This window comes from Folsomia candida, unplaced genomic scaffold, assembly GCF_002217175.1.
Source record: "Folsomia candida strain VU population unplaced genomic scaffold, ASM221717v1 Fcan01_Sc037, whole genome shotgun sequence".
NCBI classification, from domain to species: domain Eukaryota; kingdom Metazoa; phylum Arthropoda; class Collembola; order Entomobryomorpha; family Isotomidae; genus Folsomia; species Folsomia candida.
Genome location: NW_019091229.1, coordinates 947,977 through 1,085,815, shown reverse-complemented (window position 1 = coordinate 1,085,815; position 137,839 = coordinate 947,977). Strand labels below are relative to the sequence as shown.

Here is a 137,839-nt window from a genome sequence, read left to right as displayed (position 1 = left end):
AACCACTCCCTCCCCTATCCTACAATGTATCCACACTCTTAGACAACTGGTATTAAATCATTACTAATAAGTGTGAATATAAATATGTATGTATGACTCTACCGGTACGGTAATAACGGGAATTGACGTTGTGGTAATGAAAAATTTACCGCTCAGAAACAACTACCAATCCGGTAGGAAGTTATTACCAAATCATAATGTACATATGCGAACAGATTTCAGCAGTACAGGTGTCCCAGAGCTTCCGCTGCCATTGCCTCTTTCTCACTCTCTGTGGTTTCAACAGGTTTTTGTTTTTTAATGCATTGTTTTTAATTCGATAGACAAATAACAAGCTTCAATGCAAGGTTTTATAGTAAAGCACGTATCGTGCGTAATTTTTGCATATTCACACTTCACATAATATTTACAATATCATGATCATCGTTGTTTTTTATTGCTTTACTTTCATCTCAGATTTTGAATCCCTTGATATTTGTCATTATTAAGGAATGGAAACAAGATGCTTATATGTATATGTCGTCTGTCTGTCTGTCCCCTTGATAAGTTGGGAGCGAAAAGACATATGTACAGATTTTCAATGTAAACTTTCAATGTAAACTCTGAACCTAAAGGGGCAGGGCAAGTTCGGATATACATAAATGCATCATGAACGAAAATGAAGATGAATAGATAATATGTATTTATTCCTTAAATGAAGGGCTAATGTGACATATACATGTGTACACATACATACATATGTACATATATATTTACTTACTTCTATTATAGTGACAAAAAAATCATGGAAATTCATGGTAACTGATTTTCATAATTTCTTATATGAACGAACATCAACCGATGCATGACAGGCTCTCTCGTAAAGAAGTTGTCAAATGCGCTGTTCTATTTTATTTTGTGATGTGGGTAATTATAATTTGTCTTGACTAAACAAAGTGTCAATTATTTAATACTAGAATACATACCGGAAATGACAAACTATGTATTTCAAATAGAAGTACATATGTATGTATTGCAAATTATATTACAAATTTTTAATAACAAAATAGCCAAATCCTGTACAGTATTTCAATCCAGCTCGTATTAAGATTATCTTACTTGTATGTATGTATGTATGTATGTATGTATGTATGTCTTTATTGCATAAATGGCCATTAGCCCTTGCAAATCACAATCATTTTGTTATTTACAAATATATAGAGATTATTATAACTCAAAATGAGAGAAAATTCTATAAATAGTCAGTGCATAGATCGAGGTATTTAGCAACATTATTCCAAAATAGAAATATATTTGAAAAGTACTTATTGGGGTCATCAGGTGTGATGGTGAGAATGTTGACTAGTTTTTCCTGGGAGCAACAGGATTCATCGGTGATGTAGTTTTTTAGAAGTGTTTGGCGTTCGGTGTTGAGGGGTCTACAATCAAACATGTTGTACATTGTTGGGGGCGTGAGACGTGCAAAGTGGACATCTTGTTTCAAGCTTGATGTAGTGGGGCCCAAGTTTAACGCTGAAACGGTTAAGTCTGAGTTGTGCGTATAGTTGGACAATAGGGAGTGAAAGGTTTTGGTTAAGGTATGACGGTCTGTTCTCATCAGGTCGGAGGTATTGATACAGAGGGATAAAATTTGAGAGTCGGCATCTATCTAAGTCCTGCTGGTGAAGTATATCTGCATATTTGGCAATCATAACATTTCGAAGGGGTGATAATTCGTCATGAGAAAGGAGAGACTGGTAGGAAAGATCGCTTGACTTGATTATAGTTTCTACAATCTTGGCTGCCCAGCAATATTTGGAGGAATATATTGTGCTATTAGTGTCTCTATACTCGTACCATTTGAACTGTTCTTTTAAACATGAGAAAGTGAGAGAGGTGGAGTTTTTGATAGTCATAAAGGAGTGTGGATTTAACAAGTGAGTTGAATAATTTTAGGTGAGTATCAATGGGTGGGACCCCGCTTTTTCTGCATATATCCCAGACTTTGGTTGCTGCCGTAGCTATTTTGACTCGTGATTCTAATGTATGGGTGGTGAATGTACCATTTGCGGAAAATGTTACTCCTAGATACTTGTAGGAGGGGGCAATTTCAAGTGATTGGTTTTCCCAGTGAAAATGGCTGCGAGCTAATAGTTTTGTAGATTTTTTCTTCGCGAAGATAACGACCTTGGTTTTATCTACATTGACTTGCAGCGATCTGCGGTGGAAAAATCTGGCTGCAATGTTGATCTTTTGCTGAATTTGTGATGGTGTGTCCCCAAGTAGAGCGATATCGTCAACGAAGAGGAGGAGGTGAAGCTTGGCATCTCCCACTTGTATTGGGGGTGGACCTTTTTCATCTAACTCTTTTACTAGGTCATTGATAAATATATTGAAATTAAGTCCAGATTGTGGTTCACCCTGTAACACCCCTTTTCGAATCTTGAATTTGTCAGAGAGGCCGGAAGGAAGCTTCACTTGTCCATTTGCTCGAGAATACAATGATATAAGTACGTTGATGATTTTTGATCCCATTCCAGCATTCGAGAGGACGTCCCATAAATCAGCATGCCCTGGCGAGTCATATGCAGATTTTAAGTCTACAAAAGTTACGTACAAACGCCCTTTTGGTAATCTTAGTCTTGATTGGATGAGGGTGAGTAGGGTAAAAAGATGTTCTTGGGTCCCCATCCCTTTCTTGCATCCTGCTTGGAATTTGGAAATTTTGTTGTTGGTAACAGCCCAATCATGGACTCGTTTGGAGATGATTGTAGAGAAAACTTTTAGTATTGTAGGAGCAAGTGCAATAGGTCGGTAGTTTTGGGGTAGAAGGGGGTCTCCTTTTTTGTAAATTGGTTGGAGGAGGATTTTTGTCCATTCCTCAGGAACGGTGCCATTATCGAGAATGGTGTTTAAGATACGTTGCATTTGTTGTATGTAAGGGAGGGGAAGGGATTTCCAAACTTCATTTGGGATGCCATCGTGTCCTGGAGCTTTTTTGGTTTTCAATTTGTGAAGTACATGCATGACTTCATTGAGTGTGATGGGGTAATCAAGTTGCGCATTTTCAGATTTGGAGATCGGTAGAGAGGGGGTGGTCGTTTTGACGCGAAGAGTGTTTCGTAGTGGCAGGTCCATGATTCTGGAGGAATTTTATTCTGTGTGAATTCACGAGTTCTCATTTTATTTACTGTAGCCCAGAAATCAGTAGTATTTCTGTGGTTTAGCATTGCTTTGATTATGTCATTTTTGTATTTTTGTTTCGAGGCTTTGAGTTGTAGCGAGTATTCTTGTCGACTCTGGACGTACTTATCTTTTGCTTGTTCAAAGTCACTGGAGGGAGCTTTGCGTAATGATTTCAGTAAGGACTTTGTCCTTTGTTTGAGGGAGGAACACATCTCGCAAAACCAGGGGGGATTTGTTGGTCTCGATTTAGTGCTGCTTGGGGGTAGTTTGCGTTGATTTATCAGATTTGCATCTCGCAAGGCCTGTGAGATCGTTTTTTGAAAATTGTGATAGCTATCATGGGATGAGTCAATTTCTGGGAGAGATGAAGTGAAAGTGTCCAGTATTGCGGGATTCCATGTGACCTTCGGAGGGAGTTTGTGCGGTGGTATTGGCAGGCTTTCACCTTGAGGTATTTGGCTTACTGCATGCAAGTCAAGCTGGACGGGAAGATGGGTCGATGTTACTGACTCTAGAACAGTAAATTGTTTTAGTTTTGAGAGGAGTGTGTGTGAAATGAAACACAAGTCAGGTATGCTACAGTCATTTTTGTTGATGAAGGTAAATTGGGCAGGTACGTCCGTAGGGAACCATCCATTAAGTAGGATAAGCTGTGGTAAGTGGGCGTACTTCATCACTTTCTTTCCCCTTGAATTTTGGATTTTGTCTGAGCTACTCCTTTTTAAAGATTCGCCGTCATCGGGGTCTCGATTTGGTATTTCCCCGGTTCTGGCGTTGAAGTCGCCGATTACTACGAGGTTATTTGTTGGTTCGTTGTCCGTGTTTGAACAAATGTCATTGAAGTTTTCGTCTCCTTCTTTGGTCGGTGCTAGGTATGTACAAATTATATTTATATTAGTGATTTTGACCATGATGTAGTGGTCTTTCTTGCTGATGAGAGTTGGGTGGATATGGTCTTTGTATCCAAGAAGTAGTCCACCTCTTTTTCTTCCACGATTGGTGGGTGAGGTAGCACTGACAGCAAGCAGAGTGAAACTTTTGGAGAGAATGGGAGTGGCGCATGCTTCCTTTTCGGAGCACCATGTTTCGCATAAAAAGAAAATGTCTGGGTCAAGTGAAATTAGTTCGTGGGAGAATGATGAGTTTTTGTTCAATAATCCGTCAATGTTCCACGAAATAATTCGTGTTGTCTTTCTTGGTATGTACATATTTGATTGGGATTTGAAAGGGAGGCCGATCTCTCATGCACGCATTGGCGATGGTGCATGTAAACGTCGCTTGGACATTGATCCGTCGAGTTGAAGATCGTACCACACACCGTCAGCTTTTATGGCACTTTCGTAAATGTATACGGTTTTTGCAGATTTGTTGTCCAATAGTTCCCTCCTTTTCGCTAGTAAAATTTTCCTATTGGTCAGTTGTTTGGGCGTCAGGTCATCAGTGACAGAGATCTTGGAGCCTTTTAAGTTTTTGTAATTTGATTGGAGATATTCTTTTTCTTGCATTGAGCCCAATGTCACAAGAAGGGGAGAGTGGGGGCCTTTGCCGAGGAAACGTGACTCTATAACGTGGATCCGTTTGTTATCTGCTTTAAGGTTTTCTTGCACTATTTGCCGGAAACACTGGTTTGGACCCGTGTCGGTTTTCGTGACCCCGTGAAGAATGATGTTGTCTTTCTTCTTGTGGATGAGTAGGTCTTCGACCTTTTTCTCAAGGTGGGCGATCTTATTGGCTTGTTCGGCTTCTTTAGTTATTTCATTTTGTAGATTTTGATCTAAAGTTTTGACTTTGTTTTCCAGTGACATGATGCGAGCAAGTAAATTTGCATAATCCGGGTGGTCATGATCAGATTTTGTAGCTTGCGAGGTGTTTTTGTTATTTGTTGCTTTAGAGGTGGTGGATTTGTTGGAGAGGGTCGAGCTTCTATCGGGGGTTGAGTTCGTATCACTGAGCGAGGAGTTGTTCGCCATCGTCGTGGACCTGGTGGTGACCTTTCCTTGTGCAGGTTTTACCATCTTGGCGAAGTCGCTTAAAAAAGGTGGAGAGCTTTAGGTTGGTAAAAAATATTTATGATATTTTTAGGATGTTAAAACTTGCCAGCTTTGGGCACTTAAAGTGCGTCGCGGTGTACCTCCTTAGGGATCCAGTCTGGTAAGACTTCCCCGGTCCGACACACCGTATTTTAAAAAGCTTGGATTAATTTCTGCTAGGCACATTCATACCCGATATAACTCGTGATTGAAAGCAACTTTTAACGGTCAAGGAGCGAAGTATTTATATCAAATTAAGTTTTACTTTATTCAGATCAATTTGGGCTACGATATGTAATAATTTTTCTTATATGGTGGTGTCAGGATAATTAAAAATTTGAAAATTAAAAATATAAAATTGAGCATATGATGAAAGAAAGTCTGCTCAGTTCCGTAGCCCGCCAACTCCTCGAAGATTATCTTACTTAGAACTTTAAAAATTCTGCATAATCTTACTGTTAGGGAAATTATACGTGTTTGAGGAGAAATATAGGCTCCTTCAGTTCAATCCATACCTCATGGCATTTCAGTAAAACTAATCCTAGCTATAGCAATGTTTCTAATTACTCAATTGAAGTCCAATCTCATTTCCCTAGATTACTTCGTGTCTTACTTATTAGATTGAGTGCCTTTACTTTCGCAATACCACATATGAAAACTTTACATAAACACTCTTTAAATATTATAATCCTTAAAATACAGAACTGTTGTAGTCTTCCATTCGAAATATTATAGTAAATTGTTTCAACCAGAAATACAACCGTAGTACAAAGTACGACCTCAAAGAAAATTATGAAAATTTGTGCAATATTTCCCAGCAGGATTAACGCTTCTGGCCCAATATCTTCCATATTTTTCCGCTTTTTCAACTTTTCAGCCATCCCTTGATACCAGATCCACTTTTTTGCAATACCAGAGTGATGCAATGATCTCATTCTAACTAAAACTCTTGGATTGACAATATTTTCCACAATCCAACCAGTCGGAACTAATCCAATTGATTCCACCCCAACACTGTATTCCGGACCAGGTCGATGCTTTTCCAACAAAACCTTAGCATCCCTTAATCTCTCAATCCACCCCAGATAAGCCATCTTTTCCGATGCACAGGAAAACCTACTGGAATTTTTAATAACTTGGTTAGGATATTGCCACCAGAGGTTGGTTTCCGGTCTGATAAGCTTGTGGTCATAATGCACACCAGAATTGCTGAAATGCCCATAAACCTCCTCTGAAATCAGGGTGGAGTACGTTTCAACTGAAGATCGAGCACTCACATGGGCTGCAAGCCATCCCATACTACGAAATACGGATCCTTCGTTATCACGGTAAATGACACCTTCATCCGTAAAGGTAAACCCATTCTCGATAAGTTGACTAAAATTTTCATAAGGCAGAACACGAAGAGGGTTAATTGTATTTTGCACGTTGTCTCCACGGATTAATGTTGTAATTATGACCGACATTAGAATCCATGGACCGCACACGAAGTAGATGTACAGTTCTCCACTTGCATTTCCCGCGATAGATGAGCCCTGCTCGAGCAGAATGTTATATCCGGTACTTAGTATTTCAAATTTTGACACCTTTGCTTTTGAAGTAAACACGAGGAATAGGCCAAGAAGGACGGACGTCCCTATGATAAAAGCCCACAAGTTGCAGGGAAATACGTAAACCAAATTTTCCAGCGATGTTTGTGGCATTCGGGGGTTTGAGCAACTCAAAAAACTGTAAGAGCGTGTACTTGTTACTAGTTCTACGCCTAAGTGAGCCATCATATTAATTGTTGGAAATTTAAAACCATAAAATGAACATTGATCTTGCAAGATTGTGATATTTTCTTGAATATGTAATTCCTTATCCGGAATATGTTGACAATCCCAGAATCTGACCAATTTTATGGAGGCGTTACTACCCAACAACAAATTCATCAAGATACCATCAGTATTTACATCGTCCTTCAATATTTCTGAGAATCGAATATTTCTGTACAGTAAATCTTTGTTGTAGCTCGATGCACACCAAGGGGTTTTGACGCTAAGAATGTTAAAGTCATAGGCTACCCGCCGTATTTAAGTAAATATACGGCTGATGAAAATCTTAGCAAATTCTCAGATCGCCTTTAAAGGCAGACTCTGTAATTTCCAGGGTTCTTTGAAGATGGGTATCATTTTAGAATTTAAACATCAATTTAATTCCATTTAAGCATGAGATCATAAATAATATTCGTACGTACCTATACTTTTGGGAACGAATCGTATTAAAATATGTCACTATTGACACAGTTAACCTTTGTTAAGGCATATTTCCCCAATGCCACGGACATTATTGTCCCAGAGTTCTTTAATTAAAAGAAATGGTAAAGTTTCACCAATTTATACCCTACTCAAGACAATGTCTTTGGGTGAATTCCTGGTATGGGAGCAACCCAGTAAAGTGGGATTCAAAAGCCACGCCCACCTCGGTCAATTTTTTCGTTCCGTCTGCCTGGCTAAAAAGTCCGGTTCGTATTTTCCTCAGCTTAACGATATTTGCTTATTTTTCTGTTATGAGCTTTCGGTTGGGAGGAATTTTATTGGAGGGGGAATCAGATATTACGTTCGGAACTAACATTCTCGCTGGGCTGGTTTGGATCGTAGTTTTCTGCGGAATTTCCTTCGGAACGCTGTCGTTTAGCAGGGAGAAAGAAATTGCGGCTTGGCTTAATACGTTGATCTGCTTTGAAAGGAAACAGTTTGATGGTAAGCAGTAATACATAGAGATATGCACACTTAGAATTAGAATCTGGTGATGCAAGTATTGATTCCGGTACTAAAGTTGCTACCGCTTAGCGTTAAAGTTATACCGGTCAGTAAAAATTTTCTCCAGACATGGTGAAACTGTAATACAGGGTTTAGGTTGCACGGTATTACTGGCCAATGCCCATTGGGTAGAGTAAAATATATATTCCTTTCGGGATTATTTTAATACCAGATTTCTAAGAGTGCATAATTTACTACTGGACGATTAAGGCTCAAGTTTCCAATGTTACACCAGTTTTTATTCCTCTATATGTAGGAAGCGAACAGCTCGAAAAAGCAATTAAAACTGGATTTGACGCAAATTTTACAAGCAACCCAAAACTAACGGTACTCTACTGGATGGCGGAATTCAAAGAAATGTTTACCGGAAGTTTTCATAAGTTTATCATCCACGCTGCGACTTCCGTGCCGTTGGTAAATCCTGTTCTAATGTCAATCCAAATTTGGCGAGCTCCGTGTACGCGACCATTACTCGTCTCATTGCGGGAGGATTGCGTCCAGAGCGTGGGGACGAATGTGGGTCAGAGTTACCTTTCATCTCTTGGACAGTTGGGCGATTGGGTTGGGATTCGCGCTAACTCCGTTTACAGGGGTTTTCATTATATTTATTGGAGCGGTGTGCATTGCGGAGTATCAATTGGGGTACGTCTACGAAATCTAATTCGTATTTAGCGAATCAATTTAAAATTATGTTTAATATTAATAACGTGACGTATATAGATGGGCAGGTTTGCCTGAATGTAACATTTGCCCTAATCTTGACGGTCAAAGACCTCACTGGGGGTATTCATTACGTATTCGCATAGCTTGTAGTGTTAGCAAAAAACAAAGTTCACAAAAAAATTGGCTTGAAAATTCATTTGTGAACTTGCGCATCGCCAACGCTGGTATTTAGCTTTTAATTTTGGGTACGAACCTGCGTACTCGTAATGAATACCCCAATTAGGGGATGAAATTGTTTGAGATTGATGGGCCCACATCAAAATACATAGGACAATTGACTATGAAACTGACTTTGTCGCTTGGCATGAATACCCTAATTCTTAATTTTGCAGGTGTAAAAAATCCATTTCCAGCGCATCCAGTAAGAAGTCTCCAAATTTCTATGAAAAGCATCTTCACCTCTACCGAACAACGTTCCTCTTGTCGGCCCAACATAACCAGCTAGTCCGTGGAAATCTGGTCAATCTAATGGTCACCATGTGCTCCTTGGCAATCCTTAGTTTGTACAGTTGTATCGCCCTTCATGCCGTCATGCCGCTCCCGCTCACCCTTTTTTCTTTGACGCTCGTCCTCGAAATCGTTTGCCTCGTCCATGGCGGGATGTATACGACGTACGGAAAACTGTACAATGATAGCGTCGCTGTGATCGACACGTTTAAACGGGTCGACCAAATTGGGCAGGATAAATACTTGCGGAGAATTGTTAAATCGCTGCAGCCAACAAAAATAAAATTCGGTGGGGCCGGTAATTTCATGGAGGCGTCAACCGCACTAGAATTTAATCGAACGACGGTCGAGCAAGCGGTGAGTTTGGTGTTTATGAGGGACGGATGAAGGAATAGCGGGGCTAAACTGAGGAGGAGAGCCCCTCTACATGCCCCTCTCAGATCTCGATGCCTTTTGCATATGTAGTAGCCCTAGGTGAGTGAAGGATAACCCTAGAGTGGTTTGATGCCATGGCCACATTTGCGCCCGCCACACCCCCTCAAAGGTGTGAAAACCACAAAAACTGACAACTTCAAAAATTCGCCAAAAATCCAATTTTGCTCGGATTTTCATAAAATTTACATTTTTGTGATCCCAGATACTTGTATGATCATATCCAGTAGCAATCTCAACCTTTTTGAAATTTCCGAAATTTTAGGACATTCCACTGCTCATGAATTATAAGAAAATTTTCAAAATTTCAAAAAAGTTGAGATTGCTACTGGATATGATCACACAAGTATCTGGGATCACAAAAATGTAAATTTTATGAAAATCCGAGCAAAATTGGATTTTTGGTGACAGTTGAAGTACATGAAAACAGGGCTTTTTTCGTGTTTTTTACACCTTTGAGGGGGTGTGGCAGGCGCAAATGTGGCCATGGCGTCAAACCACTCTAGGGTTATCCTACATTCATCTAGGACTATCAAATATCCAAAGGGCATCGAGATCTGAGAGGGGCATGTAGAGGGTCTCTCCTCCTGAGACGTGGTATTTTATGCTGGTTTTGTGTCTTATTGAGAAAGTTTGTGGTTAGAAAAGTTAAGGTGTTACGGTATCTATGCGATGTCACTTATATATGTGTTGCAGAAGGCCCTGGCTTTTAGAATGAACGGATGTAGATGAATGCGTAAATTGTGTTTTACATACACTGCATATTATATTTTTAGAGTTTATTTTATTCTTGTAATTTATATATATCGCAATAAATAGTTTACAAAAAATTTATTTAAATAAAATTGACTAAATTTTCATACGATGCATTGTCCTGTTCATATTCATATTAAAAATATAGTACATTTTTGTAACATAAATTTAACTGAATTTTTTCTCCCTAAAATACACAAGTTTTAGCTAGAAATCAACTTCACATCATTTTTTTTACCATTTACATCCGCTGCTAAACCACACACATTCCGATCCGATTAAGTATTTATATTCATAATTAACAACATTTTAGTAATAAAAACTGTCCCGTTCATATTTATATTTAAAATTAACTACATACATACATTTTCTCTGCAAACCATAAACTATTCATATTAAAAATTAATTACATTTTCGTAACAAAAATTGACTTTCTTCTTCATAAACTGAGCGTAAAATGCACATAAAATGCACACAATCTTACACGAAATCTACTTCACGCCATTCGAATCGAAATAAATTGTAGGAATATGTGCGGATGTAATACAAAGAATGCATTCTTTGTGTTACATCCGCACATATTCCTACACAATTTACATAAACTCGCTCAAACCCTTTCCAAATTTGTATTCAAATTTGGAAACGTTGTCACCATTCTTCTAAAAAATTGAGAACATAATACCCTCTCGGCAGCGAATTTGTTCTGACAATCAGGAAAATTAGTAAGCAGTTTAAACCTTTTCATACCCTTCGGAGGTAGCGGAACGTGAACATTTTGCACCGTAAGAGATTCTCCATGCAGGAAAAATTTGTATAAAAGTGCTGCCGAAATTTCAAACCATTCCACCTCATTTAGCGGATGAGCGGAATAATTTACTTTTGAAACTACAAATTTTTCCAAGACGGGAAATTGGTTAGCATACTGGACACATTCCTCTGCCTTGGAAAATTTCAAATTAAGCGCAGGAACTTTCGGGGAATTTTTTGGGGCCCTCAAAAATCGACAATACAGAGTAACCGGACAAATAGAAATTTCCAAACTTTTTAATTTTGGCAACACCTCTGGCAGCGTAATTGTCCCGGCACGAATTAAATTACAAAATTCCGGAGAGACGACATCCACCCCGGAAATTTTCAATTTTTCCAACCTATCCGCAAACGTGGCGAGAATTGCGTGATGATCCGTCGACTTGTTAAAAGTGTCAATTTTAAATTCGATCTGAGTCAGAAAAATTGACCTCGATACGATTGAAAGTGGTCGTTGTTTAATTGTTCTATCCAGTCTGAGTGAAATTTCCTCAATGGATAAGTTTCCGGAGAGGAAATATTCCACTAAATCTTGTGGAAGGGTGTCACACTGTAGCCTTTTTAAATTCGGAAATAATGCCACGATTCCGCGGATAGTTTCTTGGCTGACTGAACGAACTATGTTTGTCGACATGTCCCCGAAGTAGAGCGTTTGAGGCAGGTCAATCCCGAGTTTGGTAACGTTGGGAAATTTGACACGTGTCGGGCACATGGCGAAAGGTTGGAACATTTCTGGGGTAAATTCTTTGGGAGAAAAGTGGACGTATTTTAGGGAGGGGGAGGTCGACAGCAGGGCGAGAATTTGGGCGGGGATGGGTTCCCCTCCGTGGGGGAAGTAGTCCAGGTGGAGCTCGGTGATGCGGACAGTCGAGGGGGACGAGATGAACGCTTGGAGAAGATTGGACTCCTCGGGGGACATTTGGGGGAAGTTGAAATCGGAGAGGTGGACACGTTTGTGGGGGTAGGGGCAGGTTTTAGCAGTGTCCAGGTAGGCGGGCATGTTGGTGGGGGTGAGGTCGACGAGGGAGCGGGAGGCGAGGTGGTGTCGAGCGGCGTCTTCCCACCCTCGGGAAACGTGGGTGACACTGGCGAGGAGATCGGTGGTCGGGACGTAGGACATTATTACGTCGAGTATCTGGGAATTAAATAATAGAGAATTTGGGGAAATTAGTCGAAATTCGGGAGAAATGGTGGGGACATTCATTACGAGTTTGTAAATAGTTAGCAAAAAATAAACTTCGCAAGTTCGCAAAAAATTGACTTTTACGTAATAGTTTATGGAAATGGAAAGTAACGCAAATTTATGTACATTTATGTAAATTTATGTGAATTAGTGAAGTCACGCTACATACGAGTTCGCATCATTTGCAAAAAAAGTTAGCAAGTTCACAAAAGATTTTAGCTTGTATATACATACATGATAATTTTTGGAAAAGTGGAAATTAACGGAAATTCGAAGAAATTTATGTAAATTAGTGATATTACGCATGATCAAACGAGCAGAAATAAATACGTATTCAATTTAACGAAAATCTAACCTCTGGAAGAATAAGGGCGAGATGTGGTGGCTGGGAAACGTGCTCTTCCCGTTGACCTCGTGGTTCCAAAGCCATTTCGGAATTATGTACTCTTCTTGCGAGGACCTAGAAATTAGATAATGAAATATTTGTGGAAGTTAGTAAAAATTAATAGACAATTTGTGTATGTATTTTAACGAATCTGAATAAATTATTTGATTTATACGTGATTAAACTAATAAAAATAAGGACATAAATGTTCGTTTTGGTTAATTTAATAGAAAATCTAACCTTTGGTAGAATAACGCGCAGGAATGGTGGTTGGGAAATGTGACCTCGTGGTTGCAAATCCATTTCGGAGAGACTCTTGACGGATCTATTGGTTGACAGAATTCGAAATAATTAAGTAGGTAATTAAGTAATTAATAATTAATAATAAAGTCAAACGTAGAAAAGTATAATGTGAAGAATTTATTACCGTTAAAATTTGCAGATGTATGTACGAGTCGCTTGTAAATAGGATCGCTCCCTTTGCTGGACAAAGTTCAAGTAAGAAATGGACCGTGTCAAGTCGTGACACTATTTAAAAAGAAAATATTAATGAATTTTAATTTAGTACATTTTAACAGTAGTTTAAAATTTAAACTACTTAAAATTGAAATTAAAACTTAAACTTAAAACTTAAAACTTAAACTTTAAATTTAAACTTTAAATACATATGTATGCAAATAATTACTGGATAAAGTCAAAGGAAAAAATAAATAATAATGAGAACAACTTACAAATTGCCGTTGAAACTGAATTTTCCGATATGTGTGTAAAGTTGGAGTCACTAGTAAACAGGATCGCTTCGCTTGCTGGACAAAGTTCAAATGAGAAATGGACCGTGTCAAGTCGTTGTCTTATTGAAAAAAAACAATGGTGTACATAAATTTTTAACTTGAGACGATAATAGCATGTAAGTTTCCTGGAAGCCGAATGTTTAATAATAACGCTTGTGAATACACATTTATGTGAAGGGTTAAAAGTGGTTAAAGGTTTAAAACGAGGTAAATTTGCACATGGTATCAATTTCATATGCGACCTTTTTACAGGGCAGGGAAGAAAGGAAGTGGGCATATTCATGTAAAATGTGTAAGGGTGCATTGTTTATGCAGACAGCGAGGAAGGATTAAATGTGACCCTTCAAAGTGAAGGATTAACTCCAGAGAAGGATTGTTGGGTTAGAAGGATTTAACCCTATTTATGTATGACAAATCAGTAAAACTTTTATGCTGGAAATAATTTAAAATTTTGGGTTATATGTATGTAAATATGTATATGTGCATACATATGTACATGTATCTGGTACATAAGAAAATTTGGCAAAAACCTTCCAGAAGGTTTAAGGATAAATGTATGTATGTACGTATGTATGCTTGGTATGTATGTATACATGGCTATGCCTCATTTTCGTCAACAAAATTACCATATATGTACCTATCTATATGCTTCATCTATGCATCAAGATTAGGCTAAACATCAAAGCAGTTACGTATGTATATGTATATATTTTTCTGAAAAATTAAACTCGAAATTTTGTAAATCGTTATTGAATTCTGCAGAGTAACTAGTATTAAAGTAACATAAATTATTTCAGTATTTTATAGTTAATCTCATTTTGACCAAATTCGTCATATCCCGTGTTTCTAAACGCTTCCCTGAGAGACAAAATATTTCACTTCATTTTTAAAAACCTATAATGCAGACAGACTTGATGTAGCTCGAGTCAGGTCAAGTTGTACATACCCAATCGGACTTTTTTTGCAAATTGAAAAATAAAAACCGATTTTTTCAATTATTGTTTTAGGCCTGACTCGGGCTAGAAATCAAAATTTCTAAATATTTCTCAAACCAAGGATATAATATGTGGACAACTATTTATTTTTCTTCTCATATTTTGGAACTTTCGTTATACTGATCATGTTACGACATATTTATATACATTTGCACATATGTATTTTCGTATTTACTATAAATATGCAAATAAATGTACATATTTACCGTCGGTAAATTACCGATATGCCAAGAGACATACCACTAAGCGAAATGTACTGATTTTTTTGGCCAAAAGTCCTTAAGGGTTTCTTTAATGATATTTTTGCATATGCCGAACACTCACGGCCTCAGAACACGATAATAAAAAAATTGAGGAGCCACACCCACTTTGGGTGTGGCTTTTTCATATTGCATATAGGGCCAAACGCCATACCGGAAACTGTTGCCCATGCGATTCTATACATACAGTAAAATTTTCATCGAAATTCGTCCACAGGGTCTCGAGATATTAGCTCGGAAACCTCGGCGAAAGGCAAAAATCCACTACTTTGGGGGTGTGGTTCTCCGAATGGGGCAAATGCAGAAATTCGAAAACATGTCCAGCTGTTGAGACCATCAATGGCTATGAACTCCAATTTAAACGGAGCGATCGCATCCGCCCCTTTCCAAGATCACCAATGGAAAATTGGGAACAATCATGGCGAAATTGTCGCAAACTAACAAAATTCATCATGTCGTAAACCAGTAAAAATTGATATCTAGCTTCAGCTAAACCAAAACAGAGCGATGCTAGTGAAATTTGCCTATGTCGTTGGTGGATGGCGTCAACGTGTCGAAATTTCGACATTGATCTGCAGCGATAAAATTTAAACTTGTTTTACCCGACACCTCAAAAGACATGCACAAATATTTTTTATAGTTTTAAAACTATGAGGCTTTGTTTTAAATTTAAACATTCCCATTGTGATAAATGGATGTCGACTTGATAAAAAATGTTTGTGGATGTCTTTTGAGGTGTTGGGTAAAACAAGTTTAAATTTTATCGCTGCAGACCCATGTCGAAATTTCGACACGTTGACGCCATCCACCAACGACATAGGCAAATTTCACTAGCATCGCTCTGTTTTGGTTTAGCTGAAGCTAGATATCAATTTTTACTGGTTTACGACATGATGAATTTTGTTAGTTTGCGACAATTTCGCCATGATTGTTCCCAATTTTCCATTGGTGATCTTGGAAAGGGGCGGATGCGATCGCTCCGTTTAAATTGGAGTTCATAGCCATTGATGGTCTCAACAGCTGGACATGTTTTCGAATTTCTGCATTTGCCCCATTCGGAGAACCACACCCCCAAAGTAGTGGATTTTTGCCTTTCGCCGAGGTTTCCGAGCTAATATCTCGAGACCCTGTGGACGAATTTCGATGAAAATTTTACTGTATGTATAGAATCGCATGGGCAACAGTTTCCGGTATGGCGTTTGGCCCTATATGCAATATGAAAAAGCCACACCCAAAGTGGGTGTGGCTCCTCAATTTTTTTATTATCGTGTTCTGAGGCCGTGAGTGTTCGGCATATGCAAAAATATCATTAAAGAAACCCTTAAGGACTTTTGGCCAAAAAAATCAGTACATTTCGCTTAGTGGCCACGGAACAAAGCTACGTTTCTCATCGTGTGACCGATATGTGAGTCAATGTGAGACGACTGAAAATGAGACGAGGAAAGTGGAGCGAGTAAAAAGTTTACATTTGTACACATGATGTTTCACAACTTTTGCATCTACGAATTATAAATTGCTGATTTTGCAAATTTTTGGAAAACAAAATTAATTTCTAAAGGGTAAAAATTCGCTATGGAAGAGCTCCTCGCCAGGGTGGACTATTTGGAAAATATCGTTTCAAAATTGGCGAAATGGACACACTTTTCGGAAATTGTCAGCTTTGGTAAATTATGAGCCTTCATTTTGTTCGCGATTAAATTCCAACCACATACTTAATCGGAAATTCTGATAATGAATATTTCTGGGAACGGTAATAAATATGCATAAAAAACTGAACTTTTAACCACAGAATATCATACGGAGGACCCCCTTTCCCTTGACGTTGAATGCGAACGAATTATTCCAAAATGTTCCAAGTCTCGGCGACGTGGTAATTATGATAATTTCATTATACAACAGCAAAGCTTAACCTATTTCCGTATTTTACAGGCCGAGTGTCCACAATTCCACGACAAGAAGCAGGATCTTGTCCTTCAGACGACACCTTTATCAAGACAGAGGTCGACACGGACCAAGAAATGCAAATTAGTGACCCCGACTATGTCATATTTCCTGAAACAGAGGATCCAGATTATTTCCCTCCGTCAGCGGCGTCGTCGTCGTCCAGCAATCATCAACGAGATGAAAGCAATGTAAATATTTAATTCAATAAGTTCCACATTTATCAAGTTGTTTAACACACTTTTACCATTTTTGTTACATGAATCTGCGTATAATTTGTTAATTTTACACAAACTTGTAAAAAACGACTCCTGTAACCTCATCCCCAGCTCGTGGTTGATTCATTTAATGAAGAGAAACACACTAGGACAACTTATCATTAAACTTTAATTTTTTCAGGTCACCAACGACTTTGACTCGAACCCTTGCGACACAGATGACAACACACCTTTTACTTGCACTAAATGCGAAAATGTCGTCCCTACTAATCCTGACGAAGAACCTACCGTGAAACGAAGAAAGATACCAGACCCCTCCAAGTGGAAAAGCGTAATTAACAAAACCAAACGCATGACTGGCGAGACGTATTTCGGATTTAAGCACGTCAAAATTGGAGAATCCATCAAACAGGAACACATTCCAAAGCCGGAAAAGAAATTAGGAAATGCGTGTGGTTCTGCGCGATGTGCTGAAGTAAAAACTCGTCATTGCAACGAATTTCCGGAGAATTGCAGACAAAAAATCTTTCACGAATTCTGGAAACATATGAACTGGGCGGAGAAGAAGATATATGCCGTGTCACTGATTGACGTTGTGCCATGTAAAAAAGACCCGAGTGAAGAGTCTCGGAGGGAAGAAACGTACATTTATTATTTGAAATTACGCGACAGGAGGTTGGCCGTGTGTCGAACAATGTTCCTCAATACGCTTGGCGTTGGACGACGCCAGGTTGTGGGATGGGTGAAATCCAGCTTATCAGGAGCTCCAGTCACTAATAAACGTTCTGCCAAAGTAAAAAATAGTAGTGAATCGAAGTAAAATTTTGCTTTATGCATTTAGTTAAGTTTTACTGGATATTTACTAACGTTTTTTGCAACATTTTGTATTATTCTTCTACATATATATGTAGGTATGTATATGTATTTAAAAAATCACGATTCTTGGTGCACATGTAATACGTTAATATATATGTTTGCGTGAATTACAAAATTTCGAAATATGAAATTTATTATCAAATGAAAACATTGAATAAATATTTACGTGAATTAATTATTACGATTCTTTACAAAAAATGAGTATTTATGGAACCACGAATTTACTCGTAAATTACTTACACATAATTATTTTAAACTACGAAATAAATACTATTAATTCTACTTAAATTAAGTAATATAAATATAAACATAAATGCTGTATAAATACTATACTACCCCTTAAAACTATTAGGCATTAATAATTAATTACCTACAAGTACAAATATTTATTTAAATGCACCTTGAAAGTATGAGATTAATATTTCAAAAAGTTTGTACGTTTCTTAATTCCCTCAAATTGCATATGTAAAACTGAAAATCTAAAATACTAGATCCCTTGCCTGCCAAAATATTGCTTCAAATCCTGCATAAACTTATTGTCCGCGTTAGGAAATATTTCTTGAAACCTATAAAACCCCAAGTTAACGTTGCCACCTATTTCAGAAATTTGACTCGCTTTAAAAAATCGACGATACTCAGGTTTATAGCTAACCTCAAATTTTGTGACACCTTCACAAACTGGAGGTTTGTTCCCCGTGTAACGGAACAAGGGGTCCAAATAACGTGGCCACTCGCCTCCCCATTTTCCCATAAAAGTTAAACCTACCTCCCTTAATTGGGGAAAAGCTGTGGAAAGATTTAGTCCAACAGGGTCGAATCTTATGTCAAACTTATTGTTGGGTTGGTACGGCGAGTGTTGTGGTAAGCATAGTTCGAGACGTTTCAAATTAGGACAATTAGGAAATTGCCAGATAATATTTTTAGTCGGGTATTGACTGATTGGGCATAATTCTAGGGTGAGGTACTCCAACGTGTTGTGATGTTTGGCCAGGAGCGTGTGGCCGTCGAAGTGAATTCGACCATCTTCATCGTCCCACCAATCTGGTTGAATGTTGATAAGGGACAGCTTTTTCAGGGGTTGGTTCAGCTGCATCAATGAGTCCCACTCCCTTTTCCCCTCGATGGATGAAATGCTTAGTTTGGTGAGGTGTCTGTAAAGTAATAAAAACAAGCGTTAGTATAATTCATATCATAACCAACTTTAACAATAAATTCTTTTAAAAATTGCTTGAAAGAAAGATTTCGTAAATCTGATGTACTTGGGATTCGGTAAAAAAAACTATGTAAGAGATGCGTGGTCCAGTTAAAACTGACCACAACACAACTGCAAACGGTATCACCTTGCATATCTATGTACATCATGGATCTAAAGGAAGGGATAAATCGGCTTCAGTACTTTGTTGCCAGAGCAACATGTCGGATTTGGCCTGTATTCGGGGCTGAATTCAGTAAACGAGTTGAAAATCACTTAGTTAAGACCAGCTTACGACAAATTCAGTACGAGGTGCAATAAAATCATCATATAATTAACTTGATTAATTTTGGAACTTATTTAATAATATTTCTTTAAAAAAATTAACATTAATTAAATAAATACGCAGAAATTTTTGCAACTTCGCTAATCTCATGTACAAACGATTAGTACACAAGCTTTTAAAAGCTGAAGTTGCGTTATAACGCTTGGAGTGGCAAATAGATGCGTAGCACCAAACCCTCGCCATCTCTCGGAGGTGCAATGGAATTGCCTGGAGGGCAACTCGCTATTCCCGCTCCGTCAGGACCTGTACACAAAAATTTCATTAATAACAATCTATTATGCATTATGATTTACATGTAATTTGTAATTTTGACGCACGACGTAATCGATAAGTTTATGATCGAACAATCGAAAAATTGCCTCCGCAATTTCCAAATCGCCGGGATGCAAAGGCATGGTGACCTGTGAGAATAAAACATTATGCATTCTATTTAATATTTTTTATGTGCAAATAGTGAAGTTATATAATCAGAATCCACAGTCCAACAATGAAACAACATTTATTTATTGATTAACAATTTTTAGTGAGATACAAGTCTCTTAAGGCATCTTAACGTGAATCAGTCACGTAGAACAATTTAAAAATAATCAGTAAATTATTCTAATATAATGTTTACACAATTTTTAACTATTGTAACTCTAACATAATTCTAAAGACAACTTCAATTAAACTAGGTAATCCCAAATAATGCTAAATACAACTTAAAATACATTTAAATAATTCCAAATAGTTGTAAATACTTAAAATATATTCTTAAAAATTCTAAGGAGCATCTGTAAAATAATTCTAAACCTATTCTAATGCGCTTCGGTAAATATTGTTAATTTGCCAAATTTGTGCCGTACAGAAGTTGAAATTTCTCGCATCTTTTGAAACCTATTACCATGATCAAATAAGCGAATTTTCAAAAAATGCATCGAAATTCGAGAAATGAGATCAGACAAATGACTAGTTTCAGTTAATGGATCAAAATCAACTACGTGATGCGTCAGATGTGGGAAAATTGTGGTTTCTAAGCATCGTGCAGTAACCATCATAGAAATCCTACGGTCTAGATTAGATACCTTCATTAAACCACCAGAAGTTTTGCAAATTTGCCGATAACATGCATCAGTCAGCTCAACTATACGGAAAACGGAATGACCAGGGGTGAATAAGCCTCCGCGATCCTTAGCCTCAATTAGCTTAGCAAAGTGAGAAGGAAGAAGATCATCGTCTGTGTTAAGAAGTGATTGGCACAAATCTCACACTTCAACTTCGTCCCAACTACTCTGACCACATTCCCGCTAATATAAGCTAGACAATTCCTATAAAAATCTGAATAATGTGGATCAGAGAGGGCGCTAAGATCTATAATGTCCAACGCATCAATGTCATCCATATCGAGCACCTTCAATTTCCGAACACGTTTGAGAGGCAACATACCACCAGGAACTTCACCTTCGTCAATCTGCGCAATGCAGTTACCCGTGTTGGTGGACTTGAGGAGATTTTGGTGCCAGATGGATTTCATAATGTTCCTAAACTCGACCACAGTTGGATTGTTATTATTACCTAATCTTCCCCTCACGGTATTAAAAAAAAGTTCTAAAGGATCTTGGCAAAACCGATACGTCAGCACGAATTTGAAAGGATTAAACTCTCTGATCAGAAGAGCTTTGCTAATAGCAATGACTGACTTGATGGATATCATCATTCCTAATGCAGCCCGTCTTGAATCACTATCTATCAGCCTTTTCTCGTACACCGCACGTTTACCTGACCTCTTATACTCTCTAATTCCCACGTATTTCATTCTGTACACAGGCCATTGTTCACGTTGGACCTATGATTTAGACGTTTAAGATTTATGAAACTTATTTGTTTATTCAACTACATTCGCGTAAAATTAGAGATTGTATCCTACTTTGGTCTAAAAAGACTTCGGAATTTTAATTACAATTCGATCTTATTTTTCCAAAATGGGTGATAATGCTTACTTTCGGTGTCAATGAATTTGTAGCGTAAAATAATAGAAATGGCTTCATGAAATTAAATTCCAGTTGAAACGTAGGTAAAATTAGTCTTAGCTGGGCTTAAAGTCAATATGCACCTTGGTAACCATGGTAACCTAGCACTGAATTCGGTCCCTGCTCCGTAAGACCGGCCGTATCCTAGCTCGCTTGCGAGGCCATCCATCCATTACGGTGTACAGAAAAGACTCTAGTTTTTACTCATTGAAAACTGTTTTAAACTAAATTTTAAAAACGTAAAATCGCACCGTACTGAATGGACAACCTCGACTTTCCTTCCACTTACAAATGCACACCATCAAATAATAAATATTCAAATAAATGTACGCAATGAATCAATTCAATATGAAAAAAATATAAAAAATTACCTATGTACTTACTGTGTACTGCTGCGATGGCCAGATACACTTTTTTCAGTATTTCAAAATATAATTTGCAATTATTTGCGAGACTTTTATATTGTAAACAAGTGATGATGATGATGGATTTGATGATGATGATATGAGAGGAGCTACTACTTATGGCCTGTCTCCGCGAGAGGCCTCACCTTCATTCACTTTTATTTCATCTCCAAATTGACTATGGTGTTACGAGGCATTGATGTACATGCAACTTTATTCAGCATTTTCATGCAGCCTGCGTGACTCGCCTCCTTATTAAAATTTTTTACTACTTTTTTGATAACTGTAAAATCTGAAATTAACCAAGTAAGTGAATACCCCTAATGTTTTGCACTAGAAATTCTAGTCTAGAATACACATCGAAGTAAAGTTTTGAGTTCCAGGTACCACAAATTTCAACTTACTTTAGACCTCGGACTTCTTCATGTTTTAGAGACTTGGCATCCACTGAAAGTTCTTCCAGGTTTGGAAACGCTGAAATCCTTCGGCCCCATATTTTACTTGGGATGCCATACAAGAAATCCAATCTTTTCAAATTCATGAATTTCTTTCCCTGACAAAATTCCAGGGTAGGCGTTGTTTTTTGAAGATAATATCGCAAGTCCAATTCCAAATGGGCCACATTGTCGTGAATATTTAAGAAAATAGCTTCCACCATTGCATCTTGCCAAGCTTGCGTAATACCCCCCCGAAGTTTTAACCTTCGGATCAAAGTGAATTTTTTGAACAAGGCGACACTCTGCGCAAATGCGAACTCATTGTATTCCTCAGATTCAGGAGCACCTCCGAGGTCAATTTGTAAATTGGGTGGATTCATAAATGCAGATTGAGCCATTTCTGCGACAAATCTTTGATTCCTTTGGGTTTCAGTCGGAGTGAGGTTGAAATTTAGATGAAGCATGGTTTCATTTTTAAGAATGAGTGTGGCTCCAGCGTCCCACATTTTCGAGACGAGGCGACAGGTCTTCATGTCGCTAAGGGGCAAGAACGAACAAATGGTGGCGACGACCTGAAACATTTAAAGACAAATTTTAGACCCAATTTTTTTAATAAATAGACTTGGATTATTCGTTTCTACATACGTCCATATTCAGGGGGAAGGCAGGAAGGCTGGCATTGTCTTCTCCTTGGCTTGGACATTTTCAATTTTTGTTGATTTTTTTGAATTTTGTGTTTAGGAAATTACTACAAATGTCTGCAAAAAGAAGAATTGGTTGATTTGAGTGGGTTAAAAAATATATACACACATATAAAAATATATGCAGTACAACTACATGTTTTCAAATTTCAGTATTTTTTAACTTAAAACGTTCTACCAACAAGATAAATACGTGCTCAATTACTTGAACAGACATTATACAGGATAAAGCCACAAAAAGATAATGCTAAATTTAATTGTTTACCTGGTTAAAAACTGGAAAAAATTAGCCACAACACGAAGAGAACATGGTAAACTATTTCCCGTGCACCGTACACCGTATCGCAAGAAGGTGAACACTAGACTGATTGATGAAATGATGAGCAAGTCCCGGTCTCAGGTTTTGACTGAAAAAGTCAAAAGCAAAACATGAGCAAACCTTGAAAACGAAGGAAAGTGAGACAAAATTATGGAGAGGTTTTGATTTTATGTTTTACATACACATGAAGGATGAGATATTTTCTAGGTGCTTTTAAATAAGTACATAAAATTGTAGGAAATTAATTTTTAATATTTTTAGGCGACGAGGTACAAATTTAGATTGTCGGGAACCGTTAAATTATTAAATTAGTGAGTACAAAACTTCGTTGTTCGATATATTTAAATACACTTTTTATATAAATAGTCAGGAATAATTGATACCAGGCTTCACTCTCTGCCTGGACTTTTCCTATCTCGTTATGTGAGGTTGCCAGCTAACTTCAAATATTTTTGAATGAATGGAGGGGGACATACGCACAGAATGTGGCACTATCTTTGACCAATTATCTCAGTAATTGTCTAACAACGATATGTTAGACACATATCGAAAAAATTAATTTTGAGTTTTGTACTTTTAAGTCGCTTTTTGATGACGCCTTATGTGAACGTCCCCTTGTGACTCGCAGTACGCAGTTCCACATAGTTAAAAGTCTTATGGCATTCTGGTCGGACTGGAGATACAGCGGTCCGGGCAGAGAGTGAAGGCTGATTGATACTGCTTTTTATATATAAATAGTTAAATATTTATCTCTCTAATTGTTTACTAAATAGGCTACAGTCTTGTTTTACTTTAAATATATATATAGTTATATATTAAAGGGTTTCATTTGACTATATCCATATTTCAAATAAATAAATATAGTTTTTCTCTAAATATCATCCACTTCCTCGTTCCCTCCCACCTTAACCATTTGACCCTCGTCCTCTTCTGTGCAGACAAATTGGTCGACTATATCTGTTTCTTTCGAAATATTGGATTTTCGCCTCCTCTTCGTCGCAGTTGTATCACCGGAAATCGCTGCAGCTGCCTCTCTTTTCCGCTGGGTTTGTAACCGTTTTTCCACTAGAATCCGATACGGATAATGTTTCGTCCAACGCTCTGGATCATGACTGTAGTTATGAATCGTTAAACTTATCCTGGTTTTGAACGCTTTTCCGCACTGAGAGCAAAGATGGGCACGCTCCTCGCCATGAATTGGTCGATGACAATCAAGGTGTAATACTTGGTTTGGAAATGTTTCCCACAAATGTCGCACACGTATTTTCCTGGCACCTTTTCGTGTACGTATTTCACATGATTATTGAGATGAGCGCTGGAAATAAAGGACAAATGTAAATAATTCAATGCATCTAAAATCAATAATAATTATTCAATCGGATGTTAATTAAATTGTGAAAAAATTAGTTTGAAAACCTGTTAAGCAAAAACGCATCATTTTACAAATTCACTGATTTTTAAAAATTTGCTGACTTAATCCGAGTAAACCGAGGCCAATTGATTTTTTAATGACTTACAACTGTGAATAAACTTTGCCGCATTGGTCACACATGTGTTTTCCTACTCGGTGCATGGTCGCCATGTGTCTTGCGAGTCGGCCTTTCTGGTTAAATACTTTTCCGCAATTTTCAACGCGACACGGATGCACAATTGGCTGTAAAGTTTCTGCATCTGTGGGAACGTATTGATGACATCGGACCCGGTGGTGTAAGAGGAGGTTTGAATCCACAAATTTAAAATGGCATTGGGGGCATTTAATTTTCTTGTCGAGATGTTCATGTTCGGCCAGATGGGAATCCAACGCTGCTTGGCCACGGTACTTATGGCTACATCTAGAAATTAATTTCATATATAAAAAATTTTACTTAACGAGGTTTTTAATGGGTTTACATATTCACTACAAGGTCACATCGCAAAAATAACATATGTCGCAGGTAAAAAAAATATGACGAGATTTCGCAAAGCTATACAAACAATGAGGCAATTCACACAATAAAAACTAGTTGGTAACTTGTAATACATAAAATCCGTAAGTTTAGTACAATAATTTTACAATTTTTTGCAAAAAAAGACTCCCTTGATCTGAATAAGTTTACAAAAATTTATAAGCTAATTTTCATTTAAAATACTTTAAAATTTTGCAAAAGTTTATATCTAAACAAATAAGTTTCAAGAATGTACGAATTTTATAATGTTACCAAGTCCTGCGTGAACTGCCTCAATAATTAGTATTCTGATTTTATTTCCATGAATTTATCTAACTTGAAGCTGGACAGGGCGAGTTAGCGAAATAATCCTGCGAAATAAAAATATACCAAATTCTTGGGAAAATTTTGCTAAAAAAATTCCATGCTTTTCCAGCAAAAATTCATGTGAAATCTTGGAAATTTTTAGAGCTATATATACGAAAATTGTCGTGAGTACATACAATCAATCTGTATAAAGTTAACGAACCCATCTCGTGGACAAATTTCCAATCGTCCTAGTTCCACCGTTTTTGCGTGATCCTCCGATATTAAATGATTTTGTAGTACGGGAAGCGAGACGAATCGTAACTGACACGGTTTACACATAAAAGGCCACACCCGATACTTGTTCTCGGCGATCCTGCTAATTTTTCTTGTCTCTATTTTGACCTTTTGCTCGGGTAGTTTGGCGTCAGGGTGGTCGGATAAAACATGCGCTTCGCATTCACTGAGTGAAGTGAATTCTTTGAGACACACGAAACACCCGAATTTCGGGGTCTGGTTGTGCGCATCGGCCAAATGTTGAAGGAGATCGGATTGTACGGGGAATTTTGTATTGCAGACGCCACAGTTGTATATAATAGTTTTCTTTTTCTTGGGTTTCACTGTAATTAGTATGAGTAATTATGTACTATAAATATTAATTAAAGTAAACAGTTTAAAAAATACCAGGTTGAGTTAGAACTCTTGTATTTTCAGTGTTATGAATATTTTCTGATGCAGAATCAGCCCCACTATCTAGAATTCTGTGGAAAGAAATTAAGAATAATAATTAAAAATAGCTTTCCTTGTATGAATTGAGCACAAACTTTCATAAATGCTATTCATCAATATGATATTGTTCTTACTCTATCTCATTGTTGGACTCATTCGTCATTTGAGATACCAAACCAAACGGGAGCGCTTCATCAGCATGCTCGACAACGACCACCACGTGTTCCGGCGTGTCCTCAATTTCCACCCGCCTCAAGTTGACACGAAAAAATCCCTGATCCTGGCTCGCTTCTCGTATTTCATCCTTCGTCATCGGGATCACCCACGGGATTAGTTTGACATCATATCCAAATTCTGGCAGTGGCGGTGGCACAGATCCGTCCTGGTGATGAGCTGACTCCACGTGAGATTCCAATCGGTCCGTGGTGGTGAACGATTCCCTGCATTCGGGACACCGAAGAAGTGGATGGCTTTCTATCCTGTGACGTTTTATGTCGCAAGATCTGAATATTTTTCCGCATTGGAGACTTAGAACTGGACTAGCGCAAAGGGTGAAACCTAGGTCATCAAATAAATCAATTAGTGTGTATAAGGCAAAATTTGCAAGGTTGCATTCCATCTACTGAAAAACAATATAATTTTTTCATGCGCAGCATATTGTTATTTTGCGAAATGATTTTGCAAAGGGACTCAAATAAAATAGACTTGTACATAGGTTTGCCAAATCATATTTTGCCAATCTCTCAAATTTTTTGAGCTTCGTAAACTGGGTAAGAATGATTTGCGACTCTAAATATTTGAAATCGTATTGTGTGTGTACCTGGGTGAATAAATTTCCGGTGTAAAGTAGCCTCCACGAGGGTATCGAACTTATCTGGACAAATGGCACAAGGATAATGACTTTTTGTGGAGGTAGTAGTCAGCAGCTCAGGTAGCTTTCGAACCTCCGGGACCGATATCGGTTCAATAACTAAGGGCAGGCCGAAACTTCTTTCAGTCGTCGACGGGGTCACGAGGTGACCAAAAATCCTTTTTACATAAACGGGGAACAAATATTTCAAATATAGTCATAATTTTATTTAAAGTAAAACCCTACCCTGTTTGATGTATTGGTAATACTCTAGGTTTCTTTACTGTCGAGATTTTAGACTTTTCAAAGCTGTGTGACACAAATGGAAAATAATTAATTAGTTAATTAATTCGTTAATTAACTGTTTATGACACTCACCCTGGTTTAAGGGTATATTTTTTCTTATCTTTGTGTTGCACTTTCAATAACTTGCTAATTTTGATTGGAGCAATGCTTCGTTTGGGAGTCGTTTTCGAATACGTAGCTACAACTTTACCCTTGTGTAGTTTCTGAAATTCTGGAAAATTTCTGTAATCTTGTTTAATACCAGAAACTACTGAATTTGCGATAGCACCAATGGAATTTGCAATACTTGAATCTGCACCGACTGAATTTACAATATTTGTACTTAAAGCTGCACCGGTTAAATTTGCAATACTTGAATCTTCACCGGTTGAATTTGCAATATCTGTACCGGTTCTATTTGCAATACTTGAATCTTCACCGAGTGAATTATTCTCAACAACTTCTTCGACTACTGAATCCTCTGCAAATTCTAAGGAATCATTTCCAATTTCCGGTCTAAAAATATTCTCCGTCTGCTGTTCTTCATTCTCATAAAAGTTTACTCCTGACCAGTCCGCGACGAAAAAGCTTTCTTCGTCCTCTTTCCTTACGAAATCTATGCAAATTAGCCATAAGTAATTAAAAATCATGAAATTTGCATCACAAATTAAATTATTCGTTACCCCAGGTTTAGACTTCACGTTAGCATCACGTTCTCCTCCCAATTCGATTTTTTGATTGGTCGAAATTTTTAATTGTCTTACAATGGAACCTTTTTTCAAGCTACACCGGGATTGACTAACGAGTTATATCAAAAAATCAAGCCGAAAATTAGCAATCACATGGCGCTTATCGTTCCGTTGAATGGCCCCTTTGAAGAAAAATATTGGGGGTCAAAGTCCCCACGAGCGCCGTGGGTTTTCGCCTAGTGGAGGAAAAGGGAGAGAAAATTTAATAAAAAATTGAACTTTGCCGCCAATATTTTCCTTCAAAGGCGCCATTCAACGGAATGATAAGCGCCATGTGATTCCTAATTTTTGGCTTAATTTTTTGATATACCTCGTTAGTCAATCCCGGTGTAGCTTGAAAAGAGGTTCCATTGTTAGTGATATTTTTGATTAGCCAATCAAAAAATCGGATTGGGAGGAGAACGTGATGATAACGTGAAGTCTAAACCCGGCGTTAATAGCAACTAACCACTCAGCAATTGTTCTCTAATATTTCCGTATATTCTTCCCACCACCAAATTTCCACCGTCCTCGTCCTCCTCCTGCTTAACGAGGGCGGAACTCTGCACCAATTTCTTGACATTGTTCTTCACCTTGTCCAACTCCTTCTCCAGTGTGACAATCCGCTCATGTAAACGTTCCCCTTTTCCGAGCAGTCGCACACACGACACGCAGAGGTCGATGTGCTGTTCAATTTCCTCCTGGCGAAAGTGCGAGTCGCAAAGGAGCGAATATGGGACGACTTGTCCCAGCAGAAATTTTACTTTTGTGGGATACTTCTTTTTGTGGGCAGGACAACAGCAAATTATGCAAATTGTCGGAGGAACAGTAGGATCGTCCTCCTCGTCCTCCTCTACAGGCGCTTCTATCGTCTCGATCACCTCGTCGTTGGTCAATTCTAATTATTTATGATAAATGTTAGAGACATTAAAGTTAAGAAACTTCGTAAATTTTTTCAAAAAAGTATACCTTGTAATTCTGAACCGACTTCGTCAGAAAGTTGTTTCTTGGCACGTTCTGTATTCCACCTTAGCTGCGCCGCTCTCTGACCGTTTAGCCGCCTCTTTCTTTGGACCATGGTTTGTGATTTCCTGTATAAAATTACAAATAATGAGAGTTATATATAAAGAATAAAACTGTTTCGTTTTTGTAATTCGCTATTAATATCTTGCTTACCACCTGTTTCAATTAGAAAAGATAAGACGGCACACCAGGATATATTATCCGCAGAAGAAACAATGAAACGGATCCTTAATTGTTTTATGGTGATTTTGAAACAAGATTGTTTTATTCATTTTGTATTGTGTATTGGATGGAACTTACAAATTCTTGAGTTACAAAATTTGCTGAACATGTGCTGTTTGGTTGGCGGTTTTGGTAGCAAGTTTTACTCGAACAAAGTCGAGTAATCTTTCTCATGCAAATTTTGATGTACGCATTGCATGCTTGGACTTTCTATGAAAATCCTAATTTTGCCAGTTCAGTTATCAATTGATAACTTTATCCTTACCTACCTGGCTGAAAGCTGGAAAACAATTATCCGAGAAGATGTCCAACCTAACAATAAGTACATATATTATTTGCCATTTGTGTGATGTGTTGTATTTATTGTGTGTCGAAAAAAGTCAAGTGAGACGTTTTTGTTGCCAATTTTTATGGCTAACATCTACAAATATCTTTCATGCAAAATTTTGATCGTGAGCTTGTCGTAATTGGAACTAGTAGTGCCTTATTTCAGAAGTTATAAAATATAAAATGTGACCTTCCACCTTACATAAATATGTACTTCTTCGAAATTTTGTGATAGGAATGAATTGCAAATTACTCCTCTTATTATACGTATGAAAATAATGTGTTAAAATTATTATTATTTTCGTCAACATTATATTTCTTTACAATTTGACAGATTTATTGACAAATGCGATAAAAAGGCGCCCAGAGTCGTTGTTACTAAATTAATAGGCAGTTTGCAAGACTACGTTTTTGAAATTTCCGTAATTTTTCCGTAACGCTTCTTCTCTCCTAATTTTTGTCAAAACTTACGGAGTCCATCCTAAAATTATTCTAAGATGTCCTCTGAACATTTTTCATATTACCTCCGTAAGTTTTAACTAAAATCAAGACATATAAAGACTTACGGAAAAGCTACGGAAATTTTAAAAACGTAGTCTTGCAAACGGCCTAAAACATTCTTTCTGCCGCAGTGGTTGACAAGGTCACCAAAGCTGGTCAACTTCTCACCGCAGAAAAAAATGCACTTGTGCCCTGCATGTGCCGGGTTTGGTTTCTTGTATTTCATCATTCATGATATATGAGTTGAAATCGGAAAGATAAGATGTATTGAATGACCTCAAATCTACCTCATGTTTTACAATCCGTTCCTTCTACCAATTTATTTTCATATGTAAATAATTATGTATTAAAGCCTAGAATAAATGAGTCAACTAACGGACTCCTCAGTTACGCAGGAGGAAAAATAGGAAAGAAGATCTGCAGTTCTGCAGTAAGAGGGGCCGTGCGTGAACCATGTCCACCCGATTTTACTTAAACCCCAGCAGATACATACATAAACAGAAAATAAGCGTTTCAACATTTCCCAAAATTTACATGGTTTTTATCTTCTTCATTTTAGATGAAGCAACAGGTTCATCCATATGTATACGTAGTTGTGCCGTGATATGATCATTTTTACACGCACTACGATTAATTGTTACAAAAAACGGGTCTAATTAATTGCACTGCTTCGTAGCCCAGTCACTCATTCATTTCATGAACTGACTTCCGTTTACACAAACATATTCGGAGAGGTAGAAGTAGGTAGAATGAACGGATGCAATTTTCATAGTTAAGTTTAGCCTAAGTATGCATTTTTGAAATTACGTTAATTTGAATTTTCCGAGCTTATAAATAATTATGTGCCAATATTTTAATCATTCTTGTCAAAGAGGATTTTCGCCAAAGTTATTTCACTGGATAATTCTGGTAAGTGAATGGTTTTTTAAAATTGTAAAGTGGAAGTTGTTGCCCATTATTTTTATATTTGTCACAATTTTTATTTCATTAATTTGGGTAAAAGATGCAATTTTATAGTCCAAATTATTCATGTCTGCGATTTTCCAAAATTAATTAAAAAAGAATGTTTACATATTTACGTCAAATAAATAATTGCATATGTATATTTATTTGATAGTCAATTCTCATCTTCACAAGTACAACAAAGGCCCTAAATACTGGACAAAATACTGACAATCCACTCATCATAACAGGTTAAAAATGCAAGCTTGGTCATTGGGTTAATTCACGTCAATCCTTCACAACTAAATACTGCTCATCATGACAACGAATAAATATTTATGTATATCTTAAAAAAAGCTTCTTGTGAAATTCTGGTTTCCTTTGAACGAATTCAATTAATGTAAAATACATTTTACATGACTTAAATTCGTTATGAACTTATTCATAACGAAATACTATATACGCTACACTACATTTGGCTTGACGCGAGTTTCCTAAATTATGCAAATATTTGCATAATATGTTTTTTTTACTTTATATAATTGCAGAGAAACCTTTTCCAATTTGGGTGGTTGAGTTTCCACTCCCACTGTTACGTGGGGCCACGTTGTGTTTCGAATTTCAGCTCAGATTTCGAAAATCGTCATTCCCACCGTTTCAACTTGTATGTACATATTTACATTTTCGATTCTTACGTATTACTTGCCCCATAAATATCGATGTGCAATGGCTTCTTTTTTCATTGGATTTCAGGGACTCCTAGTTTATACCAAATACCGACTTGGCAAGCTTCCAAGTCAACGCTTCTATCTCTTGGAGTTGGACAACATGGCGTTCTGAACGATTCGCAAATATGTATGTATATAGATTCAGCCCTTCGTCATGGCGTCATCAACCCCACAGTTCTATAGTCTTTGGTGGTGGCTGTATGTTCGTATTCATTGCTTGTTATCACCCGAGGATATCATATTTTTATTAAATAACCATGTTTACTTTGACCCAATTTTGTCAACTGGAGAGTAACAAGGAAGGAAATAAATACATTTACATATGTACATATGTAATATGGTAACCGTTTATTTTGACACTTTATGCTCGGGCCAATACACAATAGAGCTTAAATTTGTACATCCTTGGTAAATACATATTTTGAGAGAAATGGAATCAAAATTATTTTCGTACACTATGTATTTTGCACTTACAATGGAACCTCTTTTCAAGCTACACCGGGATTGACTAATAAGTTATATCAAAAAATCAAGCCCAAAATTAGAAATCACATGGCGCTTATCGTTTCGTTGAATGGCCCTTTTGAAGAAAAATATTGGCGGCAAAGTTCAATTTTTTATTAAATTTTCTTTCCCTTTTCCTCCACAAGGCGAAAACCCACGGCGCTCGTGGGGACTTAGACCCCCAATATTTTTCTTCAAAGGCGCCATTCAACGGAACGATAAGCGACATGTGATTCCTAATTTTTGGCTTGATTTTTTGATGTAACTCATTAGTCAATCCCGGTGTAGCTTGAAAAAGTACATATGTATGTAAAGCATTTACATAATTCAGACTTATAGAGATTAACTTGACAATGTCGTCGTCATTACTTTGCCATTGATTCACCCTGCTCGGAAACAGTGTCGCTTCCACCGACGAAAATACTGTGGACGATGTCCATCCCGTCGTCCGTTTCGTCAGTTTCTCTCAAAGTTTCGGTCTCAATCTTAATATATGGTAAAGGTGAGAATTTGTCGGAATTTGGAGTCGTGGGGACAAAGCCTGTAAGAAGAGGTTGCATTGTTAATTTTCACGTTAAAAAATTATTTTCAAAATTATATAATTGCAACACATTTATAAAGATTATTACACAAAACTAACTTATAATCTTTTGAAACCTAGTTCATCCTGAACATTTACCTTTGCTAACATTTGTGTCCAGTATGGCATCGCTGCGACCAAGGGTCCGCTTCTGGCCAAGTCTTACTTTTTTATTCTCTTTCGACCTGATTTTCTTTTCATCTGAAATTTTTATTGGGAATTATTTAAAAATTTTCAAAATTGGGGTAAAATATTTACCAAACCCCATGCATTCATACCCTTAAAAATCTTCTTCTTCATATGTGTCGTCACGTGTACGGCCACGCTTTGTCCAGGCTTGGAACCAGAAATTATTTTACTTTTGCTCGATCCATGCATCTTTCTCATGTGATTTTTCAAATCGAAGCTGTAGAAACTTCTTCGTGAGCAAAGCGGACATTTGAACTGTTTCCTCTCCGTAGTAGGAACATGAGTTGGCTGTAATTAGTAGAAGCAATTTTAATTAGGATTAATTTTTATGAGGTACTTAAACATTATGTGGACCAAAATAGTGTCAATCAATCACAAATTATTAGTATGAAATTTACAAGTGACACGATCTCCCAATGGTCAGATTTGGCTGAGATATTGGCATCCGAAGAGGAGAAAACGCGCCGTAAATTTGTCAAACTCAGGCCACGTTTTCTCTTCTTTGGATGCAAATATCTCTGCCAAACCTGCGCATTGGCAGATCTTTTCTTTTACAAATTTCGTATTAATTAACTTCGTTATCGACTGACACTGGTTACGTCAAAATCAGATAGCATACGCTAAGAGACCTCCATTATAAATAAACAACATATATACATGATTTTATTAATTTAACCACATTCCTTACCTCGTGTCTCGTCAGAAGCCCCAAGGTAGAAAATTCTTTTTTACACACCGCACATTTAAAGGGCCTCTCTCCCGTATGTGACCTCGTATGATCCACCACGTTCCCCGGAGATTCGAACATTTTATCGCAAAAATAGCAGGGGAATTTTTTCACACATCCTCCTACATGAACTCTCCTATAGTGCGCCTTCATACTGGAGTCGAACACAAACACCTTTCCACACTTTGGAAAACTGCATTTAACGGAGGAACCCGATGGTGTCAAATGTGCCATATTTTTATGTCGGGACATCGTATCCCTCCGCGTAAACGTTTTGGGACAAAGGTCACATTTGTATTCGCCATTTTGGTGAACATTTTGTTTATGGGATTTCATGGCGTAGGCCGTTTTGTAAAATTTCTTGCATATGTCACATTCCGAAAGGGTCAAAGTTTCCGAGTGTACGGAATCCACGTGACTTTTTAGGGTTGATTTCTGCTTAAATTTTTTTCCGCAAATAGTGCACTCGAAATCCCGCTCGGTGGAGTGGACCACGTCGACATGGCTTTTTAAGGAGCACGACATCGTGAACGCTCTGGGACACTGGGCGCATTTGAATTTCTTGGCACCGTGAACTTTTTTTTTGTGGACGTTCAGATCGCGCAAATTTCGGAAAAAGTTGGCATTGGAACAAATGGAACATTTAAAGTTCCTCGTGGCGACGTGGACGCTTTTGATGTGGGCTTGTAGGGCGGTTTTTGACCCTAATTTTGCCCCACAGTGGGGAACTGTGCATGGAAATTTGGGCGTTTTCAGCTCAACTTCTGAAACATGGGAGGCGGGAAATTACTTTCGATTAGGTTTTGCAATGGCGTCGTATTCGCGATTTTGCGAAAATCTTACCAGTTTTAGCGAATTCGTCCTCCTCCTCGTCGGAGATTTCTGTTTCGTCTACATGATTTTTAATATGTTGGGATAAAGCGAAATTGGTGGAAAAATACTTGTCACATTTGGAACATTTGTGGCGGCTCCGTAATGATGACATGTTTGGAAATTAAGTAATTGCCTGTGCAAATCAAAATATCTAGTGTATTTATGATTTTGAATTCTTGTAGACAAATATTTTTAAGTAGTGTTGTTCTCAAACCTTATATTATGTACCACGTGGATGTAAATACATATGTGAATGCCGGTGTAGTACATATCTAAAAATCATATGGTTTCCCCTCCAATCCAAAAACATGCGAATGTCAAACACTTTTATGGGATCGTGCATAGAGGATTTCGTCGATTTATTAAGGCAGTTGAGAGTCAAGACATTCTATTCTTTCTAATTATATGTAGAATAGGACAGTCAGATGCATACGCAAGGAATGGTCCGTACATCCTGAATCTACACTCCCATAGTCGTTTGTACTTGTAAAGATGTATGTGCACACATACTTGCATATTTTGTGTCCCATTCATAAATAGATCATATTATATATATGTACATTTATATGTTTATGTACATATATGCTATCTATGTAAATACATATGAGTGTGTTGTTAGGTATGTACATATGTCTAAAAAGCATGCACAAATCGTGCACTTCTTTACATATGTACCCATACATGTATGTACATATGTACATGCATATGTTCTACGGTACCCAGAAAAATTGACCCTGATAGAAGGACGAAGCACCAAACGGTTCGAACAAAAGTGTGTGCAACATAATTGACATATGCACCACGCTGTGCCAGTTTGACACCAAATCGGTAGTGACACCGGCCTGGTGTCAATTTGGTGTCGATTTTTCTGGGAGTGCATATTCTCAGGATAATTTTACCCACAACATATCATGTGTCAACTTTTTCTCATGCATTATTATGCAAAAAAGAAAGTTGGTCGTATAATAGTACCATACATATTTAGGTATACTTATGTAACAAGTGGTTAAAGAATCTGTAGCTTGGGTTTGTAGATATGTATGTATTGAGTAAATGAATAGTCGCGTTTTTACAAAATAATGCTAACTAATTTGACTTTTATTAGCCTCAAATCTCGGAAAATTAACAAGTATGTACGTATGTAAATCTAAATATTTATGTACATGATCGATGACAATGTACATATTTTAGTCGTCTTAATTTGCCAATATATATTTACTATTGTTGATCAATTACTAAATTACTAGTAACCATGTTGCGTCTCACATTTTTTCCCCAATGGTAAGTGCACAATTTACGGAAGGGAAATGCCAGGTTGCCAAATATTAAGCCGGCCGGATTCCTGACCTTCCCATTCATCCAGGTTGTCGCAATTAATGTCGGAAAGACAAATAAGGACACGATTAACAAGTTTAATGTCCAACATATGACCAGCATCCACCCAATTATTCCGTCACGAAGGAGTTCGCAATTCTCCATCTGGAAAGTAATAAATAGTTTTATATATATTAGCATCAACTTGTTTTTTTTTCTCTAAAACGGTGTACTTAACTTTTCAAATTTTGCATAATAAATTAAAAACATATCTGCATATACATATGGCTATACATTCATAATATGTATGTACATACATACATAGCTACATACTTGAATTTTGAATTTTCCAATTTTGCAAGTTCAAAAATATGTGCCATTTTAAATTTCATAAAATCCAAGGTACATGAAAGTTTTTTTAATTACGCCAAAATTACAAAAGTTAGTTTCTTGAAAACTCAAGGAAAAAACATTCAAAATCTTCCACTACGCAATAGAATTAGCGCAATATATACATATGTATTTATGTACATAGGAAACATGAAAGATTACATGCTTATTTTTCGTTGTGAACAAAATACAATTTGAGAAATATTTAAGTCGTACATACATAGGTATTTCCTAGTTTTTCTCGTAAAACTTTACGTGAAAAACATATGTACAGGAAAGGTTATGTGTAGTTTTGCAGTTTATATATGTACAAATACAATTCAAGATTACCTTTATACGTATGTATAAGGGACCACTCAAGATTTTAAACCAAAGGTAATCCAGTAGATTCAAATTATTTTAAATCTTATCACAACTCCTTGGTAACGCCTTGATGATTAGAACTGTATTGAAGTTATAAGTGCTGCGACGTAGGCTTTTCCCAGCACAGGAAGATATCTACATATGTTCGATGTTGCAATCAAGCATGAATTAATGTGTATTTCTCCGATATATATAAATGAATGTATGCGTTCATTGTTTAATGCCACTGGATATAAAAATACTGTTCGTACACTCACACATTAATCGAATCGAAAAATGAGTCACAGGGTTCACTTCGTTCTTTGCATAGATCTGGATTCAATTTGAAGTTTACTTCTCTAGATCATTTGGCTTCCTTGTTAATCAGCAGTTAAAATTCAATCAGCATAAAATTGCGTATGAGACTGGACACATGCATAAATACATTAAATTAAATATATTTAGAATTTAATATGCATATGACTAGGTTCACATAAACCGGTACATGGTGTGTGCAGAGTTGTCGCGAAACCAAAAACGCTCTTACACGTGTCCAATAGAATCAAAAATTAGTGTATACGTGTAACAGCGTTTTTTCTCAATGCGCCCCAAAGTTTTCATATTGCCCCAAATACTGGAAAACCACATTTCAACGTTACTAGTGGGTTAATTCTCTCCAAACTTAGCATGCTATCCTCATTTCGTATTCGTCACATCGCCCCAGAGAATTGGCTGCCTAGGTTAAAATTTGTAATGCCATCTACCTGAAAATTTTGACAATTTTTTTCGTTTTTTTGAAATATTTTCGAGATTTATGAAATGGTATCTTTCTAGCTTCATATCTCTACAGAAACACTATATTCTGCTTCGAATGCCGTTTCATTGAACCTCATAGGTCAAATATTAAGGGTACTTTGTAGGAAGATTGATTTTGGCAGAGGTTCCCGCTAAGTACCAATAATTCTAATTTTATCCAGTAGTGTCGATGCGGTTTACCCCAACTTTTGATATGTTTTACATATTTAGTAGTGCAACAATTGTCAATCGCACTAACCGTCGAAATCGACCTGTTTGACCTTGCTCTAAGGGTCGGGGGTAAAAGTTCGGAGATCAAGTCTCACATAACCCCTTAAGTGTGACATCGTTGAAAAGGTCTCGGTTAGAAAATTCAGAATATATATAGTTTGTGGGGTCTATGGTCACTCCTTAGTGTTCCAGAAGTGGAAGATTATTTTTGAGTTTGTGCCCATCTGTTTGCCATGTTAGCTTCCTATCTAGTGCTGTGCTAAATTCTGGAAAATCAGAAATTCTCATTGAACCGCCTCTAGACATCCACGGAGTGGTCATAGACCCCACAAACTATATATATTCTGAATTTTCTAACCGAGACCTTTTCAACGATGTCACACTTAAGGGGTTATGTGAGACTTGATCTCCGAACTTTTACCCCCGACCCTTAGAGCAAGGTCAAACAGGTCGATTTCGACGGTTAGTGCGATTGACAATTGTTGCACTACTAAATATGTAAAACATATCAAAAGTTGGGGTAAACCGCATCGACACTACTGGATAAAATTAGAATTATTGGTACTTAGCGGGAACCTCTGCCAAAATCAATCTTCCTACAAAGTACCCTTAATATTTGACCTATGAGGTTCAATGAAACGGCATTCGAAGCAGAATATAGTGTTTCTGTAGAGATATGAAGCTAGAAAGATACCATTTCATAAATCTCGAAAATATTTCAAAAAAACGAAAAAAATTGTCAAAATTTTCAGGTAGATGGCATTACAAATTTTAACCTAGGCAGCCAATTCTCTGGGGCGATGTGACGAATACGAAATGAGGATAGCATGCTAAGTTTGGAGAGAATTAACCCACTAGTAACGTTGAAATGTGGTTTTCCAGTATTTGGGGCAATATGAAAACTTTGGGGCGCATTGAGAAAAAACGCTGTTACACGTATACACTAATTTTTGATTCTATTGGACACGTGTAAGAGCGTTTTTGGTTTCGCGACAACTCTGCACACACCATGTACCGGTTTATGTGAACCTAGTCATATGTATTTATGATGGGGTGCATGGGGAGGAAACATGAAACACAAACGTAACATAAATACATATGTAAATACGTACATAAATTCGCCGATATGCAAATAAGCAGTATACGTATATGTACGACCGGGTGAAGATCTTAATTTCGACTGATGGATTTTAAGACATCATGATAATCTTGAGAGAAGGAGTCAAAGCATAAATTTTTTAGAGTATCAAATCGGAAGTCTCAAGATCATTTATTCCCAAAATGCACAAAAGCAGCTCAGAGGTACATATTTGGGGTCGAAACTAAATATGTAAATACATACTATGTACAAATCACTGTTTCCCTAGCACTACATAAATACATATGTATATATCAACGATGAGTAAATGGTTAACATTGAAAGGATCCACCAAAATAAGCACCAACTATGTATATCTCAATTTTGGGGCCATATCCAAAAACTTTTATCCTTGACCTTGACCAACTTTTCATGGAGATTGAATATGTACGTAGGGTATAATTATGAAAATTGAGGGTGGAACATTATGTACATACTTGTGTTTATAGATGTATATTTAATTGGGTTATTTGTATTAACATACAAAAGTCAAACATGATGTTTTTTATTTATAAATAATAGCACAGAGTATGCATTGATACAATTATAAAGCATACAAATGTACATACATAGATTCTCGCTAATTACATGTGTACATAAATATGTCACCGAAATCTGACGACAAAGAGTCTCACCTCAGCCCCTAAAATAGATACACGATGAGTAATAGTAATATGGAAAACTATTCTTAAGTACTACTTTAGTATTACATATTACTGACACGTATGTATGTATACACATATACATACGCATAGAAATACATATTCTGCAGAATGATGCAAATTTTTCCTTCCTGTGTCTACGAAGATACAAGAAGGACCATTTCACCAAGGTCATTCATACCACTGAAAAATACTAATCTAAATATCCCTGTTATTCAATATTATCTCAAATCGACAACTTTTCTGAATCACTGGTAACTCAGCCAGTAACCAGTTGCCCCCACAATTCTGCAACACTGCCTCCGCAGCCTTCTTCCCGATGATGAGTGCATTACTACAATTGACCTTGGTAAGTGTAACCTCTGACCCACCTACAAACACCGTGTTACACGTACAATTCATACCCGTAGATTTACTCGAGTATACCACAAAATCCCACTCGTCATCCGCATAATTCGAACAAATTAAGTCATTTATCGTATTCGAATTCCCACTCCGATCAAATCTAACGCCCACGTGACATTTATAATCAAGCGTTTTAGAAAAATTAATCCCGCTAAACTTATTATTCTTGCTGTCACACCAAATCCCGCGTTTCATATTTATCCCGAAAATATTCTGGATCATATTTCCCTCCGATTCGGTCCCCACGTAGATAACACAATCATCAATTGAATCAAATTGCACGTTGTCAATCAGATTATTACATCCTTTAATTTGAATCGGCGAATCACACTTTGTCGCAGTTACGTTTTCCAATTTATTTTCTTTTCCAGAAACCAAAATGCCTTTCTGACCGCCGATAAATTCCACGCCGTTTACGTGATTGTTATCACCAGTTAGAGCAAATGAAAGGTTATCGGTGGTAGAGGAAAATTTTATGTTCCAAATATTGTTATAGTTTCCTGACACTATAAGCCGATTTCGCTGCGTTTTTGCATGATTTTTAAATAAAATTGATGATCCGCGTCCAATTAGTGTGATTTTTTCCTTGTTAAGAACAAAATAGCCGGCGTAGTCAGCATCCAATAGGTTAATTGTTGATCCAGGTTTTGCCTGTATTAAACAGGTCACAAGTTCCAAGCTATTCTTGGCCGTCAGTATTTTGCCGGCTTCCTGGAATGACCTTGGAATTGATTCAATTCTGTAAAATTTAAATTCTGGCGCTTTCCATTTCTTGATGCGGTTAGTAACCTCTCTCATATTTTCCATCCGGTCTTGAGGTCTTTTCTTGGTTAAACAAACGATTAATTGCGCAACATCTCGAATTGCGGGATTAATTTGAACTACATTCTCTTCCTTGTCGTTGACGAGGCGATCAAAAAGGTTTTTTCTTTGGTGAAATGGAATTAGTTGGACCACCTCCCAGATGACGAGGCCCAAGGAAAATAGGTCCACCTAAGATTTATTATTTGAGTTATTAATATTCAGAGGATCAATTAATATTATCATGACAAACATAATCCTTTCACATGTAGGGTGGAATGTCAGGTTACAATGGAAAATTTTTCAATGGGAAACATTCGCAAATCTCCATTAGTTACCGAAATTTTGCCTCTGAAATTCAATATTTTATGAATTTTGTCATCTGTGTTCCATAAGTTCTGATAAAAATTAATAAAAATCTCAATCCCAAATCCGTAACTAATGGAAATTTACGAATTTTTCCCATTGACAAGTTTTCCATTGTAACCTGACATTTAAACCACACTGTATCACATAAAATTACGTACGCGTTATACTATCCGTATGCATAATAGTTCGAAGAGCTGATCACAAAGGAGTCGAGCATTGAAATATAAATACCCTAACCTTTGTCTAAAAAATGTAAAATTAAAACAAAGTTAAAATCCACCTTAAAATCGTACTTGTTCCGGAATGCTTCCGGCGCCATGTAGTCCTGCGTGCCGACTTGACTGGTTAAAGAGCTAGTTTTACTTTCCTGGCTCGAATGAATATTTCTAGAGAGACCAAAATCCCCAATTTTCACCGGAAGGCCGAATCCCACCATGGAAAACATGATATTTTCTGGTTTTAAGTCGCGATGAATAATCTTGCTGTCATGCAAATGTTTCAAACCGGAAGTAAGATTTTTTATGATGGTGAACTTGTAAAAATTTAGAGTTGGGCCTTTAACCGGATGAGGAAAATTTAACCATTTCCTTAAATTTTCGCCTCATAATTCCATCTCGATTCGAACTCCATAAATTTTCTTTTGACGCCTTGCTTTACCGAGAAAGTGATCTTTCATTGTTTGCTGGTCCTCGTTTCGTAAAATTGAATCGGGGAATATACTTTCCAATTCGGACAAGGAAAATTTACGTTCAGAAACTCCCAAGATTTCCACAATGTTTGGGTGTGGTGATAGTCTGGAGGAAATGGTGGACTCGCGAAAAATTTGCGTCATATCTTTAGAATCGTTGGAGTCGATGGGTGGAAATATAAACTTGACAGCAGTGGCGAGACGAGGTGGGTCCACGGCTTTTAAGACGACGCCAAATGCACCATGACCCAGCCAGGTTTGATAAGTCACAGGTGACAAATTTTCAGGTGAGGATGCCATTTTCTAGGTGAGGACACAATTAAGTTATTGCGAATTAAGTAGTTCAGTAATTTAGGTGTGTCATCCTCCCAAATGTTAAATGCGTAGGTGTATTAGTATTTATTAATGTAGTTCATATTTATGTATGTATGTATGTATCAAGCATATGTACATATGTCTGTATCAGATAACAAGACATTTATCGAAGTAACCATATCTGCAATGCAGGTTCCACATTGTTTTTAATTTAATCGGGAGATTGTTTTCGGTCCGAAAACAATTACACGAATTACAGAGACGATTTGTCTGCTTAATTAGAAATGGTGGACAACTGGACATACATATGTAGGTGGACAATTTAACTGGACATACATACATATGTACATAAGTATGTATTTACATATGTTGAAACAAATGCATATCATATCGTACTTATTTATTGGAAAATGAGTATTTACTCATGACTCAGGATCTCCTCAGTATATATTTGAAATACGTGTACATACAAGGATGAGTCAACAAAGGATAAGTAGGTAGTCACGAATATATCTACATAGATAAACCACACTACACACATATATACTTATTCATGTAAAGAAAAAATCATTTAGGAAGAAATACAGAAAATTCATGTCATTCCGAGTACCCTAAACCATAAATACATACAAATTGCTTACATAGACCGATAGATACATAAAAGAATCCAGTTCCAGTATTAAACATTATGCTTGCATGCAAACCCAACCGTGCATTAAGCATGTCATAAACAGTTTATGATAAACTTGCACAGCATATATCTTACTTATCATACTTATCATTTATAAGAAAGATATGTACATGTCCATTTCAACGTTACCTTTACTAATCTCAGCCTGCCCTCAATCCAGGACGACATCCTTTATGCACACCTTCTTAATTATCATGTTTGACAGCACATTGATTGACTACCCCATGTCGGACGTTACACACCAAATGTACATACCGTAAAAACTCAAATAGTAGCCGTGCCCAAATAGTAGCCTTATTCGAATTATAGACGTTCGTCAATTGCCAATGTACATCCCGATCTACAATTTTCGTTAAATCCACGCAAAAATAACTGAGTTGCAGAATTGCAACTGATGGCCGTTTTTCGAACGTGGTTTTCAACAACTAACACATCAAGAAAACCACAGTGGTTTTCACGTTATTTTAACGTGGAAAGTAACAATAAAATAACCGTGGCATTTGCAACAAATCCACAGTAATGTTTACGTCAAAACCACCGTTGCATTCACGGTAATTTATGCAAAATATTAACGGTAGGTTTTTCGCAGTTCATTGGCAATAAAATCGCAATTTATAAACAATTTATATTGTATTATTTATATTAACAATTTATTAAAGGAACAACAATTAATTTGTCATCCAATGACATCAACCAACATTTTGCTTCAACTTGGCTCACATTTACTCTAAAACTCTTTGATATTTTTGAAACCTGATGTATGCCTAAAATAGAACTAGAGCTAGGATATTTTTACAAGTCTTCAAGTTTTTTGAATGTCTTACATACTATGACGTCACTATCTTTAATGTATTCTGATACAACAACAATAAACCCAGATTTTAACTTATAACAATTGTCATTACGGGTTAATTTAAACGAGGTAGAAGTTGTAGACACAGGTTGAGACAAAAGAACATTTTCTTTCTCAATCATCCTATTCACACATTGCTCTATATCTGGGTTAAAATAGCTGACCATCATCAAATGCTTTTTTCGTAAAATAATTTGCCGTCGGCCTGAGAAGAGTTCTGTGATCGGAAGGTAGAAAACTAAATATTTTATATTCCTTCAGAAGTTTGAGTAAATCTTGCACTGCTAACCCAGTTATATTATGTGAAATTGCCCAATTTCTTAAATTTTCTCTTATCTTATCAATACTTTCTCCTTCCTGACTGCAGTCCGAGGTTACACGACTAATTAAACTTATATCACTATCGCTAACATCAATTGATTCAGTCCCTGAGCTATAATTATTATTATTAATCGGCCGAGAATTTTTGACAAAACACTGTACTATTACTATGTTGTGTAGACGACGTTAGTTCTTCATGTAATTCTGCAATATTTTCACGTACTTTTTTTGAAACTATTCTTCTTATATTTCTAGCTGAAAATCCGGGTTGACACGCCAGGACGATATTATACTTTTATAAAACGGAAGAAATCTTTTGCTGCTTTTTCAATTATGTTGTCCGTTGCAGCAGGATAATTTTTTCTCACACTTTCTATTTAATCAAAGAGTACATAATTACTTATAGTAACTATTGTGTTACAAGAAAATCAAATAAATATGAAATAACGAACCAATTACAGCCGAGAAAATTCCCAAAGGTTTTAAAGCAATTTTTCCTCCCTTTCCAGTGTAATTTATTTGTCGAGCAAGTTCAGGGCTGACTAATTTTTTAAACGCCTTTTTCGTATTTTTCTCAACAGTATCGCCTCCTTTTATTCTTAGGTATTCAATCTGGAAGATCAGAATTATTCAGAATTGGTACAAAATTATGAAATTGAATAATTAATCAAAAAGTCCAAATCTGACCAATAAATCTCGATTTGTGTCGGCAAGTTTCAGCCAATTTTCAGTCTGTTCAAGGTGTTCTCTCGTCTCCAGATGATGATGTGGAATAGATGAAAAATCAGCTTCAACTTCTCCGTCGTTCGATATTCGGATATTATGTAGGGTTGCTCTTATCTCTAGAATTTCTGCGTTTTGGCGCTCAAGAATTTTGATAATTCTTGTATTATAACCTGCAACAAAAATTACATTATTTTAGTATTAAATGATATAACATGATAAAAACTGTAAAAACTAAGCAAAGATTTGCCTTCAATTAATTTCTTTAAATCATTTATATCTGCTGAAGTGGCCAAAAGCACGTCAATGTCTTCTCCTTCCAAGTTGACTACTTCTGGTAGATTTATTGAAGGAATGTTGTCGTTAATTTGAGTTGATAGTTGTACTTCAGTGCTTCCTAAGAGGATTCAAGTGAATAAAAACTTATTTTTGTTAAGCATTTATTAATAAACAAGTTATTTTACCTTCATCGTTCATGGGAGGAGGTAAAACTAGAATGGAATTCTCTTCCTCATCCTCGCTGCTGCTTGATGACACGTTCGGGTGCGACAATTCTCGATTATGTTTCTGCTTTCGGCCTTCCAAATGATTCTCTGACGCACTCTTAAGATTGGAAGTGTCCTCCGCTATCTTAACCTTCTCACAAGCTACATACTTTCCAAGTATCTGCAATCGAGATTATTTTTATTTAAATTATATAATCAATTACATTACTTTAATAATTGAACTAAATCGATGATATTCACCATATTTTCCAAGGATTTTCTGATACGTCTGTCTTCTCCAGGATGGGAGGGGATGTACATTTCCCTTTTTACTGAAACTTTTCAGTTTAGAAGCTGGTGGCCACAACACGAACTTTTCCTCCTTTTCCAGCCAAATCGTGGGAGCTATTTCTACAAATTTTTCGCCGTTACAGTCAATCTGTATAATACAAAATTTATTGACTGGGAGGGATGACATTTTGGAAATAAAATTAATTGAACTGACTTTGTGAGAGAGAAAGATGGAGTGGAGGCAAAACTTTGGATTCCGCGCATTCTCTTTGTTAGCATTCCAGGTTAAATCTGCGTTGTTTTTTCGTGCCATGTTTTGGTGAATACCACGGTTGTTATTTGGTTGAAATCCACGCAACTTTTCTCGTTGAAATTTTCATGAAAAGTTGCGTGAATTTTACTGTTATTTTTATGTAGCAGAATGCTTTGAAGAGTTAACAGTAATTTTTCATACTGTGGAATCACGTTAAAATAACAAATATTTTGCCACCGTTATTTGTTTCAAGTTGCTACCATTTTGCTACCACTTTGCAACAAAAATTGTAGATCGGGATACATACAACCAGACATCTCCTAGCCAGCTCTTTTAAGGAATTAAATCACAATTGAATTTAATCTCAGTTATACAACATCGAATTGAACACGAAATTCGGCTCATCGGATAAATTATTAAAATTAAGAGCAGGCCTAACCTATAGAATTGTCATCTAATACGGATCTAAGGGAGAATTTGGTGCTGTTATTAAAATTTAATTTGAGTTCGATTCTGGAAATAAAATTACAATAGATGTTTGCTAATAGTAGCCGTGCATTTTTTCATAATTTTATAAATAGTGACCGTGCCCAAATAGTAGCCTTGCTCAAATAGTAGCCGGGTCCCAGCCACCGATTTTTTAAATAGTAGCCCCCCGCTACTATTTGAGTTTTTACGGTAAATTCAAGATCGGTTATGATTTTTGGAGTAGTTTAACGCATCCTATATTAATTTTAGGATAGATCACATCCTTCGATAAGACTCTTATCGTAAGAGTAAAAATTGGCCCCATCCTTTACGCATGGTCCCCGTCCAGTCAGAGTTCATTTTACTCCAGATCAAGTGGGAAACTTACACACAAACCAAACTGATATTTGATGTTTGATATTTGTCACTCTGTTTCCATCCTTCTTTATCTTCTTTTTCTCGACCAATGACCAACGTACAAAAATAAATAAAGGTTCCCTGCTTAAATATTTAGTTAAGTTAAGTAAGGATTAGGTTTAACTTTAACTGACCATTGCTGTATAGCTGAGTCATTATGTCGGTTGTTATCTCCGTTTGAGTTTAAGTAATCATTTATCTGCGCAGTTTAGCAAACCTACGTCTCTCTCTTCACTCTTGACTCGGCTTCAGTTAAGAGGTTGTTAAATCGTAGGAGAAACTCCCCCTGAGTAAAATTAAGACTTAATTAATTAGTGGAAATTAATTATTGATCAAAAATGGCGTTTTCCTCGACGGGGTGGGTTTTGTTGGCCGTGTCGGTTGCGATTTTTGGTGAGGAAGCAGAATTTGCGAAAATTTTCAGGTTTATTAATTTAATCTTTGACCCTTTCAGGTCACGTCAACTCTTACACGGTCACATTTGACGATGGCGCACTACTTGGGAGTTCACCCTGCACGTACGGACCGTCGTATTGGTGCCACAATATCACGTAATGAATGGGAGAAAGTTTTAATTATTTGATTGTCTGCTAATTTATGTTTGCTAATTAGTAATTCTGATATTTCTGCAAAATTTGTAGTCAAGCGAAGACGTGCAAGGCGGTGAAGCACTGTATCTCCACGACTTGGGCGGGTATGACCCTCCCCCCGGATAATGATGACGTTTGTCAAATCTGCAAAGAGATGGTGAAGGAAGCGAGAGATCAATTATTGTCGAATGAGACGCAGGTAATATTTCTGGAATTTTACATTTGCAAAAAAAATGACAAAATCAGAGTACATTTAGCATATTTAACCATTTTAAATCAAAATGTCGAATGCTAATTTTTTAAGACAGGAAAAATTTATATGTAGATTTTCTGTGTACTGCAGAGTTTGCAATGTGACAATACACAATAATGAATTTTTTCATGATACGAATTGACATATGTAGGTATTCCTAAAGTTAAATTACGTACGAATTTAAATTTAACTGTAACTAAAAAATGAAGGGTGAATAGTTTATATTTCTAATTTTCTCCATATTTTCAGTGCAAGTATTTTATATTTTTATGAATTTGTTACATGAATATTGACCTTCGCCTCTCCTTTAGTGTAAAAAATGTTTGCACACGTATGCAATTTTTATTTAAAACAGTTTTTCAATTTACAGGACGAATTAAAACAAGTCCTCGACGGCTCTTGCGCCCTCATCCCGCTAAAAATCATCTCTACCGAGTGTACCAAATTAATGGACAACTTTCTCCCCGAACTCGTCGACGCGCTCGCCTCCCGCATGGACCCACAACTCGTCTGCGCCGTTTCCGGCCTCTGCAACTCTGCCCGCATCGACAAACTCATCGACGACTCTCAGCTGACCTGTGCCTCCTGCAAGTACCACATGTCCGCCCTTTTCCACCACCTCAACCAGTCCGACAACTTGAAGAATGCCCTCCTCGAAGAATGCGGTCACCTCGGCTCATATTCCGACAGCTGTCGCGCCGCCGTCCTGGAGGAGGACTTGACCCTCGTCCGAGGTTATTTGGACGGAAAATCAGGCGAATTTTGCGAACTGGTCGGAATTTGTGGGGAGGGGAGCGACCCCGTCGACACAGGGGAGGTCGCCGTCTACCAGCCCACGGAGGATTTGTCCTGCGATTTTTGCAAACAGTTGGTCAACCACGTGCGCACTTGGTTGGTGGACAACGCGACCCGAGAAGAGTTTGACCTTGTGATGAAAAATTTGTGCAAAGCTGTCGGACCGAAACATGAGAAGGAATGCGTCGCATTTGTCAAGGATTATGGGGATGAGATCTATCAGCTCGTGGTGGACGATTTGGATGCGGACAGCTTCTGCCAGAGGGTCGGCGTCTGTCCGAGTGAGAGTGGGGCAAAGGTGGGTGTAATAATTTTTATTATGGTAAAAAAATGCGAATTTATTTGCGAAGCAAGGTGAAAGTATGATGTTTTAACGAAATTACTAATTAATTAACAAATTATTACATGTTTCTATCTTCCTCAGGACTCCTCCCTCGTTTGGACCATTTTCCCCGTGAAGAGCGACACTCGACTGGTAAAACTCGTCCCCCCACAGCGCCTCATCGGTACGGACGAGAGAGCCGAGTCGGATACGAAATGCGAACTATGCTCCTATTTCATGGCGCAGCTCCAAACATATCTCGACGACCCCACCACGGAACACTCGATCGAACAGTTTGTCGACCAAGCGTGCACCCGCTACCTCCCAAAGGAAATGGCGAGCCAGTGCCAAGAGTTCGTCACGGAGTATGGGGACGAACTCATTGAACTGATTGGATCAGAAGTTGACCCGAAAGAGGTATCTAGGTCAAGAGGGGTCACACTTACTAAATAATTTGTAGTTAATTTTCTAACGTAACAAATTGTTTCTTTAGATCTGTCCACGACTCAAACTCTGCCCTGTACCTAAAGTCACCGGCGTTAAAGATATCCTCCCAACTTGCGCCCTGTGTGAATTCACCGTCACCAAATTAATTAATCTTATCGGTAAAAATATGACAAAGGTGGGTAACAATTTTTGTGCGGATGATTTAATTTGTTTGAGGGGATAGTTTTTCGATATTTTATGCCCTTTTGGGAGGGATTTATAGAAACATTTTGATGAAATATTACGGAAATTTGTAGGTATTTAGTAATTGCGAAAAAATGGAAAATTTTGAAACTTATTAGCTAAAATATTCACTTGTTTGCCCTATTTATTTTTTATTCGAAATATTTACAAAATATTACTGATATTTATGAATCTTACGTTTTAACTAGATATTTCCTAAATTTAGCTTTCCAATGGAAAATTTTGAAATTTATTTGCTAAATTATTATTATTTGAATTCAATCCAATCTTCAAATTATTGTATTCCAATTTTCAACGCATATTTAATTTCAAAATTTGACTTTCTTGTTTTATTTTCTCAGTAATATTCACAAAATATTGATAAATATTTATGCAAGCGTGGAAACGCTAAGAATATTTTTGAATTTTTTAAAACCACGTACTAATTAATCCCTAAATTTTCAGGAATCCATCGAGTCCGCAACCGCAAAAGTGTGTCACGCACTTCCTAAGAAGTACACGGATGAGTGCATGTCCTTCATGAAGAATTATGGGGACCAAGTCATCGAGATGATTTTGATTGAGGGGAGCAGTCACGAGATCTGTGCGGCCCTTCACCTCTGCCTTTTCAGCAAAGTCTCTCCCCCAGCAGAACCACGCCCCGCAATTGTGACCAATAACAAAGGCGACGATCCAAAGTGTGTGCTTTGCGAGTATGTCATCACCACGTTGGCGGCAAGGATTAAAGACAATGCGACCGAGGTGAGGAACGACGGTTACTAAAATTTGCAAGTTTAATATGTATATTTCTAAATTTTTGCCAATTGTGCGAATATTTTCTAATGGATGAAAAGGTGTGTAATAAGTCTTGAGGTTGCAATTCTCATACACACCATGAGATTAGTGCAAGAAATTTCGCAAAGCACAAATTATTTGAAAGAAATTTCAATTTGCAAAGTTCCTTGCAATTTTAACATTTGTAAATTCCCATGTGCAATTTTTTATACTGCAATAATTCTAAAAAATGCAGATTCTAGATAATTAATGCAAATTAATATAAAAATCCCAATTGTTAAGTGTCATTAATTTTAGTTTGCTTTTGATGTGTGCAAATTTTAGCTCTTCGTCATTTCAAATTGTTGCAAAATTAACTGATAAAAATTAAAATTTTCCTCAACAGCAAGAAATCAAGGCCGAGTTGGAACAGATTTGCACCCACCTGCCCAAAACGGTGACGAAGAAATGCACTACCTTCGTCGAAACGTACGGCGACCTGATTCTCAGTTATCTCGTCCAGGAAATGGACCCCCAACAAGTCTGCCAAGAGCTCAGGCTGTGCAAAGCACCCGGTCTCGTGGGAGTGACAGGTTTGCTATATATATAAATTATTCGCAAAAAAATTTTGCAACGTTTTTTTTTTATTTTTTTAGGAGATTTGCTCGAATTATCGCAATGCCAACTGTGCCAAGTAGTGGAGGACTATTTCACCATGAAAGTCGACCAGAAAGACGAGACCTTCATGAGGAACGAAATTGACGAAACGGTTTCCCGACTTTGTGGAAATTTGCGAAATTTGAAGGAAAATGTGAGCTAAACCTTAAATTATGCTATGTAAACTTTAGCGTGCCAAATTTTCCAAATATTTTGTGCAGATATTTTGATCATTAATTATTTTTGCACTGATTTCCAGTGTACCGAGCTTGTCGAGGACTACGGCCCATATCTCCTTCAGGTCGTAAAGGGTGACACTGACCCTGACTCTGAACCCGACGGCTGTTATAAAGTTGGACTCTGTTAGAGGAATTTGAGTCATATTTATTTCTTTTAATTCAATTATTCTTTTTTTTGTTCGAGACCTGACTTTTTCTCTTAAATATATGAATTCCATGACAAATCATTTCATAAAAAAGACCTGTATACATAAATTATATGAAGATATGAAATAATAAAGGCTTCTATTTAAAATTAATTGCATACTCCTTGTTTTGTCTTTGTCGCTTTGAAGTGTTCAACATTATATGCACGTATCTATTTCATATGTACATATTTGCATGGTTTTAAGTAGGTTAGAATTTAGAAAGTTAGCACGATATTCTATTTAGCTAAGAAATCGGTGATACATGAATACATGTATCTATGTATCATGTATCCCTGTAAAAATAGTATTTATTATTCCCCAAACTTGGAAAATTTTAGAAAATTAGATTATGAAAAGCATGGGATCATACATACTTAAATATTAAATACATATGTGCATACATATCGTATTATTATATTCATTTGTAGCAAAGTATTTACATACATGACAATGTACATATGTAAGCACACAAGTATGTACATATTTATGAATTAGGCGAGCAGAGTGGAAAATACTTTGTACATACTTATTTAGCTATATTAAATCTGCATATCGAGAATGTAAATGAGTTGAATTGACGTTGAGGTTGACAAAATAAATGAGGTTGTCAAAATTGGATTTCGTGCTATCTATCTCCTTTTCGACGATTTGCGCCAAGGATTTATTTTAATTTCGCTCGTTACCCATTTACATATCTTTACATAATACCATTTATGTATTACCTACCTTCACCCATAACGTCTCAGCAGTGTAGACAATTTCTCCGAAACGGTATCCAGACGTAAATACATATATATTACGTAAATATAATTATGACCTATATCGATTTGATACATACATACATAAGTACATATATCTTATTTAAAAATTTAAAAGGATGTGTTTTAATTAGATGCACGGATTCCAGGGTCACTACTTCGAACGCTTTCGAGTACCATAATTTTATATAAATGGTGAAGAAATGCACAAATAAGACGGACAAATGCAGAGTTCACTTAGAAATATGCAACGCTTTCCTCATCCAAAAAATGCACAATCCTGTTCGGAATTAATCGAAATATAGTATAAGTATGTATTTACATATTATTTAGTATTCAGCAATCCATTTAGATATAATTATGTATACAAATACAAATAACTTCAGTTCAAGGTTCATGATGATTAGGTCATGACGCTTTGGTAATGTTGTATATAAAAACTGGGAATGTTTTCAGCTTTCTGTTCACTTGGCGTGTGAAAACTCGACGGTTGGAGTTCGCATTACCAACGCATCTATTACGAACAAGTGCGAATATATTATTTTTAGTCGACCAAACATATTAAAAAAAATTACGTCATGCATCGTCTTCCTTTCAATGTCCTTATTATCTTCCTACATTTCCTGGTCCCTCTCGTCGCTCCCGGTTTATCAAGTCAACTCACGGCAAAGCAGGATATTGAAGAAATTGCCGGAAACCTCAACTCACCTTGTAATCTCTTAATTGTATTTGATACGTTTAGCGAAGGGCTAGACTTTTCAAAAATTAGTCTCAAGTTGACCCTGACAATAATGAAGTCTTGGACCTGGGTTAGCAGAACTCACAAGCGTGGCACACTAATTAAAATGGCGCTAAGAAAAGTTAAACCAAGCGGTCACATCTGCACTTTTGCCGTGACCTATGTCGATAAAGCGGTCGAGAAAGGGCTGCCCAATAACGATGGGTACACTCATGCCTACAGTTTGATTATGGAGGCATTCCTTGCTAGCAGTTGGACCCTGGTTATTGAACATACCGTAAGCAAATATTTCGCATTTAATTGATACATGTACTATCCTCATGGTTAGGCGTGTTACCTAATTTGAATAAATCTCACTATGCAAATTTTCGGTTAAACTCGGTAAAATAAACTCCTTGCCTCTCGCAAATGCGTCAAAATAAATATGCAAATGAGGTGGCCGGCTATACAAATTTGACAGTACTTATGTACAATACGGTTAAAAATCTGGTACAGTCACATGCACAATCTACATGTGACTGTACACACAGGGTGGTTTAAATGTCAGGCTACAATGGAAAGTTTCCCAATAGGAGAAATTCATAAATCTCCATTAGTTGCGAAAAAATTTGCCTCTGAAATTCAATATTTTGGGAATTTTGTCATCAATTTTGATATTAGAGTTGAACAATCAACAAAAATCGCAATCCTAAATCCTCGTAACTACATACTGGAGATTTGTGGACATTTCCATTTCCATTGTAGCGTGACATTTAAAATTTTTGGACAAGTAATTAGATAACTCTGTATAATTTTGGTATTGCAGTTATGTCTTTTTTCCCGTTCTTATTGTGCACTAAGCTGGTTTTAAAATTAAGAAGCGAGTGCTCTTAGTTTGTTTTAGAATTAAGAAGAGATTGCACTTAGGTGGTTTCAGAATTAATGCGTAGTCTAGTCACTGACTAGTTGTCAGTAATGATTTAATACCAATTTTCAAAAACTGTAAACATAAAGAAAATCCACAGATGTATTTCTAAATACATGCTGTTATTGGCATTAAATCGGAGCAAATAAATACCTAATACAAAAGGACATTATACATAAATTTGCTCTCTATAAACGTATATGTAGAATGCGAAAACTCTCTGGAACTCGGCAAGCGCACCATTTACAATTCAGTACTTTTTGTCAGCAATAACCAAGCCTGACCTGGAGTCTATCAGATTGACATACATTTTTCAGCACAGGGTAAGAAACGGGATGGTTGTGCGATTTGTCGGAGAAGATTCGGAGCATCAAAAATTACACCTCGTTTGTCAGTCCTGCCGCGGTGATGAGGGTGTGTTTATGAGCTTAAGGATAAACTGTCAATCAACAAAGATATCATGTCTGCTCTCAACTATCCTTTCCACGACGGAATACTTCAGGTAGGTAACTAGGAGCAACATTTGAAAGGTCTTCATGCCCAACTTTTTTTTGGTCTCGATCGGTCAAATTTGTCGCAGACAAAAAATACCTAGTACGACCTCGTAGTAAAAAAAGTGGCCATCTGATCCATACATCAATTTTGCTTCAAAAACTAGACGTTAAAGTAATGAAATGACCTAAGTATTCAGGTATTAGGGAAACATTCATAAATTATATCGAACTACATAAAATGAAATGCTGATTGTTCCGTTTCCTCACATGTGGCATAAATCGACCTCTCACGCAAGACTTTTATCCCACCGGTCGGAAATGTTTATAAGAAATCGATTTGAAACTTTAGGCATCGGACTTTCTACCTGAAGGAATTAGAATTTTCGAAAAATGAGAAAAAGGTGTCTGTAAAATAGAATTCTCTAGCTATTTTGTTTGAATATGTTTTCCGTACAACGATTAAATGCATGTATGCATGTATGCGGAAAGTGTACATATTTATGTATACATAAATATGTACACTTTCCGCCAGAGATGATTTAAATTAACGTTGGATTAGGTGACTCGTCGCCTGTTACGTTGCAGGTTTAAAATTCTGAACATTTTTGCGAATTTTTCCGTTCTGGGAATTTATTTTTAAATTCCGTCAGATTCATTTAAATGAATCTGAATCTGAATTGGTACTGACCTGGTCTACGGAGAAATGCGAAAAATGTTCAGAATTTTAGACCTGTGACGTCACAGGCGATGAGTCACCTAATCCAACGCTAAATATTTTTGTCACAGATATCTCATCACAAAAATCATGGTGAGGAACGTCAAACTTCATGTCACAATAAAATCTCATCTCACCCCTCAATTCTGTGAAGATGCCTTCATTTCGCGTCACCCTCCGCAGATTCCCTTTAGGGAATACGTGTTAGCCCTTCTGCTCTGTTACAGCAATTCGTCCCTGCTTACATACTCCCAGCCCGGGTTATTCATATTCATTCAGGTCGAGAACCTTTTTCCCGATCCCAGTTGGATTGGTGTTCTCCCGAACGACGTCATTTTCATGGAGTATCCCACCTTCACATTTTTATCGTGCTGGGCCCAACCCCAATTTAGTTTTGAGCCTTACACTGCCCCATTTCAGACTAATTTATGGATCGGAACAATGGCATGGTTACTTTTCATGCTAGCATTTTTCACCGTCTTTCTGCTATGGGAAACAAGTAATTTACATCATTGTTCACATTCATTTATTCAATTGAGAATGAAGAATTTGTTCATTCAAGAAATTCATGAATAATGAAGGAATAATAGTTTCATTCTTTTGAACGAATGAGCATTGAATAAATATTTTTTCATTTCATATTCATGAAGAATGAATGAATGAATGATTTTATTCATTATTCATTTTTCGCCTTATGCTTAAAACGTGAGGTACTTATATTGGGAAATCCATGTACGTATTAAGGCAAGTTTGAATGAATGAACATAAATAATGCTTATTTTCAAATTAGAAATGAATGAATGAATTTATTGTTTCCAATTTTTGAATTAAACGAATTTTGAATGAAGACAGATTTTTTGAACAGGTATGAATGTTACCCAAGTTAGGGAAGATTTTACCCTCATTGTGTTACTCTTGGTGGCATCCCTACTCGAGGAATCGGTCAACATTCCGAAACACTTGGTCAAGTTGAAATGGGTGATCGGGACGTGGATGTTGATGTCGATAATATTCACTAATTGCTACCTCAGTCTGGCAATTATTCGGATTACGTCACCGCTTCCGGTCAAAATGGCGGAAACGTTTGACGACTTACTAACGCCGGTGTGTGTTTCTTGGAAAAATTGTCCGAGCTGGTTCTTCATGGCGTTCGATGTCAGAAAACGACATATCGTGGTAAGTACACTCTCAACAATTTTATGATACGATTGTTATCACGGATGTACTATGCAATTCCATCGCTTCAGTAATTATGTATCATTGAAGGGTAACATATATACAGAGGGTAAATCCTGTTAAGCCTCAAATGCAGGGTAAGGAAACCTCCGGGGTTTTGCTATTGAAAACCAATACCCAGGGGTTTTACCTGGGGGTTTCAGGTGGTAGGGGTAGTCGGTATAGTCGGGATTTTCAGGGTATTCGGGGTATTCAGGGTGTTCAGGGTAGTCGGGGGTTTCAGGGTAGTAGGGGTAGTAGGGGAATTCGGGGTAGTCCGGGTTTTCGGGTAATTTGAGTCTGTGTCTCACATATTAGGTTTTGAAAACAATCTCCTATTTCAGCAATTTCGAAAGATAGCTGTTAATTAATTTAAGTTTGATAACCAATTAAGTTTGGAATTGTTAATAATTCCCGGCTATCATACTTTATTAAATTTAAAAACCCCGACTACCCCGACAACCTGCGGACCCCAAAACCCACCAGAACTCGAAAATACCCGATACCCTAAAAACCCGGGATAAAAAAAAACATTCATTCTATTAGCGAAAATATTAAGTTATGATCAGTTAAATAGAACCCAGCATAAATAATATGTCACCAGTACGATAGCAAGTGAAAGTCAACACCAGTACGGATTTTAAAAGTGTAAGAAGTGCGTCCATTTCATAACATTTCTTGGGCTATACTAATTTTTAGAATCAAATTCCCCCCCGAGAAGAGCAACCTTGGATAGAATCAGAGTTCGCAAAGGAGGACAACGTGTTAAATTTAACTAAAAATTTGCAAATCTATCAGGAACAATATATGTTATCGTCCCTTGCAACACAGGATGTAATGTTCTATTTGTGCTTCTACTCCTATTCGCCGGATTGGACACTTTGGCAAGTATATGGTTGGCGTTGCAAACATGGTTTCCTGGAGCAACATGTGGGAATATAAATTAAATCCTAATAATAAGAATACCTGGACGCCAAGAAATTTGGATAGAGTTAGGTATGTATAATGTTTCTAAATACTCACTGCACTCTTACTTAATAACCTCGTGTTAATCGTCACCGAACGGTACGCATATAAATATTTATAGCGTTTCTCACCTAAAGGCGATAAAATTATCACCTGACAATTTGTCACCATGCGGGCAAGATTTATAACCATGCGATGAAAAACCTTATCACCATTTGCTAAAAGTCATATATGAATATGCACCACGATTAGCACCGGGTCTTTGAGGGTGTTGAAATGTATTCGCAGCACAAAATTATAGGACAGAATTATGTCAGAATTTAACTATTTTTATCCATTAACCTCTTACGGACAAATGATTTTGAAGTAACATTTCCCTTCGGTACGATGTTGATTTCATAATTACACCTGATAGAAACCAATTAAAATTTCCAACGAGTTTCCAAATTTAGAGTTTTTTGACGAAAAACACGAAAAATTCAATTTTTAACCATCACAAATTTTCCGCAAATATTGCAAAATTGCGAAGATAGATGTGATGTAAAGTGACGTTTACAAAATTGACGTGAATACCTCCATTTTTGTAACTTGCAGCCTATTATCGCTTAATATGATCATCCCACAACGAATATTCTGGCCTGAAGATGACACAAATTTAACATGGGATCAGGATTTCCAATTGAATCCACCATCTCCAGATGTCTGGGAGGACTGGACGGAAAGTAGGATGACGGAATGTTCCCGAAAATTTGCATATGTCGATACCGAAGAAAACACTGATAAATTATTCAATCGCTTAACCAAATTTTATAAATTTCTCCACTTTCGAAAAGGCAAAGATACAATAACGACAAATTATATGAAAGTATGGGCCTTCGAATCCCGGAGGCGGTCAAGGCTGGCTGATACCTTGATGAAAACCCTGGAATCTGGGATATTTCAGAGATTTCAGAAAATCATGGCAACCAGGGTGGACAAACGGAGGATCGAGTTTACGAAAAATAGGACTCGTGACGTTAAACAAGGTTTCGAATCGGTCAATATGAGCGGAAGTATTCAAACTGTTTTTATCTTGTGGAGTGTCTTGATAATTTTGGGGTTAGCGATATTTCTCATGTGCGACTTTCGTAAAGAAATTGCTATTTCCATGCGAAGTCTTTCGCAGCATTTGGTACCTGGAATTAAGAGGATGACGTCTTCATTTGGAGCCAATAGTACATATGTAAATTCATTTAAATAATTGGTGCCTAAGATAAGACTAAATAGGAGAAAATGTGATTTTTTATCACGATATACATATATATATATAGTAGTTGTTCGTGCAAAAGTTGTCGCCTTCAAAACCAAGTGGAAACATAAATGATTACCTATGAATACTTTTTTCAATTTAATGTCCATACATTTCCTTAATTATAATACATTCAAAATCTATGTATGTCGTCTACATCTGTTATGTAAACCATAACAATGTGCATATTTATGTAAATATGTACATATGTAAATATGTACATATGTAAATAGGTAGCTTACACATTTTTTTTATTATCCATCCCTAATTCCTGACACAATTTAGTCATGTATGTAAATGGTTCACAACCTAAATATGCAGTGAAAGTCTTCATACAATGATGCATGTCTCAGGTTCACGTCAAACTTGTACCTTGTCCTATCGCGAGACAAACATGCACACGAGACGACTTCCGCTTAGTTAGTGTCCATCATTTTCTCATCACTTAAATATTAATAAAGCTCCAATCTGATAAAAACCCGTCGCTCTTTTGTCCCGTTGCGTTATGTCGGTCAGACTTCTGTTCACTTATCTTCGTTTAACTCTAATCTTACGATCTACAAAGAAGCCCACAATGGACGCAATAAAATTAGCCCCGTATGTCAACCGGTTTAAGGAATTGTTGGCTAATCGTCTCCGACGTAGGAGAGATCATTTAGCCGAATACTACAACTCTGAAGGCGAAGGAGCACAGCCAAATTATGGACGACCCTTGATTCATTTACATCGTGACGACCAACCTGCCACCATTTCAGATCTGTACATTCCTCCGGGGGATTACACCGGAAATCCCCCGTCCCCATGGGCAAGAAAAGCCGCAAGCTCGCCGTGGGCAGTGGATCAAGAACAGCAACGAGGCGTAAGTATATAAATATGTTGAAGTAATAGGTGTATTCACGGCAACATTCACAAATTTAGTGCAAAAATGTAACTTTGGAAAACTTTGAAAAATTGAAACATGTGATTTTTCTTTTTTAAATTTACTAAAAAATTTGTATGGTTTTATTTATTTCCATACTCGTGCTCTCCATGAAAAACGATAAAAGCCACAGAAATTAAAGATTATCCATGGCAACTAAATCAAAATAGGACACCAGAAAGTTTGTGCAGATTTGCAGATTTTGCGAATCACCTAACGCCACAATTTTTTGTGCTCTTTGCAAATTTTTTAAAGCATTTGCCCAGGTGGCTGTATCACATGAAAATAAAATCAATCTAAAATAATACTACACTCTTAGAAACTGGGTATTGATCTCTGAAAAATTTTAATACCGTCGTGCTGGTATAATCACGCAATCACGAATGGGTATTAAAATTTTGCGAAAAATCAATACCACGAGCTTGTACGTGGAGAGTATTAACTTGTAATACCGAGTTGGTAAAACATCAATACTGGCTGGTACAGATTTTATACCACGTTTACCCAGTCTCAAATCAGTCCGGTATAGATTTGTGCGCGAGATTTGCAATGTAATCACCTCACACTTGCAGTTGCAAATCGTTCTCTTTTTAAAAATAAGTGCTTCAAAATTATTTCGGCTAGGGAATTATTTGAGGGGAAGAAATTGACTATTCCGCTGGAAAATTTGACACGTTCTTATTAAAGGGTAAGCTTAAATTTATTTTTTCTTTTCGTTTTATCTTTTGCTACGTATTATATTAATCGGAAGGATTTTTAAACCACCAATTTCGTCATAGTGTCTGCTTTGTATTAATTAAATTGTTTTATATTTAGCGAGATCATCAACTTAGCCAATTCCGAGTTCCGGTCGTGCATATAGGATTCCGGATAATTTTAGGTTGGTGAATACATTTACAAATCAGAATGACTATTGAAATTAAATTAGACATGTGTAGATATTCTAAAATATTTCAACTACCCAACGGGCAAGTCGAGATATCCTCGCTGATCGAAATCCCCACGATTATCTCGAAATATAAGCGAGGTCTACATCGCTCAGAAATCCACAAGATTTCCTTATCGAATTCCATGGGATATTTGAGCTACTAACAGACATAACAAAACGTCGTGACACTCTGTGCGAAATCGATACGATTTCGAGAAAAATTCGAGAATTGCAAATCAGCATGTAACATATTATGGACGATTAGTGTCAGAATTACTCTCGATATCCCTGCGAATCTACAAGTATTGTTAAGATGGTAACTCGAAGTCGTAGCGAATTTTTAGCGAATACAAAAAGGACTAATTAAATATATCCAGATCCAGCTGATATATTATTACTACCATTGTGACAATGGGACGAGTAAGTAAAACTCCAACGTTCCGTCTTTGTAAAAGGTCACAGTTTAGGAAAATCAGCGCTAATGTAGCCAAATTTATGTATAACAATGTAACAGATAATATTTCACATTTTCAAACTGATATAGTTAATTTTAGCAGTTCACAAATAAATCCCCAGTCCGAAAATCAGAACACAATTGAAATCAATTTTAACGAAGACAATTTAGAAAATAGTGTAATTGAGTCGGTGAATGAGTTTACAAATTTAAGTACAGACCAATTTGCTTCAGTGCCATATAATTTAGAGCAAGATTTAAGAGAATGGGGTGTGAATAATAAAATAACAAGATCGGCATTTAATGGATTACTGACAATTTTAAATAAACAACCAAGCCTACCAAAATTACCTGTCGATGGCAGAACTTTACTAGCAACCCCGACAACATCACTGGTTGAAGAGTGCGGTGGGGGACAATATATTCACTTTGGTTATAAAAGTATAATTGAGCAGTCAATTAAATTACTTCGACCAAACCCTAAAGTAATCAAAATTCAAATAAATATTGATGGACTCCCACTATTTAAAAGTTCATCTAAACAGTTTTGGCCAATTTTAGGACGTGTAATTGAAACGAAAAAAGTGTTTATTATTGGACTTTACTTTGGGAATGAAAAGCCAAGTGACGTAGATAACTACCTGCAAAAATTTGTTCAAGAAACAAAAGCTTTAATCGAAAACGGTGTAGTTATTAATAATGTAAAATATGAGTTTAAACTGTCAAGCATAGTATGTGACGCCCCTGCTCGTGCATTTGTCACTGGAATCAAGGGTCACACTGGATACTACGGTTGTGGAAAATGCATCGTTAAAGGAAAATATAAAGAGAATCGTGTAGTATATTTAAAAACGAACAGTGAATTGAGGACAAATCATTCATTTCGTGCTAATCAACAACCCCCTCATCATAATTATAGAACAGTGATTGAAAATTTACCCCTCGATCTAGTTGGAGACATCCCATACGAGTTCATGCATCTTGTATGCTTAGGAGTGACAAAAAAAATTCTAAAAATTTTTGTACATGGAAAACGAAAAAGCTACAGACTAAATAAAAAATCAATTGACAAAATATCACTTCGTCTTGAAAAGTGTCGACCTTGTGTGACAAGTGATTTTGTGAGAAAAAGTCGCCCTCTCTCTGAAGTTGACAGATGGAAAGCTACGGAATTCCGCCTGTTTCTTCTCTACACGGGACCGATCGTCTTAAAAGGAATAATTAGTGAAGAATATTATAGACATTTTTTGGTGCTATCAATTGCTGTTAGGTTGTTATCAATCACTAATCAAACCGAACCGAATTTAAAATACGCTGAAGATTTATTACTTTATTTCGTGGAACAATTTAAAAAATTATATGGAAAAGAAAATCTATCATACAATGTACACGGCCTAATACATTTGACCAATGATGTACGAAAACATGGGGACTTAAATTCCTTCAGTGCATTTCCATTTGAAAACTTTTTGGGAAAAATTAAAAATTTAATTAAAGGGTCTCATCTTCCCCTCCAACAAGTATACCGCCGCATCATTGAGCAACAGAAAAACGAGGTGAGCATGCTTCCGCATACTGCAACTAAAAATTCAGTGACTTTTAGTAATGCTAAAAAAAATAATTCTTGCGCATTTAAAAAAATAGTATTTAGGGACTCTATAATTAGTAATAAATCCCCTGATAATATCATTTTGCTTAAAACCGGTGAAGTAGTAGAAGTTAGTCACTTCGTTAAAAATGCAACTGATGGGAACGTAATTGGACGTGTTTTTACTTCAAAAAACAATTTCTTTGAGTATCCGTGTAATTCATCGATTGTTAACATTTTTGAAGTTGATAGTGCTACTAGTCCCATAAATACTTTTAACATAAGTGATGTTCAATTTAAGTGTGTGGCTTTAAAACGAAAAAATAAAATTATCGTTATTCCTCAACTCCATAATTTCAACGAATAAAAAATGGAGCAAAAATACGCCGTCGTCGTATTTAAAGAGTGTAAAGATAATCAAGACATAGAGACTGTGGAGGCCATTCCAGTTTCATGGATATCTAATGGTTCCATTTTATGGCCGAACAATTATGGACATAAAGTTTTAAAAAAAGCAATCAAACGTTGTGAATCGCCCAAGGAAGACTGGACACAATATCAAGGAAGAGTTCTTGGACAATATGGTGAGTGAAAAAATTAAGTAATTTCCATGAAGTCAATAACTAGTATATTGTACTCACAATTTAGCAGTTGCACGATAACTTTAATTTGGTGAGATCTTGAACAATAATTTGTTGTTCCTTAAACAATAAGATCGAGTTTAAAAACCTACAAATGATTTATTATGTATTCTTTACATTTATTTACATATATATATATATATTTTTTTAATATTAAGGGACTTTGCAAGAAGCTAGACAGGAGTCCAAAGTTGCAGAGGGAACATCTGATTTATCCAGCGCCAAACGCCGTGTCGTGAAGAAGAATGTTGGACCCGTTACTCAGCTACCAAACCCTCCGCGACATCAAATTGAAGAAATGGCTTCAACTTCTCAAACTATTTACACAATTCAAGAGTTGCTGGCTGCTGGTGTCGATACGGGAAGGAATCAAGAGGGGGACCACTTTGCAGGAAATGAGGGCGACGACTTTGGAGGAATGGAGCGTGGCGAAATAATCCTGAATAATGCAATGAGCCAGGCTCCCCCGCAAAGGGTAGAAGAAATGAATAGAACCGTTGGCGATCAAGGTACACAAGATAATAAAGGGATTATTTTTATATTTATTTGTGAATGCAGATCATTTATTCACAAATGCAATATTTTAACATTAATTAATTTAAAAACAAAACAATAATTTTTAGGATTACTCCCTGAAATTCTAAAGAAAATAGAAAGAATAACTATTGTACTCGATCGCCAACAAGATCAACTGGATGAAATTGTGCAGATTTTAAAGAATAATCAGTATAATCAACCGCTCGCTTCCAGTCAGCAAACTTTCTCCTTTCCTTTCGGATTATTTCCACTTCGGGATTCTGCAGCTCTTTCGTCACTGGATGAGCAATTAAAAAATGATGAGGCTGCCAAAAATGCATTGGTATGTAATTAGACCATGAATATGTTTTTGTTTAAAGATGTTTTAATTGCTGTATATTTTATAGATTCGTAAGCTGAAAGATTGCGGGGGTGCAACTTTGTTAGAAGCCGTTAAAGGGATGATGTCCTTTTTAATGACGGATGAACTTTGTTCACTCTATAGTCACAAAGGGAAGCGGGGAAAATTGTCGCTGGCCGATCATGCTCTTCTTGTGAATTCGATTTTTGGTAAGTGAAAATAAAAATATCGTATTATGGTTTGAGTTCATTAATCAGACCCTTTCGTATGAATTTTTTATCGAGCGGGGTCATTTAAAGCTAATTATGAGCGCGTCTAATTATGTGAATTGCTTAATTAATTATTAGATGCACTGATGAGAAATCCACGGACATCTGGAGAAGCAACCTTGATTAAGTATTATGAAGTGCTTCCGACTGTTTTGAAGCAAGCCCATGATCGAGTTAGACAAAGGAGGTAAGTACAGAAACATTAAATTAATATATATATTTCTATGAATATATATCAAATTGAATCGTTGTATAATGTATGGACTATTTTATTATTATTTAGAAATGTAGCTGCTCAACCTGGCAATCCTGAGTGAAGATAAAATTATAAATTATATCATTAACTTATTAATTTTTTGATACAAATTGTATTGGTAGTTATTTGTTGTAAAATAAATTAAGACACAAACAATGCAATGTATTTTGTATGCTACTTTTTTAATCCCAATGAAATCGCATAAAATTCGAGAGGAATTCGATATTCAGGCAAATACGAAATCTCGTCGATTAATGCTGGAAATCGTGTCGCCAATATCTCCGAATAATCGAGAGGATTTCCTTAGGTCTCGCTGGACATTTAACTGTAAATTCGAGATCTTTTCGAGCTACCCTCGCTTAGAATCGAGAGGCTTTTTTATCTCGAAATCGTAGGGAATTCCTATGCCTTTGCCCGTTGGGTAATTGACATTTTGCTTATCGCTTATTTCAGTTGGATATTTCCTATCGAATTAGGAGTAAGATAACTTTAAATTGAAAAATATATAAAAATAACTGCCTCAAAGTGTGAATTATTTACACAATTTATTGTTTAAATTGCTTGTGCGTTTAGAACCAGTCAGCTCAACTCTTCCACATTATTGTTTGTGAGCCAGTTTCATAATTAAGTTATTCCATTATATTCCATCCAGTTGATTTCCATTTTTTGTAAATATTTGTCATTTATAATTGGCTGATTTGTAATTTTATCAAATAAATAACGTTAAAATCAATACCAACCAGTACTAAACCGTTATTTTTCATACTGCATGGTATCAATCATCAATACCGTATTAAGTGTTTTAATACCGCTGTGTCTTAGGTTGCTACCCTTCGGTATTAATAAACAATACTACCACGAACAAAAATCAATACCGCAAGTGACGTTTTTATACCGTAACGGTATAAATCCAAAATAATACCGCTTGGTATTAAATCAATACCAAAACGGTAGAGTCACATATGAATACCGCGTGGTATTGATCTGGTATTGATTTTTCTAAGAGTGTACGGAATTTGCGGAATAATACTTTTTGAACACAACGAATGTTTTTTTTTATTTGCAAAAAGCTATTTTCCCTGGTAAATAAACCGTTGCCATTCGTAGGTGAAAAAATATTGTTCAATTAAGAAACTTTATTTATTCTCAGAATTTTAAAAACATTTAGAAGCGGAAGAACAGTTCAGCCTTAAAAGTGGAGGCATATCTGGCCCGTAAGAAGCACTGGTTGGAAACATTTTCCCGAGCGAGGGTCACAGGTCGGCTGAAATTTAAGAGGACGAAAAGTACCAAGAATTTAGAAGCGCTAAATCGTCAAGCAGAAATTGCTGATCCTCACGCCGACCATCATCATCACGATATGCGAGATGATGTCACTTGTGGAAATCAGTTCAGAGAATATTGCGCCGTTACCACGCTACACGGATGGAAATATCTTTCTGAGAGGAAAAGAAGTAAACCGGAACAGTTGAGTGATTATAATTCTAAATATGCTAATTTAATGAATATATAAATTGTGCCTGGTTCTTACGATAAGTTTGGCATGTCTCGCGAATTGAATCAGAATCATATACTAGGCTTTACGAACTTTCGCTAAACGCTGGCTTACAAAAAACAGTAGAATTTCTTTCGCAAATTTTACTCGCAAATTTTTATGCGAAGGATTATTTCGCAAATTCACCTTGCCAAATACATAACTGTATCAAACTATTTGGAATACTTTTTGAAATTTGCCAAGTTACTTACGTTCACAAATCCAGGCACGATTTTAACCTCGCAAATGATGTACCACTTTTTTCAACCAGGATTTTCTGGCTGGCCTGGTGTCTCTTCGGTCTTGGGGCTGCTGGATATCTAATGTCGAAAATTTGGACGAAATGGGAGCGCAGTCCTATCATTACGTCCGTCGCTACGACTAATCATCCAGTTTCCAGCATCATTTTCCCTGCAGTTACTGTAAGCAAATTTAACAATAAGGGATAAAAAACAAACGTCTAAAATGACATTAAGGATATTCATTACGAGTTTACATGTTCGCATCGCAACGTGATTTTTAAAAAAAAAGTGCTAACTAAATACTAGCCTAAGACACGCTCAATTTCGCAAATGAATTTTCAAGCCAAATTTTTTCGCAAACTTTCGAACTTTGGTTTTTTGGCTAGTATTTTAAGGATGCGAACTCATAACGAATACTCCCACTGTTTTATAGATTTGCACTGTAAATAAAGCCGCCACTGAAAAACTAATCATTCAGGGGTGTCGCTACAAGTATGAAATATATTTGAAATACATTTTAAACCTTAACTAGTAATTAATCAAAGCAGCATAAATTTTGTTAATTACATACATACTTCAGTTTCACTCTGGGTCAAATGCGTACCATAATTTCCGTCCTGGTCGACCCCGACGCGAGAAACAATGATCACATCAACGTGGACAAGAATTTCGTAAAACCGGAAACTGCCTTAAAATACTTGAGACTCGTGGCACCCAAATGTGACGACTACTTGTTAAGTTGCCGATGGAACAATGCACCTGCCCAATGCACGCAAATGTTTCGTCTGGTAAGTGAAAGTGAAAGTGAAAGTGAAAGAAAAGCGTGTACATACATACATACCTTGACCTGTTTTTTCGGGAACATGAATATTTTATTTTACGATGACCCACCAGGTGCTAACTGACAGCGGGTATTGCTGCACTTTTAACGCTGTTGAGACAAAGAAACAAAGAAAGGATTCGTAAGTGGGCAGTTTTTTTTGTAAATATGTGTGTCACCTACTTTCACTTTTACTACTTTCTCCATAACGAAACACCTGACCTCCAAAAATATGAATTTTTTGTTTTGTCCTCATTTCACTTCACTGTTTTCTTCCCAAACAGGAAACACGACCTCCAAATATCCGGATTTTTTTGGAGTTCACCCACTTTCACTTTGACTACAAACGGGAAACACGACCTAAAAAAACGATTTATTTTATATTTCACCTGCATACTTTCATTTTCACTACTTTCTCCTCATCTCAAAACCCGAGAAATCCGATTTTTGCATTTCACCAGTTTTCTCTCTCTCTACTTTCTCTCTTAAAACGGGAAACGACCTTCAAAAATCCGACTTCTGTTTTTTAACATATTTCATTTACATACACATATATGTATTTCCTTTCGCTATATTTTGAATTTTCGACTTTCTCTCCCCCCAAAAACAGGAAACACGACCTAGAAGTCATGATTCAAGAAAAGGAGTACGAATACCTACAACGTGCCGTGTGGGAATATACGGACACGTTTCGAAGCAAAAATTCTGGCGGTGGTGGTGGAAGTAGCGGCGGCGGAAATAAGGGCAAAGGCGACGGGATGGACGACACGGAAACCGGGTCAACTACGGCGGACAATTTTAACTGTGCTCGAATCTATGATGACGACCTTTTCCCAGGAATTTGCCAATACTTGCAGAGATGCCGGGACAGTGGGAAGTGTCGGGAAAGGAACAGAATTAAGACGAATGCATCCTCATCGAAGCCGATCGGATCGGGCGGGGCGACCCAGACTTTTAATTTCTTCGCGGAACAATTCCCCCTTAAAGTTGCGGGTGCGGGAAGATCGAGGGGGTTACAGTTGATGATTGATTCGCTAAGTTAGTCCCGTTTTATATTTATTTTGGGTACTATGTAAGTGCAAAAAAATGTGCAAAAACCCCAAGTTGGCGAACGCGAATTGTCGCCTATTTTGCCGAATCGATGACCAAACAAGTTTCGTAACTTTCCGTGGAAATCCAAAACTGCAAAATGACTTGCGTATGTATGTATGGGGCAAATGCGTTCCTAAACTTCTAACAAAGTATGTATAATTAAGTACGTCATAATATAAAATGTGGAAGAGGTTAATACGTATTTAAATAGCTTTAAATTATGGAAGATTCATACAAAATTGAAGACACATAATTACACCACGTTTCTTTTTGTAGGATGCGACTCTATTCCAACTGACTCCTTTAAAGGATTAAGGGTACATATTTATTTAGTTAAATACTAATTATTTAATTGTTTTCAACATATTTTGCACATTACACAGCTACAAAATCTACATGTACACAGAAATAAATGGTATTGAAATTTTACATGCCAGGTATTCGTCCACAATGCCGACGATTTCCCTGCCGTTGCAGAACGTGGTTACATCGTGGGTCCCGGACTGGAAACGCAAATCGGTGTGACCGCAGTTGACACTTATTCTGGCGATGTACTCCGCGGTTTCTCTGCTAAAACGAGAGGCTGCTTTTTCCCAGTGAGTTTTTACAGATTTGCATTTTTTACATTCGAAATCTGAAATATTTAACTATTTATAATTATCTGTCTAGGATGAATTTCCTCTAAAATTTTACAAGGAGTATTCCAGATCTGCCTGCATTGTGGAGTGTGAGACAGAATTTGTTTTTCAGGAATGTCAATGTGTCACATACTTTTCACCAGGTTTGCCTTATAAATAGGGATTAATTCATAGCTAACATGGATTAATTCTTAATTAATTAAAAAAATTTACATGCAGGAAATTATAGTGTCTGCACGCTAAAAAAGTTTCAAGAATGTGTCAAAAAAGCTTTAGGTACACAAGAAAATTTTCAGAAATTTATTACTTTTGGTTACGTCCATTTACATAAATCTCGTTTTTGTTTTTAAGACGCCATCCAGAAGAAAAATTTGCCAACTGCAGCATTTGAGCTTAGCCCAGGTACAACATACATACACACATGCAGCGATTAGTTACAGCAAAATTTACATATTTCTTTTTTTTAGAAAGTACAATGTTCAACTTTAAATCGAAGAAGGACAGAGAACAGGACAAATCCTGTGCGCAATTTTGTTTACCATCTTGCAATGAAACGTTCTACAATGTCTTTGTAACTGCGGGTTGGTAGAAGGCAAAAATACTTCATTGGTAATGGGTCACATAGATCAGAGATTATTAATTTATGTATGTATTTGCAGCCGACTTTCCCAACCAACCTTTAGCCAATCAGACTAAAATGTTGAGGGAAGCGATTGTTGAAGGTGGCCTGACACATTTGAATGATATCAGCTATGTCAGGTAAGTACAGATAAGTTAATTACGTATTTTAAATTGTGATTAATTAATATAATAAATAATTAATACATTGAATTTACAACTTATTGTAGTGGTAGCATCAGTGTACTCCGCATTTTCTTTAGGGAGTCTTCAATCATGCAGTATAAACGGTAAGAAATTAAATAGGTGACAGGTTTCCTGTAATTTAACACGGGATTAAAATTGTTTATTTAAAATAGTGACGAACTATTCACATGGGTATGAATTTACTTCATATTTTAACAGCATAATAGTAATGCAAATATTTAAATAACAGAATTTATAATTTATCTTTATTAATTAGGAAGATTTCGTCTCTGCACTTGGTCTGGTTTCTCCTGTTTTTCGTATCATATTTACATATTTAGGAAAAATAAAAACTATTAATTTTTAAATTATTTTCATTTCAGGAGGCGTAATGAGCTTGTGTATGGGGTTCAGTATCATCAGTCTGGTAGAAGCCGTTTACTTCTTCACATTCCGAATGCACATGGACAAGAAGAAAATGACAGAAATTAAAACAGTGGCAGAATTTGTTAAATAGAGTAAATAACGATAACGTCTTATTGAAATTATTACCAATAAAATATAAATAAATACAAATTTATGCCTAACAATTATTCCTTAAGTGTGTCGTGGATTTCTTTTTAAGTATGCACTGTTTTCGAAAATTTGGTTGCTAATAATGTATGCAAATATGCTCCTACATGGCAGCAAAATTTTCGAAATTTTCAGAAATAGTGCATATTACAAACAGACAGTAGTCATTTTATGAGTTTCAGCCTGCCATAAAAATCAGACCTTTATAGTTAATTGTCATGTCAAACCTTTTATTGAAAATATTCCGGAAATCGATAATCTGTACATATTTAAGAATAATGTTACCTTTTGAAAAGTAAATGAATTCCAAATTCCATATTAAGTTTTGTAAGTATAATAAATCCAGAGTAAAATTAACTTGATCAAGGGAAGAGCTTACTCTTGATTTAATATAGTTTATTTACTTAATAGAAATCCAGAGTGCATTTAAATACTTTTCAAAAAGTCAACATTATTTAATTATTTTTACGTATGTATTTATGTGGTGCTGAAGTTTTACAATAGTTATTCTATAAGTGCATACAATTGTTTAGGAAGTGGAAATTGGATTCATTACTAAATACATAAATAGACTCACTACTAAATTTGTATGTAACAGTAACAACTTGCAAATTTTGCACTTGCCAGGTGAATCAATTTCATGAATTGCGTATTTACAGACACATAAATACGTTCTTAACCAATACAATTGAAACTATGATAAACAAACTCGTTATTATGTAACTGGACAATAGGAAAAAATATTTTTGGAAGTATATACTTCAGAAGATACTGTCCATAAACACTTAATTCGTGGAATAATTATGTATACATACATGTATTTGTAAATACACAATATTACATATATTTGTATGGAGTTATCTAATATTGTACTATCCTTGCATACAATTTATTGGCAGGCTACATACATAAACAATTATTTGAGGTACTTACTTTCTCAACTAAAAACCAGACCGGGGTCCCCCTTAAATTGTTTACAAAATTGGACAAAAATTCAGTTCCAAAAATGAAAAGGCGACTAAATTCTTCCCCATTAAAGTTCTTCCTAATAATAATTTCCAATTTTGCCACTTTCTGCCTTTCAGACTTTCACCAAGATTTAAACTTGTTCGAAAAGTGTCACATTCTAATTTGCATCATCAGCTCGCCCCACACCGATAACCTTGACCTCGATAACATTGCCCTCATCCGCCACCCCGTTCAACTCACATATCCCGAGAAAGTCTTCAACAATTCACGTCACCCGGAAAACGATTCTTATGCAAAACTTTACTCCCAAATTCTACCCGATTTTCAACCCTTTCTCACCAAAACGCCTTTAAAATGGAAACTTCTCACAATTTTGGGGGCAGGATCCCAAAATTATTTCAGAATCGTGGACAATTTCCTAAATTATATTGACTCAAATTTACTCTCAGGAGCAAGCATACAGCAAGTCGACATTTACCGAACATATTTCTCAACTTGCCTCGTTCTAATGTACTTACCCAACTCGGACGACGGACTAATTGACCACGTGGCAAAATTAGTTTTCAAAAATCACCTATATTTTAAGAAATATCACGTCAATCACATATTTCTCAGGACGAAATCACCCACAACAATTGTACACATTTGCAAAATTTGTTTCCCAAACTGGGCAGTATCAAGGTTAGATTTCAATCCTGGCCACATACAAAATTTGGTGGATAACCTAATCCACAAAAGTGTACATCATTTAGCGGTGGATCTCAAATTTGCTTCCCATTTCGAGGTAGATCTTATAACTCTTCTTCATAGAGAAACATTGGTTGAATTTCGCACCTTATTTCTGAACACGATCTTCTCCCTCATTTTGAAATCATACCTCAGAATCAATATTAGTCGGGGTGAAGAATATTTTGAGTTTTCCGCTTTACAACGCATAGAATTCATGTATCCATCAGATTTGGAATATTTCACTTCGTCCTCATCTCAGAGTATCAGTTTCATCCCGCCCGACCTGCATTACGTCATGTGGACAGATGTTAGCCTCTCTGTTGCCACGTGTTCCTCCCTTTTGGGGGAATACGTCACCTTTCGGAACTATCTAACCCCCTCCAAACCTGGGCGTGGACCCTCCTCACAATTTCCTTCACCTCCATGGCAATCATTTTGAAATTCGTAACAGGTAAAGTCATGTTTCTCCCCGTTTTTGCCGCCATGTTGGAAAACAGCTGTGAATCGACAAGTTCTAAAAGAGCTAATGCCTTACTCTCACTTTGGTCCTTGTCCGTCATCATGGTCACGAACGGGTATCGAAGTTTCGTCACTAACGAATTAACCGCTCCGTTAATATCTAATGTCCCGTCATCTTTGGACAACATGACTAACCAGGAGTTTCGTTTCGTAAATTTTTACTCAGCCCAATACGCTACCGAGTCCTTGTCGGAGATAAGTTCCTATATTTTAAACGAGTTATCAATCTCGATCGTTATTAAGGAAGCGTTTGAAAAACTTGATCCAAATTTTGAGTTGCACAATTTTCGGAGTAAATTCCAGGCCGTCTTTATGTATCGATATTGTTTTTTTGACTACGGACAGCGACGCAAAATACCGCGACTTTCCAGATGTAATCGGCCCGAACAAGCTGCCGATTTCACGTTCCATAAAGCTTATCTTAACACGGTGTATGATAAGGTGAAGGATTACCCGTTATTTCAAACTCTGTTCAATTTGGACTCATATAACGTTCAGGATGGCGCCCGATTACTGGCAGACTGTAAAAAATCTGCCCTGGTCACGTGGTCGGACGATATTGAAGAAACTATTGAGCGCGTACTTTCAAAAAAGTCGCATTTGAAGCGAAAATCTTACAAAATCTTGAAGGAAACGTATCTTTCAAGAAGGAAATATTTAGTAATTTCGAAATACGGGTGGAACTTTGTGGGTGGAGGGATTCATAAAATTTTAGAGTCTGGAATCTACTGGAAGTGGACGAATTTTTTTGCTCAACTTAATATAGCTCATTATAAGAGGGGGTACTCATCTGGAGGGTCGGGGATTCAGGGGCAGGAATTATCTTCGAATATTGGCACCATCTTTATCGTCCTGTTGTTTGGGGGTGCGATAAGTTGGGGGGTCTTTGTGGGAGAAATTGTAAGGACAATTTGGAAGAAAAGACGGACTAGGCGTGTAAAAATAGGTGTCAATTTCATTTACGTTAGTTGATTTGAAAGTATATACATTTTGTACAACAGATTTATCATAAATACATATGTACATATAATAAGTAAAAAGTAAGTACATGCTAAATAAAGTTGTGTACAACCGGTTGAGTAAAGTGGAATTGGTTAATTTTTCTACAACATTGGTACAAATTATTCCAACCTAAGACTAAAAACTAATCAACGGAGTTGTATAAATTGATCTTTACCCAACGTTGTAAATTTTGTAGTCATTACTTGTGAAAAATCGGTTTTCTACATGTATGACTAATTTTTACTCAATTATTGGTTAGTTTTTTTTACAAATAATTGCAACAAATAAACCAACGTAAAAGTTGAAAAACTCGCTACAATAAAGAATAAATTTTATACATAAGTTGAGGAAATTTTACTCAACACTTGTATCAAAATTAACAAACCAGTTGTGTGGTCTTGGATGACGCTTCCCGCGAGCACAAAAATTCTTCAGTTCTTCTTGCCACCTCGCCGCTCTAGTTAGGTGGAGATTTTTGTTCCTGCAAATTAGTTAAAAATTTCTAGAAATGACGAAATTTTTGGAATCAATTCTCCAGACAGTTGGACTGGAAGTATTATTGGAAACTTTTAAAGGTAAGATTATATATTTGGTGAAAAATATAGGTGTTGTACTATTTATGTCATCCGAACTATTAAAAAATCGTGCAATGCTTGGTCATTATTATAATTATTTATTTTTCCAATTTTAGATAATGATTTTGACGACGAACTTCTTCGTCAAATTCCCGACTGCCCTGCTGGTTCACTTGAGGAACATCTGTTTGCCACGCTGGTCCCGTCAATAGGAAACAGACTAAAAATAATTGGTGCAATTAGGAAGGTTAGTGTAGTTAAGGAAGAAAATGTGTATATATGTAGCTTGTGTCATCGTTCCTTAAATTCTTTCAAATCTTTTTGGAATCATATCAGGGATTTTCACGAGATAACAGGGCCTTCAGCCAGAATAGATTGTCCCTTGTATTTAATGACCTTCACAAATATTAACAATCTTAGAAAACACGTGCAAGCCAAAATATGCCCAAAATTACTTTCACAATTTAGTTTTCCAAAAATAACAAATAACCTTAATGATGAGAATATTTTGTCTCAAGAAAGTTTTTTTAGTCATGATTATTCTGCCAAAATAATTAATGAAGTGACAAATGATTATAAATTGTCATTTATGAGGTCACTTCAAATGTCTGGATCAATTCCCCTAGTAAAATCTGGGGAAATTCTTTGTGCTGCAAATTCTTTGGTTAATAGCATTGTTGATATTGCTAAGACTTTCCTACAACCAAATCTTTCCCACGATGAAATTATTATCAAATTAAACTCTTTAAAGGAACCATTTCCGAAACAAACTTCATCTCAATATCAAATTGAAAAATATTTAGAGAAAACAAAAATATTTATAGAAGCACAGGAACTACGACTTGGTTCGCATTTCAAATTCGACAATTCAGTAGGAGCGATGCGTGAGAAATTTGACAATATGTACTACTTCCGGATATCTGATATTCTTCCCGTAGCCCTTAAAAAATATAGAGAGGTCACTGATGCCGGAGGACGTCTGAATCAGGATAAAAATATTATACGGGATTATCAGTCAGGGGAATTTGTCAGTAGTTTTACAGGAAATCCTCTTTTTATCCAAATTTACTATGACGATATTGAAATCTGCAATCCATTGGGTGCAAAAGCTTAATTCCACAAATTAGGAATGTTTTACTTCATAATTTCGAATTTTGCTCCTCATTTAAAGTCACAGCTTTCCGCAATATTCCCACTATTAATTGTTAAATCCAAATATATAAAATCATATGGGATGAATTCCATTCTTGCACCAATTGTAAATGAGCTTAATAAATTAAACAAAAGTATGCCTAAATCCGAGGAATTTGAAAACTCACCCTTTAGCAATGTCCAATTACTTCAAGTTTGTGGTGATAATCTAGCGCTTCATGCAATCCTTGGATTTTCTGAAAGTTTCAACGCCAATTTCCGTTGCCGTTTTTGCAAAGCAACCAAATCACAGAGCTACGTTGATGTGGAGGAGCGAAAAGAGTTGATTCGAAATAGATTGGGATACTCTGAAGATGTTGAGGTTCAAAACGTTAGTCTCACTGGCATAAAAGAACTATCCATAATTAATCAGATTGCTGGATTTCACGTTACTTCTAACTTTGCCCCCGATATTATGCACGACATATTTGAAGGAATTTGTATAATTGAATTAAAGCTGGTCCTCGAACATATTTTACAGAATAATTATTTTTCGCTAGTTGAAATTAATCATAGATTGTCATGTTGCTTGAAGAGAAATGGTCATCATTTAACAAAATTTCCCGAAATAGGCTCAAATATTATTGACGGCGACAAAAAGTCTTGTTTTTCTGCGTCAGAAATGAGTAATTTCTTTCTCGTCTTTCCTGCAGTTTTTGGTGACCGAATTCCATCCGACGATAAATATTGGAACTTAATACTTAAATTTCGGAGAATAATACGCATCGTGATGGCTCCAGTCATAACACGATCAAAATTATTACTTCAGTTCTTAATAGCAGAGCATCATCAGATGTATATTGATTTAACGGGGAATAATTTAACTCCAAAATTTCATCACTTATTGCATTATCCAAACGCAATTAATCAGTTAGGCCCACTCAGAAATTACTGGTGTATGAGATTCGAAGCCAAGCACAGATTTGCTAAAACGGTTGGTAAAAACTCGTGCAACTTCAAGAATATTTCCAAAAGTGTCGCAAGGCGAATGTCCCTAAATATGGCGTTTTCACTTGGTTCCATTAACATTGAGCCAAAAGTTCAACTTAGTATTGGACCCGGCAATACATTTGACATTAGGGACATCAAAGATGATGTAGATTTTTCCACCATATCGTCAGCTCAGTGTAATAAAATATTTTGCCTTGATTTTGTTCAAATAAATGGTACAAAGATTTCTCCACTAAACTATTTTCTTATTGGAAGTTCTGAGTCGGGGCTGCAATTTTGTCAGGTGATTTTGTGTTTTGTTCATGATGAGAGTGTAAAATTAGCCGTTGCTCGTATTCAATATGTTGAAAAATTTCAATATTCATACATTTTCAAAGTAGGAAAAAAAGACAAGGCTGAAATACTTGACCCCTTACAACTTGACCTTCAAAATCCATTGGTAGTGGTAAGGTCGTTCGATGAGTGTGATTCGGTGGATAATATTTGTTGTCCTATTGAGTTAATTTAGTTATAAGCTTATAATAATAATTCCCTTCTTTATCGTGATACTCTCAATAATTAATTATATAGCGAACCAATTCGAAATCTGTGACGTCCAGCGTGCAACAGATTTCCGACGGTGACCAGTCAAGCCAGGAGGATAATATTGTTCAGTACTTAGTGGTTCGTAAATTTGTTAACATAACTTTATTTGTTTGGTTAAGTGCTAACTGTTTAAAAATATTAATGACTTCTAGGTAACTCCGCCCACCGCTACGCCACCTCGCCAAGAGGAAAACATATTTGTGGATGAATTACAAAATATTCCGGTTTCTCCAGATTGCAACGTCGCGGATCCCTTATTTGTAAGTTTAGTTGTAAGATATAATCTATCCTTTTTAATGAAATTATTTCTGTCAAGCAGGACGTTAAGCGGATTATTCTTACATCTGACGCTGATAAAGGAACAACCAAAGGAAGGAAACTTTTAGATGATTGCGTTGAAACAAATGTGATCAACTTTGCCCTTAAAAATCTGATAAAACGACGGACCGTGAATCATCTTGTTAAGCAATACTCATATTAGTAATTAATACTTAATTATCATTCACAAAACTATGCGTTACCTTATATGTTTTACAAAGTAATAAGTTCTACTAATTTTTGATTAATTTTAGCCCGCCTAAGTACGTGAAAGAAAATTTGGCCCAATGCATTGCAGTTCAATTGTTTCCTTCGCTCCCAGACTCTCAAAAATTGGATATAATTGTAAGAAAAATGTCAACACTTTAAAATATTTAAAATATTTTCCACTGAATTCAGATTTTTTGCTTCAATTTCAGAATTTATTCTACAGTGAGTCGAAGTTATCAAACTCCAAGAGAGAAGGCTCAGATGGAATTATTTACAGAAGAATTCCAGCATCCGGTTTGATTGAGGACAGATTGAAATATATTCGTCGAAAGAATGAAGTGAAGTGTCGAGTCCAACCGCCTAATGTGGAATCGTGCCAAGTTTTGGGTAGGCATATTATGCATGACAATTATTTAAAATTCCGGGAAAAATTACTAATTTTGTGAATTTATCAGATCCAACTGTAGACGAAGAGGAGAAAAAGTCTTGGCTTCTCAACTCTACCGTCCCCATATCTCAGGTCACTAAATACATGTCTGAGACCTACTGCTTGAGAACATCCCAATTCAGGAACACGAATAATTTAGCGGAAATGTTGGACCAATGGCCAAGGCTTCTCGACACTCCAGGAATGGTAACGTCACAACTTTCTAAGCGGACTAAATTTAAATTTGATAAAAACTATCGAACACCTTATAACTTTATGCAAAGATTGAGCTGGACTTCAAGACTTTATTTCCTGGCAAATGTGATAAGATGCTTCTGAAGTGGGCAGCAGTTTCAGTACAAATCTGCAGTTACGCCGAGAAAATCAAAACCAACTTGGACGAAATCGGCATAAAAAAACCTTTGTCGAATTGGTCTAAAGGTTAGAAATTAATAATTAAGAAATATAAAGTTAATCATCTAATTTTAGTTGTGAATTTGAGATTTGTAAATGTTTTTAATATTGACTTATTTACACGAAGATGACAAGACGGTTGGGGCGCTTGTGTTATTGCCATATTTGACTGCTAGCTCAGCCTATTCAAAGAAATCCAAAAAGAGGAAGAAAATAACATCGGGAGAGTCAGCTGAATTTTTCATACAAGTTGTACCGGTTAGCTAATTTATTTTATTGATTTGTTAGGTAATAATAATTGGTAATTCAACGGTGTTATGTTTATTTAGGTAACACATGACATTGAAAATTTTAGGACAATTGAGTCAAGACGAAAACAACCCTTTGTTCTGTGTGTCGGAGAATTGGGATCCCTTATAATACATGACTCCTACGTTATGGTGGAGAGGAAACTTGTGAAAGCGTCGTCGCTAATTAATGCTGTGGATATCTGTTTCAAAATGTTTCATGTGCTTCAACTTCAATTCCCTGATGAATGTTACCCAGTCTGGTGCTTCTTCGATCACTCGATTTATCAAACTAAAGAAATTCGTTCACCCCCCTCGGCAGTTCTTTCACTTGGATCTCAAATAACTATAGATTAAGTTTATTAATATGCAACTACCTGACTTATAAATTAAGTACTAATCATGTTCTAGTTGTTAAACTTGGTACAAAATAATTATGTAATAATTTTAAAATATGACTTATATGAATAAAAACAATACTTTTTATTAAAGGTAAACAACATCATCTCTGAAATAATTATTAAATTCCAACCATTTATTGTGCACAATTTATCAAATTGTTGGAAAAAAATTACTCAATAATTGATCAGAATTTACCAAATAATTCAGCAAAATTCACTTAATAAAAGTGAAATTTTACTCAACTAATGTATAAAATCTTGTCAACCCACATTTTCGTATCGCGATTTAGTTGGGTTAATTTTACTCAACTTTTGATCAATTGGATTACTCAACCCCTGAGTGAAATTTTTACACAACAGTTGTGTCATCTCATTTCGGCCTCAACAGTTGGGTAAAATGTGATCAAACTTGGGTAAATTTTAATCAAATTTATTTAGCGTGTACTACATATACGAGGGGGGGGACAGAAATTAATTGGCCTCGCCATGATCCGGTAATAAATTTGGGGTACTTGCCTTACTACTTTTAAGTGTAGTCCCCTGCGAGGTCAGCACACTTGGTCCGCTAAATTTAAAATACTCTATCCCAATTTTATAAATGGTTCTCGAAAAAAGGTAAAAAACGCTGTTTTCACCTTATCAATCGTCGAAATCTCCTACCCGAGGTTTTTCTTGAAAATGTCGAAATATGTATTAGTCACCAGATGTCAGGTGTGGACTGTAAGGGGGATGACATAATTTTGACATTTTTTGGCTTAAAATGGCACCCTTCGAAAATTTTGATTTTTTACTGAAAATTCGTCATGAGCGTTTTCGTGAGCAAAATGATTTTTGTTTTGGTCTTTTCTCTCCAATGGCTTGGCTTAATTTTTCAAAATTGCGGTATAACAGGCACCAGGTCTCGCCCTTTTCGGAGCCGAAGCGTCCAGAAGCAGAAGTCCTTCTGAGTCCCAAAACCAGTGGCTAAAGCCATCATAGCAATTTCTGTTTCCGGTTTACTCCTTTTTGGGTAGGTGCTTCCGCTGCTTGTTGTTTTGTCAAATTTCAACGTCATAACAATGTACCTGGGTTCATTACCCAGTGATTAAATGCAAAAAGCAGTACTCCTTTCCTTTTTGAAGGTCTAAATCTATGTATCAAACCTGGGCTCAATTTTTGCAATTTTTATTGTTTCGCTGTTTTTGGTCACATCTGACGGTCTCTTCGACTCGGCCGTGATCGTGAATTTAAGCTATGAGATCTGAGATACATATGAGTGTATCTTTCGATCCAACAAAAAAAGTTGGGCAAAATGACCCTCCTTCTAGGCGAGGCCGGTTAATTTCTGACCCCCCTTCGTATGAACTTGTAAAGTTAAGTATTTGATATCATACAATTGTGTATACATATATATACATTATATCTACTGATAACTTTCCCGATGGAAAATAAAAATTCGCAAATTTTACATTTCTGGAATTGTTTCGCATCGGTTTTTCTTGGATGTGCATATGTACATAGGTACAATATATCTATGTACATGCATGCATATATTTTCCACCAACTAAAAATTTTGGTTCCCATTTAAACATGTCATCATACAGTACTTATTTATGCAAACGAGTGCTTTATTTATCCATGAAACTGGACAATTATAAGGAACAACAAAATAGCATTATTTAGTATGTACATATCTAGTTTTGGGTGACATTGAACATGAAAATTAATTCATTTTTCCTAAACCACAACCATGTCAGTAGGGAAAAAATCACCGCAGGAATACCGGTTTTTGATCGTAAACACAACTAGAAAACATGCACACGACTAGCGCATTCCATGGTACAAAAGTGGCATGCAAAAATAATGTGATTAATTTTGCAAATTTTTGGAGTACATTTTCTTATAAAACTTAAACTCAACGTAACGTCAAAATATTTTCCAGACTTTGCATAATATGCAAAGATAAATAGATATTATCTATTTATGTAAAGACCGCATAAATTACTAACGGAATAGGCGCACGGCCCCAGATTTCTTGGAAACTTGATATAAAAATTATTATGCATATTAAAACGGGCTGGATCGATCAGCCCCACAAAAAAATGCCTTGAGCACATTTACACAGATTCACTAACTTTTATCCTGTCCTATCGATAAGTAAACATGCACATACATATGTACATGCATATACATATTACATTAATTGTGCAAGTGTCAAGTTCAAGTTCATATTTTAATTGACAATTTCCTGTCGAATTACATAAACAACAATCTTGCAGTTTTAGATTGTTTGAACCTACGCACGTTTCTTTTCCACAATGCTAAATATAAATCCGCTTTTATATTGGCAATTGGTTTCTTTAAAGTCAGAGAGTACTTAATTCAATTTAGCAAGTGTTTGGAATTTGCAATACATAATGGAGGAGATTACACCAATTCCAGAATGGCACACTCCAGTCACAGAAACTATGAAAATTGTGATTCTTATTGTTTGCATATTGGGAATTTTTACAAACTTCCTCTGCCTCTGTGTTCTCTTAAGGAAAAGGATGAAATCCTCGTTTAATACGATTCTCCTCGGACTCACGATTTTTGACTTGCTCCTCCTCTCAAAAGGGGTGTTCACGTCACTTAACCAGTTAACTGTGAGTACACAATTTTCTATTTAACAAATTTTATTAGCAACTCAATAAAAATTTCCTTTAAAGTATTTAGAAAATCATCATGCAAATAAAATATCAACAAATAAATCAAAAAACACAAAAACACCAAAGTCAAAATGTTGTAAATACATACATTTTGACACATCTCGGATGAAATTAACGTATTGATGCATGCATAAAAGTTCTTAAATAGGGTCGATGCGGGTTAGTGTGGCCACTTTTTTCTAAGTTTGCGTTCATCAATGAAACAAAAATGGTTTCGAGTCAAAAATACTTATGTAAAACATCAAGTATTATTAATTAACTATTTCGCTTTCATTTATGACCAAAAAAAGTTTTAAAATATAATTGGAGGTAATTTTTATCAATTATTCAAAATAAAAAAATAGTGTCCACACTAACCCCACCAAATGGGGTTAGTGTGGCCAGGGGAAGGGTTAGTGTGGACATGCATATATTTTAATGCACACATGATTCGCATTAAAATGCTTTTCGAATTTAAAGACATCAAGCCATGTGGTATGTCACCCAGTTCGATTAGAAGATTTCCACCACACCTACACCCCTGGGGGTGTGGTTTCCAAATTTTAGTTATTCAGCCGAAATCTTCATTGCTGAGAGAAATGACGTTTGCACCACATCGCTCGGTGCTTTAAACTCTAAGAGTGGCTGAAAACCACACCCACTGGGGGTATGGTTTCAGAATTTTAATTTTTATGTCGAAATTCATTCACCGGGATAAAAAAAGATTATGTATCCCGCGACATTATTTCGTTAAAGCCAAAAAGGCGCTGATAACCACACCCACTGGGGGTGTGGTTGCCAAACTTTATTATTCGTTTATGATTCGCTCATATGTAGAGCTGAGGATGAGACAAACAACATATGACATCAGTAGGTTTTGTTAGTATGAAAAAGGCACAAATTCTGCAAAACACACCCACTCGGGGGTGTGGTTTCTAAATTTTAATTATTTGATAGGGCACCCCTACTCAATCTGACGAGAATGATATGTCACAAACAATACTTTGGGTAAAATCTTAATTCAACACTAACTTTTCACTACTGGCCACACTTACCCCTCAAATCTTAATATTGGAGGGTTAGTGTGGACACCAATTTTGTAATTGACCGGGCAGCTACTTTATTTAAAAATTAATGTACAAATATAATATGGGCGAATATTATATTGAGAAAAATTAAACATAATGCTTGCCGTACTTAGTGTCCATGAAATCCTTTTCTAAACATCACCTGATCAAATTGATCCGAAAAGGTTTTTAATTATGAAATTTTGAGCGCGCTAATTTTGTGAGATAATTAATTTTCCCAGTTCTCCAAATTTATAATTAAGAACAAGAAGGAGTTGTAGTTTGATGTGAAATTTTTTGTTTTTGAAAAATTCATGGTTTTATCATAGAAATATCGTTTGGCCACAATTGCCTCGTGGCCACACTAACCCGCATCGACCCTACTCTTAAAAATTGCATGAAATTTTGATCAACCTGAACCCCAGATTTGCAACATATTTCGCCCAATTATAAGATATTTGAGGGAATGGAATCACTGTTTTATACGATGACAAATTTTTTACCACTTTCAGAACTACACGTGGCCCTTAAACCAAACCGTTTGGGCACCACGAGCCCTCTTTTTCCTGTCCTGGCTGTGCGATTCTGGGACAAAGTACTTCACCGTGGGCGTGTCCCTTGAGCGATATGTCGCCATCTGCCACCCCCTCCGGGCCAGAAGCCTTCTTACCAACAAAACATCCCGAATCTTTGCGGCCGCGCTCTCCCTCTACGTGCTCGCCCTGTCCGCGACCAACTTCTATTTGAGATTTTATTCGAACGGATTGCTAACCGAGAAAGAAATGAACATTGTCAAAGCCGTGTTTCTCAACTTTGGACCGTTCATTGCCATTTGTTTGTTAAATGTCGCTATTTATGCGAGGGTAAGGAAAATCTTAATATTACTTATTACCAGGGTTGGGCAAAATACATGGGTTTCAAAATACAAAATACAAAATGAAAATACATTATTGTGAACCTTCAAAATACAATTACAAAATACAAAATACCCGAATCTCATCAAAATACAAAATACAAAATACTTTTGCCCAAAATCGACGAAACTTCAAAATACAAAATACAAAATACGTATTTAAAATACATTTGAAAATACAAAATACTACTGCCATATTTAACCCTGAAAAATGCAATTCAAGCTCAAATTTCAAAAGTTTTGCTAACTGATTTCATTTCACAGCGTTATTTGGAATTTAGTAATTATGTTACTGGGCATGTGTGATGTCATTTGAATTTCATTCTATATGAAATTAATTATATACGAAAAAATTATATATGAAGAAGCCCGCAAATAATTTCAATCTATCTAATTTTAATCTTTCTCACACTACAAAAAACTACTCAAACTACTTTATCGTACGACATAGCGTCGACAATGAAGTAAAAATATAGAAGTTTTAATTACGATCTTAATAGTTGATAAAAATTTTAAAATGAAAATTAATCACCCGCATATGTAAATATAAAATATTTTGTGTAGTTTTCTGGCACAGCCAGAGTCCAGGGAGTCCAGAAACTGAAAATAACCGATGAGGAATGGTAGCAATAGATATATTGCATGGACCAACTCTTGTTCTTCTCATGAGTTCGTCTCATATTTCTCAAATGTATTTTGTAAAGTATTTTTCTATTTAAAATACATTGACCGACTTGAAAAATTAGAAAATACAAAATACAAAATACAAAATACAAAATAATTTCATCTGAACCATGGCCCTCAAAATACAAAATAGTATTTTGTATTTTGTAATTTGTATTTTGTATTTCAAATAGTATTTTGGCCAACCCTGCTTATTACTGCCACGTATGTATATACATAATCTGTTAGAAATCCGGAATATTCACGCATTTTCTGGCATAGTTAGTTTTCTGGACATATATTTGCGAAATTTACATATTTTTTGCGAGATTTGCAAAAAAAACTTTACTACAAAACATTTTACAAAACAAAAAGAAGCTATTGATCTGAGCAAGTTCGCAAAAAATTGGAAGCAAATTTTCAGTAGAAATATTTGTAAAGTTTTGTGCAAATTTATAAGTTTACAAGATTTACGGATTTTACAATGTTATCAAGGCCTGTGTGAATTAGCCCAATATGTACATATGTACGTATATTGTGCTGTTGTTTTCACGTCTTTATTTGTATTTCACAAATTTTGAGCATATGTATGTACATAACTTTACACGTCAATTTTCTTCTTCTTACAAATCTTGCAGCTACAAAAATCCAAGAAACTTCGAAAATCATCCGAACCCACCAAGTCACCCCCGATGTCATCCGCCGTGACGAGGATGCTTCTCACGGTCGTGGTCGTGTTCGGATTCTGTTACAGTTTTGAATGTACGCGAAGAATTATCGGCTACTTCATCCCCCTGGATTTGGACCACAACAATTTCCACTTTTTCCTCAACCTGCTCGCCGATTTCTTTTACGTGGTCAACTCTTCCGTCAACTTTTTAATTTATTACCTTCTCGGTAAAAAATTCCGGGCCGAATTCCTCACAGTATTTGCATGTTCCCTGCCCCACAAGAAGGGGGGCATCATGGAAAACGGAAAACAAGTCAAAACGGCCCAAGCAACATCTTCAACGGGAGACACAACATCTACCGACGCCTCAACGAATACGAATATGGTCCTGCAATAAGTTGCAAAAATATTTTGCAATTACGCGATTTTATTAAACTTAATTAATTTATAAGTTATTATGCTTTCATTAATTTTAACTACATATACATTTAAATAATTTTAGTATCTTTTGTCATTAAATTTCTTCAATATGCTAACACGCTTTTATAAATATTTCAGAGGTGGGCAAGATCATCATCTCAGATAGCAGATCAAGATCAAGATCATCTTGATCTTTGATCTTCGGCTAGAGCTTTTGATCTTGATCTTGATCTTGATCTAGCTCGGTAAGATTTCCTATCTTGATCTTGCTCTTCAAGTTCAAGATCAAATCCCAAATATGAAAAGTAGAATTTTGAAACATCGATATATTTTTTTTAAAATAGCGCCTTGGTCCATTACTCAAAGTACATTCAAGGAAACGAAAAACACTCGTACGGGATTTAATTTTTTTTACTGATTAATGGAACCAGTTCTTCAAACGGCGATCTATTTCTTAAATGCCAATATTGTTAGCCCGCCAACAAATTAGGTCAATTTTTGACGACCTGATACTTCAACTATTACTTTAATTGACCAAGAAATGAAGTATAAGGGCAACTTAAAACATCAGAGCAAATGTTTTGTTATGTATTGTATAACTATACCAAATTATTTATAACAACGTTGACGCTGTCAGCTATTAATAACTAAAATTGGTCACACAACCAATTTTCGTTACTTGGCTTATTCCATGCGTGGCTATCAATTTGAGAAAAGTCATGGGAAGATGAGACGACACATATCACCCCAAACAAAGTGGTGGTGGTGGTCAAAAAGAGAGCGGCATGAGAAGTGCCGTACGTTCTCCCCAATCAATTCAAAGCTCGAGTCAGAAAGAGAGAAAATATGTGTTGTATGGTGTCGTGCATATGCCACTGAGATTGGGAACATTCGCAGTATCTTTGCAAATGTTTCCAGCCAGCTAAGAGTTCAGATTATTTTACACAGCAAAGCAATACAAGTATATGTATAAAATTCTGACTCAGAAAAACTCTTATAACTTTCTGCCGCCAGCGATTGGGAAACTAATTTTTTTGGCATTAAATAACATATTAAAAAAGGCACACGACAAAATATTCAAAACTTTCCCAATCGGTGGCGGCATATGTTTAAATTGGGTTTCAAAATTGCATTTAAAACGGTTTTGTTTTCAGAACTTCGAAAATCTGAAAGCATCATGTGCAACGAATTTGCGGATAAGATCTTTGTAAATTACGCCTACTAAACCAACAATTACAGTTTTTATAATATTTATGAATTTTGAACAGTTTTTAATTTCTTTCAAACTAGAATATTTCCAAAAATTTTCGAAATAAATTAAAGCGGAGAAACACGTCAAACTTAAATTTTTGTGCCCCATCATCATGATTTTTTATAAAATTCTTGACAATTTCATGCCGGACTCGATTTGATAGTTTCACTTAGAATAAGCCTACTTATCTAGTATTTGTAGTGTGCACAGTGCACACTACATACGTATATTACACCTAGTTGTATTTATCGGCTTATGTATAAAAAATATTTGCAACATATCTGGAATTTATTTGATCTTGTGATCTTGATCTTAATCTTGGATTTGATCTTGATCTTGATCTTTTATCTTTATCTTGATCTTTATCTTGTGGGGCACAAAAATTGATCTTCATCTTTTATCTTGATCTTGGAAAACTTTGATCTTGCCCACCTCTGAAATATTTACATCTCTTATGTAAAAATGCCACGAAAAAAATTTGCAATTTTGCAATATATTTATGTATGTGTGAGGAACGACTTTTAAGCTTCATTGCAAAAAGATCATTAACATGATTTTTTTGAATAAAATTTAGAGAACGATTTACATAAATACATACGCTTGCTTTGCATAATCGACATGACAGAAAAATATTTTTTTCTCTTTGTTCATTTCTTCATGCGTTTGCATTTTCCAATGCATTTGAGACAAATCAGTGGCACGGAATTTGATTCGGTCATCTGCTCAGTTTTGTCAACATTGTAACTTCAAACTTCAAACTTTTTCATTTTTTGAGTCCAGCATAATGATAATTCATATTTTGTATTTTTAAATTGTACAAAGATCGAGTACAATTTAATTAACTGCTGAATATAAGTTCAGTTAAAGGAAGATAATAATCATAATCATTAGTTTAATTCTGCTAAGATAGCCACAAAATTGGCGAAGTTTCTATACAGAAATTTATATATCTTTATTTACACTAAAATGTTTCTATAATAATTATTTTATTTCAGATTCGACATGGCCGACCAGCTCTGTCTCCTCTGTTTACGATCCTTTGACCTAGAAGAAGATACCAGCTCGGCGAATTTTCCCCCCGCAAAAATCCGGCTCGCGACATTGTGCCAATTGTTACGATCGAATTATAATGATAAAGCAGGTTATCCTCAATTTGAGGAGGACGAGACATGTCAGTTTTGTTCGAATTGTTATCCTCATGTCAGCCAAGTGGAAGAAAACCGGAAGCAGATAGTCCTCCTGGATGAAGAAATTGGGCGAAATGTTAACCAAATTCGAACCACAATTTTAAATTCTTCCTCTTTATCTCAAGAAGACGACAAAGTTATTGACATTCGAAATATTCTGCTTCGTCTGACGGGTTGGTTTTGATTTTGGATTAAATTTTATTTAAATGCTTATTTGATGGCAATTCACACAGTCCTTAATAACTTTGTAAAATCCGTAAATCTGTAAACTTACAAACTGTTACAAATTATGAGCTGAGGAAAATTTGCTTACAGATTTGTGTAAACTTACTTAGATCTAGGGTTTCTGTTTATTTTGTAAAGTTTTTAAATTATTTTACAAAAAATTATGGATTTTACAAAGTTACCAAAGACTGCTTGAATTGTGCATTTATTTTATGACTAATTAATGTCTTATAATTAGCGGTGGAGGAGGAAGAAGACGAAAATTATGCACTGGACGAGTTCCAAGTCAAACTTGAGCCGGAAGTTGACCATGATAATGACGTTGATCCATTGGAGGATGGGGATTTCCATTTCGACTATTCGTCAAATAACCACCTTGGTCTCAAAGAAGAAGAAGACGACGACGAAGATGACGATTCTGCCTTTTGTATAACACCTTGTGCTCAAAATGAGTCAAACGTCGTCCCCAAATCAAGGCGCCGAAAGGGCACAAAGCGCAAGACACCAACTACACTAAAAAGGTAGCAACTTTAACTTGTACATATTCGTTTACAAATTATTTGTTCAGTTATATGCAAAAACTGTTCTGTTCCTAGAAAAACTAGGCCAGAAAAACGAAAATCGGATCAAAATGTAGAAACAGCACCTCCAAAACGAATCAAACAAGAATTTCCTCCCACCCTGGAAGCGACACGATCCTCCTCACGCATCAAAAATTCCACCCATCCTCTAAAAGACGTTAAAGAAAAACTTCCAACGAAAAAACCTCTTCAAAAATCTGCCCCCGATTTCCAATCATTAAATAATACAAAGTCTGAAGACCCAGATTGGACAGAAAACAATTCCTCCACGCCCAAGAATGAATCTCAAGGTCCTAAAAAGTTCATCGCTCGCTCCTTACCGAGCGCTCATTCCTACCCTTGTCCCGTCCCCGGGTGCTCGATTTCCTCCACCTCCAGCTTGAGAAGGGAGACCCACTTGAAGCGGAGTCATGGAGGTGGGGCTCACTTCCCGTGTCCCATCTGCGCCCAGAAGTTCGCCCGCCATTACTCCGTGGCCATGCATATGGCGAAAAGTCACGAAAAGGGAGAGAAAACCTTGGCCTGTGACAAATGTGGGAAGAAATTCTGTCACATTCAGAATTTGGAGAGACATTTGAAGTTTCATGAAATCGATGAATATAAACCTCTGGTTTGCCATGTATGTGATTTACGCTTCGAAGACGACACCAAGCTTGGCCAACATTTAGTCGTGCACAGTTCGAGACGCTATACATGCAGCCACTGTGGGAAGGGATTCGGTGAGAAGAAACCTTTGGATAGGTAAGAAGTTATCTTTGGTTAAATAATTTGCATCTAACCATAACAACTAATTTTTTTTGTCTTTTTTTTGTTTTTTAGACACATTCGCCTCGAGCACACGGGAGAACGGCCGGAAAAATGTGACCAGTGCGAGGAGTCATTCGTTGACAAGGTAGCCCTCACTCGTCACGTGGCCTACGTCCACACCGAGACCAAAGAACACGTCTGTCACATCTGTGGGAAAGGGTATCACCTCTTAAATGTCTTGAAGATGCATCTCAAACGACATGACGAAACGAGAAAGCGTGCTTGCGAAACGTGCGGTGAAATGTTTTTAGATATGTCTACCTTGCAATCGCATCGAGTCAAAGTGCACAACGAGGCGCCTGTGATTTGTGACGAGTGGTAAATTTTAACCTGAATGTTATAATTTAAATCTCAAGGGATTTAAATAAAATTAAATATGGGTGTTTTTAAATCTAGTGGGAAAGCCTTTGGCTCTAGAAACTCGTTACGAAAACATAAGTTGACCCATTTGGAAGTGAAGCCACACCAATGCAGTGTAAGATTTATAGATAATTGGCATACTTACGACAAATTTCGCGTATTACGAAAATTGTGAAATTTTCATAATATCTGATATCTTGTAAAATGTTTGTTGGATTTTTGTTCCAAATTTTAAGTACCAGCAAATGTCATTTGTAACATGTCGCTAGATATTGGGCGTATTCATTACGACTACAAGTTCGCGTATTCGCGTCGTAACATAATTTTTAAAACAAATTGCTAACTAAAAATACTACTGTTCAGCCGATATTAATAGTCTGTAAAAATGCTGAAATGTTTCCTGGCAAATATTTCATAAACCAAATAACCTCTCAGAAAAATTTCCAAGGAATTTAGACTATTAATATTGGCTGAATAGTAGCGTTGCAGATGCACATGAATTTCCACGGCAAAACTTTTTGCCAATTTGCGAACTCGTAATGAATATCTCCAATTTGTTTGCTAAATGATTTGTAATACATAACGCATTGTCGTGAACACCCCCATTGTATTTTTACCTGTAAGAAATTTTAGTAATTACAAAACTGATACATATGTACAATTGAATTACATATTTTTTACTTTAGGTTTGTCAGGCTCGTTTCGGCGAGAAGAGACTACTCGACAGTCACATGAGGACGCACACGGGGGAACGGCCATATCCCTGCCCCCACTGCGAGATAGCGTTCAAGCAGAGAAAACATTTGGCCGTGCACGTCCAACGGTTCCACACGCCTGGCTACGTCGTCCCGATCCGCCATCCGTGCCCCCACTGCGACAAGGGCTACCCAACCAACTGCTACCTTCAGGCGCACATCCGTCAAGTCCACACGGGGGAGCGGCCCTTCGTCTGCGACCAGGCCGGGTGTGGAAAAGGGTTCGCGAAAAAGACGTCGCTCTACTTGCACTTGAAGGGTCATCATGGTCTCGTAATGGAGAAAAAGCGAATCCATGTACTGCCAAAAGGGAAGAGAAACGTGATTCCTTCCGTGGAGGAAAAATTGTGATTCTTTAAATTTACTTGTAATTGAAATAATCTTGTAAATGTATTGATTTATTACACGTTTTCGTTTTGCATATGTATGTATGTATGTAATAATAATAAATGTTTGTACTGGTTTCCACCAAGATTATTTGACTTATCACTCTGTTTATAAGATTACGACAAAAGTTAAATACCTACCAAATAAATTTTCATTTTTATGGTTTGCATAACAATGAATGAAACGAACAAACTGCATATTCAAAACAGCGCAATAATTTTTTTTAACGAAATTTTTGTCAGGAAGGTACAACGGTACGGGCTAATTATTTTTTACTTCGAATTGCCCCCCCCCCCCCTGCCGCCCAATCTGGAGAAGCATTTTTTCAGGCTATCCGTATTAGTGTTTCGCCATTGTTTTTGATTACTTTTTATTATCTCAAAAATCAACTCTACGAATTAATAAACTCAATTGTTTGCGTCCCCGGAATTCCGGGGGCACAAAATTTTGTTTTTACTACTCAAATTTGACTCAACTTTTACGGTCCACGTTGATATTAAGCTTTTAAAATAAATCACTACGGATTATATTTGCACAACCACTAAAGAATTTTAATGCGTTGAATTACCCTTGCAAATAAAGCTCTTCAAAGGACACCTGGAGGGTTTAGTTTTATAATTAATTGCCCGTATTTTTCAGTTAAGCTCATTCTGAGGGTTATTGCCGCAGAAATGTCCAGTTATTTCCAGATCCGTCCTTATATTTCGCCACTAGGAGACCATAAATTTGGCCTGGGTGCAATTATGGTTGCAATTTAGGTACATATTTATATTATAAATTGCATCATTCGCATTATGATTGTGCGATTCTTATTGATCCTCAAGTAATCCTTTCAGGTAGGGAATTAGCGTGCTAATTGTTTGCCAAATTGTGATCTTGACAATCGTAATTGTTTGTTTCATAATATTTTATTGCTTTGTTTTTCGTTTTCCATTGTTATAAATGGTTACATAAAAATATGTTGCATACGAATTAAATATTTGCTACACATTGGTTACTAAATAGTCTATTTATCTCAGTCTCAAAGTCATTAGTCTGTTAATTTGGGTAAATCATGAACTAATTAACTACTACAAGGGTTACATGTAAGGCTACCAAAGGGTGGGGTTTGTTGAGACAATGTTCACTATCACTCTCCACAAGGCAAATATGGGCGAAATATGGGCGAATTATTGATCAAGGCGAATGAAATTATGGCCCCGATGAGAGATCCACCCTGCGTCACGGCGCCACACCAGAGCAGCCCACTTTTCCCGTTAGATTCGAACAGTAACGTCGCCACGGAGAGGCGACGTAGGTGAAAAGGGCGATTACGATGATCCAAACTGCAATCTAATAAGAAAAAAATCTCAATTTCCCCACTAAAAAATTCAAAACCTCAATCTACCCCCTCTACTCATAAATTTGCATATTTAACATCCACTTACAATCATAACTTCCCCCGTCCCCGTCCCCACGAGCGGCGGACTGGGACTTTCTAACGCCAAATAGCAGATCCACCCCGTAAAAAAGACCGACGCCCCGGCCGCGCCCAACGCCAACTTGAAGCTCCACACCGGCACGAACAGCGCCACGACGCAGACCACAGGATTGATCATGTTCGACAAGGCGACGGCCAAGTGGTACGGCACGTTCCCGTACGGCGTTCCCGAAAAGGATTGAATTGAAGGAAAGGCCCCAAATTCCCAGAAACAGATGTAGCCCTGGAGCATGAGCAAGTAGAGGAAGCTCGTTTTCGGCTGGCGGAGCAGGACTGAAAGCGGGGTGCAACCGGTGGGTGGGGCTTCTTCATTTTCCTCCAGCGTTTCGGACAGTGTAGGTAAGGGGGCGGGTTTTTGATGAGTACTTTTGGTCATCTCAATTGACCCCAGTGACCCACGGGGCATGATTTCCAGCATAGAGAGGCGTTTCGGACCCTCGTGTGGCGGTGGCGTCCCCTTCTCCCAACTTTCTGAGACTGTCGCTAAATTTAAGGATTTGTGCGCACTTTTCGCGCTTCCAATAGATCCGAGTGACCCCCGAGACATAATTTTGATCATGGAAAGGCGTTTCTCGTGTGGCGCTGGCGTCTCTTTCTCCAAATTTTCTGACACGGTCGCCAAGTTGAACGATTTATGTAAACTTTTAGCGCTTCCAATTGATCCGCGTGACCCACGCGACATAATTTTGATCATTGAGAGACGCCTAGGTTCAACTGTGAGATGGTCGTGGTCGTGGTATCGGGGCAGGCTGAGATTGTCATGGGGTGTTTCGATATCGAACTCTTCTTCGAGAACGGTTTGCGACACTTTTCGTGCATTTTTCGTCACCTCTTTTTTCGTCATGAACAGGGTATTCCGACCTGGGTTTTAATGGGTTGGGTTTTATTGGGTTTTAATGGGTTTTAATGGGTTGTAAATGAATAAAACCTACTGGGTTTTACCATGTTAAGTGGTTTTATTTGGGTTTTAATGGGTTTTATTGGGTTTTAATTGAGTTTTACCTTAAAACTAAATTCTAAAAGTTAAGTACATCTCCTATACGTTAGAAGACGTTATCTCAATTCATTCTAAAGCAGTTTATTTCATTACTATTCTAGTATATTAAAATTCGGAACAAATCAACAATTGACTCCATTATTTAGCATCACAGATTTCAAGTGTTATAAAACAAAAATAATTTCCGAATAGATAAAAATTCCTAATTATTTTTGTTAAGTTATTACTTAAAACTAATAAAACCCAATAAAACCCATTTAAACCCAATAAAACCCAATAAAACCCATTAAAACCCAAATAAAACCCAATTAACATGGTAAAACCCATTAAAACCCATGGGTTTTATAATTTTTGATTAAAACCCTGGGTTTTTCCGAACCCTGGCATGAGGACAAAGGCGACCAGACTGCCTAACACGAGGACGAAGAGGATGTAGAAAAAGACGTCGACGGAAAAGCGGGGCTGGGTTTGAGCGGGTTCAAGGCCGGGTTGTCCATCGGTCCGGTTTTGGCAGGCGGAGTCTCTTCCGACGCCTTGAATCAGGGCGACGGCTGAAGGGACGAGACCGCTCAGCCCTTCGCCGAGGAAGTACGAAGTGAGATACATTTCTTGAAATTGAGACATGAAAGGGAGGTAAAGGACGCGGCTGGAACAATCGACCAGGGCGAGGCAAGTGACGAGAGCTAAATAAAAATTAAGGGTAAAGTAAAACGGGGCTAAGATGAGAATTTGTAACAAAGTTTTTACACTTTGCGTAACCAACATCATTTTCGAAGTCACCCTTATCAAATAATTTGAACATTAACTAGCCATACCCACACCAATTATTAGAACAGTAGAGTCGCCATCATTTACATATTTATAAAAAACTTGATGACATAATCGTTCGAGATATGTAAAAAAAAATCCACTTTGATAAGTACTACACTAAATTCAGTTTTATTTTAACCGAAAGATAGACATATATGTTGGGTATGAGAGAAGGTAGATCAAATTATTTTTAAAAACTCATCAGAAATCAAGATTGTGTGAAAAAAAATTAACTAGTGTCCTGTCAATTTTACTTTTATGTACATATGGATCGCTGGGCTTCCAAAAATGAGCTGAAATTAATTCTTAATTTTTTCAGGGTCCATTAATTTTTTCAGCAATTTTTTAATTCCAGAAAATGAGCATAGAAAAGGAGCATCCTTAGTAGAACCAATATTGCATAAAATATGTGTGGTTTCGGACAAACACCCCTATTGCAAAATTTCATTGGCTAATTTTGCCAATTCTAACACCACCTAATTTTAAATTTTAACTTTCAACAAAACCAGTGCAAAACTAGATTAGAGTCACATAAAAGTGACCCAATACTATAACAACGGAGGATTAATAACCCACCCCTTCAGATTGTCGTGAGAATGTTTAATAATTATTCTCCAAAAATTAAAAGACTTATGTAATTAAAAATAAAATCTACAAAATACATAATTACTAAATAATTCATTAAAAAACGAATTCTCACCTAACAAGGCCGTCGATCGTTCCACCCCTCCCACGGGTGTCGTCTCCTCCCACAAATTCGCCAGCAAAACCGTGGTCACGAGACCAATCAGCATCACGACGTAGATTGCCCTCTTCTCCGTCACAATGTTGGGGGCCATCGAGTTGAGAAAAATGCACGAGAGTGGCCCCACATTCGCCAGCTGGACCATGACGGAGAGATACGACCCGATATTCCACCCCTCCGCAGGGCCAAGGCGAGCAGGGGCAACTGGACGAATAATCCTGCAAAACACGTTGCACAATTAGCACATATTTAGTCGCATTTTTTGTTCAACTTGCTCACCATTAATCGTAAGCCATGTCCCGATTCCGAAAAATACGGCTAAAATGTCGATATGATAGACGCGCTTGGGTTTAGTGGTGGGGGTTGGATCAAGGGCGTTGTTAATTTGATTCGCCATGGTTGAATTGAACTAGGGGGAAATTTGAGATAGATAATTGCGAAAATTAACTTGTGTCCTGTCGTGCAGGAGAAAGTGAAGTGGCGAAAAGTCACGGGAGTCAAGATGGGTATAGGTGGACATGCTTGACTTGCATAATTTGTGACGCACGGCTTGAATTATGCAAAAATAAGGGGATTTGTCCAATCCAATCCAAATTGGAATTGGTGCAGGTTAAGTGAACGGATTAGGTTGGGGGTTAACTACAAAAATCCAGATTTTACTGGTAAATGGATCCAGATTCGGCTGGAGGTGAGATAAGCTTGCAGAATGCAGACTGGGGACGATTGCGATTTACTTATGTATGTATCTGTAATTGGTGAATTGATATAGCGAGTTAGAGAACAAGGGGAGATGTGAGATTTATGCAGTATGTAAATTAATTTTTAGGCAGGTGTATTTATTTCAGCCCGATTTGTCACATTTCTAATTCCAAACATTGATTAAGAATACATTTATGTCAGAAAAATTGTATATTTCAAATTTCAATTCATGCCCATCATGCAATGCAAGTACATGCATGTATGTATGTAACTTAAATTACAATAGCGTGATCATTACATAAGTACAAGAACCACTCCATGGTGCAATTTCGCAACCAATGTGAAGTCGATAAGTTCAGTTAAGTGCAAGTTACGACTTCAGTGGGGGCATGGTGGTAGTTTTGTGTGAAATGGCGTTCCAAGCTGGCCGTACGGTTGAAGATAGATATGTATGTATTTATGACAACCATGTTTTTTTACCCTGGTGATTTTGGTGTACAATTTTCAGCGATATGTAGCTGGACCATCGGTTAATCAATTTGGTTTTAATTTACCATAAGCTGTTTAACTAAATATGTACGCAACTATTTTCACTAAAAATTCTTAAAAACTATGGTTTTTAGAGTTAAAAATATTTACGATGTTAAAAATAAATATATATATATATTGAAAATGGTTTTAGCCGTATTTTTCAAATTCGACCAAATTCTACAAAAATGTGGTACCTCCAAATATTGTCCATTTTAAAAATATTTATTGGAGTAAGCCGTACCATGACTGTTTTCAGGGCGGAAAAAAATCCATTACGCCGGCACTGTGACGTTGCTTAGCTGTACTTGCTAACATTAACCCCACCGTGGGTGGAATGTTAATCCAGTCCTTGATAAGACCAATCCGGACATAACTGGACTACGGACTAGAACTAACTGGCAGGTTTAGAGTTACTTTTGTATGGTCAGGGCAGGAGGGCCGAGGACATAATCCGTTATTTAAGTGAATTTTATGTAATGTACTTTGTTTAAGTGGATGATCATCTATCCCAATAAACAAGTACATATTCAATTTCGCATTATGCAAGCAACTGGATTTACTATGATCCCATCAATCGGGATTATCGTAAACTTGAAGTTTCTGTATTATCGAAAAAAGGTGTGCAAAATAGCCCAGGATTTTGTTAATCGACACGATGAAATTTATTTATTTATCGCTAGATATTTATTAACCATCGTAATTAAGCTACTTAATAGCTAAGTACATACTGACAACTGATAATCTTAGAACTAGCTTAGCCTTTTTATCTGCTGGTTTAACCTTCTACCAAAATTTCTAACCTTTCGAGTTTTGAAATTTTCACTATATTTATCTAAATATGTATTTCACCTTAAACTTGGGTTGAGCAAATATTTTTGCAATTCAACAGTCTTAAAATTTGCAACTATACTACATAGTACATCATAATTGATTTATTATGGGGTGAAAGGCCAGCCCTTTATAAGATCGTTATGTCCGTCCGTCTCTCTCATTACGCGTGAACGAGAAGACGTAGAAACTTGAGATTTTGAAAGTAAACTCTTAACGGCAAGGGGCAGGGCCAGTGCGAAGATGAGCAGTGTATAGGACACCCTTCAAGGTCAAAAACGGTCAGAAATGGTTAAATTTCAGATGCGTATCAATTTGAATGGAAATTTAACCTCAAATATTTCTCTCTCTTCTGCCACAGAGACGGAGTCCACCTCACCAAAAACCGGGCCAGACCCCATACCAGCCAACATGACCATGATCGAAGACCCCTTGTTGACCCTTAAGTCACTTCCCTTCGCCCAGGTCTAACTTTCAGAAGGCCCGTGTCCTACTCTTCGTGTCCCTGTCCCTCATTTGCTTCTCCCCTCCCACCCCAGACGTCCCCCTCCTCCATAAGAGACACTCCCTCTCCCCGCCAGATTCAGACTGCTGCACGCTCAACAAGCTATATACAGAGGGGTATATTTAGTAATTATGTATGTACATACATAAATATATTCATACATACATTTATATACCTACATTCACATATAATCCATAACTAAACGTTTTTAAGGTTTGGAATACTTGGATTTGCGTACACTGCTCGCCACTTAAAAAGGCATGCAGACTTGAATAATTTACTCATTTGCATATTCTACCAGTCATATGCCTTTGTAGATATGTACATATGTGCATATGTATGTACACGCCAATGCATTAGCGTGAATTAATTTTCACTCCGAGGAGATAGAGGCGGTACCCTAGCCGGACAGGATATTCGTTTAAACAATAATATATGTATATGTACCAACGCATGTAACCAAGGGAGGAAATTATACACAAATGAGAATCATATCGAGATATTTTCAACCATTTCTGACCTCGTTCACACGGTGACCGAGGTAGTACAGGTCAAGACGGGTATCATACAAACTGGTTCAGCATTCCGAATCTGTTTAAATTGACATGTTTTTTTTCTCTAATTCTAACCCCCACCCCCCGGTGGGAAATGGACATAGCTGTGTAGCTTTTTATGGTTTGTAGATAGTTCGTGACGCAGCTTACAGATTTTAATAATGCTACGCTGTTCAAAAGTTATGTCCAATCAAGTAGTTTACTTTACCGTATGGCCCCATCCCTTGTCATACCTAGATCACTTATGAATGGCTTATCTGACATAGATGACGCTGATGAATGATATGTTTAGAAAAAAAAACTAACTCGAAAAATTTGATTATCGTACTACCGTCGCCAGCGGCGTAGCCAGGACTGGGTGTTGGGGGGGGGGGCCCAGCCAAAAATTTTTTAAATTACCCTTTCTAGGCTTTAAATTTCTACGTTCACTCATTCACACTGTCTTAACGCAGGGTATAGATTCATTGTTACAAATTTCTTAACTTTAAGCGTCAAAAACCATTAACTATAGCACGCCATATTCAATGCTTGACCTAATAACGCCTTAAACATTTATTATATCTCTAGTAAACTGTGTGTGCCTAATTGATCCCAGTGGCTTTTTGGATGACAAAAAATTAGATCACACATTAACGTGGGTGTGTAAATTCTGGTTAAAGTTTGGTGGTACCAAGTGGCTTTAGCGCAAAGCGTGACACCTCAAGTGGTAGTGACCAGTTTAAAAATCAACCTTGTATTTCTTAGATAGCTTATTGTCCATTCAAAGATAAATTGCACGACAAAAGACGGGCAACATGGAAGGCTTAATAATAAAATTTTAAGGATTACTTAAATATCAAACTAAAATACCAAACTTGAGAAAAATTTGCTAAAAATCATCAACAAAGAGCTTAGCGCATGATCGGAATAATTGGTCCAAACTTTGGACTCAAGAGATTAAGGAACACTATAAAAGTTGTAAATTTATTCCGGCAACATTCATTTGTTGGCCCTCCCTCGAGGAAAAATCAGCTATAACTATTGATCCCGTCCATGTTTTTCGTTGAAGTTTTACCATAGGTGGAATGAAGATAAATGCTGATTAATAGCATTGTAGCTTTGAGATGCAGGTCTTAAATAGAAGCAGTAAATTCTAATTAAGTAAATTAAGTAATTAAGTAAATTCTTAAAAATTATTATAATGCTTATTTCGGATGCGCTGGAAAAAGTTCGTAGCAATGCGGGAAGAACAATTTTTCCAAGGATGTAAAATGACCTGAACAATTCAAAATAGAGATGAGTTGAGCAGCGGTTTTCAAAAGCCCGGCTCGCCCAATCACGGTTCGCAAAAAGCTCGACTCAGGAAAAACTCGAAAAAGCGCGACTCAAAAAAATCTTGGCAAGCTCAGTTGAACCGAGCCGAGCACGAGCCAGCTCGGTTCAGCTGAGCCATTGTCTCACCTCTAAACCAAAATAATCTCACAGTCTCACATACCAGACAAAGACTGACTCTTCTCAAATTTCATGAGATAACTTATAGTTCTTGTCCAAATTATGCAAGGGAGTATAACAACGTAAAATGGGTTAAATTGGGTTAAATGAAAATCATATCAAGGTAGCCCATTGTCGTGAAACCCAATAATCTGCATTGTATGGTCGCACAACTTACAACTTAATCGAAAAAAATCATGTGCCCCCACAAAATATTGACATCCGCGTTCCATTTACGTCAATGCTATGAAAAAGGTGATTTTTTATTGGGAAATTGTTTCCATGGAAAATTTTTCTAAAAAATTCGCAGAGTATGTGTGTGAAAAAAATATCACAGAAAGTATCGCAAAAATCTGACTACGCAGCAGTCTCACAAAAGAGGTCCCTAAACTTAAAAAACGGAGATAAATCGCAGATAATGTCCCAAAGAAGGGAGATAAAAAGTGAAAATTTCATGCGTGCGCATCCGTGACATTTTTTAAAAAAATGAGTTTTGTAATATCTGCAGTTTCGAATAAGAAACATTTTGTTTGCAGGGAAAAATGGTACTGGATTAAATTTACACCTTTTGCGTATGTCCAATAAGAAGCTTGGCGACGAAGTTTACAATATTTTTTGACTAAAAAAGTCAGGGACATTTGAATGAAAAATTAAAAACTAAACGACGAATTAAATACACACGCCTCACATTCAAACCCGGTATCCAGATTTATCTTCGCATCATAAGTATCGTAAAATAGCATACAAATCAAAAACGAAACATTAAGCTTCATAAAAACCGTGAGCTTATGATGGAAGACTTGAAGTGGTTTTCTCCGATTTTGACCGGACAAATTTTAAACACTTCGAGCTCAGAAATAATCTTTTTGCATTTTCTTGAATGCGTGTAGTTTCCCGTTTGCCCGAATTTTTAACCAAAATCAGGATTTTTCAACACGCTGTAACTTTTCCAATTTTAACCCAATTACAATTCTGGCTGTTTATCGTAAAACGACTTGCCTTATCAGTATTTTCTATGGTTTCTGTCAAAATTTCGAAAAATACTGATCAGGCAAGTCGTTTTACGATCAACAGCCAGAATTATTTAATCAAAAACACAGAAAATACTTTACTAGAAACTTTTAAAATTTGAAATTTGTATGCTACTTTGGATGTTTGAAGAATGCAAAAAATATCAAACTTTTAACATAACATACTTTTAACTTTACAAGTTTTTGAAATGTAATTTTGCTTATTAATTGTCTTTAATTTCTGAAATCAGTTTACAATTGAAATAGTAATAGAATTTTGAATGATTCTGATTTTGCTTAAAAATTCGACTACAAATATGTGCATCAACGAAAATGCAAAGCTACAGATATTTTCATTTTTTGCGTCAACAATTTAAAATTCGTCCGATTCAAGTCGGAGAAAACCATGTGGGGCTTAAAAAAATCAAAAATCAAAATCATCCTTTAACGTCAACAGATATCAGTTAAGAGCAAACTGGTTTCCATGCGTATTGTTAGTAGTGTGATTTTTAGTACAGCTTAACGACGCTTACAAAATCTCTTAGCTGTCGCAACTTATTTTTCGATACAAAAAATACAAAGGGTACGAAATAACGAATTCCCATAATGTGCAACATATAAGTAACTTTATGCGTAACTTACTTTTTTATTTTTATTAATTTTTTGCAATTTTTTAATTTTTATTTTTATTTCCTCGGCCTCTGGGGGGGCTCAAGCCCCCCTAGCCCCCCCCCTTGGCTACGCCGCTGACCGTCGCGACAGAGTGGTGTTGTGTGACGGTCCCATCTTCAAACTAGTGATCCCTACAAAAATTAGAAACGCGTTGCAAAAATCTAATCTCCAAGCTCGTTTCTGCGCATGAATTATTGGATCAACAGACAGACGAATATGACGATATTATAAAGGGGTTTCATCGCTTAACAAGCTATTTAAATTTTGCATGCTGGGTGAAAATTTATGAACATGAAGGCATATGTATGTACACTCGTGTAAAATACACTCAAAACAAAATCGCTAAAAAATCGCTACCGGGCGGTGTCTATATATGACCTCACCGACTTGGTAAGAATTTGCTACCAGATAAAGAAAATGTTTTCACTCCGCGTAAGTACACTCTAAGAAATTTGACCACCGGACTATCACCGAGCGGTGACTATATGTGACTCTACCGAAATGGTGGTCACCAACCACCGCGCGGTGATAGAGAGTGCCATCACCATCGTGGTGGTACACGTCTACCGGGTGGTGGTAGAAGGATGTACATTTTTTATCACAGTGCGGTGATATGCCACCACCATAATTAGCTCGGATTTTCACTGTCTGATGATGGATAAAAGTAATTTCGGTACTTCATACAAAAATGTCACATTTTTCACAATTTATTGCTTTATTCAAATAATTTCACAGATAATGAATATTATATATGTATTTATATATGTAAAACCTGTCCCTCTCCATTGTGGAATTGCACCAGCAATTGAAGTTGTGAATAGTTTCCAGTCACGACATAGAACACTGACTGAAAGTAATTAAAGTTTAAAATAGTTAACTTTCATTTAGATTGGTCAAAATATCAGGGTTGATTGATTTATCCTTACCGTTAAAACAACTTTGCCACAAATTTACTTATTTGCAGAGATTCCCTTGTACTATCGAGATTTTTTTAATTGCAACCAGTGACCACATTCGTGAGTTGTAGACTCCAGATTGATTACAGTTGGCCGACCAATTAGAAAAAAATGTATTAATTAATTATGTACAGATTCAACAATTAAGCTACTCAATTTCATGCAAATATTACCTGGTCAAAATCCTTCAATTTCTGCACATTCTGGTCCTCCAGATCCACATACAAAAGTTAAATTTCTCTCCAACTAGAAATGAAACAAAGTTAACTTGACCAAAATTAGCTAACTTTTAACTTTTAATTTCTTTTACCTGTATCAATAAATTCGCGATAACTATTTGGGCACGGTATTATTTTTTTCTTCTTAAACTTTGAAATACGAAGTAAATTTACCATTGCAACTCCGCTGCTGTTTCTTGTACGTGGAGTACGACAAACTTGCCACTCTGCAAGTCACGTGTAGAGCGAAGCTATCACCATGGTGCGGTGGTAGTGGTGATCACCAGTAATGGTGACAAATTTCGGTGATAGGTTTATCACCATTACGGTGATGCTTGCTGTTTCCAGTCGCGCGGTGATAGCGCCTATCACCCAATTTCTTAGAGTGTATGGTCGTTTGTGAGGTTCGGGTTCAAGGCGTATTATATTACTGGCTTTATAGTGTGATTAGTTGTGTCTGGAAATTGGCTCGGGACAGGATTTCGAACCCGATTCGTTATTTGGCTAAACAGTTTAAGTAATTATGAAAATATACAATTTGTGAGACAAAATTCAAACTAAATTTCAAAAGCTATTTAGCAATCCGTTTCTAATCATGATTACTACAATAGATGAGAAAATAGTTTAAGGTAAAAAATATAAGTGCACTTAGTTGTAGTTATGATGCAATAAATTAATTATTAATAAGAAAAATGATAAATTCTTTTTATTGAGTGCTTCGAAAATTCTGTTAGGTCCATATACAAAAAAATTTACGAAAACAAAGGTATTTGCCTTCAAATTCGTGTAAGCAATTCCTCATATCTAAATACTTTTATTCACTTTCAAGTCGTGTCACAATAATTCGACAAAAAAACTACTATAAAAAGCACTGGCTTTCACCGATGTAGAGGTCCAATACTACTAGTCCTGCAATGCGGAGGGAAAGCAAACCCATCGACGGGAGGTTGTAAACATGCCGCATACGCGATTGCGTGGGGGATGAAGGATTGATGCTTAACTCCGGTCAACATGTGGGCAAAAGGACCATTGCTGCAGGTTAAAACATTTTCCAATTAGAATACGTGTAATACAATATTATGCCAAACAGAGGTTGACGCCGACCAATTTCGCCAATTTTTCTTATTTTTCATATGCATCGGGGAAATTGCAAATCAAGTTTATGCGCGACGGCGGCGCGTAAAATGCTCGGGTAGCATACCATCGGCGGCGTCGACCTCTGATGTCAAATCTCAAAATATGTCTGCACCTGTATATTGGAACATCTTCGCCGCCGTGAGTCTCGCTGAGAAGAGGTACCCTGCATTAAATGAAGTTAATTTACCATACAGCAATTACCAATTTGTAATCAATGTTTAATGTTGTAGTATTATTACCCACTCATTTGCGAATAGTTCGGATCCTCTACAATGCATTAAACTTTGTCATTAAACTCTCATTTATACTATTCTAACAACCGTTTATCTGACAATGGAGGTATGCTCTAGGATTTTCACCAAATTAGTGTAAATCGATCGCAAATTTAATTGGAAAAGACACAATCTGCCTAATGGCCAATGGTCACGCTTGGCAGAGATAATGGCAAGAGGAGAAGCGCACCTTAGTAAACTTGACAAATTGTCCACATTCCAAATTTATTTCTCTTCAGATGTAAATATTTCTGCCAAAACGTCGCATTGGGGGACGGTTTTTTGGAAATTTCATACCTATTAGATATATGATCGATTGACACTAAATGGTCAAAATTTGAAAACATAGGTACGCTGTGAGACCTCCGTTGTTTGTGAGATTATGCTATTGTAAATATGTATTTCTACCCAAATTATCATTCGTGAGATCATATCTTTCTCCGTTCTCATCCGGATGTTTGTATCCTGGTCCGTTGGCATAACTGACAAAAAAATTAGCACTTCTACTATTGAAAGAATCAGTCGATGTAACTTACCTCAGTGTCGTGTAAGGAAGATCGTCAACTAGAAAACCCAAACAAACCCGGTTGAGCCTTATTCGTATAAATAAATCGACAATTCAGTAAGAAATAAAATAAAATCGCGTACCGTCCGAGATGCCTGAAAATCCTAGGATCGGATTACCTGATTTAAATAAAATAAATATGTAAATTTATTTCTTGATGTTTAGAGTGTCCACACGTTTTATAGATGTTTTACATACCCCGCTGGGCATATCCAGAAATTGTCATCACGTGACTATGGTCCGCTGTTACGATTGTCTAATAAAATATGTTATTGTCATTATCAGTAAACTTCGTTATGCAAATGCAGAATTTGCAAAGAATTATTTATGTACTAATGTGTCTTGCTCCGAAGTCATTTCCAGTGCAGCTGCTACAGCGGCATCAAGAGCTATGGTTTCCACAAGGGCTTTTTGTGCCTATTTTACATATACATAAGTATGGTTTCATTTAGTTAAGCAAATCTCAAAATTTTCTTATTCAAACTATTCGGAAAAAAATGTTATTTAAAAGTGCTTATGGTTTTGCGGTAGATGAGTAAATAGGGACCTACTTTTGTGCTGTGATGGGCGTGGTCGATTCTCCCTCCTAAAAAGATCACACAATTTGAAAAATTAAAAGTTTAGTGTAAAATGTTAAGCGTTGGCATTGCTTATACGCCAGGCAGCTTTGATGCACAAAGAAATCTGTAATACATTAGCCATCAATGAACGAATCGAACAGTTTCACCCACCTTCAACAAATAAGACAAATCCATTCGGGTTTTTGCTCAGTATGTCAATCGCCACCTTTGTCATCTCCGGCTAATAAACACGTCATTTAAAGTAAGCTGTATTTAAGGATTGAAATGTGATGAAAAATGTGTCTCACCAGTGAGGGATCCGCATTAGCATCTGAAATTCAAACAAAGATAGGAATACTGTAAAGTAGTTTTCAGATAGTAATAAACCGTTATGCATAAGTAACAAAGGGATGAAATCACCCACGTAAATCCCTTGATTTCATCCCTTGACTCTTAACAAAGCAAGGGAAACATTTACCCGCATCGGTGACGTAATCCATGTGGTCATGTGCAAAAAGCCCTGAAATAATGGATACATAATGATAATAATAATGATAATACATAATGATATGTGCATGATGATAATCTGTCTATACAAAATGTTATCATACTATTAATCGCTTACCCAGAACGTTATCCACTTGACTTGCATTGATGCTCATGAGTTGATCACGATTCCAGACATATTTCGAAGATTTTGGCGGTTTACCCTTCAACCAATATTCTATCAGGTTTTTTCCATCCTCTCTCCGTCTAATTTTCAGGTCTGCAAATTTAGCCAGGTTTCATCTAAATTGTTGTAACATTATGAAAATTACCCAGGTCTTTGATTTTCCACGTCCATAACGGAAGAAGGCGTTAGTTCTCGCCTCCCACCGCCCATTATCACCTAAATAATTTGCATATCAAAAGATCATATTTTTTTAAGTGTGCATGAGAGGTCACCAGTATAAATCCAGTATTAAAATAATACCAAGCGATATTTATGCATATGACTTTACTAAAATGACATTGATAAGTTAAACGTTTTAGTAACGTCACGTAGTTTTATAGTTTTACCATATCGATAGCAAATATTTGAGGCCCGGTATAATTTTAATACCAAGTGGTAGCAACTTTAATACCGAGAAGTCAATACCTGCCCGACTATACCAGATTTCTAACGGTGTTGTAAGATATAATGCTTACATTAATATTTCGTCCAGTTTCACCAAAAATAAGTTGTTCCGCTATATCGTCGCATTTATCAGGATTTTCTCCAGCATCTCTCATAATCTAAAAAATTGCAAAAGTATAGCTAAATATTTATAAGCAATTATAAGTACTTTTAAACTCATTATTTGGTAATCTTGCCTTGTCGTTTTCCCAATCTCTATCAGCCGAATGTGCATAAGCTCCGGCTGGTGAGGCTATAATTTTCACTAGTTGAGAGTCTTATCATTTATCAGATATTAAGATTGTTTACTTTACCATGTGTCACTCGTGTCGTTGTTATAATTCCAGTCGCCTTTCCTGCAGCCTTAATGTAATTGGCAAAAAACGAGTTCCAAATTTTCAACACATTCCATTTACATACTTAATCAGTGCAAGTTCTACCTGGGCCCATGCTATGAAACTTGTAGCTTGATTGGTCCGATTCATTTGAGAACGGCAGTCTCTGCATCGTCATCATTTCATTTACAGTGTTATGGTACATACATTTGTATATTTATGCACTCTAAATAAAATTGTGCAAAATTTACTCAAGTGAAATAGAGGATGACACAGCAATTGTGTAATATTTTTGCGATGCTGGGTCAAATTTATCCTACGTTATATAAAATTTTACACAATTAGCCAATTTTACACAATTGGCTAAAGTTTATCAAATTGTTGTCCCATACTCTATTTTACTCGACGTGAGTAAATTTTGTACAAGTTTATTAAGAGTGTGCGTATTTTGTTCAACAAACCTAAAAGTCACTGGTGATTTGACACCAACCTAAATAATTCATACGAAGGGGATTATTTATTTATATGGAGGAATATCATCAGGTGCATATAAAAATATAAAATTACCGTAGCTATATTTCCTTTCGTCCCACCCATGTAGGCAGTGCTGCTGCAGGCTGAATCAGCAACTTGAGAATCGACGCAGAACGACTGTGAGTCAAAATACTTATGTAAATTAAGGAAAATAAATAAAAACTTTGCATGGATCTAAAAATGTGCTACGTTTTCAAATTACTTTAGATAGCCCAATATGTGGAAAATGCTCAAAATTAAGTTCTGCCTCTTCTCCAAACGGGGAGCCTTCGAGTTGACCTGACGTAAAAAATAATAAGCTCCTATAGGATTTCAAATTTCCTGTAATATGTCTTCATAACGTAGTATACTAACCTTTGAAAATTCGTGCAGCTATGGAACAATAATAAATGTTATGCTGAGTAATTGATGGATTTATCAAATGTATGTATCTCACCAGTAATCGTAGCGAAACTCATTCCATCGCCCAAAAAGAAGATGACATTCTTTGCAACTCTTTCAATCATATTCACTTTTTGGGAACGCAGGGAATTCTGAGCATGGTTGTACCAAAAGGTGGAGTCTGAAAGTTTGATGACAACAAATATGTATGTACATGGATACTTAATAAATGCTCCAGAGGAAAACAATTTCACAAAAACTTGTGTGAAAGAACTCATGAAAGGTATGTATTATTCAGGAAAGGCATTATTCATTGTTGCATAATTCATGTGTACCTTCAGATTTTACAGATCCAGCTCTCTCCTTGGGATTCGGTTTAAAAGAGTGCATCCAATCTAAAGTAGTCAAAGTCATATTAAAATTTAAATATCCCCTAGCTTAGTAAGCAGATGGTGGATATGTATCTATTCCAGGGTGCATAAACTTTTTTGTTTCAGCTTTTTCATTTGAAAACGATCTATGGATAAATATGCAAGTGAGTTCCCAAAGTCTTATGTGTACATATTTATTTAGATAACAAAAAATTTCAAAATATGCTTAGATTTTGTTTAATATTTCCAAGTTTTCAGACATATGTACATATGTATACGTACATATACATAAATATTTCTGCTAATATGAATTTAAAAACTAGGTAAATCTTTTAGACATTAAAAAAATGCATAGGTATGCATATTTTCAACAACATATTTCAACGATACGATGCGAAATTTGTTTCTTCTGAAAAATTCAACCACAAAAAATTCAGAGGGTTAAATTCAGACATGCATATTCCGCGAAAATTCTAATTTTTATAATTTTTGTGCATGTTTCGTAAATATTGAGTACATATTTCAAAGATTTTTCGTAGATACATATCCGCCTTCTGCTTATACAGAAAAGCAGTGTTTGAGAAGATGCCCCATTTTTGAATGCTAATTATAAATCCATAACCGTCTTACCTTCAGCCGAATTATCCAACATCTGAGAACGGGGTCTAGGCCGGTGAATATGCGCATCTCCTCCTCCTATCAATCCAACAAGGAGGAGAAGAATGATGGCAGAAATGCAATGCGAATGTCTCCATAATATCTGCCATTTTGACTCTTTCCCCAAAAATAAGAACACTCCAAAACACTTCATATTATACTACGCAAATTTCAATTTATTCGAAAAGACTGACTTTTTATAACTCTAGCTGAGAATGAGGCTAACTTATGACTGATAATGAAAGCGGATTTCAATTCAAAGTCGAGAAAAGTAGTCCCAATGAGACTACTTGACTTTGAATCCTACTCCGATTTAAGTCTGATATTCACTATTGTTATCTGAAGCAGTGAAACTTTCTGCACATGGTGAATTTGCAAGGAGCCCATTAATTTGCAAAGTCTTACTTACTTTGTCATTTGTGTTAATCGCCGTGAGACTCTCACCCGACTCGTCTTACACACAAATTACACGTATGTACATACGTATGCATGTGCACAGCAATTCTGAACATTTTCTGGTATTTATTAACCACAATATGTATACAATATCTAGTTCACCCACCCGCATACAAAATAATTAACTCAACGTATGGATGTATGTATCAACTTTAAGACGATGGGTTGGCGATATTTGAGATTGCGGAAACCACAAGACTTCCTTCCTGCTCGGCGTAGTGATGGTTCTAACACAGAGCCCTGGTTATCACGTGTATTATCATGTACCCCCGTTTATTGTTTCCCATTTTCTGTGTCAACGCACAAGACAAGGTCACATTATTGGGTAGCAACAAATTAATCATTATTAGAAATCTGGTATTGTAAGGTAGGCATCGAATCCTCGGTATTAAAGTTACTACTGCTTGGTATTAAAATTATACCTGCCGGTTAAATTTGCTTTCGACATAGTAAACCTTTAATAAGGAGTTATTACTACTACACCTGGTATTACTTATCAATACCACTTTGGGCATAGTCATATGTGAGTCATTGTGAGTACCGCTTGGTATTATTTTAATACTGGATTTCTAAGAGTGCATGCATACCCTGAAGTACGTAATGCTTGACTATTTATAATACATACATACATACATATAGATTAGTGTTGAATTTGCTTTCATTTTGCCCTGAAATAAATATCATCCTAATCTCCAAGTCTAGAAGCAGCAACTTCCAACGCATCAAACATTCATCTCATCCTGTCTGTAACTATCGAAAATTTCTATCCATTTCATACTTACATGGATTTACACATCACTCATTAAATGAATGCACGCCATAATCAGGTTATTGGATTTCTTAGGTTATGGACTTAGTTTCATTTTTTTTAGTACATAAGCTAGATTGTTATAAATATATGTATGCATGCATCCCTTGTTTTTTTCGTGCTGTAATATAAATAATAGATAATACATACATAGTCGACATATGTTTACGCAGTACATATCTAAATATATGTATGTATGTACGTACAGTATCTCACTTTATTGTAGATGCAAGGCATGCATGCATTATATATAGCACAAATACTCCACAACGGGTTAATATTTCAAATCCGTTTTTAGGCCAATTATTAGCAATATTTCATACTACATTCGTGCAAAATTTCAAATGAATTGGGCTAAAACTGACAAAACTATAGAGATTCTAATGTCAAAAAGTTGCAAATTGCACGCCACAAAATTGTAGATGCAGCTGAACTGCCAATTCAATATGTTGCTGACCTACTTTTAGCGGCAATGCCGGCTTGAATTCGTCTTAACATCGAATCTACCAAAGTGTTAGTGACACTTTGGTCAATCTTCCACCACTCTTTTGTGACTATGGTTTTCAGAGAAGCTCCATTTGTCGGTTTCCGTTCTGCCGCAGGACGCTTCAGGGTCCACCATGAATGCTAGGTCGGACTGAGGCCAGGGGATTGAAAAACCCAACCCAACACCTTTATTCCGTTACCCTTGAAGCATTTTGAGAAGATTTTTTAAATACTGATATAATACTCGCCATATTGATGGATAAATCGCTGACCAAAGTCAGCTTTTGTTATAAATCGACTAAATGTTTTGTTATAAATCGATTTTGTTATAAAGATTTATTTTCAGCAAATCAAGATAAGACTTGTTTGTGATGACATAAGCGACAGATTTGAATATTAATACCCCGACCTAACTGTGACTGCGCCCAACAATTACATTCCTGCAAAAATTCAGAGGTTTCACACCATATAATATATGTACCCACAGCTAAGATTTCCTTGACACGTCTATTTTTTTACAATTGGTCCCAGAAATCAATTTGTCGAACTTTCGTTTTGATTCCACCACACTCTGGCCACTCCATCTGAACCAGGAAATGGAATTTTGGTGTAATCTAGAAACTAAAATTTTTTCCTGTCACAAACGGACGTCCTGACTTCTGCCTATCCAAGGCTAAGTATTCCTTATGACCTCTCCTTCAGATCTTAGGTGTTTATTTTGCCAAATCCCCCGATCATTCAGTGAATATCTGCCTGTTTCTAATCCATTATAGGTGGTCATCAGTTCAAAGGTCACTAAACACTTTTCGCAATTTTTGGTTTGAGCAGACGAGGATTATCCTCACTGTTCTTATAATTGCGTCATCCTCACTCGGCGATGTGCTGCGTTTTTGACCACGGTCGTGCTTGTTCACAAGAGTTTTCATCTAATCCCATTCTTTTGACAATATTTTGTGAAATTTCATGTTTCCACAACTTAACCCTTTTTTATAACTCACGACATTTTCCACCAGAAATCCTAGATTGACCTCGTTGTCATGTACGATTTTGGAATAAAATTTCTACTAAATATTTTCTATTGACAATATAAACAACTGTTCTTACCCAAAATAAACATTCCCCAACAAAATTTCTATGTAGACTGAAAGACTGGGTCATTATCGTTATCAAACTCAGCTGCATCCACAATTTTGTGGCATGCAATTTGCAACTTTTTGACATTTAAGTATCTATAACTTCACCAGTTTTAGCCCAATTCATTTGAAATTTTGCACAAATGTAGTATGAAATATTGCTAATAATTGGTCTAAAAACGAATTTGAAATATTAACCCGTTGTGGAGTATTTGTGATTTATATAATGCATACATGCCTTGCATCTACAATAAAGTGACATACTGTATGTACACACTTTCAAAAATATAGCAGCTCGAATATAAATTTCTGTCTCCATGTTTCTGTAAGCTCATGAAATGAAACCATTATTTTCTGAGGCGGAGAAATATCTATGTTGGACGCTGTATGTATGTATGTGTATGTAAATACATATGTAATTAACCATGTAAATATGTATCATAAAATGTAAATGTTAAAGCACCGACAAAATAAATACATATATAAATAAATACATAAGCTCAATTTTAGTAGTATGTACAATGAAATTATTCAAGCAAACTCAAAATGTATGTATCTGAACATGTTTAAGACTTAACTCTTTATCACCTTTATGTTTCACAAGGCTATGCGAGTGTGTGTGAATGCAGCGTCATTGATATCAACAATTTTAAATACATGGTAAATTGAATGCAGTTGCAATTTACATATATGTACTTACAGAAATTATAATCACGATTTATAGACATCAAACTACTTTTACCGAGTATTTGCAATATTATCTAGCACCTTCAATATAATGCGTATGCAAATTTGTCCAGTCATTTGCATAAACATGTATGTACCTAATTGTCAAATTGGGTAACCATTAAATTATAATTCTTACCTACAGGTTTTGTACCACGAGGTGCAAACCGCAATATTGTGACGCACTTGTTGCGCACTGATTACAAAATCTGTTTAACCGAAGTGTAAATATTTCCGAGAAATATTAAGCATATTTATTTATTCACTATTCCATTTATTTCTACACGAACGTTAATATTTATGACACGTCTAATAAATTTAAGCCTTAATCGCCTCTTTTGGAGATTAAGGCTGACAGTGGGGATTACAGAACTATAACCGCCAAACGAATAGTAATTATATTAAGGGGTTATACAAACCGTTTAAAGCCGAAATCATGACCTTCGCTAAATCCCATCATTGCACTTGCTACATATATGCAACCCTCGTATGCACATAAGTACAATTTAACTATGTATTTACATACAGCTCATGAACTCGTAAACGTTAAATATTAAAATACCGACACCGGTATGCACAAAAGTGAAATTTTATATCTGATGAAGTAATAGTCCGTTTACAGGATATGCAAATATGTATTATTAAGCCAGAAAATCAGATAAGTGCGTAATTAAACCATATAATTATTTGTATTTAAGCAACCTTCAAAGTCACGGTCAAGGTACAATCATCCTCACACTTTGGCAGAGCATTATTCCCTTGAACTTGACTTTTCCAAAATGTTCATAAAAGTCGTAAGTTTCAAAATTTTGTATTGTATTCAAATATTGTATTCAAAATTTTGTAAGAATTATCAATTCCATATCCCAACTTCATAAAAAATATTCTATAGATATGCACATATTTTATTTATTTATTCCCATCCAGGTTTGCGTCTTCCTCGTCGCCGTGGTCATCACGCCCCGCCACGTCCTCGGCGCCACACAAGCTTACAACTGCGTGCGTGATGGCTACTTCAAAATCAACACGGCAGATATTCCGGTCTACTGTCCAGGGACTTCGACTAGCGCAACTCAAACATTCTGCGACTACGTCCTCTGTTCGTACTACCCGTCCTTGGGCAGATTCACCCGGACGTTTTACACCTGTCCCTTGGACATTGACCCGTTAAACTTAACCAAAGACGAGAACGAGTTTAACGAAGCGACACAAACTTGTCAGCCACGAGCAGCCGCTACAACTCCAGCACCCGCTCCTGGGGGGACATAGGTACGAAATGTGCTACCTAATAACGAACTTACGATTTAACAACTTATTAACTTAATAACTTAACAAAAAGTAATCACCCACATGAATACGATTACTTTAATTTGCATAATATGCATAATATAAATATATATTTGCGTAATATAAATTACATAATAAAATTGTTCAACATATATGTTACTACTGTTGACTGTAGAGTTGTATAGGAAAGTAAAGTCTATCAATTATTTTCTAAATTAAATATAGCAATTTTTTGCATATAGGAATATTATTAATCGGCCCAGTAAAATAGTAAAAAATACCCAGTAAAGTGGTAAAAACCAATAATAGTAACTGTTGCCCAGATAAATAGTTTTATGAACCCAATATTAAAGTAAAAAGGTCCAATAATGTTGTTCGCCAAATTACCTTATTAACACAATATTAAGCGTGATATGCAAATACATAGTGGTAGGTATCTTTTACTCAGAGCTTGAAACTTAGCCATCTAAACAGATAAATTATTGCAGTCAGTCACCCTCTCGTTGTTCATAGTTCTTGTCAGTTTTTTGCCATGGCCTCCCAAACTTCAGACGACTTCAAATTTATATTTGAAAGTTTAAAGAAAGGTACCACCGAGGAATACAAGCCTAGTATTCTAATAGCCGACGCGTCAGAATCCATCACAAATGGATTTAAAGAAGCGTTCGGTTCGGACATTACCCGTATTTACTGCTGGTTCCACTTGTGCAAAAATATCGATGCCCGACGTTCTACTATCAAGGACAAAGACGGTCGAAAGAGCGAATACCAGGATTACCTAACTCAAAATCATTTCATTAAGAACCATCTGTGTCCCTCGCATTGCAGACATCTGCTTTTAACTCGGTTCAAAACAAACCCGATATCAAATATCGTACCTATGATGACAATGTTACCACATAGTTCATTTCAGCAGCAAATCAACCAAAACTTAAGGAGGACGATATCAATAGATATTTACGATTAAGAGAACGACGAAGTTGAAAGACTTTTGACACATACAAGAGTTGTTTAGGCAGGCTATGGTTAGTGAAATTTAATACTCATCAGTGAATTAAATCTTCACGCTCGAGCCCTGCATTCTTAAAAATGTATTTATGTAAACACATAATGGCATTGCTATTGTACACAAATTGTTTGGCCCTGGATGCAATTCCAAAGCCAAGAAGGCATTAATTCCTATGTAAAAATTTATCATCGAATAAGGTGGAGGAAATAAATATTTGATTTATGTTTATAATTCTCCATTTTGTATCGTTTTTATGCATTACGACATTATTGGACCTTTTTACTTTTATACTGGGTTCATAAAACTATTTATCTGGGCAATAGTTACTATTATTGGTTTTTACCACTTTACTGGGCAGTGTTTACTATTTTATTGGGCGTGTTAATTGTATGCCTTGCATATATACGGATACTATAGTAATACTCCACGGATACTATAGTATTACTCCTCTAATTCTGTGCCCACAGACTAGTTTTCGCTTTGATCCCTCTCTGTCGTCGTGAGGCACAAAGTTGCCAAGCATCAGTGGGTATTGAGGAGAATTCAATAATACGTAAAACTCTATATAATGGAAAGGTGTTTAACAATTTTACCATGAAATTTATAAGACAACAATTTAATTTTATGGTATGCATGGGTGTGATTAAATAATAAATTACAGCCAAAATTAAATTAATCAAGGTATGAAGACGTACACTTTATGTACATAGGTATGTATGTAAATATATGCTTATAAATACATATGCACATAAATATTTACGTAATGCCTGGATTTTCTTTGATCAATCGAATTGCTTCTAGTAAAAAAAGTATTATGTCCTTGATACATATGTAATAATTAAATCTGGCATTAAAACAACAGCGGGCCGGAAAAATTTGCTAACGATATGGCAAAATTTTAATACCGAGCTACCAACGTATTAGTCTTTAGACATATGAAATAATTTGCAAGGTTTGAATTCATAGGAGCAACAAATTTTATTGTATCTAATGCATTTTAAAAAATTCAATTAACGGTTTTTCCACTATTTTGAGAAGAATTTATCACTTCCTGCACCCATAAAATTTACAACTTGCAGTCCACAATGTCACCGAGAATGGCAACAGCTTCGATTTCAATCAGTGCTCCCTAAAATAAGATAAAACTTTAGATTTTATACGGACATTTACAACATGCATATATTATGCATATGCACTCTTAGAAATCTCGTATATGTAGTCGCGCAGTTACTGATTTCTCGGAATTAACATTGCTACCACTTCGTGTTAAAATTATACCGGTGTGTAAAAATTTACTACCGATATGGTAAAACTTTAATACCGAGCTATTACTACATCATATTACTTACCAATACCACTTTGGTATAGCCATAAGTACTTATTTATATGAATACCACTTGGCAACTGGATTTCTAAGCGTGCATATATGTATTTATGGAAAACATACGACTGGCAAATCTGCCACTGCATAAGCAGCTCGGGCCGGATAATTTTGCGTGAAGACTAAAATACATGGAACAAAACTCATCATATAACTGCATATGAGAAGCCAAAAACTTTGTTTTTCTTACACGTAGCGTATACTTCATTCATCTCGTCAAAATCATTAATGTCCTTTAATAGCACGGTAACCTTCACGACTGGAAATTCATAAAGACATACATATGTATGTATACATAATCTTACTGCATTTGTCTGACACTCACAATGGGGGTGCAAACCATGTTCAACCCAGATTATTTTTTGACCACTTCAGTTTGATAGACCAACCATTCAAAAGCAACTTTTAGTGCGGAACTTAAACGCATAAATGCGAAAAATTCAGAGCTCCATGGGCGCCCTAAGTTCGCGAAAGCCCTCGGTTTTCACGAGAAATCGGTGTGAGAAACGACTAACAATAAGCTGCTGCTCCCGAAGACCAAGCGTTTTCCCGAACTTACGGTACCCATAATGCTCTGAATTTAGCGCATATATGCAAATGTCGCGCTACCTCCTTTTTTCTACAGGGTTACACTGAACTGGGCAAAAAATAATCTGGGTCGAGGATGGTGTGCGTCCCCATTGTTGGAAATAGACATTGGTGATACTTAATAATTTTAAATACCATTTTTATGCGTGGCTCCCACAGCAGCGAGGACATGCCCCATATTTTCTAAGGCTAGCTTCGTCTGAGCTCCAACGCCCTCGGTGACCTTTGCATTGCAATCCCACCCAATCTGCCCAGCAATGTACAACGTTTTGTCGACCAGCACTCCTTGACTGAGGAGAAAATCCAAAAATGTTTAGTTAGATAAATACAAACCGAAGACAATTGTTTTACGGAGAGCATTCTTAACGTACTACTCGATTATTCATTAACTACATAAATTGTCAAAATCGATACATTTTAAATAAATTCTCGGCTTGGGAAATTTTAAAATTCTGGAGTCCAGAATCTGGACAACAAATTTACAACCAGTAAGTTGGTTAATGGAATAGCGCTTCGTTTATAAGCCAATTTCGATGAGTTCCAATTTTTCTGAAGAAGATTTCTTTAACTTTAAAGTTCCTCCATCAAAACGGTCAAAATTTAGTGTATACATACACGTAAAAACATGGATGTATATATTTTTTTCAATTTGCAACAACCTGCTCTACGAGTTTGTTTCCCAGAATTTTTAAAGTAAATTTGCAGAGCCGAGAAATGATTTTAAAAATGTTCTGATTTTTACGATAAGTCCTACGTTAAATATGTGTGACTATGATTAATACAGGGGTGGGACAGAAGAAGGAGCCACTTGAATTTTAGGGGTGGCGTGTGATGCACAGTCGCGGCATTTTCAAAATTTGCATATGTCATACCCAGATAGTTAACGAAAATTTAGCACTATTCAGATTTTCCCTACGGTTAAAAATGCCCCTGCAGCACCCCCCAGAGTGCGAGGCACGCATAAAAGTGTTTTCCAAAGACATACTGAGCCAGAGAGCGATTGTTAGAAAATTTGCTGCAAATGGATTTATCGTCGATGGAAAGTACGTTTCTAATGTACTTAAAAACGTTGGAATCAAGCGGAGGGAAAAAGCGGTTAGAGCTCCACCCCCACGGAAAGGATACCCAAGATCCGCTTGAACCAAAAAGTTTATCCGGAAAATCAATTTTTCGCCAAAACGGTAAATCCACCAACTAAAAGTTGCATGGCGAAAATGTTAAACGTTAGTAGGAGAACATTTCTAGAGTCATTCACAATGACCTACAGCAAGTGACTCGTAGGAAATCCCGAGATCATGCTCTCATCCCAACTTATTTCTCACAAAATATCAGCCTACACGAAGGATTTTAAAAAAAGTTTGGGTATAACAATTATTCCTACTATAGAAACTCTCTGATATCAATCCGATGTTTTTTTTGGATTCGAGTACTTAAAACAGAGCCTTCTTGAAAGGAAAACGCGTGCGTTTTGATGCACTTTGGAAAAGTGTTCAGGACGAGTGGTGCAGAATCACTCTGAAAATTGTGTCAAAGGTCATGACTGGTTGGAAAAAGCGACTGAGGCTCGTTAGATAAACTAAAGGGCTTCACACTGAACCAATTACCAAACTTCACAAACGAATAATAAGGCCGGAATAAATTTAGGCAAAGTGGCTCCTTCTTCTGTCCCACCCCTCTGTATATGTACTTGCCTGTAAGGATAAGTGTTCTTTGGCAATTTTGCACTGCTAACGATCTTACGAACAGTTGAAGTCATTTTTAATTTGGACTGGATTCTTCTACTCGACTAGCTGATATGTCAGAGCAGACTGGAAACTAAGCATGTACGAACGGATCAGTTATCCTTACTTAAATGTGATACTGCTATCTACGATTTTATCTATTACGTAAGTTACAAGACGAAGGACAAACAAATTTAATCATATTGATCAAGTACTTATATAGTAAATTAGTCAAGTCATTGCAATAATTGTATAGAAATACAATTACATAATTACATTATGTAAGTTAGTATAGCTGATAACAAACAATTATGAGCGTGTAAATAAACATGACTGGATTTTTTGTATCACTCGAATTTCTAGTAAAAAAGAACCATCATGTCCTTGATCATGCACACAGGTTGCTGGGAACGTATAATGAACTTGCCAGAGGACATATGCATGGATGTAAACGACAAATGGGGACAAAGGTGGGTGGGGAGAGAGAAAGATGAGGTAAAAAAATTGGTATTAAACTATGGATAAGTGCATATGCATATTAATAATCGTCACAACTATAATTGTAAATGTAACCATTACATCATCTCTTGTTACATAACAGCATAATCTCAAATTTCCGTCATCACTTATGTACAAATTAATGAAGTTGATAAGTAAGATCGGTTTTGAGGTGGGACAATTATACATACAGACATAGTTGCTGAAAATATCAACAAAAACGCCGCTCGTATGTCACGTCAGAAACGATTTGAGGAGAGCGAAACGTACTCCAGAGAGAAGATGAGATGATAAAATTAAGTAAATGGACTCTGTGAGTGCGATGCATGGGTCGGTAGTTGCATAAGTTCAAACCAGCGCGAATTAATTGCATGGACTTTCCTGCACTTCAATGGAAACGTTTTTTAAGTGCATAGTTACATATGTACCTATGTATGTATGTACATATGTATGTATCTACATATTTGCATGCACATAGTACATATGCATAACGTATACATATTTGTATTTGTATGCATGAACATCACTAGGCAAAATCCTCGGCTAGCGTGACTTGATTTCTGTGACGAAAGATGACGTAAATTCTAAGGGAAATCTTGAATTTTTTGCTTTATGATGTGAAAATTTTTAACTCGGGTACCCGTATTGTGGAAAAATAGGTGTAAATCACTGGTTCATTTTCCAAGTTAGAATTAATTGCACAAGTGAGACGTAACATAAATAAATCATATTTTAAAAAAAAAAAAGTTTAAGTGTTGTACTTAATGATGAGAAGAAGTGCACTTTTTGAAGGCTCGACTCTTACGACGATTTGTACCACTTGAAAATGTAGTCAGGATGCAGTGATAACTTTAAAACCAAATTAGCAGGTTCGGGCTAGAAAAGAAATGCTAATTTGGCAAACTAGGTGACATGTATTTACATATAACCTACATATTGACAGATTTTTTTTAAATTTTCATGAAATTTCTGAGAAGAAATTAAAATTCACTTGACCGCAAGTTTGGGACAAATGGTTTACTACAATATGTAAAAGCAAAAGATGCCTTTTGTGTCGCATGTTAAAAAAATAAAGGATCCTGAGTGGTTCAAAATAATTTGATGGATTTTTATTCGTGATGTAAATCGATGAGGTACCGATTTATTGCGGAACAAATCCGCCAGAAAATCATGGCCAGAAATATTGTTCAATCATTTTAATTCGAAACTGACTTAAGTTTCTACTTCTAATGCTGCACTAACTTTTGGCATTCCACGAATTTTCGCGACGTTTGCAAGCTTTATTTTTTCGCCTGTCGAAATCACGAACAGTTTGCCACACCCAACCACCTCACATTTTCATTTGTACGTACATATATATAGTTTGGGAAAATTTATGCAAACACATGCAAAAAATTATTTTCATGAAGAAATGCATGCATTTCTCTTTGTTTCTCATGTCTCACGTTGTCTCATTTTTTCGTTGGCACGAATTTAATTTCATCTATTCAAAATGCAAAACAAAACATTTTGCAAAAATATTGCAAACTTTAATTCACGTAATTGGTATTTAATTGTTACAATTTCTGTGTATTTCAATTAGATAAATTAGGCGAGGTCAGCTGATCTAATATTGCCTACCCTATTACTTATCTGCAATTATAAAAGGCAAAAGGTAAGAAAATGTTACTTTTTTAAAGAAAATATTCAATATTTAGAATATAAATAATTTAATTTAATAAAAAAACGATAAAATAATTAAACTTTTAAATACATTTTAGAATAATCATGTCCAGCCGAGTGTGCTTCCTCTGCTGTCAGGTCATCGACCCCGCTATCCAAGATTTCGCTAAGGAAACGAGAATCTCGACCCTGTCCCAACTGCTCTTATCGTCGTCAACCGATGCTCGGAGGAAAGTTACTCCACAATTTGACCAGGATAAGAACTTCTGCTGTGAATTTTGTCCAGTTTGTGCCCCCGTGATAAGCGAGATGGAGCAAATCCGGTTACAAATGTCCCTCTTGGAGGAGCAAATTGAGCGTAAAATTACGAAAATACGCCAAGTGATTCTACAATCTTCAGAAAATGGGGACGATGGAGGAAACAAAATTAGAAAATTGAGAAGAATTATACTTCGAATTACGGGTTGAGTGCAATACTTACGCAGATATTGGTAACTTTGTAAAATAATTTTGCAAACTTTTACAAAATAAAAAGACGCTTTCGTCGATCCACTTAAATAAGTTTACAAAAATTTGTAAGCTAATTTTCCTTGTGAAATACTAGCAAAGTTTGTAAGCTTACGGAATTTACGAATTTACAATGTTACAAAAACCAGCGTGCTTTATTGTTTTTTAAATTATATTTAACCGTGTAAATTTGTTTTCAATTTAGAATCAGAAGATAATACGGATGACAACGTTGTGCTGGCTGACATACAAGTCAAACTTGAACAGGACATTGGTCCCCCCGGAAATGCGGATGACCAATTCTTTAACCATTATAATTCCTTTTCGCCAACAGCAAATGTGGAAATTGGTAACGACGAGGGAGAGATGGACCCTATAAAAAATGAGGTCGAGGAAGACCCCGATTCCGCCTTTTGCATCATTCCTGATACCCAAAAGAGGGGGAGAGGACGACCCCGTAAATCTACTAAAGCACCACGGTACGAATTCGTAAATTCTGCAAACTTACGAACTTTTACACATTTTTAAGGAAATTTAGCCTGTAAATGTTTCCAAGTTACTGCGTAAATTGCCTCATTATCAGCGATTCACTACTTACTACTACTGCTTTATTTATTTCTAGAATTAAACGAAAAAGAGGCGACGATTCCCCTCCCCAAATTGACGAAGAACCAGTAAAACCTGCACCACCCCGAAAGCAAACAATAAAAGAAGAAAATACTCGATCCGAAACACGCTACTCTCCTCGAATTAGAAAGCCAATTCTTCCTTCTTCAAAACATACCAAAAAAATTCTCAAAGTTTCTTTGAAAAGGCTAAATCTAAGCAAGGTATCCACTACCTACAAAGCGGAATCATCATCGGGTGACGAAGATACAAAATCTGAACCTGGTGACAACGATTTGTATACCCCCAAAATTATCTCTTCCCAAAATAAAGGGAAAAATCAACCCTCAGTAAAAATCTGTCCCTATAAGTGCACCACTTGTGGAAAATCGTTCCCTTCTGACTCCGCGCTAAGCTCCCACATCGCACTCGCACGTGACCATTCTATCCCTTGTTCTGTCCCGACATGTTCTTCCTCATTTCGCAGCAAGCAATCTTTGCGGGCACACTTGAAGCGGGCCCACCCAGGAGTCGCTCCCTTCCAGTGCACCCTCTGCAAGAATAAGTTCCCTCGCGAAAACTCCCTCGCCACGCACATGGTCATCCGTCATGAAGTCGGGGAAAAGAAATTTCCATGCGTCAAATGCGGAAAGAGTTTCGTGCTTGTCGAAAATCTAGACCGCCACCTGAAACTGCATGAAGTAGAGGATATCAAGCCCTTAGTTTGCCATGTGTGTGACTCAAGATTTGAGAATGACGAGCGGCTCCAGCGCCACGTAGAGACGCACAATAATTTCAAGTGTGACCAGTGTGGGTTACCTTGTCATACTAGGCAGGGGCTGGAGAGGTAAATAAAAAATGTTGTCAAAATTCATGGAGAAACGTGAGATTTGTGGGGCAGATAAAATCCATATGCTTACAATGGAGGTCTCTGAATCTACTGGGCATATTCTCCTAATCGGATGCAAATATTTCTACCAAACTACCAAACTCGAGCTTTGAGGGATCGTGCCATTTGCAATTTCGTATTAATTAAATTTGCGATCAAATGAAACTAATTTCCTAAAAATCTGGGAACATACGCTGGGAGACCTCCATTATTAGTGCTTTCTCCGTTTTTCCTGGGTTTGGCTCGACCTGGTTATATTTTTTTCTCATAAAATTAAATAATCTCCTTCAGACACATACGCCTCCGCCACACTGGAGAAAAACCTGAGAGATGTGACCAATGTGAAGAATCCTTCATCGACCAGCTCAGCCTTCGTCGACACGTCGCTCGCGTCCATGATTGCACGAGAGACCACGTTTGCGACATTTGTGGGCTCGGCTTCCGTCTCGTGGACGATCTGAAGCGACACTTAACAAGACATGACGATTCCAAGAAACCTGTCTGTGAAATCTGCGGAGAAAAATTTATAGATCGCTACAGTTTCAAGGCGCACCTCGTCAAGGAGCATGGTGCTGACCCCTTTGTTTGCGAAGATTGGTAACTACAGAATACCAGTTCCTCAATTGTCAATTAAGCTATTAAAATAAAATTTAAAAATTGACAATTTTCAAATATTTAGCGGTGCAAAGTTTACCAGGCTTAATTTACTAAGCCAACATAAGAAGATCCACACTGGAGAAAAACCGCACAAATGTCACGTAAGTATTTAAATAAGACCCCCCCTCCACTCTACACAACTTGGAGACAAATCGTAACCCTCGGAGATATTACGCATATTGTGCTCTATTTTTGGGCAACGATTGCAGACACGTTTTGGCACCAATGGAAAATAAGTAAAAAAAATTGATGAACCAAACACCCATGACGTCATGATTAAAAAAGTTAACATTTATTATTAGACAGATTTTTTTTACACGAAAATACTGCATTCTGAGTCACGTCACGTCACGTCTGTTTGGCACATGAAATTTTGACTTATTTTCCGTTGGTGACAAAACGCCTGACAAAAAATCATTACCCCAAGAAATAGAGTACCACACTGATTTGTCTCCAAATTATTTAGAGTGCATGAATTTCTAACTTCTCTTCCAATCTAATCCAATCTAAAATATGTATTTAGGTTTGCAACGCTGCTTTTGTCTGGAAACAACTGCTAACCGCGCACATGAGGACGCACACGGGCAAGCGACCCTTCCCCTGCCCCCACTGCGAGCAAGCCTTCAAACAAAGCAAACATAGAAGTACGCACATCAAGCGAATCCACACGCCGGGCTACGTCCCTCCAATCCGATACCCGTGTCCCCATTGTGCTAAGGGCTACGAGTTCAATCATTTCCTGCAAGCCCACATCCGCCAAGTTCACACGGAAGAGCGGCCCTTCACCTGCGACCAGTCCGGGTGTGATAAGGCCTTTGCTAAGAGGACGTCGCTGTACCTCCATTTGAAGGGACATCACGGCATCGTGATGGAAAAGAAGTGTAAGGATAGGTTACCAAGGAAGAAAAAGGACGAGTTTCTTCCAGGAGTAGGAGACGATATAGAATAGGCTTGGTAGATTTCACAAACTATTTAAAAACTTTTTTGAAATTTGTATTATTGATTTATTTAATACACATTGAAATGTGTACATAATTATTACACTGGAGATGTAGATATGTCTGTTTGCTTAGGATTGTAGATTGAATTGTACATGAACCAATTTAAATGCATCCAAATATATTTGTAGTATTTATTAATAACAATGTTAAGTGTTTAGGAAGGTTTAAAATTTAGAGGATACAATTAGAGGATATTTGGAGGATACAATTATTTTCAAATTGGTATAAGTTGTTACTTTTTCTGATCGTGAGTTTGATTTATCTCATGTTCTCAATTTGATTTAATTCATCGATTCGTCCATAATAAGGAAACTGTTTCTCGAAATGGCTACATAAATAAATTACGTAATTTCATATTTATTCCTCTGTAAAAGGTAACGTTAATTCATAAAATACGTAATGCAACATTGGCGATTTTTTAACCCTCCATCCTCCCTTATAACAGGTTATATATTTATTTACATACCGATGTACCTACTTACATACATAAAGAGCTCATGGTGATTTGGTTTAAGGTATGTTAGGGGTTCGAAATATTCGAATATTCATAGCCTCGATTAATGGAAGGAAATACTCAATTGCAGAGGAAATCTTCTGATTTCCTTCATAATAAATAACTGATGGCATTTTTATTTATGAAAAATTCTCACATTTTTTGAAAATTTAGCCGCAAAGAGTTGTCTATAACACGCTAAGCTAGGGTAGTTTCATCTCCTCGGACCAGATACATTGTGCGTAACTCTTGAACCGTTTTTTCCGAAATTACCATGACTGGTGCGGCTGTGTTTGCATTGTTGGGGCGAGGCATTATGCTCGCATCAACAACTCGTAAATTTTGAATTCCTCTAACCCTATAAAAAACAAGAATTATTCCATCATTACGTTCTTTCTAGGGTTTATCTGAATCTTGTGCCTCACCTCAGTTTAGCATCCACAACAGCAAGTGGATCCGAATCTCTGCCCATTTTACATGTTCCCGCGAAATGGTGCGCCAGATGGGCCCTTTCTGTTATTGCACACCGCCAATATGCATCAGAGCGAGGCACTAAATTTCCGCATGCTGCCGGAGGATCGTATCTCCAACTCATATTCATCCCACGGACAGTCGAAGTTTCTTCCATAACCCGAAGCCCAAGTTTGATTCCCTCAATCATCACGTCCACATCGTCCTTCACGGTAAATTGCCGGTGGTCAACGAGCGCCAGTTTCACATCGTCTACCTCACCCGCTAAAAACGCCGTCGTATTGAAACCAATTTCCCCAGCTGATTGCCCTCTTGTCAGCGAAATCCCAAGACTGCTGGTCCAGCTGGTGGCACCATCCAAGGACGGATGTCGATTCAGCATCAATCGGATATCCGACCAGGTGGATTCACCCCTAGATTTTGCAACCCGGGAAACGATGAATGCTTGTGGGGAGAAATCCATCTCGGTGAAAAATCCTCCGCGTTCCTTTCCTTGATAAAGGTTGAGTTCCTTCTCCACTTGGGATTCTTCCAATCGGCTAAACAGCTTCCAGTCTGGTTGGCCAATATTGAAAACGAGGGATAATTCGGGGTGATTCCGGAAATTTTGTCCAACTCCGGGTAAATCCTTTTTGATGGGAATTCCTGCCTTGGTTAAGACTTCCTTTGGTCCGATTCCTGATCGATGGAGGAGTAGCGGGGAAGAAAAGGTGCCTGCACAAATGAGTACTTCCTTTGCAGCGTGGGCAATTTGGGGAATCCCGTGCCGTAAGTAGGTTACCCCATAGGCGCGATTGTTGGAGTCGATGAGAATCTGTATTTTATTGAAAAGCAAACAGATCACTCGAAAGATTTCCTCAAATTTCCAAAGAATAATTGTAAAACTTCTTACTGTTTGGACATCTGAGTATCGTAGCAGTTTCAGCTTGGAATTTCTTGTTGATTCGATAGGTTTTACAAATGTGGTGTAGGTACTAACTCTTTCACCATTTTTTATAGACTTTACTTGTGGGGAAAAACCTTGTGGATATCAAAAATACCATGTAACATGTAAATTAGTTTTTATTATAAATCTGCAGTGGTTAAACCTTCTCGCTGGTGTCCATTAGGGTCGCCAATGTTAAACCCGACTTCTTCCCCGGAACGGAGCCAGGCATCCACCAATGGAAACCAGTCAGTTTCTACGTGAAGTGGTCCAGTATTGCTGTAATATTCTAGAAATGTTGGATAATTGTTCACTGAGCTATAAAAATTTAAAAATTATAGAATTAAGCATCAAACTCACTGTTTCTTTGCCCTTCATTCAAAAGTCGGCCATGGAAATTTTCAATAGTTTTGAAATGCTGCAGCAATTTCCGATAAGACCAAGAACCATCCCCGGTTAAGTTGGCAAAATGATCGTAGTCATGGGGTGAGCCCCTATTGTAGACGAAGGAATTGTGTGACCAAGTACCTCCCAGCATTCGACCCGTGTCGCTGATTACAACCTATTTGCACAAAATCACGAGTTTTACATATTCAACCAAGTTGACCATTACTTCATACGACACATACTACTTACCCCACCACTTTCTTGAGCAAAATTTGCTTGCCTTATGGATGGATAGAGGTAATTGATTGCTGGATGGGAAGCCACATCTCGGTTGTGAAAAGGGTTGTACGTGGCTGGAACTGGGTCACCTCCGGATTCTGCAGGCAAGGTTAAAATTAAAATTTGATGTCATCAAATCCGCCGATAGTTGCCACGGTCACGCTACTTACCGACACAGAATATAGATTCCACCAGAAGAATCGATCTTATGTATTCGTGTGCCGCTTATGGAGGAATGGGCGAGCCAATTAACAACTTCTATGTACATTTGGCGCACCTCCGGAGGTGGACCAAATGCATCATCATCATCGCCACATATTCTGGCATCAAAAATGACGTTTGAATCACATAGATGGCCCCTATTTGACACCATCGCAGAGCATCCAATTTGGGAGACGCGACTCAGAAATTGGAGAGAGTATGCTCTACGATGGTGTCAAATAGGGGTGCAGCCGCCATCTATGTGATTCAAACGTCATGTTTGATGCCAGGAATGTGGCGATGATGATGATGCCGAGACACCACCTCCTTGGTGGGGCAAATGTACATAGAAGTTGTTCATTGCATTGACTCTCACCGTTTCCCCATAAGAGGCACACGAATACATAAGATCGATTCTTTTGGTGGAATCTATATTCCGTGACTTACCGAGAAGAAGGACGGTAAAATGTTCTGATAACCGTCCCGCCAACAGACATCCCGCTGCACCACCACCCACTACACAAGATATGAAGAAACCAAGAAACATATACTAAATCATTGTCCGAACAAATGTATGCATGTACATACGTACCAACTATAAAATCGAAACTTTTAATATTTGGAAGACTCATGTCCTCTTCCAATTCTTGTAACGTCAAATTTAAATCCTTCTCTCGATACTTATCCGCATATTTCTGGATTGTAAGTGCAATCGAAGCAGTTACAAATGTTGTCAAATTCATTGCTGAACGTAGTTCAAACTCAGTTTCAAAACTCAGTTCTTTAGGACGAGAGGTGAATGGAAGTATGAACTGAACAGTGCTTTAATTAAAGATTACTATTGAGAAAATCACGAAATGTTGCACATCATGTTTCTGTGTTGACAATTCTTTTACAAATGTGGTGTGGGGGACTATTTATATCCAAATGTTTATTACCTGCAAAATTGGAGCAACTAATCAAATTGCTAACAACAATATACGTGTTTTATACCAAGATACATACATATATGTAGGTAACAAGCACGCATTAAAATTTAGCAACTCATACAATTTTATCCTTATTCATAAATTACATTGTATATTCTTGTGGTTGCTAGGATTACATGCCATTTAGGTACTCGTATTCACCCGATACTGAAAATGGTATCCTTCTATCCAAGTGAAAGGTTTAGTTTATGTATGCATTTTACTAGGGTACAACCTACATAATTCTAATACTATCTTGACGATGACATATAAAAATAATGCATATCAAGCTCAGCACTACGTTATGTAATAAATTTATATTGCTGAAAGCGTTTTATTACATAAGTCTTCCATCTTATGTATGTATCAACCGATAAAATAAGTTATAAAAGTTAGACGAAATACACGGTGGGGAGAGAGCTGGATACGTAGCGAGAGCTTTATTTTGTAAAGCATCTTTCCTTAAATATTCTTTGGTCTCGTTTATACATTTATTGCTGCTACACAAAGGGCAATATCTAGAACTTGTTCTATTATTACTAATGGCCAGATGCAGTAGGAAGAACACGGAATAGTTTTACTTACAATGTAAATCTTTTACGTGTAAAACTCAGATCTCAATGGGACCAATTTTATTTTGTTCGCCACAAAAAATAAGCATTCCCGCATTTTTCCATTCTTCCTAAGGGAGTGTCCATAAATCACGTGATCGATCAAAAGGGGGGGAGGGGTCTGAAATTTGTCACCAATTATCACCAAGGGGGGGGGTAATGGTCGGCAGTCACGTGACATGCCACGAAAACTTTTTCTTTTAATTTCTGAGGTCAGTAAATGTGAAGAGAGTAACAATAAAGTCTCTTCGCATACTATCACGCGCCTTAAATAAATTTAATAATATGTATTTACTGAATAGTGAACCTCTTTTATCTAAAATTCGTTATGCGGCGTATTTTTAAATTTTTACTTGACAATCTTTTGTCTGGTTTGAATATATGTACCACTCTTCCAAATTTCAGTAAACATTAATAGAACTCTCATTATTCTTTCAGAAATAAAGTGTATGCAGTTGTCCTTAAGATGTCATGAATGTCAAATTACTTTGTATACTTACTCATTAGTATTAAATAATTCTTTGGATAATTTTAAAATTTAATTTAACTGGATTTAAAAAAAACACAGGAATATTATTATTGGATTAATTTGTGATATGGGTTAATTGTCATGTCGGAAATAGGTCAGATTAGCGAAAAAACTTTTTGCGAAAAAAATCCGCCACAAAAAATCACACTTGGCGAAAAATAGGTTTCATGCGTTTTACAGTAAGTTAGGTTTAATGTGTAACCTGTCACGTGACCACGGGGGGGGGGGGTGATGGATTTATCACCATTGGTCACCAAGGGGGGGGAGGGGGTCAAAATTGTCCAAAAATCGATCACGTGATTTATGGACGCTCCCTAATACGCTAATTTGAGCGAGAGGTGCGAATTTCAAATAGTTTTCGAGCGGAAACCTCGGTTCTTAAAAATTCAGTTTGGTGGTGGGGTCTTTCGAATCATTTCATAAGATGAGTCAGTGAGCATATCCATAATTTTGTTATTGTTGTTCGTCTTTATTCATGATAACAGTTGCATCGCCCTTATCCGCAGGACAAATAATATTCTTGTCTTGTTGAATTGATCTGATTTTCGGAGGGATCCAACTTCTAAATAGTACACCATGCACCGTGCCAGGTAGCCTATCTATATAACTGCCAAGGTGACGCATGAAAAGTCTGGCGGTTTCTAGAATCCTCTTAAATACAAACTTGCATTCAATCAGCAAACTTACCACCGCCGCCGCTATAATCGTGGCACACAAACCAAGAAAGTAAAATAGCGCGGGAAACGCGCTCTCTTTATCATTAGAGATTTGTTGAACGCTTCCTTCTTTAAAGCTAGAACTCAATTGAAGAAATAACTTTCGGCGCAACTCTGGTCCAAAATACTTCATATAGCCCAGCTTCCGATTCATAATTTGGAGTTCGTTCCATCTCCCAAATATTCCCAATTCCGTCAATCTCCCAATACATTTAGATATTGTTGCCGAAATGTAATTGCGGCTGCTATGTGCCACGAAATTTAATTGGAAGGGTAGATCATGCCGGCTGTCGAGGACTAACCGCTTCCCAAGTGTTTTCATTGATGATGTAAATAATATTAAGACAACGTCCAACTCCACAATTGCAAGCGAGAGTCGGAATCTCAGCATTGATGATTCCCGAGTAGGAAATATTACTCGCAATCTCGTTTAAATGTTAAGTTATGTCCGAAACGTGGATCAAGCGGTGAACAAAGGCGGACAGAAAGCTGGCGAATTTTTCACCGCTTGCAGATTCCCTAATAGATTTAAGTAACGGTGGTAGTAGAGCTTGTACGAGGGGTTCATACGTTCTGTTCGGGTGGATACCTGTGGTCATCGTGATTATTGTGAGATTTGATTTCGCTAAATCTTCCAAAGTTTTGGGAACCACGGGAGCAGGTGTAACCGTCAAATCGGACGTGACAGATCCATGGTACAAATTTTGCATAAGAACGTAGCACCCTAAAAACCACACGAAAAGAATGGGAACAGCTTTTCTCTGTTTCTGTAACGAGTTCACAATACAGGATGTTTACAGATTTTGTGGAAAGAGAATTACATGTATTACTTTTGAACGCGTAATCCAATTTGCACCAAATTTGGCACACACAATCTCGAAGGTCACGACCACACCTGCCCAAAGTTTCAAATTTCTACCTTCAAAGATAGCCCCCAAAAGTTACCCCAAAGTGGACGAACCGTAACAGCGGTTTCCGAAGCTAATTGGGCCGCGAAAGGTGCCTAAACGATAATCCAGAAATTTGGAACCCATCTTATCGTGTCCCCCACATATAATTGTATCAATTTTGCAAGAAAACGCCAGTAACTAGTTTCATCCGACCAACGTATGCGACGAAATGCATATCCCTCAAAACGATGAATTCTGCCACCCTGAAGAACATTGATCGCCACGATGGCAATCAGAATCCTGCAACCAAAAGACAGGTCACAATGCAATCCCAGATGTCTCCTGGACACGTTATTCGTATTTTATGACACAATTTTAAAAAAGCCGTGCAGAAGAGGGCGAAAGTCCGCGCACTTAAATTTGCCCATATGGTAAACAAAAAAAACTAACAGTGGGAGGCTGTTTGAAGGTCATGTTGGGAATAAAAATTCCGAATTTGTCGTCACATTGACCGGGGCACTCGGCTACCTTCAAAACTATAACAGGACAAAAATAATTTGCTGCGAAACGGACCGAAAGCGGATTTCAAAGCATGGGTCTGAAAAGAAGGAAAAGTTGTCTGACTGATTCCTGGTGGCAGGTGCAATGACGGACCGTGAAGTGCGAACATTGACACCTGTTGGGTCTAATGCAGAAATAAACTCGAAGTACTTTATGGACAGCGTTTTACATAAGTTGTTGGAGGTCAAAATTGCAAAGAAGCAATTTGGGGAGCCTGACAAAGTTTGCATCCATTACGACGCGATATTTTCATATGCGGCCGAAATTACCCAACCGTACGGCCAAGATTTAAAGGAAAACCCCGGAATGACCTCAAAATCTTTTTCAGGGGTACATATTAAGTAACCTGACACCAGTCCGATGGAATTTTTTGGGTTTGGATGCTTGGAACAAAGCTTTTTCAATGGAAGAGATAAAAAATGTCTGTTGTTTGGAAACCCCTTTCACCGATTCCTCCACTTTGAGGTCACTTTTTGCGCTCGTTTTTGAAGATAGAAATTTGAAACTTGGTACATGTGTGACCGTGATCTTGGGGATTGCGTGTTCGAAATTTGGCGCCAAAACGGATAAAGGGTTCGCAGTTTACCCATAAAATTGTCTTTCCACAAAATCTGTAAACACCCTCTGTAGCAGTACCATACTGACCGAGCAAAATTGACGTAAATGCTATTAAATCACGGAGGAATATGGCACCATATTCTGCCTTGTTTTTAGGCAGATTGCGATTAAATTGAACTATAATAGTTATTACAACGCAAGAAGCAAAAATTAAGGCCCACGTCCAAACGTCAAATGGGGTAAAAACGTTCCCAAAGCTACTCTCCGCTGTTGGAAATTGAGTGACTATGGAAAATCTAAAGTTATGAAAGGTTAGAATCAGTACCATTTTTTGTCTCGCTACGTAATAATTCTCAAAGAAATTATTGTCTAAAACAAAATCGAAATTGATGATGGAGCTTATCACGTTAATCCCAGAATAGTCTAAATTTTGCCTGTACACTGTAGTGAAATTGAGTTGCTTTCCTATCGTATAACTCAGACAATATTGGGAAGTCTCCGTGACGGGAAATTTACTTAGGCTCGGGCCACAAGAAGTTGTCTTGCTAACAAGTACAGTCCTTTGGAGTGTGAAAGCCGCAACGAGAATATTTCCGTGCATGTCGACCTCGTTATTTCGGTGCCAAATTGAGTCAATCATACCCAAGGAGAATAATATGTGGCTCTTAAAAAATATAAAACTGTGGAAGGGGAAGCACGGAATGAAAACGCCATCTTCTCTGAAAAATAATATTTTGGAGGTCCCGATTACATCGGAAAGTTTATGATCGAAGTGCAATGAGTGAGACAGAAGGACAAAGATATATTCGGGTTTTGACTTCACAGAAGTGTTGAATTCGGCAGAATATAATGATGGTTTTGCTATAAGTAATATTTCTGAACGAGGGGAACTTTTAATGTGGTTTGAGTCAGTGTTATTTGCGGGAAAATTCAAATTTCGTATAATTCTAACACTTTGACGGTACGAAAGGGGTGAGAGGTTTTGTAGTCTAGATTCCCACATATCCTCTTCCCCGCTGTCCAGGATGAAATGAAGGTCAAACTTGTCTATGGCGACAGTGATCTTAATTTCTAGAGCCAAGAGAATAAGTGGTATGAAGAAGGGATACATTTTGTAATCAAGTATAAATAATCCGATTTTGGTGTGTTTCGGTATGACAGCGGATTTGAGTTGAATGTGACTACAATATTGAAGACCTTTTGGTCCCAATTCCCCCAAGAAAACATGTCGTTCAAAGCTATGATGGGAAATTAATATCGAGATGGACAAATAGTACGGTGGGCGAATATTTAACATTCACTCTTAGAAATCTACATTATAAGCTGGAAATGTCTGTTGGCAACGGAAGTGAAAGTAAATGTTCTGTAACGGAAGTGAAAGTAAAGAAAGCCAAGTTTCAAATGGCGCGAAAATTCAAAATAAATTAAATTCAAAAAATTAAATGCCAGAACCTGCGGTACTCTTTGTGGCTTATTTATGTGGGGGTAGTGGTTATCTGAGGGTGGGTGGTTATCTAGGGATGGTGGTTATCTGGGGGTGGGTGGTTGTCTGGGGAAGGTGGTTATCTGAGGGTGCGTGGTTATCTGCGGGTGGTGGTTATCTGGGGGTGGGTGGTTATCTGGGGGTGGGTGGTTATCTGTGGGTGGGTGGTTATCTGGGGTGGGTGGTTATCTGTGGGTGGGTGGTTATCTAGGGAAGGTGGTTATCTGGGGGTGGGTGGTTATCTAGGGAAGATGGTTATCTGGGGGTGGGTGGTTGTCTGTGGGTGGTGGTTATCTGTGGTAGGTAATCTGATGGTGTTAGGGCCAAGGTGTCAAATTCCACTATCATTGGTGGTACAAGGTTCAGGTGACCAGGCGGGTCGCCCTCAGCCGCGACGAGCTACGGGACTAAACCCCATTACGGATGAGCATTGGTGGTACAAGATTTCAGGTGGCCAGGCGGGCCAATGTCCAAAATCCAAGTTTTTGACATGGAATCGCAGCAAAATGGGCCTGATAATTCCCGATAAATAGAAATTGACTAGCTAGGATCGTTAAAGCTTCATACATAAACATACATATCGTATTGGTATGGTATATTTATGTAGTACCAGCATAGCAATAACGAGCATTATGGTTTATTATGAAAAAAAATATTTAAATGGAAATTTCAAGCCATCAAACTCGAAAATCATTAGAGGGCGAAAAAACGCTATTTCATTATATAAATCTAAAGTTTGCAAGTTTGCAAAAAAAGATTACCTGAAAGTTAAACCGGAAACTTGCACATCTCCAAGCCTAGCACTTACATATGCATGTATGCGGGCGACGGGGGTCTAAGGCTCCAATGATATCGTGCATGCCTATTTTACACACATTAAAGGGGGAGGGTTGAGGTGGGGTCTGGAAAATCGAGATTTTTGCGTAATTTATGAATTGTATAAATATGTATTAAATTGTGTAGCCAAGAAATAAATGGTTTTAATTATTTTGAATTGTTCAACCCACCACGGAATATATATTATTCTAAAAATATGTTTAAATTTATGTACATAGGTGATAGATTACATAATGTCATGAACAATTACATAAATAGATACTTAACTACTCCAACTAATGGTGCATTAATGGGAGTTTAATACCCCTCCCTTCATTCATTGATGGATGACATTGTTCCTCCAAGATTTTAAATAGGATAGCAACGTGGACAACTCCCCTCAAAAAGGAATTCGATAATTTCGTACAGATTAAACTGTGCGAAACGATCATTAATCGCGGACATTAATTTTGTCTCAATTTCTCCCTTGTACTGATTAAATTCGGTGTGAAAACAAGAGTGTAAGTTAGCATTGAACGCCTCCCAATCCACGGGACTCCCATTAATGCGAAAATTTGGCCCCAAATCCAGATAAACCCGGTCGAATGATATATACATTGTCAAATTTCGAAGTATTACTTCACCCGTATTTATGTTGAAGTAATGTGTCGTCGCGGCAACCCAGATGAGGTTTTGCACCTCAAAAGTAGCTACACCTGTCCCACTAAAGTTTCCCGACGGCAGGCATGAACTTGCAAATGGGTACATATCAAGATAACCCCGAATGTCGTAGTCCCCCTGGAAATAAAAGTCGTGTGCCACGCGATTTATCTGTCCCCCGCCGCCATTTATGCCAAAAAGACACAGGAACTGTATCGTTGAAACCCCATGCGTGTAAAGGTTGCTAAAAATTGATAGAAGAGATATGTTTGCAAATATAACAAAAGTTGATATGCTAATTCCCTCTGCGTAAAATTTAAATCGTTGATTCAAGTTACATACATAGGAAAACACTACTATTCTACCCCTATCCGATTATTTTTAAATACAAATTTCTAAAATGGTATAAATTTAATCATATTTCATGAAATTTCATGACGTTTCAACTATTTCATGATTCCAGTGTTCAGCTAAATGTAATTATTGATTCTTTAATATAAACTTAATTTTTTACACTATCTAAAAAACTATCGATTTAAACAAATGCTGATTCATGTGATCTCAATAATCTTTTTTCATATCGACGGTTTTCTAGTACTTAAAAAACTAATTTTTCGTTAAAGTAACATTTTTCAAAAGAAAGCTTGAAAAATTGATGCCTTTTTAGAAATTTGGATTTAAAGATTATTAAACGTAGATAGTAGGGTTGCCGCGGGTAGCGAAAATGCTACCCGTTACCCGACCCGTTACCCGCAGCACAACTACCCGTACCCAGGGTTCGCTACCCCGGGTTTTTGTGGGTTGGGGTTTTTGGGGTTTTTGTGGGTTTTTGGGGTATCAAATCTCCGGAAAAACCCTAATGCTTAATGGGGTTTTTGCAGGTTTTTGCGGGTTTTTGTGGGTTTTTCCGGGGTTTTTGTAAGATTTTGAGGCAGATTGAAACAAAATCCCTTAAACTACAACGTAGATCAATGCTAATTAACTTTTCTGCCTCATCTTGAAATTTTGAGAATTTTCATTTGCGACTTGAATTTCCAAGTATCATTGCATATTTCCAGGTTTACATGTCAAACATGAATTTTCGATGTAATAGTCCAAATCAATGATAACGGTTAAAATTGCATGTTAAAATCGTATATTAAATTAGTTTTTCTCTAATAAATAATTTTAGGAATTCTGGTTCAACCTGCCCCAAAATCTACAAAAACCCACAAAAACCCACAAAAACCCAAAAACCCACAAAAACCCCAAAAACCCCGGAAAAACCCACGGGGTTGGGTTTTTCTACAAAAACCCCGGGGTTTTCCGAACCCTGCCCGTACCCGCACGGGAACCGGTGCGGGTACCCGTTACCCGCTACCCGTTATGAGAATTAAGTTAAAACTAACCAACCTTCAGAATAAATTTGATTTAATCAATTATTTGCTCATTTGGGTTGTTCAGTAGTTGGATATAATACTGTGCAGGTACCGAATGCCATAATTTGCTAGATGTCCTTAGATTTTTCTGAAACCAAACTTTTTTGGCTTACAATGGAACCTTTTTCAAGCCTATGCCGTGATTTCTTAGCGAATTATATAGAAAAATCAAGCCAAAAATTAGGAATTATCACTTATTTTTCTGTTGAATAGCCCGTTAAAAGAAAACTATTTGGGGGGGAGAGTTCAAAGTCAACCATGGTTAACGTCAGTGAAGGAAAAAGATGCAAAACATGTACTTAAAAATTGGGCTTTGACGTTAATATTTTTTCTTGAAAGTGGACATTCAACGGAAAGTATCACGCGATTCGTAATTTATGGCCTCTGATGTTTTGATATACTCGCGAGACAATCCTTGTGTAATTTGAAAATAGAGTCAAATTTTAGTCTGATTTTTAAAATTTATATTTTAAATGAAGGCATTATTTACGAAATTGCCTACAAATAAAATTTTTGCTTTCAATCGATTCAGGTTTTTCACCTTCAAAGCACAAATTAAAATCTCGTCAGTTTTACATAAAGACACAAGTACAAGTCAAGTTATTACTGATGTTTCAGAGCAGGCAAGTTATTCTTGAGAAACAATAATTTCTCAGCATTTTCAGGGAATAAAAAGCATTTAAGGCTGCCGTAGGCTTCTGTTGCTTCCGAAAACACACGCTCGCTATCAACGCTAGTTGCTGGCAAATAGAAAATGCCAAAGTTTGAAATGAATAAATAATAAATTGGTGCTTTTGTTCGTAAATGGACTAACTTTCTTTGTGAGCTGTTTTACGTCGAAAATTAAATAAAAACTGAACTACCCGTTACCCGTGCGGGTAGTTCTCGCTACCCGCAGAGAACGGGTACCCGCAAGAATCGTGCGGGTATGCGGGTAACGGGTACCCGACCCGTTACCCGCGGCAACCCTAGTAGATAGAATAGAGGGGCATTAAAAAACTATGCTCAATACATCAAATTGTCATCATACATACATATGTAACTTTAGCCAACTGGGACCATCCATAAATTATGTCACGCAAGTGGGGGGAGGAGGGTTCCAATGATATCGTGCCTATGTTAAACGGGGGTAGAAGTTTGTGATTTATGCGTGACATAATTTTTAGATGCCCCCTTAATTGCAAACTAGAAACTAATCGCACATATTTAAACCGCACCTAAATGTACTCCCCTCATCCATCTGTAAGATTGGGTCGAAGGTAACATTCAAAGGGCCGGAAAGACCGTAATAGACATCGTCGATGCCTACACAAAGTTAAAATCCAAATGAATTGCATTCTGTTACATATTTACATAACTTACAGCACTGCCCGTTGCACGGAGCTGCTGTGGGTCGGCGCGTCGTCGTCGGAGTAGTTGTGGTCATGATTGGTGGTCTGTTGTAAAATAGAAACATTTCTATCAAATCTCCGACTTAATTTGCATGAAATTGTGTTCAAATGTGACCAGTTACATATGTATGTACTTACTAACCTGGTTCCACCCACGCATTCTGGCACATTTTCTGGCAGATTGCACGCCGTGATTCCAACATCCCAAAATAAATCGGCCGGGCATTCCCGTAAAATCGGGTCCCCACCAGAGTTGCAATCCCAGTAAAATTTGCACTCCGAATGTGGTGAATATCTTTCTCCATCCCTGCAAATTTCCTGACCTGTCACACACCCTAAAAAGTCCGCTATACAGCAAACAGCCACGATTAGTAGGGTCACTCTATGGCTTAATAACTCTCCCATTTTTGTATCAATTTCGCAAAAAATATTATTAAACGAATTAGTTGAGGGTAACATTAATGTTGCTTAAATATATTGAACATTACATACATACTGCACATACCTAAATACAAAGTTTGATGAGGATTGGATATTCCCCACTTCAAAAGATATGATTACAAGTATAAATATATCAATGGATCAAATTATTATTACGAAATGTTGCTTGATAACCATGTCGTACAATCAGGTACAAAATAACAAGAAGTCCCAGCAGTGTTAATATTTATATTAATGCATATGCACGTGGAGTTCACTCGAACTTACTAAGCATTACTAATTCCCTTAATGCAATGATTAATGATTATTGAATGTGATCAAATAATAAATTACTGCCACACATGCCCCGTTAACAGGTTCAATTTGTTTTAACACTCAAACTTACCGTAGATAAAATTAAGGAACCCGAATTATTGTAAAACTTGCCCTGCCAGTCAAGTGAAATTTTTATGTATTGTGACGCAATAATGGATAAATATGTACATAGGTCGCAAAGTTAATTTATGAGCATGTTTACTTAATATTCCATTTTGCAAAATTTACAATGAGGGGAAAAGTTTGCAAAAAATAAGGTTTAAAATCCGGTTGCGAACTTGCACATCTTCAAGCCTGGTCAGTACTTAATAAGTACTGACCAGTCAATGTCTATCAATATACTTATGTATGCAGTTTCGCGAACTTGTTAAAATTATGCTGTGATACGAACATGCGAACTTGTAGTGAATACCCCCCCCCATATTTTGTTGAATACCCCCAAGTTTTTGAAAAAAAATGGAAAATTTACCCAGGCATTTAAATATGTTAATGGGTATTAATAGTTCACAAAAGATTATGCACCTCAAATT

At 36.8% G+C, this 137,839-nt stretch overlaps 20 protein-coding genes and 1 long non-coding RNA gene across 40 annotated transcripts; 12 read left to right on the top strand and 9 right to left on the bottom strand.

The window, feature by feature from the left end:
* Nucleotides 1-10,477: 10,477 nt before the first annotated feature.
* LOC118439498 lies at nucleotides 10,478-13,529 on the bottom strand. The gene is made up of 5 exons (XM_035860867.1): nucleotides 13,458-13,529; nucleotides 13,154-13,254; nucleotides 12,967-13,051; nucleotides 12,697-12,801; nucleotides 10,478-12,293 (listed from the first exon to the last, which is right to left on the bottom strand). The coding sequence occupies exons 3-5, from the start codon at nucleotides 13,027-13,029 to the stop codon at nucleotides 10,959-10,961; spliced, it is 1,503 nt and encodes a 500-aa protein (XP_035716760.1). The 5' UTR covers nucleotides 13,030-13,051; nucleotides 13,154-13,254; nucleotides 13,458-13,529; the 3' UTR covers nucleotides 10,478-10,958.
* A 2,694-nt stretch (nucleotides 13,530-16,223) lies between these two features.
* LOC110861035 lies at nucleotides 16,224-17,982 on the top strand. The gene is made up of 4 exons (XM_022110150.2): nucleotides 16,224-16,435; nucleotides 16,562-16,642; nucleotides 16,702-16,904; nucleotides 17,113-17,982. The coding sequence occupies exons 1-4, from the start codon at nucleotides 16,345-16,347 to the stop codon at nucleotides 17,749-17,751; spliced, it is 1,014 nt and encodes a 337-aa protein (XP_021965842.1). The 5' UTR covers nucleotides 16,224-16,344; the 3' UTR covers nucleotides 17,752-17,982.
* A 1,360-nt stretch (nucleotides 17,983-19,342) lies between these two features.
* On the bottom strand, nucleotides 19,343-29,497 carry LOC110861034. Of its 8 annotated transcripts, none has more exons than XM_035860834.1 (16): nucleotides 29,215-29,496; nucleotides 29,008-29,129; nucleotides 28,508-28,936; nucleotides 27,404-27,926; nucleotides 27,272-27,334; nucleotides 26,996-27,204; nucleotides 26,310-26,733; nucleotides 26,131-26,207; nucleotides 25,670-26,066; nucleotides 24,733-25,047; nucleotides 23,398-24,530; nucleotides 23,162-23,303; nucleotides 22,841-22,953; nucleotides 22,163-22,767; nucleotides 19,663-19,746; nucleotides 19,343-19,588 (listed from the first exon to the last, which is right to left on the bottom strand). In XM_035860834.1, the coding sequence occupies exons 2-11, from the start codon at nucleotides 29,114-29,116 to the stop codon at nucleotides 24,350-24,352; spliced, it is 2,727 nt and encodes a 908-aa protein (XP_035716727.1). In that variant the 5' UTR covers nucleotides 29,117-29,129; nucleotides 29,215-29,496; the 3' UTR covers nucleotides 19,343-19,588; nucleotides 19,663-19,746; nucleotides 22,163-22,767; nucleotides 22,841-22,953; nucleotides 23,162-23,303; nucleotides 23,398-24,349. The 8 variants fall into 8 exon arrangements, with proteins under 8 accessions (XP_035716727.1, XP_035716729.1, XP_035716730.1 ...); XM_035860836.1 differs by having other exon boundaries at nucleotides 23,162-23,655; nucleotides 23,790-24,530; XM_035860837.1 differs by having other exon boundaries at nucleotides 23,162-23,655; nucleotides 23,890-24,530.
* Nucleotides 29,498-30,818: 1,321 nt separating this feature from the next.
* On the top strand, nucleotides 30,819-32,112 carry LOC110861039. The gene is made up of 4 exons (XM_022110154.2): nucleotides 30,819-31,020; nucleotides 31,229-31,304; nucleotides 31,602-31,717; nucleotides 31,807-32,112. Exons 1-4 carry the CDS (start codon nucleotides 30,952-30,954, stop codon nucleotides 31,891-31,893), a joined length of 348 nt encoding a protein of 115 aa, XP_021965846.1. The 5' UTR covers nucleotides 30,819-30,951; the 3' UTR covers nucleotides 31,894-32,112.
* On the bottom strand, nucleotides 32,107-34,973 carry LOC110861033 (zinc finger protein 728). Of its 10 annotated transcripts, XR_002549015.2 has the most exons (7): nucleotides 34,869-34,973; nucleotides 34,625-34,787; nucleotides 33,743-34,545; nucleotides 33,144-33,342; nucleotides 32,965-33,066; nucleotides 32,552-32,826; nucleotides 32,113-32,274 (listed from the first exon to the last, which is right to left on the bottom strand). XR_002549015.2 is itself a non-coding variant. In XM_022110148.2 (6 exons), the coding sequence occupies exons 1-5, from the start codon at nucleotides 34,764-34,766 to the stop codon at nucleotides 32,651-32,653; spliced, it is 1,422 nt and encodes a 473-aa protein (XP_021965840.1). In that variant the 5' UTR covers nucleotides 34,767-34,915; the 3' UTR covers nucleotides 32,107-32,236; nucleotides 32,608-32,650. The 10 variants fall into 10 exon arrangements, 4 of the variants coding, with proteins under 4 accessions (XP_021965840.1, XP_035716777.1, XP_035716778.1 ...); XM_022110148.2 differs by having other exon boundaries at nucleotides 32,107-32,236; nucleotides 32,608-32,826; nucleotides 34,625-34,915; XR_004837457.1 differs by having other exon boundaries at nucleotides 32,113-32,289; nucleotides 34,625-34,915.
* A 760-nt stretch (nucleotides 34,974-35,733) lies between these two features.
* Nucleotides 35,734-37,110, bottom strand: LOC110861092. 2 transcript variants are annotated; one of them, XR_004837451.1, is made up of 3 exons: nucleotides 36,979-37,110; nucleotides 36,689-36,856; nucleotides 35,734-36,133 (listed from the first exon to the last, which is right to left on the bottom strand). It is a non-coding gene; the product is annotated as an uncharacterized LOC110861092 (long non-coding RNA). The 2 variants fall into 2 exon arrangements; XR_002549025.2 differs by having other exon boundaries at nucleotides 36,689-37,106.
* A 2,243-nt stretch (nucleotides 37,111-39,353) lies between these two features.
* LOC110861021 lies at nucleotides 39,354-46,555 on the bottom strand. 2 transcript variants are annotated; one of them, XM_035860829.1, is made up of 8 exons: nucleotides 45,683-46,555; nucleotides 45,439-45,616; nucleotides 45,157-45,358; nucleotides 44,657-45,089; nucleotides 44,422-44,581; nucleotides 42,925-44,342; nucleotides 41,382-42,092; nucleotides 39,354-40,924 (listed from the first exon to the last, which is right to left on the bottom strand). In XM_035860829.1, exons 7-8 carry the CDS (start codon nucleotides 41,544-41,546, stop codon nucleotides 39,725-39,727), a joined length of 1,365 nt encoding a protein of 454 aa, XP_035716722.1. In that variant the 5' UTR covers nucleotides 41,547-42,092; nucleotides 42,925-44,342; nucleotides 44,422-44,581; nucleotides 44,657-45,089; nucleotides 45,157-45,358; nucleotides 45,439-45,616; nucleotides 45,683-46,555; the 3' UTR covers nucleotides 39,354-39,724. The 2 variants fall into 2 exon arrangements, with proteins under 2 accessions (XP_035716722.1, XP_035716721.1); XM_035860828.1 differs by having other exon boundaries at nucleotides 45,439-46,555.
* A 187-nt stretch (nucleotides 46,556-46,742) lies between these two features.
* LOC110861073 (prosaposin) lies at nucleotides 46,743-51,204 on the top strand. Its single transcript, XM_022110186.2, has 10 exons — nucleotides 46,743-46,999; nucleotides 47,061-47,157; nucleotides 47,248-47,395; nucleotides 47,820-48,542; nucleotides 48,669-48,983; nucleotides 49,060-49,188; nucleotides 49,701-49,997; nucleotides 50,416-50,602; nucleotides 50,666-50,820; nucleotides 50,926-51,204. The coding sequence occupies exons 1-10, from the start codon at nucleotides 46,945-46,947 to the stop codon at nucleotides 51,031-51,033; spliced, it is 2,214 nt and encodes a 737-aa protein (XP_021965878.1). The 5' UTR covers nucleotides 46,743-46,944; the 3' UTR covers nucleotides 51,034-51,204.
* Nucleotides 51,205-52,339: 1,135 nt separating this feature from the next.
* Nucleotides 52,340-54,314, top strand: LOC118439519. Its single transcript, XM_035860902.1, has 2 exons — nucleotides 52,340-52,867; nucleotides 53,701-54,314. Exons 1-2 carry the CDS (start codon nucleotides 52,430-52,432, stop codon nucleotides 53,998-54,000), a joined length of 738 nt encoding a protein of 245 aa, XP_035716795.1. The 5' UTR covers nucleotides 52,340-52,429; the 3' UTR covers nucleotides 54,001-54,314.
* A 1,115-nt stretch (nucleotides 54,315-55,429) lies between these two features.
* On the top strand, nucleotides 55,430-58,260 carry LOC118439502. Its single transcript, XM_035860873.1, has 3 exons — nucleotides 55,430-55,879; nucleotides 56,618-56,914; nucleotides 57,479-58,260. Exons 2-3 carry the CDS (start codon nucleotides 56,811-56,813, stop codon nucleotides 58,122-58,124), a joined length of 750 nt encoding a protein of 249 aa, XP_035716766.1. The 5' UTR covers nucleotides 55,430-55,879; nucleotides 56,618-56,810; the 3' UTR covers nucleotides 58,125-58,260.
* Nucleotides 58,261-59,596: 1,336 nt separating this feature from the next.
* On the top strand, nucleotides 59,597-69,752 carry LOC110861060 (pickpocket protein 28). 2 transcript variants are annotated; one of them, XM_035860856.1, is made up of 19 exons: nucleotides 59,597-59,779; nucleotides 59,908-59,971; nucleotides 65,273-65,571; nucleotides 65,910-66,060; nucleotides 66,314-66,372; nucleotides 66,461-66,668; nucleotides 66,775-66,842; nucleotides 66,985-67,738; nucleotides 68,069-68,109; nucleotides 68,230-68,388; nucleotides 68,462-68,573; nucleotides 68,650-68,706; nucleotides 68,782-68,832; nucleotides 68,898-69,011; nucleotides 69,090-69,189; nucleotides 69,279-69,338; nucleotides 69,408-69,426; nucleotides 69,512-69,533; nucleotides 69,618-69,752. In XM_035860856.1, the coding sequence occupies exons 8-19, from the start codon at nucleotides 67,255-67,257 to the stop codon at nucleotides 69,749-69,751; spliced, it is 1,353 nt and encodes a 450-aa protein (XP_035716749.1). In that variant the 5' UTR covers nucleotides 59,597-59,779; nucleotides 59,908-59,971; nucleotides 65,273-65,571; nucleotides 65,910-66,060; nucleotides 66,314-66,372; nucleotides 66,461-66,668; nucleotides 66,775-66,842; nucleotides 66,985-67,254; the 3' UTR covers nucleotide 69,752. The 2 variants fall into 2 exon arrangements, with proteins under 2 accessions (XP_035716749.1, XP_035716750.1); XM_035860857.1 differs by lacking the exon at nucleotides 66,775-66,842.
* On the top strand, nucleotides 62,405-64,265 carry LOC118432911. Its single transcript, XM_022110172.2, has 6 exons — nucleotides 62,405-62,645; nucleotides 62,861-63,211; nucleotides 63,326-63,561; nucleotides 63,626-63,788; nucleotides 63,927-64,035; nucleotides 64,132-64,265. Exons 1-6 carry the CDS (start codon nucleotides 62,432-62,434, stop codon nucleotides 64,163-64,165), a joined length of 1,107 nt encoding a protein of 368 aa, XP_021965864.1. The 5' UTR covers nucleotides 62,405-62,431; the 3' UTR covers nucleotides 64,166-64,265.
* A 3,357-nt stretch (nucleotides 69,753-73,109) lies between the features above and the next one.
* Nucleotides 73,110-78,464, top strand: LOC118439527. The gene is made up of 11 exons (XM_035860915.1): nucleotides 73,110-73,601; nucleotides 73,718-73,848; nucleotides 76,314-76,406; nucleotides 76,481-76,588; nucleotides 76,648-76,808; nucleotides 76,901-76,991; nucleotides 77,066-77,243; nucleotides 77,312-77,490; nucleotides 77,568-77,724; nucleotides 77,825-77,955; nucleotides 78,027-78,464. Exons 1-11 carry the CDS (start codon nucleotides 73,535-73,537, stop codon nucleotides 78,339-78,341), a joined length of 1,611 nt encoding a protein of 536 aa, XP_035716808.1. The 5' UTR covers nucleotides 73,110-73,534; the 3' UTR covers nucleotides 78,342-78,464.
* Nucleotides 78,465-80,514: 2,050 nt separating this feature from the next.
* LOC110861020 (FMRFamide receptor) lies at nucleotides 80,515-86,551 on the top strand. The gene is made up of 3 exons (XM_022110133.2): nucleotides 80,515-81,009; nucleotides 82,631-82,981; nucleotides 84,333-86,551. The coding sequence occupies exons 1-3, from the start codon at nucleotides 80,782-80,784 to the stop codon at nucleotides 84,759-84,761; spliced, it is 1,008 nt and encodes a 335-aa protein (XP_021965825.1). The 5' UTR covers nucleotides 80,515-80,781; the 3' UTR covers nucleotides 84,762-86,551.
* An 88-nt stretch (nucleotides 86,552-86,639) lies between these two features.
* On the top strand, nucleotides 86,640-90,425 carry LOC110861049 (zinc finger protein 2 homolog). The gene is made up of 7 exons (XM_022110160.2): nucleotides 86,640-86,776; nucleotides 87,032-87,396; nucleotides 87,687-87,969; nucleotides 88,045-88,770; nucleotides 88,849-89,154; nucleotides 89,233-89,311; nucleotides 89,883-90,425. The coding sequence occupies exons 1-7, from the start codon at nucleotides 86,655-86,657 to the stop codon at nucleotides 90,300-90,302; spliced, it is 2,301 nt and encodes a 766-aa protein (XP_021965852.2). The 5' UTR covers nucleotides 86,640-86,654; the 3' UTR covers nucleotides 90,303-90,425.
* A 12,065-nt stretch (nucleotides 90,426-102,490) lies between these two features.
* LOC110860982 (alkaline phosphatase) lies at nucleotides 102,491-108,244 on the bottom strand. The gene is made up of 25 exons (XM_022110099.2): nucleotides 107,755-108,244; nucleotides 107,089-107,148; nucleotides 106,809-106,934; nucleotides 106,727-106,744; nucleotides 106,575-106,651; nucleotides 106,406-106,489; nucleotides 106,300-106,328; nucleotides 105,944-106,004; nucleotides 105,818-105,866; nucleotides 105,701-105,756; nucleotides 105,536-105,622; nucleotides 105,166-105,236; nucleotides 104,973-105,100; nucleotides 104,826-104,867; nucleotides 104,656-104,678; nucleotides 104,519-104,588; nucleotides 104,339-104,373; nucleotides 104,121-104,204; nucleotides 103,986-104,043; nucleotides 103,871-103,906; nucleotides 103,759-103,786; nucleotides 103,631-103,704; nucleotides 103,190-103,217; nucleotides 103,063-103,113; nucleotides 102,491-102,845 (listed from the first exon to the last, which is right to left on the bottom strand). Exons 1-25 carry the CDS (start codon nucleotides 107,933-107,935, stop codon nucleotides 102,692-102,694), a joined length of 1,710 nt encoding a protein of 569 aa, XP_021965791.2. The 5' UTR covers nucleotides 107,936-108,244; the 3' UTR covers nucleotides 102,491-102,691.
* A 3,783-nt stretch (nucleotides 108,245-112,027) lies between these two features.
* Nucleotides 112,028-113,917, top strand: LOC110861047. Its single transcript, XM_022110159.2, has 2 exons — nucleotides 112,028-112,184; nucleotides 112,318-113,917. Exons 1-2 carry the CDS (start codon nucleotides 112,170-112,172, stop codon nucleotides 112,657-112,659), a joined length of 357 nt encoding a protein of 118 aa, XP_021965851.1. The 5' UTR covers nucleotides 112,028-112,169; the 3' UTR covers nucleotides 112,660-113,917.
* Nucleotides 113,918-114,645: 728 nt separating this feature from the next.
* LOC110861072 (2-iminobutanoate/2-iminopropanoate deaminase) lies at nucleotides 114,646-117,534 on the bottom strand. Its single transcript, XM_022110184.2, has 5 exons — nucleotides 117,347-117,534; nucleotides 115,791-115,945; nucleotides 115,258-115,326; nucleotides 115,134-115,189; nucleotides 114,646-114,815 (listed from the first exon to the last, which is right to left on the bottom strand). Exons 1-5 carry the CDS (start codon nucleotides 117,409-117,411, stop codon nucleotides 114,753-114,755), a joined length of 408 nt encoding a protein of 135 aa, XP_021965876.1. The 5' UTR covers nucleotides 117,412-117,534; the 3' UTR covers nucleotides 114,646-114,752.
* Nucleotides 117,535-119,346: 1,812 nt separating this feature from the next.
* LOC110861063 (zinc finger protein 708) lies at nucleotides 119,347-123,569 on the top strand. The gene is made up of 7 exons (XM_022110176.2): nucleotides 119,347-119,528; nucleotides 119,635-119,999; nucleotides 120,249-120,522; nucleotides 120,666-121,496; nucleotides 121,830-122,135; nucleotides 122,218-122,296; nucleotides 122,719-123,569. The coding sequence occupies exons 2-7, from the start codon at nucleotides 119,642-119,644 to the stop codon at nucleotides 123,142-123,144; spliced, it is 2,274 nt and encodes a 757-aa protein (XP_021965868.1). The 5' UTR covers nucleotides 119,347-119,528; nucleotides 119,635-119,641; the 3' UTR covers nucleotides 123,145-123,569.
* A 237-nt stretch (nucleotides 123,570-123,806) lies between these two features.
* LOC110861019 (oxygen-dependent choline dehydrogenase) lies at nucleotides 123,807-126,824 on the bottom strand. Its single transcript, XM_022110131.2, has 8 exons — nucleotides 126,545-126,824; nucleotides 126,400-126,468; nucleotides 125,722-125,849; nucleotides 125,446-125,647; nucleotides 125,249-125,374; nucleotides 125,053-125,180; nucleotides 124,115-124,974; nucleotides 123,807-124,047 (listed from the first exon to the last, which is right to left on the bottom strand). Exons 1-8 carry the CDS (start codon nucleotides 126,693-126,695, stop codon nucleotides 123,888-123,890), a joined length of 1,824 nt encoding a protein of 607 aa, XP_021965823.1. The 5' UTR covers nucleotides 126,696-126,824; the 3' UTR covers nucleotides 123,807-123,887.
* A 6,454-nt stretch (nucleotides 126,825-133,278) lies between these two features.
* Nucleotides 133,279-137,021, bottom strand: LOC110861109. The gene is made up of 4 exons (XM_022110221.2): nucleotides 136,696-137,021; nucleotides 136,525-136,598; nucleotides 136,380-136,467; nucleotides 133,279-133,988 (listed from the first exon to the last, which is right to left on the bottom strand). Exons 1-4 carry the CDS (start codon nucleotides 137,010-137,012, stop codon nucleotides 133,454-133,456), a joined length of 1,014 nt encoding a protein of 337 aa, XP_021965913.2. The 5' UTR covers nucleotides 137,013-137,021; the 3' UTR covers nucleotides 133,279-133,453.
* Nucleotides 137,022-137,839: the final 818 nt, after the last annotated feature.

Coding starts and splice junctions, on each gene's coding strand:
- LOC118439498 (XM_035860867.1), bottom strand. CDS start 13,029: ATGGATTTGCAACCACGAGGTCACATTTCCCAACCACCATTCCTGCGC. Junction 12,802..12,966: donor TGCGCGTTATTCTACCAAAG/GTTAGATTTTCT, acceptor TCTAATTTCTAG/GTCCTCGCAAGAAGAGTACA. Junction 12,294..12,696: donor TCGCCCTTATTCTTCCAGAG/GTTAGATTTTCG, acceptor TTTAATTCCCAG/ATACTCGACGTAATAATGTC.
- LOC110861035 (XM_022110150.2), top strand. CDS start 16,345: ATGGAAGAGCTCCTCGCCAGGGTGGACTATTTGGAAAATATCGTTTCA. Junction 16,643..16,701: donor TTCCAAGTCTCGGCGACGTG/GTAATTATGATA, acceptor CGTATTTTACAG/GCCGAGTGTCCACAATTCCA. Junction 16,905..17,112: donor ATCAACGAGATGAAAGCAAT/GTAAATATTTAA, acceptor TAATTTTTTCAG/GTCACCAACGACTTTGACTC.
- LOC110861034 (XM_035860835.1), bottom strand. CDS start 29,116: ATGGTCCAAAGAAAGAGGCGGCTAAACGGTCAGAGAGCGGCGCAGCTA. Junction 27,335..27,403: donor AAATATACCCTTAAACCAGG/GTGAGTGTCATA, acceptor TGTGTCACACAG/CTTTGAAAAGTCTAAAATCT. Junction 25,048..25,669: donor GAAATTTGTCCACGAGATGG/GTTCGTTAACTT, acceptor ATTAATTTCTAG/ATGTAGCCATAAGTACCGTG.
- LOC110861039 (XM_022110154.2), top strand. CDS start 30,952: ATGTGCCAATATTTTAATCATTCTTGTCAAAGAGGATTTTCGCCAAAG. Junction 31,021..31,228: donor TATTTCACTGGATAATTCTG/GTAAGTGAATGG, acceptor TTTATTTGATAG/TCAATTCTCATCTTCACAAG. Junction 31,305..31,601: donor CAATCCACTCATCATAACAG/GTTAAAAATGCA, acceptor ATATAATTGCAG/AGAAACCTTTTCCAATTTGG.
- LOC110861033 (XM_022110148.2), bottom strand. CDS start 34,766: ATGTCATCATTACGGAGCCGCCACAAATGTTCCAAATGTGACAAGTAT. Junction 33,343..33,742: donor GGCTTCTGACGAGACACGAG/GTAAGGAATGTG, acceptor TACTAATTACAG/CCAACTCATGTTCCTACTAC. Junction 32,827..32,964: donor GGACACAAATGTTAGCAAAG/GTAAATGTTCAG, acceptor CTCTTCTTACAG/GCTTTGTCCCCACGACTCCA.
- LOC110861021 (XM_035860828.1), bottom strand. CDS start 41,546: ATGTTTTCCATGGTGGGATTCGGCCTTCCGGTGAAAATTGGGGATTTT. Junction 40,925..41,381: donor GGAACAAGTACGATTTTAAG/GTGGATTTTAAC, acceptor AATAAATCTTAG/GTGGACCTATTTTCCTTGGG.
- LOC110861073 (XM_022110186.2), top strand. CDS start 46,945: ATGGCGTTTTCCTCGACGGGGTGGGTTTTGTTGGCCGTGTCGGTTGCG. Junction 48,984..49,059: donor CAGAAGTTGACCCGAAAGAG/GTATCTAGGTCA, acceptor TTGTTTCTTTAG/ATCTGTCCACGACTCAAACT. Junction 49,998..50,415: donor TTAAAGACAATGCGACCGAG/GTGAGGAACGAC, acceptor TTTCCTCAACAG/CAAGAAATCAAGGCCGAGTT.
- LOC118439519 (XM_035860902.1), top strand. CDS start 52,430: ATGCATCGTCTTCCTTTCAATGTCCTTATTATCTTCCTACATTTCCTG. Junction 52,868..53,700: donor CCCTGGTTATTGAACATACC/GTAAGCAAATAT, acceptor ACGTATATGTAG/AATGCGAAAACTCTCTGGAA.
- LOC118439502 (XM_035860873.1), top strand. CDS start 56,811: ATGGTTGGCGTTGCAAACATGGTTTCCTGGAGCAACATGTGGGAATAT. Junction 56,915..57,478: donor AGAAATTTGGATAGAGTTAG/GTATGTATAATG, acceptor TGTAACTTGCAG/CCTATTATCGCTTAATATGA.
- LOC118432911 (XM_022110172.2), top strand. CDS start 62,432: ATGGAGCAAAAATACGCCGTCGTCGTATTTAAAGAGTGTAAAGATAAT. Junction 63,212..63,325: donor TAGAACCGTTGGCGATCAAG/GTACACAAGATA, acceptor AATAATTTTTAG/GATTACTCCCTGAAATTCTA. Junction 63,789..63,926: donor TCTTGTGAATTCGATTTTTG/GTAAGTGAAAAT, acceptor ATTAATTATTAG/ATGCACTGATGAGAAATCCA.
- LOC110861060 (XM_035860857.1), top strand. CDS start 67,255: ATGTATTTCCTTTCGCTATATTTTGAATTTTCGACTTTCTCTCCCCCC. Junction 68,574..68,649: donor TGTCACATACTTTTCACCAG/GTTTGCCTTATA, acceptor ATTTACATGCAG/GAAATTATAGTGTCTGCACG. Junction 69,012..69,089: donor CAATGTCTTTGTAACTGCGG/GTTGGTAGAAGG, acceptor ATGTATTTGCAG/CCGACTTTCCCAACCAACCT.
- LOC118439527 (XM_035860915.1), top strand. CDS start 73,535: ATGACGAAATTTTTGGAATCAATTCTCCAGACAGTTGGACTGGAAGTA. Junction 76,589..76,647: donor ACGTCGCGGATCCCTTATTT/GTAAGTTTAGTT, acceptor TCTGTCAAGCAG/GACGTTAAGCGGATTATTCT. Junction 77,244..77,311: donor GGAATCGTGCCAAGTTTTGG/GTAGGCATATTA, acceptor TGAATTTATCAG/ATCCAACTGTAGACGAAGAG.
- LOC110861020 (XM_022110133.2), top strand. CDS start 80,782: ATGGAGGAGATTACACCAATTCCAGAATGGCACACTCCAGTCACAGAA. Junction 81,010..82,630: donor CGTCACTTAACCAGTTAACT/GTGAGTACACAA, acceptor TACCACTTTCAG/AACTACACGTGGCCCTTAAA. Junction 82,982..84,332: donor ATGTCGCTATTTATGCGAGG/GTAAGGAAAATC, acceptor CAAATCTTGCAG/CTACAAAAATCCAAGAAACT.
- LOC110861049 (XM_022110160.2), top strand. CDS start 86,655: ATGACAGAAAAATATTTTTTTCTCTTTGTTCATTTCTTCATGCGTTTG. Junction 87,970..88,044: donor ACACCAACTACACTAAAAAG/GTAGCAACTTTA, acceptor TTCTGTTCCTAG/AAAAACTAGGCCAGAAAAAC. Junction 88,771..88,848: donor GAGAAGAAACCTTTGGATAG/GTAAGAAGTTAT, acceptor TTTGTTTTTTAG/ACACATTCGCCTCGAGCACA.
- LOC110860982 (XM_022110099.2), bottom strand. CDS start 107,935: ATGAAGTGTTTTGGAGTGTTCTTATTTTTGGGGAAAGAGTCAAAATGG. Junction 104,205..104,338: donor ACGCCCATCACAGCACAAAA/GTAGGTCCCTAT, acceptor TATGTAAAATAG/GCACAAAAAGCCCTTGTGGA. Junction 104,044..104,120: donor CTTCGGAGCAAGACACATTA/GTACATAAATAA, acceptor ATATTTTATTAG/ACAATCGTAACAGCGGACCA.
- LOC110861072 (XM_022110184.2), bottom strand. CDS start 117,411: ATGACTTCAACTGTTCGTAAGATCGTTAGCAGTGCAAAATTGCCAAAG. Junction 115,946..117,346: donor AAGAACACTTATCCTTACAG/GCAAGTACATAT, acceptor TTTTCTCCTCAG/TCAAGGAGTGCTGGTCGACA. Junction 115,190..115,257: donor GAATGAAGTATACGCTACGT/GTAAGAAAAACA, acceptor CATGTATTTTAG/TCTTCACGCAAAATTATCCG.
- LOC110861063 (XM_022110176.2), top strand. CDS start 119,642: ATGTCCAGCCGAGTGTGCTTCCTCTGCTGTCAGGTCATCGACCCCGCT. Junction 121,497..121,829: donor ACTAGGCAGGGGCTGGAGAG/GTAAATAAAAAA, acceptor AATCTCCTTCAG/ACACATACGCCTCCGCCACA. Junction 122,136..122,217: donor CCCTTTGTTTGCGAAGATTG/GTAACTACAGAA, acceptor TCAAATATTTAG/CGGTGCAAAGTTTACCAGGC.
- LOC110861019 (XM_022110131.2), bottom strand. CDS start 126,695: ATGAATTTGACAACATTTGTAACTGCTTCGATTGCACTTACAATCCAG. Junction 126,469..126,544: donor AAGTTTCGATTTTATAGTTG/GTACGTATGTAC, acceptor TATCTTGTGTAG/TGGGTGGTGGTGCAGCGGGA. Junction 124,975..125,052: donor GATACTCAGATGTCCAAACA/GTAAGAAGTTTT, acceptor AATAAAATACAG/ATTCTCATCGACTCCAACAA.
- LOC110861109 (XM_022110221.2), bottom strand. CDS start 137,012: ATGTTACCCTCAACTAATTCGTTTAATAATATTTTTTGCGAAATTGAT. Junction 136,599..136,695: donor GAATGCGTGGGTGGAACCAG/GTTAGTAAGTAC, acceptor ATTTTACAACAG/ACCACCAATCATGACCACAA. Junction 133,989..136,379: donor GATGAGGGGAGTACATTTAG/GTGCGGTTTAAA, acceptor ATCAATTTTTAG/CAACCTTTACACGCATGGGG.